General features: G+C 39.6%; 11 protein-coding genes, 1 long non-coding RNA gene and 3 other non-coding genes across 16 annotated transcripts; 6 read left to right on the forward strand and 9 right to left on the reverse strand.

Annotated features, from left to right (window-relative positions):
• Positions 1-1,059: 1,059 nt before the first annotated feature.
• Positions 1,060-2,017, reverse strand: LOC141621217 (uncharacterized). The gene is made up of 2 exons (XR_012532153.1): positions 1,305-2,017; positions 1,060-1,112 (listed from the first exon to the last, which is right to left on the reverse strand). It is a non-coding gene; the product is annotated as an uncharacterized LOC141621217 (long non-coding RNA).
• A 27,494-nt stretch (positions 2,018-29,511) lies between these two features.
• LOC141624942 (small nucleolar RNA R71) lies at positions 29,512-29,618 on the forward strand. The gene has a single exon (XR_012534745.1). It is a non-coding gene; the product is annotated as a small nucleolar RNA R71 (small nucleolar RNA).
• A 14,076-nt stretch (positions 29,619-43,694) lies between these two features.
• On the forward strand, positions 43,695-43,801 carry LOC141624570 (small nucleolar RNA R71). The gene has a single exon (XR_012534376.1). It is a non-coding gene; the product is annotated as a small nucleolar RNA R71 (small nucleolar RNA).
• A 23,877-nt stretch (positions 43,802-67,678) lies between these two features.
• Positions 67,679-69,619, reverse strand: LOC141621218 (uncharacterized). Its single transcript, XM_074437874.1, has 4 exons — positions 69,502-69,619; positions 68,810-68,911; positions 68,314-68,486; positions 67,679-67,968 (listed from the first exon to the last, which is right to left on the reverse strand). Exons 1-4 carry the CDS (start codon positions 69,590-69,592, stop codon positions 67,855-67,857), a joined length of 480 nt encoding a protein of 159 aa, XP_074293975.1. The 5' UTR covers positions 69,593-69,619; the 3' UTR covers positions 67,679-67,854.
• Positions 69,620-71,262: 1,643 nt separating this feature from the next.
• LOC141622868 (abscisic-aldehyde oxidase-like) lies at positions 71,263-77,929 on the reverse strand. The gene is made up of 10 exons (XM_074438888.1): positions 77,345-77,929; positions 74,572-76,233; positions 74,143-74,402; positions 73,812-74,021; positions 73,495-73,713; positions 72,432-73,397; positions 72,218-72,313; positions 72,042-72,140; positions 71,663-71,852; positions 71,263-71,511 (listed from the first exon to the last, which is right to left on the reverse strand). The coding sequence occupies exons 1-10, from the start codon at positions 77,502-77,504 to the stop codon at positions 71,306-71,308; spliced, it is 4,068 nt and encodes a 1,355-aa protein (XP_074294989.1). The 5' UTR covers positions 77,505-77,929; the 3' UTR covers positions 71,263-71,305.
• Positions 77,930-78,165: 236 nt separating this feature from the next.
• Positions 78,166-81,815, reverse strand: LOC141622873 (uncharacterized). Of its 2 annotated transcripts, none has more exons than XM_074438892.1 (2): positions 78,823-79,000; positions 78,166-78,702 (listed from the first exon to the last, which is right to left on the reverse strand). In XM_074438892.1, exons 1-2 carry the CDS (start codon positions 78,920-78,922, stop codon positions 78,248-78,250), a joined length of 555 nt encoding a protein of 184 aa, XP_074294993.1. In that variant the 5' UTR covers positions 78,923-79,000; the 3' UTR covers positions 78,166-78,247. The 2 variants fall into 2 exon arrangements, 1 of the variants encoding a protein (XP_074294993.1); XR_012533123.1 differs by lacking the exon at positions 78,823-79,000 and adding an exon at positions 81,727-81,815 and having other exon boundaries at positions 78,616-78,702.
• LOC141622872 (uncharacterized) lies at positions 79,248-80,349 on the forward strand. Its single transcript, XM_074438891.1, has 2 exons — positions 79,248-79,511; positions 79,702-80,349. Exons 1-2 carry the CDS (start codon positions 79,346-79,348, stop codon positions 80,253-80,255), a joined length of 720 nt encoding a protein of 239 aa, XP_074294992.1. The 5' UTR covers positions 79,248-79,345; the 3' UTR covers positions 80,256-80,349.
• LOC141622870 (putative pectate lyase 4) lies at positions 80,929-82,898 on the forward strand. The gene is made up of 4 exons (XM_074438890.1): positions 80,929-81,459; positions 81,744-82,099; positions 82,232-82,364; positions 82,482-82,898. The coding sequence occupies exons 1-4, from the start codon at positions 81,022-81,024 to the stop codon at positions 82,698-82,700; spliced, it is 1,146 nt and encodes a 381-aa protein (XP_074294991.1). The 5' UTR covers positions 80,929-81,021; the 3' UTR covers positions 82,701-82,898.
• Positions 82,420-91,898, reverse strand: LOC141622869 (molybdopterin biosynthesis protein CNX1-like). The gene is made up of 14 exons (XM_074438889.1): positions 91,640-91,898; positions 89,195-89,321; positions 88,517-88,647; positions 88,180-88,281; positions 88,000-88,083; positions 86,854-87,081; positions 86,456-86,646; positions 85,985-86,089; positions 85,510-85,794; positions 84,274-84,431; positions 84,015-84,121; positions 83,705-83,761; positions 83,025-83,241; positions 82,420-82,731 (listed from the first exon to the last, which is right to left on the reverse strand). Exons 1-13 carry the CDS (start codon positions 91,793-91,795, stop codon positions 83,026-83,028), a joined length of 1,947 nt encoding a protein of 648 aa, XP_074294990.1. The 5' UTR covers positions 91,796-91,898; the 3' UTR covers positions 82,420-82,731; position 83,025.
• A 6,897-nt stretch (positions 91,899-98,795) lies between these two features.
• Positions 98,796-103,729, forward strand: LOC141616878 (NADH--cytochrome b5 reductase 1-like). The gene is made up of 6 exons (XM_074434036.1): positions 98,796-98,811; positions 102,590-102,669; positions 102,782-102,943; positions 103,074-103,157; positions 103,233-103,319; positions 103,426-103,729. Exons 1-6 carry the CDS (start codon positions 98,796-98,798, stop codon positions 103,516-103,518), a joined length of 522 nt encoding a protein of 173 aa, XP_074290137.1. The 3' UTR covers positions 103,519-103,729.
• A 272-nt stretch (positions 103,730-104,001) lies between these two features.
• LOC141622874 (uncharacterized) lies at positions 104,002-105,714 on the reverse strand. The gene has a single exon (XM_074438893.1). The coding sequence runs from the start codon at positions 105,637-105,639 to the stop codon at positions 104,200-104,202; it is 1,440 nt and encodes a 479-aa protein (XP_074294994.1). The 5' UTR covers positions 105,640-105,714; the 3' UTR covers positions 104,002-104,199.
• Positions 105,715-106,449: 735 nt separating this feature from the next.
• TRNAV-AAC (transfer RNA valine (anticodon AAC)) lies at positions 106,450-106,523 on the reverse strand. Its single transcript has one exon. It is a non-coding gene; the product is annotated as a tRNA-Val (tRNA).
• Positions 106,524-106,592: 69 nt separating this feature from the next.
• LOC141622875 (GDSL esterase/lipase At5g37690-like) lies at positions 106,593-109,074 on the reverse strand. The gene is made up of 3 exons (XM_074438894.1): positions 108,531-109,074; positions 107,150-107,794; positions 106,593-107,028 (listed from the first exon to the last, which is right to left on the reverse strand). Exons 1-3 carry the CDS (start codon positions 108,925-108,927, stop codon positions 106,793-106,795), a joined length of 1,278 nt encoding a protein of 425 aa, XP_074294995.1. The 5' UTR covers positions 108,928-109,074; the 3' UTR covers positions 106,593-106,792.
• A 419-nt stretch (positions 109,075-109,493) lies between these two features.
• LOC141622876 (non-specific lipid transfer protein GPI-anchored 12-like) lies at positions 109,494-116,063 on the reverse strand. Its single transcript, XM_074438895.1, has 3 exons — positions 115,548-116,063; positions 110,365-110,415; positions 109,494-109,867 (listed from the first exon to the last, which is right to left on the reverse strand). Exons 1-3 carry the CDS (start codon positions 116,053-116,055, stop codon positions 109,746-109,748), a joined length of 681 nt encoding a protein of 226 aa, XP_074294996.1. The 5' UTR covers positions 116,056-116,063; the 3' UTR covers positions 109,494-109,745.
• A 21,051-nt stretch (positions 116,064-137,114) lies between these two features.
• On the forward strand, positions 137,115-138,162 carry LOC141616880 (uncharacterized). The gene is made up of 2 exons (XM_074434037.1): positions 137,115-137,447; positions 137,578-138,162. The coding sequence occupies exons 1-2, from the start codon at positions 137,115-137,117 to the stop codon at positions 138,160-138,162; spliced, it is 918 nt and encodes a 305-aa protein (XP_074290138.1).
• Positions 138,163-143,873: the final 5,711 nt, after the last annotated feature.

Genomic DNA, 143,873 nt, shown 5'->3' on the forward strand with positions numbered 1-143,873 from the left:
CCCCTATCCACTTCTCCATCTCCAACCCTCTCCTCCTCCCTCATATGGCCAAAAACTAAACCTAATGCAAACCGCAGTTGACAAAATCAACGAAGATTAATATTTATCTTTAAAGTAGATGCACCTTGATAGATAAACTATGACAGGTGTCGAAGATAAGCAAACATGGCCTCCATCCCTGCTTTATCACCCTGGTGAACACAAAGCTCTATCTCTGAGAGGTGTTTGATTGTCATGAGAGTAACCTCGAAATATAGTTGATGATTACGGAATTTGTGGGAGTTTATTCTCACATCCACATACATGATATTAACACTGGGGCATACCACCAAATGGCGGTCGAGTCAGAATAGTTTACTGACTAACCTTGTTCACATATAATGTCAGACTCATTTTCACATCAATAGCTATGTCATCTTTCTAAAGGTTCCTCAAACAAAGGGCATGCCTCTTCAAGTTATTACGGAGTTCTTTGATCGATGCAGGCATTTTTTTCTGGTAATTCTTCTGTTCATACAGCTGTTCATTTGGCAGAACGAACTACTATATGATAGAGAGAAGCATGTTTTGTTTGTGAAACCGGAAACGAGGCGATGTGGAAGGCAATTTGTTTCCTGCTAACAGACCATATATCTTTATGAAACTGCAAAATTTTCTCAAGAGTCATGAGATTTGTGTCATTGCATGTAAAGACTGTGATGCTCAAAAACGCGTTTCCTGGTTAAACCAACAAAAACTGCAGTATTTTGTGCGAAAGGCGTATTCTTGTCCAGGATTTTGTTTACATATGGGAACCAAGACGCTTCGCTATTGTTCTTCCTACAATGACCGAAATTTGAGTCCTGTTTTATTAAATTGTATACGTTTGCTCCTGAAATGTGGTTTTAGGACAAAAAATGCAAGTGAGTTGCGAGCCAAGTTTCATACAGGTCATGTTAAGGCCATTTTGGGCGTTTTTTCACTTTAGATAATGTAAAATGCGTACCCGTAAACAAATGTATGCGTTCTTGTTGGAACGACCCAAAAGAAATATTATACGACATGCTGTAACACGGGCAGTTGATTGCGAAATTGAAATACTCTTTATTAGAGAAGCTAATTTTACACGATTACTAATAAACACGAGATGGGTCTGGCCTTACCCGCGGTGGAGGAGAGAAGTCTAACTCACAAGCCCAAGAATGCTCTTATCTCCCAAAACCAATTGGCTGTGGGAGAAACACCCCTAGGGCTTATAAGATAGACAATCTCTCTCTTTTTCACCGATGTGGGACTCACAAGTGGATTTATACTCCAACAATTACTAAGACGGAGAATATGATTTACAAAAGAATTGAGCAATCAGCAATTTCTGTTGCCTAATATTGCTAGAAATGTCCCCGACTGTACTCGAATATTCTGATAAAAAAAATAGAAGAAAAGCTGTTTCATGACAATGCTATATAAAAATAATCAGACGATCTGAGATGCAGTAGTTGCAGATGATTTGCTACTGATCACAGCAACTAACTGGCGACATGAGGGGCAAGACGAGTGAGTCCTAAGCCACTTATCGACACAGACGACATGGAACAGATGACCGCACTGTGGCAAGACTCTTATCAAATCCCCATCAGCAAACTCTGTCAAACAGATGGCACAGTCTTTAGCCTCCTCAACCGCAACCTCATTACTGTAAGTAGTCAAAGGCAATAACTTGAGTGCGGATTTCTTCAGACCTGGCGGAGGTGGAGGCAGAGCTGGTAAATGGGACCCACCAAGGCCGCCATTGATGAATACCATCCATTCATGGAATATAACGAACCTCCACCTCCACGCCACTATTACAAATACAACCCCCCCAATCCCGAGTGCAGCAAGTGCAAGGTAATAATGACCTGCATCTACTGGTGTGCTGCTTTCTGCATCTAGAAGCTTACGGCTAACATTCATGGCGACTACTCGTCTCTCTCTTTTTTTTTTTTTTCAACGCGTAGAAGTATAGTCAGATAACTTGGATAGTTTTAAGGTTTTCTGCAGGAATTGGATCACTGTCAAGGCTTCTTATATGGTACTGCACTGTAAACTAATTGCTGTACCTAATCGCGAATTACGTGACAGTAATATTATTAAAGTGTAGTTGCCACACAACCTTGAATACGTAACATCATCATTCATGGATCATGAAAAGAACACAGGAGACAGTCTGTATACGTAACGTAACAATTCACACAATATCAGCTTAAACTTGAGACTTGCAGCAAAACTAACCAGCAGAAAGTTGAGTCATTCTAAGAATTAGCAGCTGATGATGCACGCCTGTCTCACCTGAACAAATCTGAATTCCCGGAAGTTAGTCTTCCGGAAAAACGTTTTCAAATTTCAACTCCGCTCTACTAATTAAAATCCCCACCTGTACCCATTAAACCATAAAAAGCTGAATTTTGAGGAGTGCCTTGATTATTTATGGAAGCATTCTGTTTTTTAACTCGAACTCAGAATAATTCTGTTCCAAGTACACAGATATGAGCATCAACTGAGCCGCACAACACGATAACTGGATAATGCTAAACATATATATCCATAATTCAAAAAGATTATATCTTTTACAATCCACATCAAGAAAATATGCTCAGGAAGACGAGAACCATCCATCATACTTCCAAATTCTTCAAATTATGGAATTTAAGAAAGTATATATATATTCAATAATATGGTATGAATAATGTTTTGCCAGTTGCTATATTACGGAAATGAATTAATTAGCGCGACATGTCTTGTTCAGTTTACATCATATACAATTGCATACATAAATCTCTACATTACATGTATATTGTTTTATAAAAGAGAGGTACCTACATCTGAACCTCAAAATTAGACCTCTCTTCGATCATTCATCATTTCAAACTCCGGCTATGGCTATGGTTATTCCCCTCAATGTCAACGGTTTCTCTTTGAGACGATGTTGTCCTAGAGCCAGCCTCAAAACTTTCACTACCATCAATTGTCATTGACGCAGAAAACCGGAACAATGAGTGTTGTATGAGAAATTACAACATCTAGGCATAGTAACATCTAAAGGCCAAAATTCTAATATATATAGGTTTGATCATAACCTTATACTGAGACCATCCTGTACAAGTTTTTTCCGATGATGTTATCAGCATGCAAAATGAATCACCAATGCACTATTTCTTCTCAGCCTAATTCAAAAATTTACCAAAGTTTTCATATCTTCAGCAATATAAGACCAGAGTAAGATGGCATGAGAAAATGCAACCGGAACAATGAGTGTTGTATGAGAAGGTCTCCCACGTGTGAGACTTGCCAAATGGGTCATTTGAGTCGGGTTTAGGTTAGGTCACTTTGCGGTCAATAATTATTGGGCCGGCCGGGTGGGTCATTTTTGGATCGGGGCACTCCGTGGCGAGTCATTTTGGGTCGGGCCATTCTGGGTTATTTCGGGTCAGGGTTTTGCTTAAAATAAGTCACAATGTCTTGATATTTACCAAAATGAACAAATGACATGAAAACAACTATACAACTGCAGTAAAAAAAAAATTATGTACCATTTTTAATATCAAATATATATAGTCTCAAATCACTCACAATAATAATTGTCAAAGCAAAAACAGACGAAGTCGGATATACCAAGAACATAAAACCATCACTCAGGTATTAATTATTATCATCATAAAATTATCTATTAAATTTAAAATCTATGCAATTTTATTAAACTTTATAGTTTATTAGATGTATAGAGATGTTAATTATTTAACGTACAAAAATATAATATAAGTAGGTTATAAATAATTCAAGTTAGATTTCATAATATATAATATTGCATAATTTCTTCGATTTGATTTAATGCATATATGTAATATACTAGTTTGAATGCACGTGTGTTGTAACAGGGTAATTAGCTTATTTATAATGCAAAAAAAAAATGTTATAAGCGTTTAATGTTTACATTATATGCCTAATGATTTGTTTACATATTATTAAAATATCTCTTTCAAAAAAAAAATAAAAGATTAATATATACTGGGTTAACTCTTATTTATAATTATATAATCACCCCACCTTATACTAATCTTTCGATGTGGACAATTCTACTATTTATAAGTAATATATTCACAAAAATTGGATTTTTTTTCCTGATGTGGGACAATTCTAATATTTATACGTAATATATATTTATCAAACCTGCATTATTTTTCAATATGGGACAAATAACATACTCAGAATTACACCATCTTTTTTGCACTTAGTTCGACATCCAACCAGATCTCGAATACCGAATACAGACAATTGCTACTCATTATATCTAATAGTTATATTTAAATTTAATAATATGATCAACTACTCTCCATTAATATTTGTACGTTGTTTTTCTTCAAAAAAAATTAACATAATTGAGATACGGAAATTTCCCGTGGTGCCCTTTAATTTTGTTAGATTTTCCATGTTACCCCTACTTTTAAAAATCTGCCTATGGTACCCTTGAGGTTCCATTATTTTGCCCATGATACCCCCTAATGTAAAGGTTGTTAAATGAACACTAAATTGGATGGCGTGACAATAAAATAACAATTAAAAAATAATACCCTCTTTATTGTTTTATTGGTACGGATATCTCTCTTTTAAATGCAAATTTAATTAACTATATCATTATAATATTGAAAATTTCTCATGGTAACCTTGAACTTTGATATATTACACATGCTACCATGGACGTTTATTTTCTATTTTTTTTATCATAATTAAAATATGTGCAAATGATAAGAACCTATACTCTAGTGATAGAATATTTTTTAACACAATTCTAATTATATTATTTAAACATAGTATATTTACTACACCTACATTATTTTTCAATATGAGACATATAAAATCTATTGGTAGAAAATATAATGATATAAACTTTTAAGAGCTCTCCAAGACTATACTTAAGCGACTCAAAAATTTTTGGATTGATGCCTAAGTTCCAAGGATGCTCATAGAATCACCCACCTTATGCTATATTTCGATGTGGGAAAATTCTATTTTTATATGTAGTATATTTATCACACCTATATTATTTTTCAATGTGGGAGATATAACATACTATGAAATACACCATCTTTAATATGTGCAAATTATATGAAATCTATATATACTCTAATGATACCATTTCTTACCATGAATCTAATAATATATAATTTTTTTGCCGACATTATTTTGTCAAATGAAATTTAAAAGTTTTTATATAAAAATTAGAAACATCACTTGAATATAAAATAAGAAATACATAGTATATATTATAATAACTAAAAGATTTTCCCAACATTAACTTAGGTTAGAAATCATTATTGTAGAGACAGTAATACAAACTCTTTTAAGAGTTATCTTTGACAATACTTAAGGGAATCAAAAGATTTTGGGTTATAACTTCTATTTATAATCATAAGATCACCATGCCTTATGGTAATCTTCCGATGTGGGACAATTCTAATATTTATACATAGTATATTCACCACACTTACGTTACTTTTCAATATAGGACAAATAACATACTAAGTACACCATTTTTTTTTTGCACCTACTTTGACATCCATCCGATTTAATAATTGAGAAAATACAATACAATACAATATACACTCTAATGATAGCATTTTTTTGTCACAATCTAATTATATAATTTTCATACGATACTTTTTTTTCAAATGAAATATAAAGTTTTTATATCAAAATTATAAACATCACTTTAATATAATATAGAAAATGTATATATATGAGACATTTCTATTATTTATACATAATATATTCACAACACCTACATTATTTTTCAATGTGGGACATATAACATACTAAAAAGTCTATATCTTTTATATCAAAAATTTTTGGATTAATATATAAGTTTCAAGGATGCCTCCTATTTATATTTATAGAATCACCCTACCGTATACTATTATTTCAATGTGAGATACATAATTTAATTATTTATACGTAGTATGTTCATAACGCCTACATTATTTTTCAATGTAAAAGATATTACATACCAAGAAATACATGTCTCTTCTTAAAAAACCACTATTGTATACATATTATTTTTCTTTGAAGGTAAAACTACTTAGTCTCGATCATTAGATATGGATCTCTACATCGTACATATAACGACTCATTAACGCTCTATTACTGCATTCAAAAGACAACCATTAGTAAAATCTTTAGTTTTGTATTGTGTCAGGAGACTACCATTAGTAAAACCTTTAGTTATTTTTTGATTTTCTTGTTCACGTTCTTAACTCTTTCCCGGGTAGTTCCCAACGATTTCCACTTTATTTTTTATATCATGTCGTAGATAATGATAGAAAATCTTAAGAGCTCTTTAAAACAATATTTATGAGACTCAAAAAATTTTGGGTGGATACATAAGTTCCAAATATGCATCCTATTTATAATCATAAGATCACATCACCTTATACTAATCTTTCGATGTGGGACAATTCTACTATTTATATGTAGTATATTCACCACACCTACTTATTTTCCAATGTGGGATAAAACATACTAAAAAGTATACAATTTTACGTATTAAGAAGTACACCATCTTTAATATGTGCAAATAATATGAAATTTCTACTCTAATGATAACATTTTTTAACATAAAGCTAATTATATTATTTTCATAATTTTTTTAACGATATTTTTTTGCCAAATAAAATGTAAAAGTTTGATATAAAAATTGGAAATATCACTTGAATATAAATTAGGAAATACACATATTATAATAATTAAAAGATTTTCCACTTTATTTTTTAAATCAAAAATTATACTCCTTCCTATTCATTTTAACCTTCCCCTGAGAATTGCACAAGAATTAAGGGGAGGGTTATTATAATGAAAAGTAATGTAAAGTAAAGTAGTAGGGGTAGTAGAGTGGAGTGAGGTTGTTATGAATTAGAGAGTTAATGAAATAGCTTAAGAAGTTAATTACTCCCTCCCTTTTTAGAGGGGATTTCCCACTGAGATAACAAACACACCAAAAAATGTCCTTAAAATAACAGTTTCAGTTTCGATACAAGACGGTTTTGCGTAAAAATAAAATTACATTCTTTTACAATTAATACAAATTCTACTACATACCATAGTAAAATTAAATTCTTTTACAATTAATACAAATTTTACTACCATAATAAAACTGAAAGACGGACTTCAGATAATTTTCGTCAAACTGAAGAAGAAAACGAAGATGGACTTCAGATTAACCATTGCTTTCCTTCATCATAAAACTTGATTGGCCCATTAAACTGTCCATAAGCAGAACTTAACCCAAAAAATCAATGAAATGTTACATATCCTCCTAAACCCATCTGAAATTGGCACCAAATTTCAAATTTGGAGCCAAAAATTTCAGAGGTTAAAATTAGCCGCCAAAAACCAAAAATTTTAAATTGTGCAAAGTTCTTGTGCTATAAATAGATGGGTTCATTTAGTGGCTAATGTCCAAAAACTACCTTTCTCATAAACACTTTCAAACAAAAACAATTAATGAAGAATCTAACAAACTTAGAAAAATCAAAAATTCTTGAAATTCTTTTACAAAACAGTCAAGATGGAAAGCCAAATTATGGTGTCATGGTAAAAGTAGCAAGACAATTCTCAGTTTGTAGAAAAACAGTAACTACACTGTGGAATCTATCAAAATCACAAAGGTTGGCATCAATTCCAGTAGATGTTAGAAGCAAAAAGATGGGTTGCAAGAGAAAGGGTCTGCTCGATTAGATGAGGAGAAGCTCAAGTCTATTGAGCTGCTCAAAAGGACCACACAACATGGAGTTGCTGAAAATTTAGGGGTAAGTCAGTCCACGGTTTCAAGATGGGTGATGTCAAAACAAATCAGAGGTCATACAAATGCACTCAAACCAGGTTTGACCGACAAAAATAAACTTGCTAGATTAATTTTCAGTCTACAACATTTACAATATCATAAAATAACTAAACAAGTAATTTTCAAAGATCAAAGCAATATCATTCATTTAGATGAAAAATGGTTTTCTAAAACTAAACCAACCACAAGGTTTTATTTGGGTAAAGGAGAAACTGAACCACATAGATGTGTTCAGTCAAAGAGTTTCATAGAAAAAGTTATGTTCATGTGTGCAGTAGCAAGACCAAAGTATGGGTCTAATGGGGAAGTTATTTTTGATGGCAAGATTGGAATTTGGCCATTTGTTTGCCAAGTTCCAGCACAAAGAAACTCAAAAAATAGAGTAGCAGGAACATTAGAAACAAAATGCATAGAGTCTATAAACAAGCATGTAACTAGAGAGATGATTATTATAAATCATGTTTTACCAGCAATAAAGTCTAAATGGCCGTCAAATTTGAGTAAACGCATAATAATTCAACAAGACAATGCACGTCCACATTTTAGCAATGATGATCCAGAATTCAAAAAACATGCAACAACAGATGGATGGCAAATTGAATTGGCTTATCAAACACCCAATTCACCAGACTTAAATGTCTTGGATTTGGGTTTTTTTAGGTCAATCCAATCTCTCCAACAAAAAAAAAGCACTCAGGTTGGATGAAATAATATCAAACACTATCACTGCATATGAAGAACAAGATCCTCTAAAACTCAAGTACGTATGGATAACATTGCAGGCATGTATGCTTGAAATAATGAAAAAAAGGGTGGCATTGATTATCCTATTCAACATATGCACAAATCCAAACTAGCAAATGTTGGTTTACTGCCTGAGTATCTTAGTGCTAACATTGAAATGGTCAAAGATTGCATACAATATGTACAGAATGTTGGTGATGTAGGAAGTATAAGTTCATTGGTTAATGAATTACTGAGTTTAACAGAGAGTTCAGATGATATTGCAAGCACAAGTGGAACCAGTTATGACCCAACAGAGGACAATGTCCCTGTTGGTCACATAACTGCCAACGGTAATGGTAGTAATGACCCAACAGGGAACAATACCCCTGTTGGTCACATTACTGAGTGATCTAATGATGTTGTTTAGAGAATGCATATCCAATGAATGTCAAGGTACACAACTGATATAAGGGATTTGTCGTCACTTCCCAATCAAAAACAATTTATAAAGAACCCAAATTAAGTAGTATTTATTCGGGTGTCGAACACAAAGATGGCGGGGGTGTATACTTAGTCCGTTTAAGTCTTAACTTAGTCAAATAAAAATAAAGTTGATTAATTATAAACTAAGATGCAACAAGGTATAAAATTTAAACTAAATGAAATTGTTTTTTAATTAATAAGGGAAGGCTAAGGTCTTTGGGTTAACAAAGGGCAATTAGGGGGAGAAACAAGGTCTAACAAGAAAAGGGTAATAATGGTGGTCAAGGGTTTAAGACTAATTTCTTAGTCACCTTAAGCTCCTCAATAAGTTGTCACTTGATCGAGATGAACTAGCTACAAATAAAGCATAAAGACTACCCAATAGCATGAGCACCAAGACGGACCGAATGCATCAAAGAGATGTCCTAACTTTCATTAAAACTCATCGATAAACACTTCTATAACCATCTAATAGCACAATGCACCAAGGTAAGCCAAACATGTTAATGAAATGTCCAATTTTCATTGAGGCATTTCCACAAACACTTCAAATGCATTAAGAGTAGAAATCACATAATCACTCAATTCAAAAGGTTAACAACCCAAATTCATCCCCTTAATTACCCAAATTCCCCCTAGACCCTAGATTAGACTACTCACACATGTTCATGGGTGAGAATTCAACAATAAATTGCAACAAAACACAAGTAAACATTGTAAACATGATAAAGATGGGAACTTTGAATGAATAACAATTAACCAATATAAGAAATGTAAACAAATGAAAATAATGTAAATAAAAGATGAGAATTGTACCAACAAAGAGGAAAGTAGCAAGCTTGGATAATAATGGAAGAATGAATTTCTTCAAATCTTCAAATACAACCCAAAATACTAATTGTATACTAATGAGAAATGAAGAACTTGCATAAACAAAGGAAGAATTAAACTAAAATTAAAGAAAGATTACAACTTTTTATTGAATGAAAATGAGAAAGGAAATATTAGGGTTCTACAATATTGAGAGAGAATGATGAACTAATCTAATTTTTCTATCTAATGTGGTAGTCTCTATTCTAATGTAGTAGTGTAATCTAATGTGTAATGTGTCCTTATATACTAATTTATTAATTAATAATATTATTACTAATTACTACTCCCTCTGTCCCGGTCATTTGTTGTCCTTTGGTTTTGGCACAAAGACCAAGGAAAAGGGGAAGGGGCCAATTACTAAATGACATGTGGAATAAATTGAAGGTGAATGATCAAATTACTCATCAAATTCATTCTTAAAATAGAAAGGACAACAAATGACTGAGACACCCCTAAATGGAAAAGGACAACAAATGACCGGGACAGAGGGAGTAATTACTAATAATAATGATAGTAATAATAATAATAACAAAACTCATCCACCCAAAATTTCGACACATATGACTGAAACAAACAAAAGGGAAAAGACCAAAAAGGGGAAGGGGAAAACGGGATCTAAACACGCCAAGAGGTGTCCTGCCGGCCCGCCGGCGGCCGGGCTTGACACCGGCAGCGAGGGCAATGAAGCAAGGGACAGAAATTAATGTGAAGTGTGTTATGCCGGTACGACGGCTGCCGGGGCACCGGTAGAATAGACAAAGGTTGATGCGAGATTTTTGATTGTGGTGTTGCGTGCCGGTTGCCCGGCTGCCGGTGTCATGACCGGCAGCGAGCACACAATTAATTAGAGGAAAATTGAGTGTGTTCTGCCGGTTGAGGAGTCGGTGCCGGTTGACCGGCGAGGCAACAATGGCTTCCAAATTAGCTCGATTTCGATTCCGAGTTCGATGATGCACGAATTCGATGGTGGTTCACGATGCCTGCTACGATGGTGATGATGGTGAATGGTGTTGATGGCGGGAGAAGTTGGTGATTGTTGATGATGGAGGAGAGTGCTGCTTGCTGGTAGTTTGTTTAATGGAGGACATTGGTGACGGTGTATAAAGGAGCGGAGCGAAGATGGAGGTTGGTGATGCGGTTGAGTTGTGCAGGTTGTTGATGATGATAAATTGCAGGGCAGGTGAATGAAATGGGTGCAGGTCGCAGTTGTTGTCGAATTGATTGGTGGGCAATGGTGGTGTTGTATGGTGAGCTCGGAGGTGTCGGGCTGCTGTGGAGGTTAGAAGTGATGCAGGTGGAGTGTGAAGCAGAGGAGCAGCGGGTAGAAATGGTGATTGTGATGGACTTTTTGAACGGATGAGGAGCAATGGTGCGTGAGGCTGGTTGATGAACGAGGTGAAGACGGGTTTGGAGCATGGTGTGAAATGGTGATGATTGAACACGGGGGTGATGGAGGAGAAGCAAGGGATGAAGGTTGAATTTCATGGCGAGGATGAATGACGATGGTGAATGGTAATGCTGTGGGATTTGGTTTGTTAAGTCAAGAGTTGACTTTGACTTGTCAACTCTCCTTCATTTGCTTCACTCGATTGTTTAAACCCGCCTTGCTCATTAGCTTCTCCATTTTCCGTCTTTATTATCGACTCAAGCTCAAATCCCAACTTCATTATTCCGCCACCCCTACAAATTATAAACAACAAAATAATAGTTTTATTAATATTATATAAAAATCGACTAATTATTAAATTTAACTAATACGACGAATTATTATAAATTAGTAATTAAATGAGCTAATTAGACAATTAAGCACGCAAAATCGAGTTGGAATAAGCTATAAATGAGGGGTAAAATACGACTAAAATGCTACTTATCAAATCTCCCCACACTTAAACTTTACTCGTCCTCGAGTAAGCTCATTAAATAAACTAAGACCCGTAAAGAAAAAGGACTAGATAAACTAATAATATCCGATGAAAGGCAATTAACGGGCCTCCTCCGTCCCTTCAACTCACACCGAAACACAATGAGGTATGCATTCCGATGCAAGGCAAGTGGGGGCTTGCAGAAAATTTAGACACATCCAACATTTAAGCACGTAATCAATCATAAGATGCATCACAAAAAGTCAAACCGCTTTCCTCATCTAAGCGGCCGTTTTACTTTAAACAATTAAAGGTTTTGGTCGGGAGATACCGTCTCATAGTCTCGGCAGGGTGTCAATGCCCTAATGGTGGCTCAAGCAACCTCAATGTGACAACCAAATGCCTAGGAAACAAATTCAAAGGCGGGAAAGGGGGAAGCAAAGCCTAACCTTCAAGATTTACATGACACACACAAGATTCGACCAAATTGACCCATGACTAAGGGGACCAAGACTACCGACTTCCTCACGGTTTTTACTAGTCTCTCATTTTCTTTTTAGAACGGGTGATTTTTGTGCAAAAAGTAACCAAAATCACTCAACTACTCGACTCGTGAGACATGCCCGCAATCTAACATGGAATCCTCTCCTACAAGACCATTCATGAGATGCAAAAAACAGGAAAATATGCATAAAAGAAACAAGGGTTGTAACGGGGCTAGGTGACGGGAAGAAACGGGATTGGTGCAAGCACCAATTTGGGAAAAATGTGGAGGTACACATCAAGAAATTGCCAAAATTCCATTTCTTCCACTTTTATTACAACAAATGAGTAACGTCTTCACCCTAACAAAAATTGGTTTCCCGAACTTATGCAAACATTGTGTAAACCCGACTCACTTTGGAAAAACTCGAAAATTATCACCTTATTGCAACCAATGAGTAACGTCTACACCCTAACAAGAAATTGGCTTGCCAAAATCAAGCAAAAATTGTGCAAACCCGACTCAATTAGGAAAAACATCAAGTGCCCTTTTATTCTTGCAACGCCTTTTTCTACTCCATTGATGAAAGGAGTGTTGCTTGGCTTTTTCTCATCAAACAAAGTAATTATGCAAAATTTTTTCTTTTTCATTACATTTTTCTCCTTTTCTATTTTCTTTTCTTTTCTTTTTTCAAAACCTCTTTATTCAAAACAATCAAATGAAGGCAATTATCCCGACTCAAATCATCAACTAGGACTCAAAACACCCTTCTTCATACAACCAACAACATGTAAGCAACTTTCTTGATCAGGGAAGGTTGTTTATGGTATGTAGCTAGTTTTGTAGGTGCCAAAAGAGAGGTTCAAGCTCAAAAGGGGTTAGCAAAATAGGACCTAGTCTAAAGGGTCGAAAAATAGGCTTATTTGGCAATGTGAGGCTCAAAAGTGAAATGCAACTAATTGTTTCAAAATATGCACATAAATGAACATCTCATGGTCTAAAAAGGAAAGGACGCTGTAATACTCCGTATTTATGAGTCTTGGGGTACTCTATCGAGTAGGCCTTACTCTGTCGAGTAAGGGAGTTTTGCGAAATAAAATAGTTTCTGACATGTTGGGTACTCGATCGAGTAACTGCGATACTCGATCGAGTAGGGGGGTACTCGATCGAGTACACAGGCTACTCGATCGAGTAGCTAGGTTTCTGAGGGTTGTTTTCTCGGGTTTTGTTAATTATGCGATTAAGGTATATAATCTTTTCGTCATTCATTCTAATTACTTTTCTAAAACCTAAATCACTGTGAGAAGAGAAAGCAAACTACGTTCATCACCTTAATCGCATTGTTAACAAATCCCGGAGCTCGGAAGGTCGGATTTCACTTGTCTTTACACCGTTGTAATCCTTGCGTCGAGGGTAAGACCTTTATACCATTTTTATTGTATTTCGTCAAAGTTAGTTAAACCCTAATATGGGGAATTGGGGATTTTGTTGTGTTATGTGCATAGTAGTAATTATGTGCTTGTATAATTAGGAGGAGGGTTCGTAGAGGAAGTTTTTTGACTTCAGCTGTGAGATCGTCTAACAATTGTGCTTTCCAGGTAGGGTTTTCCCTACTCAGTATTACTTACATGTGGTGTGGTGTTGTGCTGTAATTAGTATAATTGGTTGATACAGACGATGTAGTGATTGTGATTGTTTATCTGTGGTTCTCGAGATGCGTTCTCGGCTGAGTGAAGTCACTTGCGGGAGTGGCTTCACGCCCTAGTTTCGCCCTTCGTGGAACCCGCCACGGAAGGGGATGTGCACATTAATGGGACAGGGTTATCGCTCGGTATGATGAGCGGGGCTTAGGTGGGAACGGCTGCGGTCCCCCACTGGCAGGGCTGGTCCAGTGGACAGTCGGAGACGGAGATGGAGTGGAGTGCTTGATCATATATGATTGTTTGAGTTGTGTTGGTTACTGTATTGTTGATTATACCTCTTGTGTAAATAGTACTGACCCCGGTGAATATTTTGAAAACCTGCGGTGATCCATTCGGGGATGGTGAGCAGATATTGAGCAGGTATGACATGAGTACTGGGATAGCTGGGATTGCCACGATCAGATGATAGAAGTCTTCCGCTGTAGTTTAGCAGTTTTCATATACATTTCAGTTAGTTTAGTAGACAACCGTTTTGAGAACATGTATTTGTATTTGGTTTGGTTTTTGGATTGTACCCTTTCGCTAAAGTATTACTATTTAAATATCGTTTCATTATTGTTTATTTGATTATCATTGCCTCGGGTAACCGAGATGGTAACGTCCTTATACCTGAGTGGTTCTGGTAAGGCACTTGGAGTATGGGGGTGTTACAAAATGGTATCAGAGAGACGATCCTGAAACCTGTAACCAATGAACCCAATGAATATAGGGAGTCAATTAAAATGAACCCGGGGTAAAGGTTGTAGGAGCTAATGCAAAGGCTTGGGAGACGTCCTAAAGTCGCGAACTCGCCCTACAATCTTGAACCGGACACCTGGGGGGGAATATCTGTTAAGTCGTATGTGTTGTTGTTCGCTCGTGTGTGGATGTGATGAGGTGTGTTGTAAATGTTGGATGTTTGAAGTAGAAGTTGAGAATATGAAAGAAATTGAAGAGAAATATATATATAGAACTGTGTTGGAATGAGAAACATGTTGAGTGATTACTATGTGGCCTTAATAACATGATATAATTGTTTGTTAATCGCATGAGCAGTTGAGTAGCATAGTATGCATAATGAAAAGTAATATCATGTTTATAAGTTGTTTTACATGTTGGAATATGTCATAGCATGCGGGTAGCATATTCGAGTTAGCATGACTCGATCGAGTGGGACTGACTTGATCGGGTGGGTTTTGACGTTTTACGACCGTAATCGAGTTTTAGGGTACTCGATCGAGTAACTAGGGGTACTCGATCGAGTAGGGGGTCACTCGATCGAGTAGCCTGTCTACTCGGTCGAGTATGTTAGAAGTCAGAAGGCCTGTTTGTGTTCTGAAGTCGAGGTACTCGATCGAGTATGGGAGGCACTCGATCGAGTAGCCTCTTACTCGATCAAGTAGGTTGGGATACTCGATCGAGTAGCACCTGGGTAGCCTGTTTTCGTGTTTTGAGGTTTAGTACATGTGTTTATGTCTACCCTTTCTTATATATAGCTTCAAGATGCCGCCTAAGAGAAACGCTTACTATGCGAGAGCTGAGTCCATGAATACGGATGATATTGTTAAGATGTTGGAGCACCAGGATGCTCTTACGGAGGCCTTAAAGAAAGTGAATAAGGATAAGGAGGTTGATCACTCTAAGATCAGCCTTTACATAGCTAGGTTCAACCCAAAGGAGTACAAAGGGACCGGGGAACTAAACCTTCTTGACAAGCGGCATCGTGAGATGGAGAATATCTTGGACACGGTTCATTGTCCGATGAGATGAGAGTAGAGCAAGTTGCGTTCTATCTGAGAGAGGCAGCTGGTGAGTGGTGGGATAAGGTGAAAGTGAGTGCCAGAGAGATGTATGCTAACCAAGGCTTACCTGCTATACCTTAGGATGAGTTCCGTAGGGCTATGAGAAAAGAGTTTGTGCCAGAGCATGTGAGAAGCAAGCTGAGGGAGGAGTTCGATGGGTTCAAGATGACATCGACATGTCCGTGGCTGAGTACTATAAGCGATTTAATGAGAAGTCTAGGTATCGAGGACATGGGATTGAGTGATGAGAATCGGCGCCGAGGTTTGAGAAGGGGTTGACCCCTAGGATCATGGATAAGCTACTCAGGAGTCCTTACCGAAGTTAAGGACGCTTATGAGAGCCGGGAGGGTGAGAGGTTAGTGGAGATGGCTCGGGAGAGGTCCGGTGTTGAGAAAAGAAAGGTGAGAGTGAGGGTGGTGGCCAATCTAGTCATAAGAAAGGCAACCACAATCAAGCTAAGGGGTTTTCTTTGGGTCGGGGTTTAGTCTTTGGGCTTCCTTTGGGCGTGGCCGTGGGGGTAGCGAATAGTTGGGGTATGACTTGCTTGGGTCAGCGGTGTCGGCCACAAGAGACATGAGTGCACGAGTGTGCCTGGAGCTTTTCGGGGACGGGTCGGGAAGTTATTCTCGGGGACCCAAGCATAGAGTTATGCGAGCAAAACGGACAGTGGGTCATGGTCCAACCGGGGGAGCCAGAGCTACCAGAGTGGAGGTAACCGCAACGGCGGTAATTCTTATCAGAAACCAGCTACGAACAACAACAACAATCAGGGGTCGGGTGCTAAGCCGGCCACATCAGCCAAGATCTTGTCCGGTGGAGGTGGACAGAAGACCAGTGGAAAGCTGTTCATGATGGACAAGAAAGCAGCTGAGGAGGATGCACATGTTATCACTGGTACCTTTCTTGTTAACGGTATTCATACCTTTGTTTTCTTTGATTCGGGGGCTTCCCAGTCGTTTGTATCATCGAGTCATGTTAAAAGGTTGGGTTTGAGAGTATATGAGTCTGTGAGTGAGAAAGTTTTCATACCTTCGGGAGAGTCTGTATCTTGTGAGAGGTTGTTTAGAGATGTGTCTATGATAGTTGGGCAAGTTGATTTACCTGTAGACTTGCTAGAGTTTCCTTTTAACGGTTTTGAGATGATAGTCGGGATGGATTGGCTGGGAAAGTATAAAGCTAAGATAGACTGTCATCAAAAGAAAGTGTCTTTGAGAGGGCCTAAGGGTGTTAGTGTGTCTTATCGTGGGTTTTTAGTCAAACCCAAAGTTAAGTTGATTGCAGCTATCACGTTGAAGTCTTATATGAGGAAGGGATGTCCCTTGATCTTGTGCCATGTGAGAGATGACCGGATAGAGAGTCTGATAATAGGAAATTTGTCGTCTACTTCCTATACCAAAACTATTTGTAAAACCCGAAAAAGCGTAGTATTTAGTCGGGGTCGAACTCAAGGACGGCGGGGGTTGCTACAAAGTTCGATTAAGAGTCAAGTTTAATCAAAATTAAAAGAAAGGGTTTCGGTTATAATCACTAGAGCAAAGGACAAACAAGTTGATGATAATGAATACGGTTAATTAAAAGCTAGGGCCTTCGGGGTCATCAATATGGTTTAGGGGCAAACATGAAGATCAAAAAGGGTCAATGGTGAGAGATTAACCTAAGATGAAGAACCAATGTCTTGGCTATCTTAAAGGTGGCTACTAATTTTCATTAAGTATCACACCCCTCCTAGACACACATCAAGACCCCCAAAAACTTTCATTCCAAGGGAGAATTAAGCAATAATGGAAGAAAGGCAAAAGCTTTCACTTGAGCAAATCAACAAACACCTTGAGTGCAATGAATAGGAAAGTTAAACAATTTCACCAAAGACCAAAATATTCAAAGAATCATGCCCATAAATTCCATAAAGAATCACCCTAAACCCTAGAAGGAATCTACTCACTCATGTTAAGGGAAATTATGCTAAATAGAGAAGAAAAGCAAACAACACAAGGAGGAGACATGATGAATGTTATAGCAATATCAAAAGACAAGGAAAATGTAAACAAATGATAAACAAGTAAAAGAAAGGAGAGGAATTATACCAACAAAAGGAAAGATGAATGCTTGATTGATTAATAAGAAGGAAAACCCTTAAAAATCCCCAATACAAACTTCAACAAACAAGTGTAAACAATTGACTATTACTAGAACTAACTAATTCTTGCTAAATATTAATAATAATTATTGAAAGATTAGAACTTGATTAAGGAGGTATTACAATAAATATGGAATGTTTCTCAGATCTAGGGTTGTGTGCAAAAGGGTTTAAGGAGGGGGTATTTATAGGCTATCATTGGATTAAGGGAGGAAAGAATGGAAAAGCCCATTTGCGTGTAAAGTGCTCCGTGCGGCGGTGGGCTGCCGGCCTCCGAGTGCCGGCGGCAGCTGCATTCGTTAAAAACTGAGGAAAATTGAGGTTCTGTAATTCCCTGCCGGTGGGCCGGCTGCCGGCCTGCCGGCAGAGAATTCCTCTTCTTGAGATTTTCTTCCAATTCTTCATGACAGGTGCCCTCTGCCGGTTGACCGGCTGCCGGCTACCTGTGCCGGCAGCGCGTCTTCACAACTTTCGCCCAAAAACTTCTTCAGAAATTTTCTAAGTATGGGTTTGTGTTCCCTGCCGGTGGGCCGGCTGCCGGCCTGCCGGCAGAGGATTTCTTCTTCAAAATCCTTCATCTCCCTTTTCTTCATGTAAAGGCATTAGAATGCCTTTTCTTGCCCCAATTCCTTCATACTCGACTCGGTTCCTACAAAAGGGCACAGAAAATGACAAGTACGGGGATCGGGCACAAATGCAAGGAAAGGCACACGAAACCGACTCGTTATGAGCCGGAATGCGTCAAAGAAAGAGGGAAATAAGGTGTAAATAATTCACATATCAACCTCCCCACACTTAAACCTTACTCGTCCTCGAGTAAGTCCAAAATCAATGCACAAGTCCCTACTAAAATAGACAAGGAGAGTGAGTGCACAATATAAGCATCACTCAACTAAACTACTACTTAAGCCGATCGAGTATTAGCGCACTCAACGCCCCTTCAACTCACAATTTGGCACTCATGAGGGGAGAGTGCCCTATTGTGAGGCAAGTTGGGTCTTGCTACAAAATTTTTGATGCAAACATTCAATTAAGCACAAGTCAACATATATGATGCATCACAAAAATCAAACCGCTTTCCTCATCTAAGCGGCCGTTTTACTTTGAACGATTAAAGGTTTTGGTCGGGAGATACCATCTCATAGTCTCGGCGGGGTGTCAATGCCCTAATGGTGGCTCAAGCAACCGCAATTTGACAACCAAATGCCTAGGAAACAAATTCAAAGGCGGGAAAGAGGGAAACAAAGCCTAACCTTCGAGAATCATATGACACACTCAAGATTCAACCAAATTGACCCATGACTAAGGGGACCAAGACTACCGAATTCCTCACGGTTTTCACTAATCTCTCATTTTGTTTTTGGAACGGGTGATTTTTGTGCAAAAAGTAACCAAAATCACTCATCTACTCGACTCGTGAGACATGCCCGCAATCTAACATGGAATCTACTCCTACAAGACCATTAATGAGATGCAAAAAAGGAAAATATGCATAAAAGAAACAAGGGTTGTAACGGGGCTAGGTGATGGGTCGAAACGGGATTGGTGCAAGCACCGTTATGGATCATTTGGAGTTTAAGATCAAGTAGTTGTCAAAATTTCCCTTTTCTTCCCAACTTATTATAACAAATGAATGAATAAAAAAGAACATGATATTAGTTGCCTAAATCACACAAAAATTTGAAAATCCGACTCATTTGGAAAAACATCATTTCCCCTTTATTTTGCAACGCCTTTTTCTACTCCTTTAATGATGCATAAGGAGTGTTGCTCGGCTCTTTCCTCAACAAACAAAGTATAAGTGCAACGCATTTTCTCTCTCTTTTTTTTTTCTCATTACATTTTTTTTCATTTTTTTTTTTTTTTTTTTTTTTTCTTTTCTTCTCTTTTTCAAAACCTCTTTATTCAAAGCAAACCAAACTAAACCATCATTCCGACTCAAGTGGATTGTGCACATCCACTAAACCAAGATTCAAATCCCCTTGCTTCATACTACCCAAACTCATAGACAACTTTCTTGATCAAGGTCGGTTGTTTTTGGGTTGTAGTTAGTATCGTAGGTATCAAATGAAAGGTCAAGGCTCAAAAGGGGTAAACAAAATCGGTCCTAGTCTAAAGGGTCGAAGAATTAGGCTTATTTGGCAATGTGAGGCTCAAAAAGAAATGAAATGCAACTTGTTGTTTCAAAATATGCATATAAATGAACATCTCATGGTCTAAAAGGAAAGGACGCCATGCTTGTGCGTCGTGATGTGACATGCCACGCGAGGAGCCTACTCACACCTAAAGGGGGACCGGGTATGGATGTACCGGTCCCAAGGAGGCTCTAAATCTCACATGTAAGTAGCTATGTCGAAATCTAGGTCTAGTCTACGGTCTTGGTCTCACATGGTGGTCAAAACTTTCCGGTCTAGCCTCATTTCCCGGGTATTTGCAAGCAAACACCCTAACAAGGAGGTCACTAGGTGCAAGCCACTAAGAGGGGAAAAACACAGCTTAGACAATATCATCATAGAGGGTATCATACTCCCTTCCTAGACCAAATTTTGTTCAAAAATTTATATACAAACTCGATGCAAAATGTAAATAAAGCAACAAACACATATTCACAAGATACGAAATGCATTTCTAAGTACTAGCAACATAAATAAACATGCAACAATTATCTAAACCTAGCAGCACGTAAGCAACACACACCAAGTTCCAAAATGGAACATCCTCATCAACATAGCCCATCCTCCTCCATATATCCAACAATATAAAGGAAAAGAATAGTAAAGGAGAAAGAGATAGGAAAGATTAAACCGAGCGGTCTTATAGTCTCCTAATGCCTCAAATGTCCCGTATGTGCCTGTGCCACTTGTTAGACAAACATATATATACAATGCAATATTTTTGGTGATTTTTGAAATTTTTCAATTTTTAGGCATTTTTTTGAATTTTTATCAAATTTAAAGGTGCAAACAAATATTCACAAAGGATATTTCCCTCCCCACACTTGAAATTTACATTATCCTCAATGGAACAAAGTATAGGGAGAGAATAGGAAAAATAAACAACATATTTTTGGTGGGTTTTTAATTTTTGAAAATAAAAATAACATATTTTTGGTATTTTTGATTTTTGGAAATTAAAATGCATGTTTTTGTTTTTTTTTTTTTGGGGCCCTCCCCACACTTATTCATTTACATGGGAGGGCAATTGAGTTAAATAAAATAACATGTTTTTGGTGGTTTTAGTCATTTTTCAATTTTTTAGTGGGTTTTTATTTTGAAAATGCAATGCATGCTTTATTCTATATGCAAAATTTAAATGACAATGCACGTTATCCTAAGTGAATGCAATTACTAAATGTGACAATATATTACAAATTGAAATCTAATGCAATTCTACATGAATGCAATTATATGAATTTCTAACTAAATGCATACAAAATTTAAATATGAATGAGAAGTTTGGATTGTTGGGTACATACTTGACATTTGGATTGAATATGGGGAGCATACCGAAGGCTTTGGATTGAAAAGGGAGGAAAGATAGGCCAAACGCGAGGCCGCCTAAGACTCAAGGTCCCCGTCATCATCATCATCATTATTATCATTATCATAATCATTGTCATCTCCGTCCACCGCTGCAAACACGGACTCTCGAAGGAAGTCGTCGGTGTTCATGGGAGCGGTGGAATCGCCGAAATTCCCGCCGGACGAAAGGAAGCCGCCGGAGGCCGCCCCGGAGCCACTCCCAACCTCGGGGTGAGAGAAAATGGAGGGTGTACCCCCGAACCATTGAGCATCATGCCCCTCCTCTTGTGAAGCGGGAGGGGGAAAAACGGGGGGGGAGGGGCAAAATAATCCGGCCGGATATTGATGTCGGCGTAGACAAACCGGTTATCCTTGTGGTAACCACCATCCGGCTCAAGGTAGTAGGAGGGGTGGAGATGTTGGGGGTGCTCGTAGTTCCTCCTCATATAATCATCATAAATCGGAAATTGACCCACGGAGGTGTCATAGTAAATCTGATCCAACCTTTGTTCAATGCCTCGCCTCTCACTAGCGGCGGTTTCCAAACCCAACCGCATGTCACTCATGAATTTGACCAAATCGGCATGCATAGGAGGCGGGGGAGGAGGGATGTTGCTTGAGGAGCCTTCACCAAAGTTACCCCCCCAAGGTTGAGGTTGGAAGGTGGAAGGTGGTCGGAAAGAGGGCAAGGAGTAGTGGAGGGAGGATGGAGTTTCCCTCCGGTTGTCACGACCATAGGTGATGGGGTTGGTCGGGGGAGGTCGGGTCTCATCGGGCTCTTCCTCAATCTCAAGGAGGTAGGACTCCTCACCGGGCTTGATTTTGAATTTGGAGGCATTGGGAATTGGGACGGAATTCTTCTTTTGAACTTGCCAATACTCGATTCCATCAAAAGGATTGACCTTGATCCACTCTAGGTTTTTCGTTAACCATTGCTTGGTGATGTAGGTCTCCCCCCGGATCCACCTCATGTTGTTCAAGTTCACCGGGCGGTCAAGGTTCTTAGCAATTCGTGTTATTATCCCACCCACATAAAGAGGGACTTTTTGCCCCGGTGATTTAGAAAGTGATTGCAAGTGGAGGGCCAAATGGTGACCCACATTGATTTCATAGGGGGCCGGGGTGGTGAGTAGGTAAGAACCCAAAATCTCCAATTCGGTAACCCGAAAAACCCATGGCTCATGAGTCGCAAAAATAGAACCTCCCACAAATCGATGCCAAATGCGAATGGGGGCATTGTGGCACGCAATTTCCGGCCTTTTCACGCCGGTTTGGTCATCTAAGCCCGAAATGGCTTTCCATACCCGAGAGAAGTGAGCGGTCTCGGGTGCCTTGAATTTTGGGGGGTTGTTAAGGCCGAAAATTCGGCAAAGCCTTCCTAGGGACAAGGAATGATCACGGTTCATCAACCGGAAGTGTATTTGCTCGACCATACGAGTTTGTCGGTGCTTATCAAGACGGAAACTACTAAGGAATTCCCAAGTGAGGCGGGGATAAGTTTCCTCATGCAAATCATACAAGCCTTTCATACCAACACCCTTAAACAATTCAAAGGTTTCGTTGTCTAATCCCATATTTCTCATAGCCGGTCGACAAATGAATTTAGTCGGGGTTAAGGGGCGATTTTTGAACAAGATAAATTTACCTTTTTGCTCTTGTGTGACGAACTCAACATCCGGGAAGTCGGGATCCGGGTTAGTGTCACTCGCCGCCGCCTCGACCAAAAGCCGTTGAGCTTCCGCCATTTCCGACCGTGTCCGCTTGTTTGCCATGGTTGATGAAGGAAATAAAGACTAGAAGGGAAGGAGGATGAGGGGAATGAAGGAGGGTGAGGTGAGGAGGTTGATTAATGGTGATGGTGAGTGTTTGGTGATGGGGTGGGTGGGAAAGGAGGTAATGGTGGTGATGGGGTGAGGGTTGAGGGAGATGAGGGAGGAAGGGAAAAAGGAAATAAAATGAGGGTTTAGGGGAGTTCACGGGTAGAATTTTGGGGATATAAAGGGTCCCTGCCGGTTGGCGAACCGGCAGCCGGCCTGCCGGCAAGGGATTCCCTCAAAAAATCAAAATTTGACAAACTTGACTCAACGCGCTGCCGGTGGTGGGCGCCGGCTGCCGGTCCACCGGCAGAGCGTGTCCCTATACTCTCTTGCAGGCATTCAGCATTTCCCCTACCGGTAGGCCGGCAGGGGATCTTCTCTCCTTCAATTTCCGAACATTCAACAACATAAGAGATCCTCTATCGGTGGGCCGGCTGCCGGCCTGCCGGTAGGGAATTCCTCCTCACTAAGTTTCCTCCTCTTTTGACTCATCATGCGTCCTCTGCCGGTGGGCCGGCTGCCGGCCTGCCGGTAGAGGAGCCCTCTCCTTCAACTTTTCATTAGATGTCAATATGTATGGATCTCCCTGCCGGTGGGCCGGCTGCCGGCCTGCCGGCAGGAGATTCTCCTCACCTTAGTTCCTTCAATTTTTCGCAAAAAAATTTCAACGCGCTACCGGTGGAGGGCACCGGCTGCCGGTCCACCGGCAGAGAGTTACATCTCTTCGTTTTCAGCTCGTTTTTCCTCTCAAACTCAACAATACACTTCCAATTCCTATCCTTGCCCATTTTTCGAGTTTTCAACTTTCAAACCGACGACTCGTGTCGGGATCTCGGGCGAGGCTAGGGGTCCCACCCCCAAATTCAACTTTGTCAAGAATGTCCAATCCAAACTATCTCACACTCTATCTACATGCATGCTATTTACAAATGATGGTTCTTGTGGAACACCACCAAACCAATTCACTTTTGAGAATTTCAACTTTCCCTCTCCTCGGGGAGGGGTTCCCCGAGATAGAGCACTTCAATAGGACCTTTGCTATCACCGTCATAGTATCGCTTGATTCTTTGCCCATTGACCCTAAAAGTTCCCCCTTCTTCACTCCATAGCTCGAAAGCACCATAAGGAAATACTTTCATCACTTTAAAGGGTCCGGACCATCGTGATTTGAGCTTGCCCGGAAACACCTTAATCTTGGAGTTAAAAAGGAGAACAAGGTCCCCAACACTTATCTCTTTCTTCATGATTTTTCCATCATGCCATTTTTTCGTTTGGTCCTTGTAAATTTTGGAGCTCTCATAAGCCTCCAATCTCAATTCTTCAAGCTCATTCATTTGGAGAAACCGCACTTCTCCGGCGGCATCAAAGTCAAAATTCATTTCTTTAAGAGCCCACCAAGCTTTGTGCTCCAACTCCACCGGCAAATGGCAAGCTTTCCGCACACAAGCTTATACGGGGTGGTGCCAAGGGGTGTCTTGAAGGCGGTTCTCAATGCCCATAAGACATCCGGGAGATTTTGGGACCAATCTTTCCGGCTCTTGTTGGTGACTTTCTCCAAAATGGCTTTAATTTGGCGGTTAGAAACCTCCACTTGCCCACTAGTTTGAGGGTGGTAGGCAAGTGCGGTTTTGTGCCGCACTCCATGTGATTCAAGTAGAGCTTTGAAGGTACTTTTGCGGAAATGAGATCCGCCATCACTTATGACTACTCTTGGTGTTCCGAACCTTGGAAAAATCGTGCCTTTAAAAAGCTTCATTACAACCTTGCTATCATTGGTGGGGGAGGCAACCGCTTCAATCCATTTGGATACATAGTCCACCGCAACCAAGATGTATTCATTTCCACAAGAGTTGGGAAAGGGTCCCATGAAGTCTATGCCCCAACAATCAAAAAGCTCAATCTCCAATATGTTAGTCAAGGGCATCTCACTTCTCTTCCCAATGTTCCCAACTCTTTGACAAGCATCACAAGATTTAACCAAGTAGTGAATGTCTTTGAACATGGAGGGCCAATAAAACCCACCTTGGAGGATCTTGGCAATTGTTCTAGAGGTGGCCAAGTGTCCCCCATAGGCGGAATTGTGAACCCGGTCCACAATCTCTAAGCCCTCCTCTCTTGAAACACATCTTCGGAACATTCCATCCCCACACTTGCGAAACAAATGTGGGTCATTCCAAAAATATCTCCTAGCATCATTTCTCAACTTCCTCCTTTCTCTAGGTTCCATTTCATCCGGTAAGAAACCACTCACAATGTAGTTTGCAAGATCCGCAAACCAAGGGTCTTAGCGGTAACTTCCATGAGTCCATCATCCCGCAACCACTCATTTATGGGTCCACTCTTGTCTTGTATCCCATGGTCTTCAACGGTCAATCTAGATAAGTGGTCGGCAACAACATTTTCCGAACCGGCCTTATCCTTAATCTCTAAATCAAATTCTTGAAGAAGAAGGACCCATCTCAAGAGCCGGGGCTTCGCATCTTTCTTCACCATCAATTGTCTCAAGGCGGTGTGATCGGAGTAAACCACCACCTTAGACCCAACAAGGTATTGCCGAAATTTCTCCACGGCATGAACAATTGCCAACATTTCCTTTTCGGTAGTAGCATATCCACATTGAGTTTGATCAAGAGTCTTGCTTGTGTAATATATCACGTGATGCTTCTTATCCACAACTTGCCCAAGTACCACACCAACCGCGAAGTCCGAAGCATCACACATTATCTCAAAGGGAAGATTCCAATCCAGAGATCGGATTATCGGTGCCGTGACCAATGCTCTCTTCAACCTATTGAAAGCTTCAAGACAAGAATCATCAAACACAAAGGGGGAATCCTTGAGGAGTAATGAGGTTAAGGGCTTTGCTATTTTTGAAAAATCCTTGATAAAACGCCGATAAAACCCGGCATGGCCTAGAAAACTTCTCACTCCCTTAACATTGGAAGGGGGTGACAAGTTCTCTATGACCGCAACTTTGGCCCCATCGACCTCAATACCCCTCCTTGAAACGATGTGACCGAGTACAACCCCCTCCTCCACCATGAAATGGCACTTTTCCCAATTAAGGACGAGGTTATGCTCCTCACACCGTCTCAACACACTAGCCAAGTTCTCAAGACCAAGCTCAAACGAGTCCCCATGGACACTAAAGTCGTCCATGAAGACTTCCATGCTTTTTTCAAGGAAATCTGAAAATATTGCCATCATGCACCTTTGGAAGGTGCCGGACGCATTACAAAGCCCGAATGGCATCCTATGGTAAGCATAGACTCCTATTGGGCAAGTGAAGGTCGTCTTCTCTTGGTCATCCGGGTGGATGAGAATTTGGAAAAACCCGGAATAACCGTCTAAGAAGCAATAATATGCATGGCCCGCGAGCCTTTCTAGCATTTGGTCAATGAAGGGAATTGGGAAGTGGTCTTTGAGGGTGGCGGCATTGAGCTTACGGTAGTCAATACACATTCGCCACCCGGTCACGGGTCTAGTGGGTAGAGTGGTGCCATCCTCTTGTTCAACCATTTGTATCCCCCCCTTTTTGGGTACCACGTGGACCGGACTAACCCATTTGCTATCGGTAATTTGGTATATAATACCGGCCTCTAGGAGTTTCAACACTTCATTTTTCACCACCTCGGCCATCTTTGGGTTAATCCTCCTAAGACCGTCAACCTTGGGTTGACTCCCCTCTTCCAAAACTATTCTATGCATGCACAAACTCGGACTCAAGCCTTTGATGTCATCAATGCTATACCCAAGTGCTCCTCTATGAGTTTTCAAGATTTCCAAAAGCTTCTTTTCTTGGGACTCACTTAGGTTAGCATTAACGATCACCGGATAGGCCTCTCCCTCATCAAGGAAAGCATATTTGAGGGAGGGAGGCAAGGGTTTGAGTTGTACCTTTGGAGGGAGAAAGCCCTCCACTTTCTTTAATAGTTCCTCATCAACATCGTGATCCTCTTTCATTGCCTCATCATGCAAAGAGATTTGAAAAACCTCTTCCATCTCCGCCTCTTCACGGGCTACTTCGTGCACTACTTCATCAATTACCTCGATTGTGCTCAATCTTTCTACACTTGGTCCTTTCATCAATTTTGGCAAGTTAAATTCGATTTTGTTGCCCTCAATTTGGAAGGTTAGCCGCCCATTCTTCACATCAATGAGTACTCCTCCGGTAGCTAAAAATGGCCTACCTAGGATGATGGGAGTGTGGCTATCCTCCGGAATATCAAGGACAACAAAATCGGTGGGAATCAAAAACTTTCCAACCTTGACGGGCACGTCCTCAAGCACCCCCATAGGGCGTTTGACGAACCTATCCGCCAATTGGAGAGTCATGGTAGTGGGAGCCAAGTTTTGAATGCCAATCCTTTTTGCAACTTTCAAAGGAATAACACTAACACTTGCTCCCAAGTCACAAAGAGCTCGTGAGATAGGAACACCGCCAACTACATAAGGAATGGAAAAGCTTCCCGGGTCACCAAGTTTAGTGGGCAATTTGTTAAGGATATGAGCACTACATGCTTCTTCCATAGCCACTATTTCTTGGTCACCCAAGACTCTTTTCCTTGTCAAAATGTCTTTTAAAAATTTTGAGTAGGTTGGCATGTTCATTATCACCTCCGTAAAGGGTAGGGTAACCTCAAGTTTCTCAAGCATATCACAAAATTTGGCATACTTGAGGTTTTCCCTACTCTTTATGGCTCTTGAAGGGTAAGGAATTTTAGAAACAAGTTGGGAATTGGAAGATACCTTTGGAGGAGCCGAACTTTTTGTTACCTTTTTAGAATGTTGCAAAGGTATTTCTTCAATAGCTTCCTCCTCATAAGGGAGGTCTTCCACATATCCATCAACATCCTTGTCCACTTGAATTCCTCTTCTAGTCAAATCTTCACAAGCTTTCTTTCCTTTCTTGTCTTCATTAGCTTTACCCGAAGCCTCAATGGGTGAGCTTTCCTCTTCATCATCCATTTCTACCTCATTCCCCTTGGGATCTTCATCAACTTCCAACTCAAGGTCTTTGTAAGGGTCCTCAAGCTCTAAACCACTCCTTAGCACTACCGCATGAGCATGGTGGCTATTTGAGGCATCTTTGGAGCTTTGTCCTTGAGCCAACAAACCACCGGGCGGCCTTTGAGGGTTAGCCATAGCATGAGAAGCCATCCTAGATTCCATTTCCCTCATGTCCTTAAGAAATGTAGCTCTCAAGTTTGTTTGTTCTTGTTGAGTAGCTTTTGCAAAATTAGCTATCTCTTGGCTATGTTGAAGTTGCATGTTCTTAATCATCTTCAAAAGCTCCACTTGAGAGAGCTCACCTTGAGGTTCTTGATGTGGTTGGTTGGCTATGGGTAAAGGGAACCCATAGTCATACCGAGCATTGGTACCTTGGTTGTTTTGCCCCCCACTTAGGTTAGCTCTAGGACCATTGTTGTTGAAAGTTGATCCTTGACCTTGTTCTTGAAACCCTTGAACATACCCTTGCCCGAACCCTTGGTTTGCTTGGTTCACTTGACTCCCGTGGTAAAACCCTTGGTTGCCACCAAAATCTTGGTATCCATGTGCTTGGTTCCCATAATTTTGGTTTTGATTGTTGTTTTGCCATTGGTTTTGATTTCCAGGATTAGGTCTTGGGTTAGGGAACATTCCCCTTTGTTGAGCAAAACCGGGTGGGTTGGTTGGGGCTTGTGGTTGAAGGTGTTGTGGGTTTTGAACATTGGTGCTTTTGTAGCTAAAGTTGGGGTGGTTCCTCAAACCGGGGTGGTAGAAATTGGTATTTGGATTGTAGACATTTGGGTTGTTGTAAGGAGGTCTTGTGGGTCTTGAATTGTTGTTAAAGGCTTGAAAGGCGTTAACCTCTTGAACATTCTCTTCATAGCCCCCATTGTAATTATTGCCACACAAATCATAAGTATGACCACTTCCTCCACAAAGTTCACAACTCGCGACTTGAGCAACTTCTTCCATGGGTGGCCCAAATGAGGTCCCGGCTTGGTTCACTTGATTCTTTGAAAACTTCTCAAATTGCTTTGTGAGCAAGTCGAGCTTGGCATTTGTATCGGAGTTGGAGGCATTTTCCTTAGGGAATTTCCCGTTCCTTCGTAGCATGTTCCCTCTAGAACCATAGTTTGCCTCCGAGTCTACCATTTTCTTGATCAATGCCGTGCCCTCTTCATCATTCAAGTGGTCAAAACCTCCCCCCGCGGAGGCATTTACCATCTCCTTAGTTCTTGGTAGTAAAGTTTGGAAGAAAGTTTGAGTAATGTACCATTCCGGTATTCCATGGTGGGGGCAACTTGCTATCAAATCTTGATAACGGTCCCAAGCCTCACCTAAGGACTCCCCATCCTCTTGTTGGAACGTATGGATCTCGTTGCGGAGCATCGCGGTCTTTGAGGAAGGGTAGTACTTGGCCATAAATGCTTGGGCTAAGTCATCCCAAGTAGTGAAAGTATCCGGTGGGTGAATGTTCAACCACCGGTCCGCTTTGCCCGTCAATGAAAACGGAAACAACATCATTCTCAAGGTGTCTTCGGACACCCCATTGTTCTTCATCATTGAAACTTTCCTCTTAAACTTCCGGAGATGAGCATGGGCATCCTCCTCAATATGACCTCCAAACAAGTCCTTCTCAACTAACCCGACTTGGGCGGGATGCATTTCAAAGTTGTTTGGGGCCAAGGTGCCAAAATTGATGGGATTACATGAATCATTATGGTTAGGTAGGTTGTGATCTCTAAGAGCCATTTGTGGTGGGTGGTTTGGTTCTTGATGTGGTGGTGTTTGAGGTGGACTATTGTAATTAAGGAAGTTATGAAAGGGGTTCTCTACTAAAGTCTCAATTGTGGTATTTGGTTGAATTGTAGTTGTTGTATCAAAATTTTGTGGGATGTGTGAGTTTGGTTGATCAATGTTTGCTTGGGTGGAATTATTCCTTACTCTTTCAAGAGTCCTAGTCCTCAAGGTTCTAAAAAGCCTTTCGGGGTCGGAGTTGAATAGGAGAGCTTGGTGATTCCTTCTAGGCATACACTTAACAAATCTTAAGTCTCCTAGTGTTTTTACACACTAGGGAAAGGCAAAAATCACACACACTCTACAAACAACAATCAACTACTAGAGCAACTAACAATTGAGACAAGATTAAAGCAAAGACTCTAAATAAAACTAAGCATAACCTAACGCCATCCCCGGCAACGGCGCCATTTGATAATAGGAAATTTGTCGTCTACTTCCTATACCAAAACTATTTGTAAAACCCGAAAAAGCGTAGTATTTAGTCGGGGTCGAACTCAAGGACGGCGGGGGTTGCTACAAAGTTCGATTAAGAGTCAAGTTTAATCAAAATTAAAAGAAAGGGTTTCGGTTATAATCACTAGAGCAAAGGACAAACAAGTTGATGATAATGAATACGGTTAATTAAAAGCTAGGGCCTTCGGGGTCATCAATATGGTTTAGGGGCAAACATGAAGATCAAAAAGGGTCAATGGTGAGAGATTAACCTAAGATGAAGAACCAATGTCTTGGCTATCTTAAAGGTGGCTACTAATTTTCATTAAGTATCACACCCCTCCTAGACACACATCAAGACCCCCAAAAACTTTCATTCCAAGGGAGAATTAAGCAATAATGGAAGAAAGGCAAAAGCTTTCACTTGAGCAAATCAACAAACACCTTGAGTGCAATGAATAGGAAAGTTAAACAATTTCACCAAAGACCAAAATATTCAAAGAATCATGCCCATAAATTCCATAAAGAATCACCCTAAACCCTAGAAGGAATCTACTCACTCATGTTAAGGGAAATTATGCTAAATAGAGAAGAAAAGCAAACAACACAAGGAGGAGACATGATGAATGTTATAGCAATATCAAAAGACAAGGAAAATGTAAACAAATGATAAACAAGTAAAAGAAAGGAGAGGAATTATACCAACAAAAGGAAAGATGAATGCTTGATTGATTAATAAGAAGGAAAACCCTTCAAAATCCCCAATACAAACTTCAACAAACAAGTGTAAACAATTGACTATTACTAGAACTAACTAATTCTTGCTAAATATTAATAATAATTATTGAAAGATTATAACTTGATTAAGGAGGTATTACAATAAATATGGAATGTTTCTCAGATCTAGGGTTGTGTGCAAAAGGGTTTAAGGAGGGGGTATTTATAGGCTATCATTGGATTAAGGGAGGAAAGAATGGAAAAGCCCATTTGCGTGTAAAGTGCTCCCGTGCCGGCGGGCCGGCTGCCGGCCTCCAGTGCCGGCAGCGCGTTCGTTAAAAACTGAGGAAAATTGAGGTTCTGTAATTCCCTGCCGGTGGGCCGGCTGCCGGCCTGCCGGCAGAGAATTCCTCTTCTTGAGATTTTCTTCCAATTCTTCATGACAGTTCCCTCTGTAGGTTGGCCGATCTTGCCGGCACCTGTGCGGCAGCGCGTCTTCACAACTTTCGCCCAAAAACTTCTTCAGAAATTTTCTAAGTATGGGTTTGTGTTCCCTGCCGGTGGGCAGGCTGCCGCCGCTCGGCAGAGAGAACACTCTCTTGGTAGTTTCCTCCATTTTCTCCATATAGCCATATCCTCTACGGGTGGGGGCCGGGCCAGGCCCGTGCAGAGGATTTCTTCTTCAAAATCCTTCATCTCCCTTTTCTTCATGTAAAGGCATTAGAATGCCTTTTCTTGCCCCAATTCCTTCATACTCGACTCGGTTCCTACAAAAGGGCACACAAAATGACAAGTACGGGGATCGGGCACAAATGCAAGGAAAGGCACACGAAACCGACTCGTTATGAGCCGGAATGCGTCAAAGAAAGAGGGAAATAAGGTGTAAATAATTCACATATCAGAGTCCGACAGTTGACGAGATACTAGTGGTGGGAGAGTTTGCCGATGTTTTTCCTGACGAGATTCAGGGGTTGCCACCGAAGAGGGAGATAGATTTCACTGTTGAGTTGAAACCGGGGACGGGGCCAATCTCTAAGGCACCGTACCGGATGGGTCCTAAAGAGATGGAGGAGCTCAGGAAGCAGTTAGATGATCTGATAGAGAAGGGATACATTAGACCTAGTGTATCGCCGTGGGGAGCACCAGTTCTTTTCGTGAAGAAGAAGGATGGGAGTTTGAGGTTATGCATAGATTACAGAGAGCTGAACCGAGTGACGGTGAAGAACAAGTATCCTTTGCCAAGGATAGATGACCTGTTTGATCAGTTGAGCGGTGCATCAGTCTTTTCCAAGATTGATTTGAGGTCGGGGTACCATCAGGTGAAGATTAGAGAGGTGGACATACCAAAGACAGCTTTCACGTTGAGGTATGGTCATTATGAGTATGTGGTGATGCCGTTTGGGTTATCTAATGCACCGGCCGTGTTTATGGATTTGATGAACAGAATCTTCAGACAATTTTTGGACAAGTTCATGGTGGTGTTCATCGATGACATCTTAGTCTACTCTAAGACTAAGGAGGAGCATCTGAGGATCGTGTTGCAGACGTTGAGGGACCATGAGTTGTATGCTAAACTGTCCAAGTGTGAGTTCTGGTTGGAGAAAGTTACTTTTCTGGGGCATGTGATCTCTAAGGAGGGAGTAGCTGTGGATCCGGCAAAGATTGAGGCAGTGACAAAGTGGGAAGCACCAAAGAATGTCGCTGAGATTAGGAGTTTCTTGGGTTTAGCTGGATACTACAGACGGTTCGTGAAAGATTTCTCCAAGATAGCTAGACCTATGACAGCGTTGATGAGGAAATAGAACAGGTTTCGTTGGGATGAGAGTTGTGAAAAGGCGTTCCAAACATTGAAGGAGCGTTTGACCACAGCTCCTATCCTAGCATTGCCTGAAGGGATCGAGAACTTTGAGGTTTATACAGATGCCTCAAAGAATGGGTTGGGATGTGTGTTGATGCAGAACGGTAAGGTGATTGCCTATGCTTCTAGGCAATTGAAGCCGTATGAGGAGAACTACCCTACACATGATCTAGAGTTGGGTGCGGTGGTGTTTGCTCTCAAGATTTGGAGACATTACCTTTATGGGGCGACCTTTAAGGTATTTTCTGATCACAAGAGTCTCAAGTACATCTTCACTCAAAAGGAGTTGAACATGAGACAGAGGAGGTGGATGGAGCTAATTGGCGATTATGACATGGATATTATCTACCATGAAGGGAAAGCCAATGTCGTTGCAGATGCTTTGAGTAGGAAGAGTGTACACTCCCTATGTACAGCTCTATCTTTGATGAGGTTGAGAGATGAGGTGGGGAAGTTTGGGATACATATGATTCAGAGAGGAGAATCTTTGTGGGAGATTTGTGGTGCGGCCTGATCTTTATGATGATATTCGAGGTAAACAAGCTTTAGATCCTAAGATGGTTGAGTGGAGAGCTGGAGTAGAGAAAGGGACAGTGTCCCGATTTTCTATTCACACAGATGGTAGTTTGAGGTTTGATGGTAGGTGGTGTGTCCCTAATGATGAGGAGCTGAAAAAGACAATCATGACAGAGGCACATTGTACACCATATTCAGTACATCCAGGCGGAGACAAGCTATACAAGGACTTGAAGAACACGTTTTGGTGGCCTGGGATGAAGAAGGAAACAGCTGAGTTTGTGGCCCGTTGTTTGACATGCCAGAGAGTTAAAGGGGAACAGCGACGACCACAAGGTAAGATTCAGTCTTTGGAGGTACCTGAGTGGAAGTGGGAATCCATTTCTATGGATTTTATCGTGGGTTTACCGAAGAGTCAACAAGGTAATAACATGATATGGGTGATAGTGGATCGACTGACCAAGTCAGCTCACTTTGTTCCAATGAAAGATACATGGACTAAAGCACAATTGGCTATGGCTTATCGAAAGAATGTGCTTAAGTTACATGGAGTCCCTAAGGACATAGTGTCTGACAGAGATGCGAGGTTTATATCACGGTTCTGGAAAGAGTTGCAGGAATCTTTGGGTACAACTTTGAAGATGAGTACAACTTTTCATCCTGCGACAGACGGTCAGACTGAGAGAACAATCAAAACTCTTGAGGATATGTTACGAGCTTGTGTGATGGACTTTGGTGGTAGCTGGGAACAGAGGTTGGATTTGATAGAGTTTTCTTACAACAACAGCTACCACACTAGTATAGGCATGACACCGTTTGAGGCGTTATATGGAAGGAGATACAGGAGTCCGATTTGTTGGGACTACAGTGCTGAGGCAGTGGTTCTAGGACCAGAGATGGTACATGAGATGGTGGAATAGATTAAGATGATCAGGGAACGCATGAGAGCAGCTCAGGATCGACAAAAGAGTTATGCAGATCTACATCGCCGGGATATAGAGTTTCAGGTTGGGGATAAGGTTCTTCTGAAAGTGTCTCCTATGCGTGGTGTTATGAGATTTGGGAAGAAAGACAAGCTGAGTCAGAAGTTCATCGGTCCTTATGAGATCTTAGAGCGAGTTGGGGAGGTTGCTTACCGTCTGGCTTTACCTGCTGCTTTAGAGAGAGTGCATAATGTGTTTCATGTATCGCAGCTGCGGAAGTATGTGAGTGACCCGTCACATGTGTTAGAGGAAGAGAGCATAGAACTAGATGAGTCTTTATCATATCTTGAGGTACCTAAGCAGATCCTTGACCGGAAGGTTAGGAAGACTAGGAGTGGTGAGACAGTGTTGCTCAAGATCCTTTGGTCTAACCACGAGACAGAGGAAGCTACATGGGAGGCAGAGGAGATCATGAGAGAGCGCTACCCTTTCCTTTTTGATCAGGTATGTTTGGTTACGAGGACGTAACCTTGTTTCTTTTAGGGGGGTAGGAGATGATCGCAAAGAGTTTTTAAGAGTTTTATACCCTTTTTATGTTGTGTCGGTATAGTTGTTGTCGTTGAGTCGGGTTAAGTTTGAGTTAGTAACAAGTTTTATATTGAGTTTGTTTCGATTGTTGAGTCGGGAGTGTGGTAGTGTGAGCCTTTGTTTTGTGTTGGTCAGAACTCCGGGGACGAAGTTCTTTTTAAGGAGAGAAGACTGTAATACTCCGTATTTATGAGTCTTGGGGTACTCTATCGAGTAGGCCTTACTCTGTCGAGTAAGGGAGTTTTGTGAAATAAAATAGTTTCTGACCTGTTGGGTACTCGATCGAGTAACTGCGATACTCGATCGAGTAGGGGGGTACTCGATCGAGTACCTGGGCTACTCGATCGAGTAGCCGGTTTACGGGGGTTGTTTTCTCGGGTTTTGTTAATTATGCGATTAAGGTATATAATCTTTTCGTCATTCATTCTAATTACTTTTCTAAAACCTAAATCACTGTGAGAAGAGAAAGCAAACTACGTTCATCACCTTAATCGCATTGTTAACAAATCCCGGAGCTTGGAAGGTCGGATTTCACTTGTCTTTACACCGTTGTAATCCTTGCGTCGAGGGTAAGACCTTTATACCGTTTTTATTGTATTTCGTCAAAGTTAGTTAAACCCTAATATGGGGAATTGGGGATTTTGTTGTGTTATGTGCATAGTAGTAATTATGTGCTTGTATAATTAGGAGGAGGGTTCGTAGAGGAAGCTTTTTGACTTCAGCTGTGAGATCGTCTAACAATTGTGCTTTCCAGGTAGGGTTTTCCCTACTCAGTATTACTTACATGTGGTGTGGTGTTGTGCTGTAATTAGTATAATTGGTTGATTCAGACGATGTAGTGATTGTGATTGTTTGTCTGTGGTTCTCGAGATGCGTTCTCGGCTGAGTGGAGTCACTTGCGGGAGTGGCTTCACGCCCTAGTTTCGCCCTTCGTGGAACCCGCCACGGAAGGGGATGTGCACATTAATGGGACAGGGTTATCGCTCGGTATGATGAGCGGGGCTTAGGTGGGAACGGCTGCGGTCCCCCACTGGCAGGGCTGGTCCAGTGGACAGTCGGAGACGGAGATGGAGTGGAGTGCTTGATCATATATGATTGTTTGAGTTGTGTTGGTTACTGTATTGTTGATTATACCTCGTGTAAATAGTACTGACCCCGGTGAATATTTTGAAAACCTGCGGTGATCCATTCGGGGATGGTGAGCAGATATTGAGCAGGTATGACATGAGTACTGGGATAGCTAGGATTGCCACGATCAGATGATAGAAGTCTTCCGCTATAGTTTAGCAGTTTTCATATACATTTCAGTTAGTTCAGTAGACAACCATTTTGAGAACATGTATTAGTATTTGGTTTGGTTTTTGGATTGTACCCTTTCGCTAAAGTATTACTATTTAAATATCGTTTCATTATTGTTTATTTGATTATCATTGCCTCGGGTAACCGAGATGGTAACGTCCTTATACCTGAGTGGTCCTGGTAAGGCACTTGGAGTATGGGGGTGTTACAGACGCCATGCTTGTGCGTCGTGATGTGACATGCCACGTGTGACGATCCGCACACTTGAACCCTTAGATTTATTTATGCTTATGTAATTTCATTTCCCTTGTACATTTGTAGTAAGTTATTTCTTAGTCTAGCATAGTTTTAGAATAGGTTTCCATAAATAGGTATATCGCTATTCTGAACTAAACTTGTAAATTCAATGTTTCCTGCTACCAGGATGTAACTATCAAATTTCCCTCTTTAGGGAGTACTAGTGAATGAAAATCTATTTCCTACCTTGTGCCTTCGTATTACTTATTGTTGCTTTGTTGTGAACGACTCTTAGCCTTCACTTTACTAACAAGCCGTGTTTGTGGGATCGACACTAGGATCCCGACTCACACCCCCGAGACCGATTACGAGTGCCTAGTGCCTGACAAACACTAGAGCCTAACGCTCTCGTTGCATCCTGTCGAGTGTTGACGAGACCCGAGTATCGTGCTAGTGAGCGATCTTTCACTAGCTCGAAGATCCTTGTCGCTTGCATCTTGCCTTGAGACGGGCAAGGGTGCGCGCCACGATCCGGCAAAAGTACCGGACCGTGACATTTGGTATCAGAGCCCGGTCTTCGGACGGGTTTCTGCACGCCGCATTTGTTCATCGAGATCGAGAAAATGGGCAGAACAATCGAGGACCGAGTGGATGCCTTAGAGGACGCAATCGACGTCAAGCTTCCCAAACTCGAGGACATCGTTATGCGGATGGCCGCGAGCCTCGAGGAGTTTCAAAAGACGGTTTGTGACCTTAAGACGAAGGTGGACGGGATGAACACCCGCATCCAAGCGATCAGTGGTGCAATCCCCGATGATCGGGAGGAAGAGATCAATCATCTGCATCGAAAGGTCGAGATGTTAGAGAACACCTGCCCCACGCTCGTGAAAGCGGTGGCCAATGACGGGAAATCTGTGGGGAGCCATAAGGTGAAGGCACCTCCACCTCGTGCCTACGATGAGGCGAGGGATTCGAAAGCGGTCGATAACTTTATTTTCGATATGGAGCAATACTTCCGAGTAAGTGGGCTCGACGAAGACGCGGAAGTTGTCACGGCAAGCATGTATCTAGTCGACGATGCCAAGATGTGGTGGAGGACTAGGTACAAGGAAATCGATGCGGGCACGATTACGGTGACATCGTGGGCCGACTTTAAGAGGATCTTGAAAGATCACTTCTACCCCGAGAACACGGAGTTTGTTGCTCGGAAGAAGTTGAAGGAAATCATGCACACCAAATCAATCCGGGAATATGTGAGGGAATTCTCAGCGTGCATGCTCGAGATTACCGAAATGTCCGAGACGGACAGGACATTCGAATTCATTGATGGGTTGAAGAGGTGGGCGCAACAGGAGGTCATGAGGAAGAATCCCAAAACTCTGTCTTCGGCCATATCGGCTGCGGAGCGCCTGCTCGACTTTCACGGGGAGCGAGAGGCACCAAGAGTGGTGGCACCAACGGGGAATACGGGTGCGTCACAGAGTGGGTACAATGGACAAAGGCCACAAAACAGCGCCATTTCAGTTGGGAACAGTCGGTTCCGCTCGTAAGGAAGTCAAGCCCAATCGGCGAGCACTACAAACTCGCCCTCAAGCTCGTCTTCGAAGGCGGGAAACTCTACTGCTTCCACAACGAAGAGACCGTTCGCGTGTTTTGTGTGCAAGGGTCCTCACAAGATGGCTGATTGTCCGAACAAAGCGGAGTTCAATGCCATGTTCAAGAAGATGCCGAAAGGGGCTCAAGAACGTCTTGATGGGGCGTTGGCCGACTATCACCAAGAGTGTAACGAAGACTCGAGTGATGGTGAAAACCAACCACGGATGGGCTCACTTCAAAGGATCAGCGCGATGGGGAAGTACGAAGATTCCTCCGCCAAGAAATCCAACGGGCTCATGTACGTGGACTTAATGGTGAATGGGAAGCAAGCACAAGCCTTGATCGACTCGGGCGCCTCCCACAACTTTGTTACGAAAGAGGAAGCTGATCGGTTGGGGCTAGTTCTGCGGGATGCTAACAGCTGCCTGAAGCCGGTCAATGGGAAATTAAGACGCGTCCAAGGAGTGGCTAAGAAGGTCGCGGTCCAAGTGGGTGAGTGGGTAGGGGAGCTCGACTTCACCACCGTTCCGCTGGATGACTTCAAGTTAGTACTCGGGATGCAGTTCTTTCAGAAAGCATTGGTAGTATTGAAACCAAGTGATGGATCGATGTTACTAATGGGGTCTATCGTAGTGAATACGGTAGACGGCGGCGAAGACAAGGGGCAGCATCGAATTTCGGCTATGAGGGTGATACCGATGCCGAAACAAGGGATGCGACCTTGGAGAATGCCTAAAGGTTCGGTGGAGCCGAGGGCGAACAAGACCCAGGCTAACTACACTGCTAAGTGGCCTGGGGGACGAAAGGAGAGTCTACCTCCTCACCGAGGAGTAGACAATGAGGGCCGAAATGCCCAAAGAAATAGGCCTCGTACCATCAGGGGGCCGCGTCGATATGCTGAATCGACGTCCTGGTTTGAGGGTCAGCCGACCCGAGGGAGAAGGCCTCGTACCATCAGGGGGCCGCGCCGAAATGTTGATTCGGCGTCCTGGAAACCTCCCACGTTCTGTAATGCAGGTGCTGAAATGACGAGAGACAAGATGAAGGTCCGTTGGGGCCAGTACTTGAAGGAATCCCGAGAGAGGACTTTTCAAGCAGCGGCAAAGTGGACTTTCCCGAGGGACAAGGAGCACATGGTGGACTTGGAGAACATGATGTTCGGCAGCTTCTATGTCAAGGACCTCCAGCCTATCCTTGAAGGGACGAAGATGCCAGTCATTGTTTGGGATGAAGCGCAGATTCAAGCCGAGTTGTACAAGCCAATCCCCAACACTGCATAGACAGTCAGAGCTCACCGAGGATGTCTCACTGAAGCACCATTCAAGATTTTTGTGTTGCCGAGGGCGGCAACATATTAGGTGGGGGAGAGTGTGACTATCCGCACACTTGAACCCTTAGATTTATTTATGCTTATGTAATTTCATTTCCCTTGTACATTTGTAGTAAGTTATTTCTTAGTCTAGCATAGTTTTAGAATAGGTTTCCATAAATAGGTATATCGCTATTCTGAACTAAACTTGTAAATTCAATGTTTCCTGCTACCAGGATGTAACTATCAAATTTCCCTCTTTAGGGAGTACTAGTGAATGAAAATCTATTTCCTACCTTGTGCTTTCGTATTACTTGTTGTTGCTTTGTTGTGAACGACTCTTAGCCTTCACTTTACTAACAAGCCGTGTTTGTGGGATCGACACTAGGATCCCGACTCACACCCCCGAGACCGATTACGAGTGCCTAGTGTCTGACAAACACTAGAGCCTGACGCTCTCGTTGCATCCTGTCGAGTGTTTCCGAGACCCGAGTATCGTGCTAGTGAGCGATCTTTCACTAGCTCGAAGATCCTTGTCGCTTGCATCTTGCCTTGAGACGGGCAAGGGTGCGCGCCACGATCCGGCAAAAGTACCGGACCGTGACACCACGCAAGGAGCCTACTCACACCTAAGGGAGACCGGGTATGGATGTACCGGTCCCAAGGAGGCTATAAATCTCACATGTAAGTAGCTATGTCGAAATCTAGGCCTAGTCTACGGTCTATGGTCTCACAAGGTGGTCAAAACTCTCCGGTCTAGCCTCATTTCCCGGGTATTTGCAAGCAAACACCCTAACAAGGAGGTCACAAGGTGCAAGCCACTAAGAGGGGAAAGACACGACCTAGACAATATCATCATAGAGGGTATCATGCTTCCTTCCTAGACCAAATTTTGTTCAAAAATTTATATACAAACTCAATGCAACAAGAAGGGAACACAACTTATATATACATGTGAAACAAATGCATGCAAGAAATGGAAATGAACATAAGGTAAACATGCAACAATTTTGAACTAATCCTAGCAACACATCAACACCAACAATCCACAAGTTCCCCAAGGGAACATCCAAGGCACAAAATCTCATTCTCCTTCAAATATACAAGATATAAAAAGAAAGAACGGTAAAGGAGTAAGAGATTAGAACGAGTTTACCAAGCGACTTCTAGCTCCTTTTTGCCTCAGATGGTAGATGCATATGGCAAAGGTTAGCCAAACATATATATATACAATGCAATATTTTTGGAATTTTTGATTTTTTTTCGATTTTTAGGCATTTTCTTAATTTTTCTTAAATTTACAAGTATATAATGATATGAACAAATATAGACAATATTCACAAAGTGGATATTTCTCTCCCCACACTTGAAATTTACATTGTCCTCAATGGAACAAAGTATAGGGAGAGAATAGGAAAAATAAACAACATATTTTTGGTGGTTTTTGAATTTTTTTCGAAATTAAAGAACATGTTTTTGGAATTTTTTTGAATTTTTGAAAATAAGTAACATGTTTTTGTATTTTTAAAATGTTGGAATTTCCTCCCCACACTTATTTTTTTTACATAATTCCAATGGAAATAAATGTGTGGAGGAAATTCGGAGATGAAATACATGTTTTTGTTGATTTTCAAATTTTTCAAATTTTTTTTTGTGATTTTCAAATAGGTATGCAATGCATGATCTATTCTATATGCGGAATTGAAATATGATGCAACTATACTATATGAATGCAAAGAGAGCTAATTTAGATTAACTCCTAATCGGATCATGTCACTAAATGCAAAATGCGGTAAAAACTTTATTAAAGAGAAGGAGAAAGTATATACAATGCGGTGGTTCTTAAGTAACTCCACCAAACCTCTTCATTCAAAGTCTTCATTCAACCGGGATCAATATCCCGAGATCCCACCAACCTTTCAACTTCAACACAAGAATCAACAACACACGAACCCTTGGTCTTCATCATCAAATCATGCAACTTACTCATGGCATCTTGAACTTCTTGCCATTTTCGGTTCATTTCTTCTTTCGATCTCTTTCTCCATCTCTTTGGCTTCTTCTTTTTAATTCCCGGTTTTGATTTTGGAGGGGCATTGGTGCTAGAATTAAACTCGGTTTCCCAAGTCTTGCCCGTTTCTCCACACTTATCTTTAGCATTCACTTCTTCTTCAAGGAACTTAGCCGGTGGCTCATAATCAACTTTCGGCTCACAAGAAATTAAGACCTCCATGTTCTCATCTTCATTCTCATGGAGTTCTAATGTTTCCACGGCAAACATGTTTTGAATCACTGTTTTCTTTGAGGCATGTGGTAGCTTGAATTCAACCTTTTCCTCCCCAACTTTGAATGACAATTGTCCCTCTTTGACATCTATGATAGCTCCTCCCGTGGCCAAAAATGGCCTATCAAGAATCACACGAGAGCGTCTTCCCATAGGGATGTCCAACACAACAAAGTCGGTAGGAATTGAAAGCTTACCAATTTGAACCATGATATCCTTGAGAATCCCATTTGGAGATTTGATTGTTCCATCGGCAAGTTTGATTGTAATGGAAGTGCGGGCTAAGCCTGAAATATTCAACCTCTTCACAAGGGCAAGTGGTATGACACTCACACTTGACCCTAAGTCACATAAAGCACTATTTACCTTTTGGTCACCAACGGTACATGAAATTGAGAAACTCCCGGGATCATCAAGTTTGACGGGAATTTCTTTAGATTTGACCACATTGCACTTCTCACTTGAGGCATCAAGCTCATGGCTACTAATATCCACTCTTCTAGAAATGACTTCTTCTTGCTTGGCCAAAGAGTGTTCTTCTATCATCACCATCTCTTCTTCTTCCGGGTTCTTCTTAACTTCTACCACCACATTTGGTGCTTTCACAATTTCTTCAAGCACAAATTCTTCACTCATAATGGTTGGTGTAGTCATAACCATCTCTCCCTTATCCGGGTCGACTTCAACATCCAAGTTTGTACCATGAATTGTCATTATTTGCTCAAGAACATAATCTCCCTTGCTCTCTTTTTCGGGATCATGGTCAACTTCTTGAAAGGTTTCCATAGCCATGGAAAAAGGAGTAGTGTAAGATAACTCCTCTTGACTTGGCAAATCAAATGACTCTTCTTTTTCCTCTTCAACTCCAACCATGATAGCATTAACTTCCTTTGACTTCATAGGGTCCCTTGGATTTTGCCCTTGTCTTAGAAATACACCCGGTGGTTTTTGAGAACTCATGAGAGCTTGGGAAGCCAATTTAGCTTCAAGACTCTTGATTTGTTGTTGGGTATTACTTGCCAAATCCCCTATCAACTTCACCAAGTTTTCATATTTATCATCTCCCATGGTATTGCTTGTTTGGGGTGGTGGCTCTTGGTTGAAAGGTTGGTTGGAAATTGGAAGAGAAAAGCCATATCCTTGATCTTTAAAGTTGGAATTTTGGTTGTTCCCTTGGTACCCTTGATTGAACCCTTGATTTTGCCCTTGGTTGTACCTTTGATTATCGTTGTATCCTTGATTGAACCCATTGTTGTTGTTCCATTGATTGAATCCTTGGCCAAACCCTAGGTTAGCTTGGTTTCCTTGGTTTCCTTGGTAAAAGTTTTGATTACCTTGGTTCCCTTGGTTACCCCTATAATCTTGATATGCTTGAGATTGGTTGGCAAAGTTTTGGTTGGATCCTTGGTTGTTGTTGAATGAGGGTCTAGGTGGACGGTTGGAAAAATTGTTAAATGCTTGGAAAGCATTCACCTCTTGCACATTGTTCCCATCAAAGTTGTTGTAATGGTTATTTGCACATACTTCATAAGTGTGACCCATCCCTCCACATGACTCACATGTTGATCTTTGCATCACTTCCTCCATGGATGGTCCATGAGAAGTAGTAGTTTGATTTACTTGGTTCACTTGCTTCTTCTTACTCAACTCTTCAAGCTTTTTTGTGAGCATATCAAGCTTAGCATTAGTTTCCACATTCACTAAGAATTCGGGAGGGTGCTTGCTTCTTCTCAAGACATTCACTCTTGTGCCATAGTTTGCCTCGGAGTCCACCATTTTCTTCATTAGAGTAGTGCCCTCCTCATCACCCAAATGATCGAATCCCCCTCCCACGGAAGCATTCACCATTTCTTTTGTTCTTGGCAACAAGGTTTGGAAGAAGGTTTGTGTGACATACCAATCCGGAATTCCATGGTGAGGGCAACTAGCAATGAGGTCTTGATACCGGTCCCATGCCTCACCTAAGGATTCTCCATCCTCTTGTTGGAAAGTGTGGATCTCATTTCGGAGCATGGCGGTCTTTGATGATGGATAATACTTCTCTAGGAACGCCTTGGCTAAAGCATCCCATGTAGTAAATGTGTCCGGAGGGTGCACATTCAACCTGTAACGCCCCGTAATTTCGGACCGTTAATATATTTCGGAAATAATTTATTAATCAAATAAAAGTTGATATTTAAGTATTTAAAGTAAAAATAATTCAAAGAAATATAATTTTATTATATTTTGAAGAAAAGTATTTATTTTGATAGTTTCGAGATGTTTAAAAATAGTTTAAACCGTGTAAAACTTTTTATTTCGAAATAAGGGCGTATCGGGGGGAAAATAACAATTCTTTTGAACATTGGGTAAACGAATTTGGAAATGGGTAGTATAAATATTCAATTTTCTTGTAATCTCGTGTTTAAAAACTTTGGTCTTGTCGGAATTTGCATTTGACTTACGGTTTTAATTATTATCGAAACGAGTCAAAACCGACTCGAAAAATCCCGACTCAAACCCGACTCCCTCCTTTCCTTTCTCCCTTTCCCGCGGACCACACCCCCCTTCCTTTCTTTTTTTTTCTGATTTTTCCTCTATCTTCTTCTTCTACCTTCCAAAAACATTCAAAACACCATTTCATATACATTTCAAGCCAAAATCGACATAATTTCTTCGTTTCTACTCGGATTCTCGCATAATTTATATTTTCGGAATCCCCTCGTCGAGATCTACAACCTTGTATGTTTTAATTTTAGTTTTCTTGAAGTTGTTTTAAGACGAATTTTGGGTAAAATTCGGTATTTATGCTTATTTGTGCGTTTTTATTGTTTATTTAGGTGAATTTTGGGTAAATATCGTTTTTATTGTGACGAGTTCGGGGACTCGTATATTGTCGAGGATAGCGGCTAGTTGTTGTTAGGGTTTGGGTTTTGAGGTGCTAATTGCTCATTTTCTAGCTTAAGGTAACATATTTCGAGTTACTCGACAAAAGATCGTCACATGCTTTGTTGTTTTTGTATGTTTTGTGATTTTTGTTTGAGTAATAATTTTCACATGATTAAATTTGATGCATGCATGTTTAATCCATGTATTTTTGTTAGTTTTAGTTAACAAGTTAGTATTGGGAACGATTAATTATGTTTCAGACGGTCTTATAATGAATAAAAATGGAAAAAAAGAGGAGTAATGGTGGCGGCAGCGGGCCCGGCAGCAGCCCGGCAGGCCCACGGCTGGCCCGGGTCGGCCCGTTGCTTGTTTCGCGGTTTTCCATGCATTGTTCGTTTTATTCTCGCCTTCTATTAGCTAGTTTAGTCGATAAAGACATGAGTATTGTCCCGTTCTAATTATGATTTCTGTTCATAATTAGTTAGTTCAGTTGATTAAAATATTCCGAGTAGTGTTTAGGGGTTTAACTTTGTTGTATTGGATTATGGTGTTTATCACAAAATGAAGAATGAAACAAAAGTTAAAAATGGTGGAATCTTTTGTAAATGAGAGTGTCAACTAATATATTAAAGGATAATAAGTGGAATATGCACCTAATTTAGCTTTTGTCACAGTGATAAATAATGTTAGGATAGTTTATAAATTGAAATTGTAATTAATAGGCTCAGAATGAATTTTATAGCAATAATTGTAATGATTTGATGATTGTCTTGAAAAATCGAGCCTTAATCCCTTTGATCGATTCGATGTCGTCAATTGAGTGATTGGTCACCGCAATTTGACCCGCACTGTCGTAGGTGGGTTGCGGGTAAAAATTCGGTTGAATGAATTAGATAATCGGCCTTTTTCTTGTTTTAGGCCATTTATTATATTTTTATTTCACATGTGTAATTAGTTGATTTAAGTAGCATCTTATATTGTAGAAATGGCCCTAGATTCCCTGAAGCCTTTAACATGGTTAATATTGTTAGAATTAGAAATTAGTATTGAATACTTATTGAGGATTCATTGGATTGTATCTTTGAATAGACATTTATATAGCCTTTCACATGATAGAATGTTAGAATTTATGTTGGTAAGTAGGACTTTTTGCCCTCTTATGGTTAAGTGGGTGTCTTACTTGACTTGTGTGGTGAGTCTTGTGTGGTGTGGGCTAAAGTATTCAAGTGGGACTAGTGGGACTAGGTCCTAGGTGAGTATTTCGGCCTTCATCATAGATAGGTCTTTATAGTCTTTGACGAGTATATGTTCACTGCTTGATAGCCTTTGTGTTCCTGACTAGTGGATTTATATCCAAGTTGGGGCATGACCTCAGTTACTTATTTTGATAGTAAGTGGTCAGCTTAAGTACTAGCCAACCCTTTGGTGGATTCCTTAGGGTACTCACTTTGTTTTAGAAAAATTGTGGGTCTTGGGTGCGGTGGTGTGTATCCGCATGTCTAGGTCTGCGCAGATTTTAGGCTAGGGTTGTGTTGTCTCTTGGCCATGTTTTATTAATATTAACCGCTGAGCCAAGATACCGGTTCGATTACCTTCCCTACCTCGTGGTATAGACTCGAGTTACAAAGTGACTATTGACGGGACTAAGAACTTATGCCTGTCTTTGATATATTGGCCTTTCTTGTTTGATGATTCTATAAATCATAGAAGGTGAGATGCAAGCCGGCTATGGTTGATAGAGTTTGGATTACTATTTGTTATATGATTCACATGATAGTTTAGTTTGGTCAGTTTAGGGGTCATAGGTTAGATTACATGATAATTACATTGTTTATCATATTGTTTACATGTTACATTACATGTTACATTAATTTTGACGATTCGTGGCTGGGAGGACTCGAAGTTACTCCCCACTGAATTGTGGCTTTCGTGTTTGTATAAAATGCGTTTGACAGGTTGTTGATGCTTTGTTGGGGTCACAGACGAGCTAGTGAGCATAAGGAACCTTGGACCTAGTTTGGCTATTCTTATAGTAAACCTTTTAACTTTTGGTTTTGTATATAATTTGAAGGGACATATGTCTCCCTTTTCTATTTTGGGTTTGTATCATTACATTTTCTTATCGTTAGCTATAGCATGTAAGTTAGTTCGTTAGCATTGCAGGTTTTGGCACCCGCCTCTTGGGAATGTTGGAAATGTTGTGATTGGTTTAGAAATTTTTTTGAAATTACAGGTTTTATATAGTTGGACCAATTACAAACATATCCTACCAGTTTTTCCGTAAAATTTACGCGTTTAATTATCGGATTAGTTAAGGGTGTCACACAACCAACGATCCGCCTTGCCCGTTAGAGAAAATGGGAATAACATCATCCTAAGTGTATCCTCGGATACCCCATTCTTTTTCATCATAAAGACTTTCCGCTTGAACCTCCTTAGGTGAGCATGAGCATCTTCTTCAATGTGTCCTCCAAACAAGTATTTTTCAATTAGGCCAACTTGAGCCGGGTGCATCTCAAAATTGTTTGGAGCCAAGGTGCCAAAATTGATGGGGTTACAAGCATCATTATGGTTTGGACGGTTATGATCGCGTAAAGCCATTGGTGGTGGTGGAGGATTTGGTATATGAGAAGGTGGTGTTTGAGGTGGGTTATTTGGAAGTTGGAAGTTGTGAAATGGATTTTCTATTGAAGGCTCAATTGTAATGTTTGGTTGTTGTTGAGTTGTGTTTTCAATGAGAGGTTGGATGGGTGGATTTGCTTGGTTTATGGTTGCTTGAGAAGAGGTTATAACCCTTGCAATGGTCCTATTCTTTAAGGCTCTAAAAAGCCTTTCGGGATCGGAGTCAAAGAGTAAAGCTTGGTGGTTCCTCCTAGGCATACAACTTGACAAACCGTAAGACTCCTAGTGCTTTTACACACTAGGGTGAGGCAAAAATCACACACACTCTACAAGAAGCACACAAACTACACAAACAAGCAAACAACAAGACTAAGACTAAGCCTAAGACTCTAACTAACTAAGCATAACCTAACGCCATCCCCGGCAACGGCGCCATTTTGATACAAGGGATTTGTCGTCACTTCCCAATCAAAAACAATTTATAAAGAACCCAAATTAAGTAGTATTTATTCGGGTGTCGAACACAAAGATGGCGGGGGTGTATACTTAGTCCGTTTAAGTCTTAACTTAGTCAAATAAAAATAAAGTTGATTAATTATAAACTAAGATGCAACAAGGTATAAAATTTAAACTAAATGAAATTGTTTTTTAATTAATAAGGGAAGGCTAAGGTCTTTGGGTTAACAAAGGGCAATTAGGGGGAGAAACAAGGTCTAACAAGAAAAGGGTAATAATGGTGGTCAAGGGTTTAAGACTAATTTCTTAGTCACCTTAAGCTCCTCAATAAGTTGTCACTTGATCGAGATGAACTAGCTACAAATAAAGCATAAAGACTACCCAATAGCATGAGCACCAAGACGGACCGAATGCATCAAAGAGATGTCCTAACTTTCATTAAAACTCATCGATAAACACTTCTATAACCATCTAATAGCACAATGCACCAAGGTAAGCCAAACATGTTAATGAAATGTCCAATTTTCATTGAGGCATTTCCACAAACACTTCAAATGCATTAAGAGTAAAAACCACATAATCACTCAATTCAAAAGGTTAACAACCCAAATTCATCCCCTTAATTACCCAAATTCCCCCTAGACCCTAGATTAGACTACTCACACATGTTCATGGGTGAGAATTCAACAATAAATTGCAACAAAACACAAGTAAACATTGTAAACATGATAAAGATGGGAACTTTGAATGAATAACAATTAACCAATATAAGAAATGTAAACAAATGAAAATAATGTAAATAAAAGATGAGAATTGTACCAACAAAGAGGAAAGTAGCAAGCTTGGATAATAATGGAAGAATGAATTTCTTCAAATCTTCAAATACAACCCAAAATACTAATTGTATACTAATGAGAAATGAAGAACTTGCATAAACAAAGGAAGAATTAAACTAAAATTAAAGAAAGATTACAACTTTTTATTGAATGAAAATGAGAAAGGAAATATTAGGGTTCTACAATATTGAGAGAGAATGATGAACTAATCTAATTTTTCTATCTAATGTGGTAGTCTCTATTCTAATGTAGTAGTGTAATCTAATGTGTAATGTGTCCTTATATACTAATTTATTAATTAATAATATTATTACTAATTACTAATTACTAATAATAATGATAGTAATAATAATAATAACAAAACTCATCCACCCAAAATTTCGACACATATGACTGAAACAAACAAAAGGGAAAAGACCAAAAAGGGGAAGGGGAAAACGGGATCTAAACACGCCAAGAGGTGTCCTGCCGGCCCGCCGGCGGCCGGGCTTGACACCGGCAGCGAGGGCAATGAAGCAAGGGACAGAAATTAATGTGAAGTGTGTTATGCCGGTACGACGGCTGCCGGGGCACCGGTAGAATAGACAAAGGTTGATGCGAGATTTTTGATTGTGGTGTTGCGTGCCGGTTGCCCGGCTGCCGGTGTCATGACCGGCAGCGAGCACACAATTAATTAGAGGAAAATTGAGTGTGTTCTGCCGGTTGAGGGAGTCGGCTGCCGGTTGACCGGCAGGGCAACAATGGCTTCCAAATTAGCTCAGTTTCGATTCCGAGTTCGATGATGCACGAATTCGATGGTGGTTGCCGGTCTGCTACGATGGTGATGATGGTGAATGGTGTTGATGGCAGGAGAAGTTGGTGATTGTTGATGATGGAGGAGAGCTGCTGCTGGTAGTTTGTTTAATGGAGGACATTGGTGACGGTGTATAAAGGAGCAGACGAAGATGGAGGTTGGTGATGCGGTTGAGTTGTGCAGGTTGTTGATGATGATAAATTGCAGGGCAGGTGAATGAAATGGGTGTAGGTCGCAGTTGTTGTCGAATTGATTGGTGGGCAATGGTGGTGTTGTATGGTGAGCTCGGAGGTGTCGGGCTGCTGTGGAGGTTAGAAGTGATGCAGGTGGAGTGTGAAGCAGAGGAGCAGCGGGTAGAAATGGTGATTGTGATGGACTTTTTGAACGGATGAGGAGCAATGATGCGTGAGGCTGGTTGATGAACGAGGTGAAGACGGGTTTGGAGCATGGTGTGAAATGGTGATGATTGAACACGGGGGTGATGGAGGAGAAGCAAGGGATGAAGGTTGAATTTCATGGCGAGGATGAATGACGATGGTGAATGGTAATGCTGTGGGATTTGGTTTGTTAAGTCAAGAGTTGACTTTGACTTGTCAACTCTCCTTCATTTGCTTCACTCGATTGTTTAAACCCGCCTTGCTCATTAGCTTCTCCATTTTCCATCTTTATTATCGACTCAAGCTCAAATCCCAACTTCGTTATTCCGCCACCCCTACAAATTATAAACAACAAAATAATAGTTTTATTAATATTATATAAAAATCGACTAATTATTAAATTTAACTAATACGATGAATTATTATAAATTAGTAATTAAATGAGCTAATTAGACAATTAAGCACGCAAAATCGAGTCGGAATAAGCTATAAATGAGAGGTAAAATACGACTAAAATGCTACTTATCAACAGCAGAGAGACCAAAGACAAACAAGACCAAAAAATGTAGTAGATCAGGATGTTGTTTCATTTTGTAGTCTCTGATGTAAAATTAATTAGAACTTTGCACAACTTTTGTAATATTCAGTCTTTGGCAGCATAGATATGAACATTAAACATTGAAATTTCAGTGAAAAGCAGCACTATTTGACAATACAGTCAAGGTTGTTGTACACACACAGCCTCGTCACAGGACAATGGTGGTGACATTGTGCATGTACATCAACTTTGAAGCCAACCAACTACCCTCAACAAAATCATCACTGGGCAGATTAAGTTTAATGATAATTATGAGTAAATTAATCAGGTTTATCATCACTAGTCCATTTGTAACAAAAAAAAAATAATTAAAAACAATATAAAAAGGTCAAGTAAAAGAAATCAACCTCCGTAAAGGCAAATACTCAGAAATCAACTTCCCCAAAACCAGGCCAGTACTTAGAAATCTCCCCAATAAACCATCTGGTTATCAATGGACTCCTACGAATGCTTATCGCGTCTAATTCATCTTCTGGATGAAGATCAACAACAGAAAAGGGACATGCAACATCAGATCTGCCTTCCTTAGCATTTTGTTCAACCTCGTACTCCAGTAAAAGCCCAAATTGAGGCCAATATTTACAGAGCAACTCCATAAAAACTCTTCGATCTAATGGTGTTTGATGACAGGCTAACCACCTCTTAGCCTTCCCCTCCCTGTCCTCGTCCATAGATATCAAAGGAGCAGCAGTTGAAGAACATGCAACAACTTCTTCAACTTTCATCTCCATCTCACTCTCACCTTCTCCCTCATAGTCAGAATCACCCACATAAGCATCTTCATAAAGCTTCTCCATATAACGAAGATCAATCTCAGGAACAGAAGATTTGGGTTTTCCCATTATTTCAGAGAGGAGATGGAGGCGGAAAAAGATGAAGATGAGAAGGGATAGATGAAGATGTAGGCGGAAATGATGAAGATTAGAGGGAAAAGGATGTGGATGAGAGGGGAGATGAATTGGCGGAAGAGAGATAAAGAGGGGGATTATCAGGCGGAAGAGAGAGAGAGGGGGTAATTAGGGTTTTCTGGGTGGGTATTAATATAAGGCGGGAAGGGTTAGTTTAGTGGGCTGGGTTAGTTTAGGGTTAATTGTTAGGTTAGTGAGCTGGGTTAGTGGTTTATGTAAATGGGTTAGGGTAGGTTAGTTTGGTAATAATAGAAAAGTAGTAAGGGTAGTTAGGTCATTTCATAAGGAAAAAGGTGTCCAAAAAAGGAAAGGGGGAAGGTTGTATGAATAGATGGAAATGGAAAGGGGGAAGGTTAAAATGAATAGGAGGGAGTACTTCCCTAAATTGATTTTTGATGATGTGGACGCTCTCAGATCGCTCGAAAAACTCTATTTTTATATATATATATATATATATATATATATATATATATATATATATATATATATATATATATATATATATATATATATATAGAGAGAGAGAGAGAGAGAGAAGGGTTCTTCTAAGGCCATGACATCTTAGAAGTCCCCAGTCCTTATATAGACCTTTGGATGAAGGAAATGGAGGGATAGGATTAGATCTAAATGGAGGGCCATAAATTCACCTCCACTAATTACCTCCTTAATCATTCAACCCCCCTCTTATTCTAACATCCTACATCATTAATCATTCACCCTTCCCCTCTCTATCTCACTTATCTCACTTCTCTCTCAATAAACAAAATCAAAATAAATCTGGGAAAAAAAAAAATCCTCCTCCGTCCTTCCGCCGACTGCCGCCCGACTACCACCCTTATGCCGCCAACCACCACCATCGCCTCCTTCTCCGTCCTCATATCCCCTTCATCATGCTGCCTCCTTCTCCGTCATCGTATCCCGACAACAACCAGCAGCCAGCAACCGACAACCACCACCGTCTCCTTCTCCTATCCCGACAAAAAAATCCTCGTCCTTCCTTCCGCCTACTGCCGCCTCCGACTACAACCCTCCTGCCGCCAACCACCACTGCCTCCGACTACCACCCTCCTGCCGACAAGCCTTTCTCCTTTTTCTTTTTCTTTTTCAGATCTGAAAAGTGAAAAGTGGTTTTTTTTAAAAAAAAAAATTTGCAGATTTGTTTTGTTTTTTTTTTTTTTGTTTTTTTTTTTCAGAATTTTTGTGTTGATATTGGTATCTATTTGTTGCATTTTTCCAGATTTTGTGTGTTTTCCAGATTTTGCGTGGTCCGTTTGTGTCATGTTTTGATTTTGTTATTGTTATTGTTTGCTTTTGTTTGTTTGTTGTTGTTCTTGACAGATCTCGTTATTGTTATTGTTTGCTTTTGTTTGTTTGATTTTGTTTGTTGTTATTGTTATTGTTTGCTTTTGTTTGTTTGATTTTGTTATTGTTATTGTTTGCTATTGTTTTGATATTGGTATCTTTTTCCTTTCTCCCTCCCTGCTCTTTTTTTCGTTCTTTTTTTTCGTCCATTTTTTTTTTCGTTTGGTTTTATGTTGTTTTTCTGTGATTGTTGTTTTTTTGTTGGTGTTGTTTTTTTTATTGTTATTTGGTTTTTTATTGTAGATCTAGTTTTGGTTAGTTTTTTTAAAGTTATACAATAATCAAAATAGAGTTATACTGTTAATGTCTAAAGTTATACATTGTATAAATTGAAGTTACACAAATTTAGGACTAAAGTTATACATCTTGTCTATTAAAGTTATACACTGCGTGCATTAAAGTTATACAAACGATATATAAATTTTTCAAATTTAAATATTTAAATTTTAGATCGACGTTTTTATTTCAATTATTGTTATTGTATTGTATTTCATTGTTAATTGTTTTTTGATGAATCTATGATAAAATTGTTGGTTTTTTTAGTTTCTAATCTATGATAAAATTATATAAAACTCCAATTAATTTATACGTTTGTTGGACTAAAGTTATACGATTTTGGACTAAAGTTATACGATTTTGTACTAAAGTTACACAATTTTGGACTAAAGTTACACAAATTTTGGACTAAAGTTATATAAAACTCCAATTAATTTATCGAAAATGACTAAAGTTATACAAAAATGGATTAAAGTTATACAAAAATGGACTGAAGTTGTACAAATATGGACTAAACTTATACAAATATGGACTAAAGTTATTCAAATAAGGATTAAAGTTATACAAAAATGGATTAAAGTTATACAAAAATGGACTGAAGTTGTACAAATATGGACTAAAGTTATACAAATATGGACAAATATGGACTAAAGTTATTCAAATAAGGACTAAAGTTATACAAAAATGGACTAAAGTTATACCAAAATGGACTAAAGTTATACAAAAAATTGACTAAAGTTATACAAAAATAGACTAAAGTTATACAAAAATAGACTAAAGTTATACAAAAATGGACTGAAGTTCAATATTTTTATTTTTATTAGTAAAGGCCCCACCACTTTGCCATGTTCATATAATGATCAATTTAATTTGCATGCTTGATTATAAAACCAAATTACAATGTACAAACTTTATATTATTGATTAAGTAATTAACATAGAAATAATCAAATCTGTCAGCTTTGTACTTTGTAAATAAAATAAACTAACTCCAATAACAATACTATATTAACCCCTTCCAATCTACATAGTATAAAAGATGGGTTATTTAAAGGATTCCTATTGGTTGTTACAGTTTTTTTTCTTTTTTTTTTCTGACGTGGGGACCGCCATGATCTCTACATAATTAATTACACTCTTCTTTACCATCTTAACTTTATTTACTTAAGATTACATTTACACAAAATCATACATTATACAATTACATATTAATAAATTACAATTACGAAAAATTAATAAAATTTTCAAATATTCGTCCTCCTACTTCTAACCTGAACAAATAAAATGTGAACAATGCATATTGATTAATCATCTGGAATGAGTACGTAGTTAAATTCATTGTGTAAATAAAAAAAAATCAGTATAACTATTATATTCCAACATCACAAATACAGAGTATATTATTTCTTAACATTTTAACAACAAAATATATTGATATGTCATTTTTTTAAATTTTCGTATATAAACAATATAGTAGAGGTAGATAAAAAAAATTCGTAGAAAATAGATTACTCCGTAAGAGAGTTTTTTTTAAAAAATCGAAAATATATAAACTTTCAAATAAATGAAAACAAATATAAAAAGAACTAAATATAACATAACCAGTATAATACAAGTAGATTTGAAAAAGTTCCCGTTCGAAATCGAAAAAAAATATAAACTTTAAATAAATGCAAAGAAATATAAAAAGGAGGAAATATAAGTTTCGTATCATACTTACAAGAAGTTCTTCCGATTATTCACTTTAATTAGCTTTAATGTTAAAAGTCAAATCCTTTAAATATGAATGAGATGAACATATGGAAAAATACTTAAAAAAACAGAAATAATTAAAGACAACAATATTTAAATAACTTTTTTAAAAAGGTCTGAAAGACATCATAATTATTCATAATAATTGAAGAATAGTGAAAAAAAACAAAAAAAAAAGGAAAAACAGTGAATTAGTGTAAAAAAAAAATAACAATACTGCATGAAAGAAAAAAAATCAATAGTCGGAAATACATAAAGATCGATATTTTTGTATCATACATATAATTTCGATAATTGACTGCAAATGTCGTTATATGAGGTGTGAAGTAAATTTTGAGGGCAGATTTGATGTGAGATTTTCAATCGGAACTTGAAGGGAATAGAAAGAGGCCTCCAAGTGAGAATGAGGGTATAAGATGAAATTGAGAGTGGACGGATTTTCATTTTTATTTAATATTTGAGGGGAGTTGGAGAGATGATGGAGGTGACAGTGGTAGTGACCCAGGGAGATATTAGACTCTCATGCTTTGGAAAAGCACATTTTGAAAAAAAAAAAAAATACTACTCACATATACAACTTACGTGCAATGTCCCCGAGCCCAAACCAGGGTGATATCCTCGTGATAGTGGTTCGAAGCAGCGACTGATAGATTGAATCGATTATTTTAATTACATTAATGATGAAAACCATTGTCGTAGATGAAAACTGTTTTTTCTTTAATTATACGTACGTTATATGTTGGTTAGTTACGTTAATGATGAAAAACCGTATTATGTCATCAAAATGAAGACCGCTACTGAAATTATGAAATTATATTACGTCAAATCTTGAATTATGGACTTATTTATAATGTTACGGCATTACACATTTAATAACACTCATTTATATGATCATGTATCAATAATATCTTTTATTACGACCCGTGCATTTTTTGCACGGGTAAAATATAAAAAAGGGGAACAAAATACAAAAAATAAGTTTGAAAATTTTGGGAATAATTTTGTACAAGAAAAATTAAACAAGAGTGAAAATTAATGTGAATCGAAAAAAGGTGATAAAAAATGACTTATTTGTTAGAAAAATGGTGTTTGTTCAAACAATTTCAGATACATGGACATACATACATACTTCGATAAATCGATAATCTTTACTTCATTCATGATATCAAATTAAAAGAAGAAGCCTATGAATTGGATGAGACAATGCCATTGGGTATGAGAGGAACGATGATGTTGGAGTATGAGAGAGATTTTTGGGGTGATGAAGTGATCGAGGGGAGGCGGTGAGATAATAGGTGAGAGAACGAACAAGCATGTGAAGGTTGAAAGTCGAAGAAACGAGATGTGTTAGAGATGTATGTGGGCAGGTCACAACTCATAGGTGTAGGGCAAAGTGTAGTTATGGGGGAAAGTGTAATTATGGGGCAAAGTTTAAATTTGAGAAACTATAAAACCGTAAAGTAACTTTTCTATAAGACCGTCAACCGGTTATTCAAAAGGATAATAGCCCGAACTTAAAACATTAATTTTATTTATGTATTAATTTTATTTTAATAACCAGAAATTTTATAATCACCGACATCTTTAAATATGTTAGTTATTGATGGGGCATATTCTGCACCCGCTGACCGAGTCAACATATTGAGCAAGGTCAAAGATATCCACAACAAGTCAACGTATTAGACAGCCTAACCGACGCAGCCTGTCGGCCTGTCACTTGGGTCTCGGCTAGGCAACTAGCCAGCCGGGAGGCATATCCGCGTACTCACATCCAGTCCCCTCGGCATGGAGTCAACCAGGCCAGCCGGCCTGCCATGGGTCCCTTGGCCGAGGGTAGAACAGTCTTTCCACCTGCTCTGCCACTTGGCCACTTGGCCACTACGTGACAAAAGGTGAAAGTCTATAAATACTCCTCAATCCTCATTGAGAAAACGATCTAATAATCCACAATTCATCCTAAAACTCACTATTAATCTGGTATAAACTCCCTTATCTCTCTACGATATACTTTGCCAAGTAACACACAACTTAATCCCTTTAAGTTTACTGACTTGAGCGTCGGAGTGAGTACGCTCGGTACCAAGCCGAGCCCTCAGTTTGTTCATCTTTACAGGAGAGAGCGAAAGGAAGAAACAAGTCAAAGTCATCATTCAACGAGCTTACGTGGTCACAACTTTGCTCCGGAATTACACCCGGAACAATTGGCGCCGTCTGTGGGGATCCATACTAAAAGCTGGTCACCTACCTTACAAAAACAACCAAAAACCATTCAAAGAGCTAAAAGGATGTCAAAACAGCCAGAACTTGTGAGTGTAGAAACTGAATTCTACCAGGACGACACGTTCCCTAATTCTGAGATCGGGCAGTCCCCCACCGGCCGAGTGATTGAGCCGGTGAAGTACGAGATGCCAAGAGAGCCAGAAACACCGCTGCCGACCGGCCAAGTCACTGTCATGGGACATGTGGTCGATGCAGCCAAACTGAAGCTATTCCTGGACCTGATGGGCGGTACGCCGGTCACCCTTGTCACGACGACGGTGACGGCAGCGCCTCCACTGGTGACCAAGGCCTACAAAGTAACTCCGAACAACTTGACCGGAGTAATACAAGGAGCTGGGCATGCAAGGACGCCGGCAGAGCCCGTGTTGCCAGTGGCAGACCAAAGTCCTTCCCCCACTCGTGGGAGGATAGCGTCGCCGCGGCAACAACGAGGCCACCCCCGAAGAAATGAAGAAAGAAGTCCGACTCTCCAAAGTCGGACAACAAGAAGCCCTTCCCGCCACGGGGAGAGAAGCCGGACTAGGATTGCGAGGAGCCGATCGCCGCGTGTCATTCGGCACGTGGTCGACACCCCTCAATGCCTTTGTCCTCGAAGTCCGCAAGTGCCGACCAAACTGAAGCCTGCCGCCCCTATCATACAAAGGGGATAGCGACCCAACCGACCACGCCGAGGCTTCCGAGTCGTACATGTCGGTATGGGAGCAGCCTGATGAGGTGTGGTGCCGAGTCTTCCCAACGACCCTCCATGGCATGTCTCAGAGTTGGTACAAGGGGCTACCTAATGGCTCGGTGTACTGTTATGCCGACCTAAGGGACAATTTCATAGCCCAATACGCTTGCAACAAGCGAAGGGCCGTGGAGACATCAGATATCCTGACTATCCGACAGGGGGAGGACGAGTCCCTCCGGAGCTACGTCAAGAGATTCGATGCTAAGGTTCAGCAGATTCGTGAGCTGAACACCGAACTGGCGGCCTTTGCACTGATGAAAGGCCTGTCGAAAGGCGAGTTCAAAAATGAGCTCATCAAGTGCGAGGACCTCAACCTAGACTCCGCCAGAAAGATGGCCGACCGAGCCATAAAGGTGGAGGACTATCACAAGACCTGGGTAGGCCACAGTGAATCTGGGCACCCAGAAAGGAGGAGCCGCCGGGACAACGTAGACGAAGGACGCCGTGACATGAATAGGTCACGGCCTGAGAGATTTAATAGGAAACAGAACTCGGCGGGCGCCGGGGGGAGTTCGGGACCATACACCCCGAAGCGGTACAGCGGTCTCACCCCCCTGGTTAAATCACCGGCCGAAGTCTTTGCCCTTAGCAAGAACGAAGGGCAGAAATGGGCAAGGCCCCCCAAGGCGAGGGGGGACGGCGACCTTAACCAGTTCTGCGACTACCACGGCCAACCCGGCCATAAGACCGACAACTGTCGGCATTTGAGGAACGCCATCGAGGAGCTTATCCGAAAAGGGGCCCTCAGCAAGTATGTAGCTGGAGGCCAGGAAACAAGCTCCGATGGGGCGAATAGAAAATCAGTATTCCAGCGCATGGGAGTGATCCAGGTTGTCATCGGAGGAAACGAGAACGGTGGGTCAGCTAATGGGCACAAACGGCACCTGAATGAGCTATACCAAGCCATCAACTTTGTGCCCAAAACAGCGACCCCCGCTTCCACCGTCCCCGATATAACCATCGGAAAGAAGGACTACGAAGGAGTCATCGCCCCGCACAGCGATCCGCTCGTAGTCCACCTAGACATAGCCAAACACTTGGTGAAGAGGTGCCTGATTGATACAGGCGCCTACACGAACATCATGTTCGGGGAGTGCTTTCTCAATCTCGGTCTCGAAGATTGAAGACCGAGCCCTCGCACCAACCCGCCGTACGCCTTCTCTGGGCCGGCTACGGTACCCCGGGGTCAATCGTTGTCGGTGATGTTCGGCCAAGCAGATGCGGCCAAAAATGTTTGGTCTGAGTTCGTGGTTATTGATGGTTCGTCCGCCTACAATGTCCTCATAGGCCGGGTCACTTTGAGCGAGGCCGATGCAGTGATGTCCATCCGGGCCCTGACATTGATGTATGTCTCGGACCGGGGGGAAGCACAAAAGCTCGTCTCAAAGGACGAGAGAGATGAAATTGTCAATGTCCAAGTATCTGCCAGAGGGTGCAACATGCAATCCCTCAAAGTGGCGAAGAAATCAGAGAAGGGGAAGAGCCCATCCTTACAGCAGGAGGGTGATCCGATGCACACCAACGTCGGCATGGTCGAAGGAGCCGAGACCGAGGAAGTGGTGACCCAGGGCGCACCCTAACTATCGGTGTCGGCCTGGAGCCAAAATTCAGAGCCGATCTCCTAGACCTGCTGAGGAAGAACAAAGATGTCTTCGCATACTCAGCAGCCGAGATGCCAGGCGTGAGCCGGGAGGTGATCGTTCATAAGCTGAACGTACTCTCCACCGCTCGCCCTGTCAAGCAGAAGATGAGGAACTCCTCGGCCGAGAAAGATGAGGCCATCAAGGCCGAGGTAGATAAACTATTAGAGGCAGGCTTTATCATGCCTTGTACTTACCCTGAGTGGCTAGCAAATGTTGTAATGGTAAAGAAGTCATCAGGGGCGTGGAGGATGTGTGTTGATTTTACCAATCTTAATAAAGCATGCCCTAAAGATTGATATCCCTTGCCTCGAATAGATAGTTTAATTGACGCAACGGCAGGCTACACTATGCTGAGCCTGCTCGACGCCTTCTCAGGGTACCATCAGGTATTCATGGCCGAGGAAGACATGCCTAAGTGCGCATTCATCACCATACACGGCACATACATGTATAAAATGATGCCGTTCGGTTTGAAAAACGCTGGCGCAACTTACACTAGGCTGGTGGACAAAGTGTTTCAAGATCAAAAAGGGCGAAACATCGAGGCTTACGTCGACGATGCTATTGTAAAAAGCAAGTCTGACAGCGAGCACTTGGCCGACTTGAGCGAGACATTTTGTTCACTAAGGAAATATAAGATGAAGCTTAACCCAATGAAATGGAACTTCGGTGTCCGGGCCGGCAAGTTCCTCGGCGTGCTTGTCAGTGCCAGGGGAATTGATGCAAATCCAGAGAAAGTCCAAGCAATACTAGACCTGCCGGAGCCGAGGAATCGAAAAGAGGTTATGATACTGACCGGGAGGATGGCGGCTCTTACCCGCTTCATCTCTCGGTCAGCCGACAAGAGCACTCCGTTCTTTACGGTGCTAAAAGGGAATAAAGACTTTTTTTGGGGAGGAGGAGAGTGCGGCTTTCAAACAATGAAAGCCCACCTAATAACTCTCCCGACCCCGTCCAGTGCCAACGCTGGGGGAGACGCTATATCTATACTTAGCATTACCTCGGCCACGGTCGGTCGTAATCGTCGTGAGAAGAAAACAAGCAAAGAACACCCAATCTACTTTATCAGCCATACATCGCGCCCGCCGAAAGAAATTACCCACTGATTGAAAAAGCGGCTTTCGCCGTCGTCGTTGCCGCAAGGAAGTTAAAACCCTACTTCGATGCACATCCCGTGACGGTCTTAACCGACCAGCCATTGGAGAAAGCCTTAGAAAAATTCGAAAAATCAGGCAGACTTATCAAATGGGCAGTGGAGCAATCCGGATTCGGCATTCAGTACAAGCCGAGGCCTTCGATAAAGGGGCAAGCACTTGCAGACTTCCTAGCCGAGTGCACATACCAAGAAGAATCACATCCCGGTGTGTGGGAAGTATACACCGACGGGTCCTCCACGGCAAACAGCTCAGGAGCCGACATCCTTATCATCAGCCCTAACGGGGACGAGTTTCAGTACGCCTTGAAGTTTACCTTCTCGGCCTCAAATAACGAATCCGAATATGAGGCGGTGATAACTGGAGTCGAGTTAGCTAGAGCTGCCGGGGCGGAGCATGTTGTGGTGAAAACAGATTCACTCTTAGTCACTAATCAAATCAGAGGAGAGTATGAGGCTCGAGACGACGGGATGGTGAGATACCTGGAAAGGGTAAAAGCCGACACCGCAAAATTGAAATCTTTCCAAATACAATGTGTCCCAGTGTCCGAGAACAACCGAGCCGACGCTCTCTCAAAACTTGCTAGTTCAAGCATCAAGAATGTCGGTCGAACCGTCTTTGGTGGATATCAGGAATGCTAAAAGCATCACTGAGACCGTCGGCATGGTGGGCGACATCGAGGCCGAGACGACGTGGATGACTCCGATAATGAAATACAAACTGACAAACGAGTTGCCGGAGGACCGCAGTCTCTCGCAGAAGATAAGAAGGATCGCCGCAAGGTACTTAGTGTTCGAAGGAGAGTTATACAAAAGGTCTGTAATAAGACCACTCTTGAAATGTGTCGGCCCCCACCGACGCGGAGCTATCTTGACAGAGATTCACGAAGGCATCTGTGGACATCACATGGGGGCAAGAACGCTAGCCCACAAAGCTCTCCGAGCCGGCTACTTCTGGCCTACCATGCTTGAGGATTCCAGAGCAAAAACCAAGAAGTGCAAGAATTGTCAGATGCATGCTCCGGTTATACATGCTCCTTCCCGAGACCTGCAACCGGTGCTTAGTCCCCTTCCATTTGCACAATGGGGGATGGATTTACTAGGGCCATTTTCGACGGCCTCCGAAGGAAGGAAGTACCTAATAGTCGCCGTTGACTACTTCACCAAATGGGTCGAGGCTGTCGCAGTACCTGCCAAGACCACGGCGGCCGTAAGAAAAGTGATTTGGGAGAACGTCATAACTCGTTTTGGGCTACCCCAAGTCATGGTATTTGACCACGGCCGAGAGTTTTGGAGCGACATGGTGATGAATTGGTTGGAGGAGCTCGGAATCAAATTCGCATACTCCTCCGTCTGCCACCCTCAGAGCAACGGGCAGGCGGAAGCAGCTAATAAAACAATCCTAAACGGGCTAAAAAAGAAGGTCGAAGATCTAAAGGGAAGATGGGCTGATGAACTACCCGGCGTCCTGTGGTCACTTCGAACCACGGGGAAAGAAGCAACGGGGTACAGTCCATTTCACCTAGTCTATGGGTCTGAGGCCGTCCTGCCAATTGAAGCAGCGGTGCCGACATTCAGAACGCAAACCTTTGACCCAGTCGAAAATGAGGAAGGCCTGAGAGCCTCCCTAGACCTGGTCGAAGAAAGTCGAGACACGGCACGGCTCAACTTGGCAGTGTATCAAAACCGGATGAGAAGAGCATACAACCGTAGGGTCCACAAAAAGGGACTTAAGAGTAGGAGATCTAGTCCTAAGAAAGTCGGCCGCCACAAACAAGGGAAACGTCCATGGAAAAATGACGGCCAACTGGGAAGGACCCTACAAGGTGGTTGAAGAAATGAGGCCGGGGACATACCGGCTGACGGACATGGAGGGTGTTCCTTTGATGAGCCACTGGAACACGGACAACTTAAGGAAATATTTTGTATAGCGGCGGAGGTGTCCGAGACCGTTGTGGACACCCCAACGCATGATTATACCTTATGAAGAATAATCCAAGTTTTCCATCAAAATACTTGTCCCCTCCATAGTCATGCCAGAATAGACGCCACGGCCACAGCCGGGCGATCCACGCCAAATGCGATTGATACTCGCGAAAGCGACCAACATGCTTAGGAACGTATAAGTACGGTTGAGACGCAATTCTAGCCGCCTCGGCCAACCGAAGGCCCGGCAGAGGAAGCGATCAATATGTCTACGATACTGACATTGTCGAGCCGTAACCCCGATTGCCTCGGCCAAAACCGGGAGTGACGGGGACACAACGACCGATACGCTAATAGGAACGTATAAGTACAGTTGAGACGCAAATCTAGCCGCCTCGGCCAACCGAAGGCCCGGCAGAGGAAGCGATCAATATGTCTACAGATACGAACGCTGTCGAGCCGTAACCTCGTTTTACCTCGGCCAAGGCCGGGGGCGACGGGGACACAACGACCGATACGCTAACATGTTCACAACGGTGGTTGGGAAGCGCAATCTCGACCGCCCGGCCGAGACCGGGGTGGTGGAGGAAGCGATCGACATGCCAACATGTTTAAACGTTTAAGTACAATTGAGATGCGCCTTCTAACCGCTCGGCCAAGCCGGAAGTAAAAACGAAAAAGCACTCAATATGTTGAAACGTAAGAAGACAACTTAATGGAGGCAAAATAAACAAACTTTATTAAAAATGTTTACAGGATAAGGCAAAACAAAGTCGACGGCCGTCCCCATAGGGATAGCCTAAACACAACCTACCAAAAGTTTAACAAAAACAAAAAGTACAACAAAAGGTTACAGACATAAGACTTGAAGCGCCAAAAGGATGGCAGGGAGGAAAGGCTCAATAGTTGGCCCCGAACAGGTGTGAAGCCGTCGAAGGGCCGGTGAATCTGGGTGACGACCGCCCGTCTCCCTATGCTTGTTTGCCGCCACCGCAGCGTGAATAAAGAACACCATCAGTGGGCGACCCAGAAGCCGACTTGGCAGCTTCACCTGCCTTTGCCCTCTCAGCTTCCTCCCTGGCCGCCTTCACCTTTTCAGCATGGGCCGCCTTGGCCTCAGCCTCCTCAGCGGCCTTCGCCGCCTTTGCCTTCTCCGCCGCCTTTGCCTCCGCAGCAGCCGCCTTCTCATCAAGAAGCCGGTCAAAATCTTTCCACGGGAAGGGGCCTTCAGGAAAGAGCTCTTTAATTACATCCCTGGTAGCATCTTCAGCCTGGTCCCGGTACTGGGCACACATGTCAGGGATGATGACAGTTTGGAGCGTCTCAATGTCCTTCTCCCTCTGAGCAAGGATGGCCTTTGTGTTCATGTGCTCCTTCGCCTCGGTCAGATGCAGGGACTTCCATTTTTCCCTCTGCTCAACCATAGCATCGTAACCGCCCTGAAGCTTCTCTCTCTCCTCCCGCAGCTTAGCGGCGTTAGCCAACGCAGCCTCAACCTTGGCTCTCTCGGTTAGGACCTGCTTCTCAGCTTCCTCCTTAAGCTTTCGCTGAGTGAGGAGGTTCTTCATGGTGGCGACGAAGTCCTTCTTCGCCTTCTCGGCCTCTTCCTTAGAAGCAGCAAGCTCAAGCCTAAGCCGTTCGAGCGCAGGAGCTGCCTCAGCCATGAGCTTTTCTTGCTCCATAATGTGAGCGCCGGCTATTTCAGTCCACTTCGCCAGCCTCTTGGACAACCTTGCACCCTCCGCCGCAATCTGAGCGGGGGAAACCTTCAGGGATGAGGAGTCGACGGTGACATTTTGATTGCCCGTCTGCACAGGCCGCTTCTCCAATTGCCGTTCAGTGGGACCGGCAGCAGGCGACGGTTGATCTACAAAAAATTCAGACAAAGCATCCATGTCAACATTCATTGACATATCAGAGAGCCTGTCATCAAGAATGCCTAAAGAGCCCGCTAAATCCGAGCCCTGGGTTAGATCCGTACCGGTCCTGGCCTTCTTAGACAGAGGGCCGATTGGCCCCTTTTCTTTCCGGGCCGCGGTAACAGCAGCGGCGGCAGACTCGGCCTCTTTTCTCTTATTTGAAGGAGGAGGACCCTCCACAACGGTGACCTCCTCTTCAACGTCAACGAACACCTGCTCCTTTTGGACAACGGGGATTGCAGATTGAGCTGGGGTTGACGCCGTTGCCGCCGTAGACGTTGTCTTTGGTTTCTGGCGCGGCACGTTACCGGCAATCTGCGCCTGAGCCGCCGTCACATCCAGTGCCTTCAACTGTCCCAACCTCTGGAGGACGGAGGCAGGCAGTTCCGGGCCAAATCGGTCTGCAAAAGAAACGAAGCAGGAGTTAAGCAAAAGAAATAAGCCAAGTTCAAATACAGAAACATAAAAAGCAAAGATGGGCCTCATACCGACCCCACTCACCCTGGCTGAGGGCCGGTATGAGGCCGACGTGGCAGAGCAGCTCATCCTGAAGAACGATCTGCGTCGGGGGCATCCATCCCTTCGGCGTACCATCCTTCTCAGCCTCAAACAGCCTCATTGCCCGCGTTTCATCCTCATTAAGATAGACCCTGCTGGCGTCCATCTTAAGCTTACTCCGGGAGACATATTTGTCATGCTCCCCTTGATTCTCGCACCGCAAATTGACGCGGCTCTGAAAGGACCGGGGCAACGAGTAGTCCTCCGGAACCTCAACATATACCGACCGCCCCTTCCAGTCCTTGCAAGATGTCAACTTGGAAACGGTGACATAACCCGCCTCGGTCTGTATGCTATACCACCCTGTGCCGCCTAGAGTGGACTGACGAAGATGGTGGAGCCGGAGGAAGAGGTTCACCGTTGGGGCCTCCCCTTTAAAAAGACACAACCATACAAAGCCAATAATCGTCCTGATGGCCAACGGATGCAGGTGGGCCACGACGACGTTCATGGCTTTAATTATGGCAGCAACGTATTCATTCAGAGGAAACCGGAGCCCATACTCCAGGTGTCTGATGTATACGCCGATACAACCCTCGGGAGGGCAACAGACGGCCTGACCCTCCTCAGGGACAATTATTTTATACCCTCTGCCGAAGGAGTAATGATCTTCAAAAAGGTCAGCACCAGAGCAACTAGCGAACTTATTCGTCCAAGCACGATCAGGACTGATCGAACAGGCGTCGCCGTGCCACGAGAATTGCGGCCTCTTTACGACAGAAGGAGTCGCCTCATCATCATCATCATCAAAACCCTCCAAAAATTGAGGATCAATTTCAGGAGAAGGAGACTTAGGACCCCCAAACCCTATCGGGGTGACAACCAGTGGCTCCTCTTCATCAGGACGCGACGGTTCGCCCGCCGGCGCAGAGGTACTGGGTTGAGCGTCAGCGGAAGACATGGTGACAACAATTACTTAACAAATAAAAGAGTTGGAAAAAATTTGTTTGTTTACCTTGGAGGAAAATGTTACGCCGAGTAACGCTTCGAGAAATTAGAGAGAGAAAGAAACTCTTCGAAGAAACTAGAGAGAAGAAATTTTTTGAGAAAATGAAATATGTGCGGAAAATTAAGGGGCACACTGCTCTATTTATAGAGCAAAGCCCATGAAGCGGACCAATCAGGGCAAAGCCCATGAAACGTCGACCAATCAATGCCAAGCCACGTGTCAAGCATGCAGCCACGGAATGTCAATCGACATACAGTTACCAAACTTCTTCGACACGCTCCTTGGTATCTGCTTGCTAACGGCCAGCTGATCAACAAAGCAAAGACAGCACCTGCCGGGGACAATCAAAGGTACAAACGGCACCCTCAACCTTGGTCTCGGCCAGCGCCATTTTCTTTTCCACATAGGATGTCCATTACACATCCATGTGGAGGGGGGATATGGTACGGCCTGAACAGAACCAAGCCGACGAAGAAGAAGACGGGGAAGAAATTCAACTTGCGCAGAATACGCTCAACACTCATCGAAGGTCCATACCACGGCATAGACTACGCTGGGGGCAAATTGATGGGGCATATTCTGCACCCGCTGACCGAGTCAGCATATTGAGCAAGGTCAAAGATATCCACAACAAGTCAACGTATTAGACAGCCTAACCGACGCAGCCTGTCGGCCTGTCACTTGGGTCTCGGCTAGGCAACTAGCCAGCCGGAAGGCATATCCGCGTACTCACATCCAGTCCCCTCGGCATGGAGTCAACCAGGCCAGCCGGCCTGCCATGGGTCCCTCGGCCGAGGGTAGAACGATCTTTCCACCGCCCGCCACTTGGCCACTTGGCCACTACGTGACAAAAGGTGAAAGTCTATATATACTCCTCAATCCTCATTGAGAAAACGATCCAATAATCCACAATTCATCCTAAAACTCACTATTAATCTGGTATAAACTCCCTTATCTCTCTACGATATACTTTGCCAAGTAACACACAACTTAATCCCTTTAAGTTTACTGACTTGAGCGTCGGAGTGAGTACGCTCGGTACCAAGCCGAGCCCTCTGTTTGTTCATCTTTACAGGAGAGAGCGAAAGGAAGAAACAAGTCAAAGTCATCATTCAACGAGCTTACGTGGTCACAACTTTGCTCCGGAATTACACCCGGAACAGTTATCAATAAAACATACTCCGTATTTGGTTATCAAAATATTTTTACTAATCAATTGTACAAGTTTTAAAGTTGAATATGAACTTACTGAAGCGCGTTAATTTTACCAATCAATTGTATTTAAAGTTGTGATGTTACACAAATCGGATTATAAGATTGTTTTCGGTGATGCCCCATGTCATTTTACCTCTAAAAGATTGCTTTTGGTAATGCTTAAACCCGAGATTCTTGGAGTTTTACCCAAATTTTAGTCAGTAGACTTTACCCTTACGGCGAGAGTGAGTAATTATTGTTTTAACAAAAATGTTGAGTAAATTTGGTCAATTTTCGGGAGGCATGCAAATTGCACGGGTTTCATTTTAGTAGTTGAATTTAAATTATTATAATATACATCGTAACAAGCTAATATATATTTATAATGTTTTGATAGATGTTGAATATATGTAACATTTATTAATATTGCCATATTATAGGTAGGTCTATCATGTACGAAATTACAAATTGCCAGTGAAATAACTGAAATCAAAATTTAGTAGAAGATTAATCATCAATTTCATTAGAACGAATCTTGAAACAGCGAACCCGTGTAATTTACACGGGTTTAAAACTAGTGGAATTTATACAAATAGACTACTTAATTAATGAAATAAGAAAACTAAAAGGGATAACAATCACAAAACAAAGTAAAAAAAGATAATCATTAACCATATCTTGTAGGAAATGTCACACAATTAACTTTGAAAGGTACATTCATGCGAAATATAAATATAATGAACTCTACAAACATAAACTGTTCAACTCAACCTCATATACTCAGCTTCCTCCGTCTCATTCATTTATATACCTTATATGTTAAAGATAAATAAATGATTAAGACGAATGAAGTAATTCAATAGCTTCTTAATTGGCTTTTAGAGCATCACGATCGTAATAGGTGTCGAAGTTCACAACGATGCATGTAAGTTCACGTCCACTGACTTGGTTCACCACTCTCACAAGAAGGGTCATGGAACCCTGATTTATCAACAAAATTAATTTAAGAGTTAGAGCAATATTTATACGCAAATTCTTATTTCAGATGGGCTGTTTTTCCGTCTGAAATAAAACAGATAAAATATTGCCATTTTTAAAAAAATGTAACTATTTAATCCACAAAATGTTATGACTAGAGGTGTCACTTTTTACCCTGAAAATAATGTGAAAAATTATGGTAACATGTTATCAGAAAATAAAAACATTTTACTGTAAAATGACAACTTATCGATCTTATTTCAGATGGAAAATAGCAGTCTGAAGCAAGACGCTTGGTTATTTATAAGGTTTTGTGCAATTTGATTGGAATAAAATGTGGCTACTTACATAATAATTCCGGGGAATTATCTGTCGGAACTCTGCATCGAAGTGGTCTCCTTGTTCGATAGGACATTCAGTGTCTCTGCAAAATGGGTGAGAATTGCTGTTTTGTACGTCTTGTGAACTTTCAGATGTAAGGAAGGTGTCAACTCTCACTTTGCCTTTAGGAATACGCACATCTATGAAAGACATTTTTATAATTAGCGTATGTTAAATTTGCAAAAGGTTTTGGTGTGCTAATGTCCAAGAAGTATTAATTAGTCTTGCTACAAACGGGTATATCCGTCTATTGCTATAGACTGGTCAAATACAATGAAATAGTAACATTTTTTGTCCCCACCATCTCACTTGTTGTTTGTCCTATTAGAAATATGGTATTGTATTTGGCCTGTCTTTCATTATAGACGGATATAAAATGTCCGTCTATAATGAGAATTTGTGTAGAAGTAAATACTAGATTCGTTTTAAGTGAATCAATGAGAAGATGATAAATAGGATTTACCTGAATAAGCCTTGTATCTGATTGATACTTCTTGTTGTTGACTGGACGGCTCAGTAAAGACGCTAACCCTTTGAATTTTGAGGGAATAATCAACATTATAGTCTGCATACAATTGAGAAATTTGCTTCACATAATATAATTTTTTATTTCAAAATAAAATTTCAAATAACATAACAAGTTTTTTTTCCTTTTGTGTCAAATACTCCACATAAGATTAGTAAAATACTCCCTCCCGCCCATTTGACTTTTCACTGTCTACCAGACGATACTTTGACCTCTATTTAAAAAGTTTGATATCGAAGAATGGATGAGTAGTTTGGAATGGATAGAAAAAAAGTATATAAGAAAGGAGATTTGAACATGCAATCTATTATCACGATACCTCTATCTTAACCACTAAGTTAATACCACTTTGATCATGATGTAACAAAATTACTATCGAAAGTATTCGCTAGTGGTTAGCATTGACATTTTTTGTTACAAAATTTGTGTTAAACTATAACAATATTATCCTAATATCTTAATAGCTCCTTTAAATTACGTGATAAGAATAATTCTAATTTCAAACACAACATTAATGCTTTAGAGTTAGACCAATAATTCTAACTTAAAACCCAACATTAATCGACTTATTTTACGACCGCAAACAAAAAAAAACAAAAAAAAAAAAAAACCCAAGATTTAACACTTACAACATGGTTGGAAGTATGCAGCTTGAATAAAAGGCACAATCAACAAGCCAACACAATAAAGAACAATGGGTTTGAAGATGTTTGCAAACATGATTGATTCAATTCTTTTTCTTAGAATTTTGTGAAGAAAAAACATTCAACATTAAGTGTATAAATAATAGGTAGTGATTTTTTTAGTAGTTTAACATTGATATTTATTAAATCATTGCCAACATTTGCCAACCCATTAATAATTTTATTAAAATCAATATGCTATCCATGTTGTATATACAGTTCATTACAAGATCTTTGACAGGAAAACAAATAGAATTTTATTTTCATGCTGCATCGTACTCATTTCTTTACTTTTTGTATTCGTTGTTAGAAGTATTTTAATCAAACGTAAAAAATAATTGAGACGTAGAGAATAAATTTTAATTTCCAAACGCATTTTTATCGATTAATGGTGGTGGGTGACATGTTTGAAATATTTTTATTGGACACAAAAACTCGATTAATGTCGTTTAGACTAATATTGGTGCAATTTTAATTAAATATTCGTTTGATAATTGGTTTGAACTGCTAAGTTCGAAGCACCAAGGTAATTTTTTTTGTTTTTTTTTTACAGCTGTAAAAACTAAAGTCATTATCTACGGATGACATTGACTCACTTGGTCAAATGCGATAAGGTAGCTACATCGGGTAATAAAAGCGTGCTGAAGGCGTACAGACTGCTGAACACAAACTTTACAAAAATAACAAATAAATACTGCAATTTGGTGCACATTTTGGTGCTTGAAAGAGTTACATAAGTAATACAACCACCTTTATTTAGTTAATTAAGACCGTTTTACAATATGTAACAACGCTAATTGTGTACATGTACAAGGTGTTGGGTCGTGTTCGCATTGAGTAGCCGGCTTTCTTTTAAGGTACTATGTGGAAAAATACATATACATATACGTATACATATACATATACATATACATATACATATACTATACTTTCCGAATTTTTTTTAGACTAGATTGAGTATAATCCCCCTACTACTAAGAGAATAAAAATTCTCTTAGTTTTCCCTCCAAAAAGCATCTAGCTAAATAAGGTAACAAGTAATTTTTTTTCATTACATTATTATCTTTTCAATTAATATATTTTTATAATTAAACTCTAATCTTTTAATTAAAATTCATATTTATGACTTTTTCATTAAAATCCATAATTTATTATGCAATCATTTTCATTTCCATTAATATTATTCTTTATCAGTTACACTCTAAAATTACGGAAACCTACTTTTTATGCAATCTTTAACATAATTATTGTCATCGCTTACACCTTAAAATTACGTAAATCTGTTTTTTATATTATCCTTCATCAGTTACACTCTCAATATGGTGTATAGTTTAAAGGACGTAACAGTTCTAATGTATTTTTTTAATTAAAAAAAATATATTAGTCTACTCATTCGTAAATCGTCTTTTTAATGCTTGACATACTATTTTTACCTGTTTTTTATAAGGTTTATATGCATTTGATTTAGATTACATTTTTACATCACTTAATTGAAATTTAATGTCATAAATTAGTTTCATGCAACGATATAGCAATATAGAGTTAATTTTTATAGTAAAGTAATATAAAAATGGTTTAAGACAAAAATAAATAAACTTTTATTTTCTACCTCTTACTAAGATTATATTAGTACATTATAACATTAAAGGTACAGTTAATTTATGCAACTAATTTAATGAGAATGTTTTTTTATAAAACAAAACTAAAAAATACCGTGCTGTAGCACGGGGATCTAGTTCTAACTATGAAATTAAGTCTTCAAGTATGTTTGGACGATATCCAAGCCACAAAGCTCCTTGATAACAGGCATGGTAGCGGGAACACTGAGCTGGAATAATGAGGAGTCGTAGCCGTCTAAGCCGCCCCAAGAAGCAAGTTGTCTTCTCGCGTCCTTGATTGCTGCTCGTACTGCACAGTGAACTGATGCTGCTAACAGCAGTGGTGGCTCTCCAGATGCTGCCAGGAAAAGAGAAACAATATATCATCACTCACAGTGTGTGGCGAGTCTAATACCGAACCAAAAGTGACCCAACTCAAAAATTTCCGAGCCAACCAAATCCATTACAGGAAATAGACAGAGAGAAGATCATTGAGAGTTGAGACACACCTTTAGATGAAAGAACGCGCTTCTCGTGGTGTCCACTATTCATTATCTCGACATTTAATTGTTTCGGTATAGTATCTATTGTCGGGATTTTGTATGTCCATGTGCTATCAGCAACCACGAGTCCATCAGGATTGCTTAGATACTCCTCCAGCATGAAAAACCCGATTCCTTGTACAAAAGCGCCTTCTATCTGTAAACATGTCATGTTTATTTCATGTGAAGGCAGAATGCTAATTTTTTCAGAAATCAAAACATAAAACAAAATTCATCCCAATTAGCGAACTTTAAGTGCTGTCGAAAAGCACATGTTCAGTAGGAGTATAATCAGCATGAAATCATGTAGGACAATAATTTGTAAAAGTTGCAGTTAAAATTCAACCTGTCCGAGGTCAACAGCAGGATTCAGAGACTGTCCACAGTCATAAAGGATGTCAGACCGTAAAATACTTGTTTCGCCTGTAAGAAGATTCACCTCCACCTGTGAAAACAAAGGTGCACAATCAGGGGGACAGCGCAAACGTGATGTGTAAGACCGAGGAAATGGAAGTTAATTACCTCACTGACAGCAGCTCCGTAATTTAAATATTGCATAGAAGTAAACTCGGGTACATAGTAAGTGCTTGCAGACAAGTTCACTGATTGCATTCCCGCCTACAATTATAAACTAAAGATCAGAATCCCTGGCTCGTCAATCTCTACATCAGAGATAACAACTTTCGATATGCTTAATTTACCAATCAAACTTTAACAGCATGGCAATAGTATTTACCTGAACAATTAAAGTTTTCCAGTCAACAGTTCCGAATTGATCTAGCAGTCTGTCTCTAAGACCGGACAATCTTTCAACTAATGTATTACAGCAAATCCTGACAGCTTCACAGCTAGATTCGGAGGTTGTACTTCCAGCAGTATAACCTCCTTGTATCATACTCAGTGTATCTGCTTGTATGACGCGTACTTTATCCAAAAGATTATCGGTTCCAGGGCACTTAACCAAACTCAGAGCAAAAGCAGTCATCTGCTTAACTTTAGTCCATAGGCCTTGGCCAAGCTCGATCCCACCAACTTCCACGACAATGGACCCATCTGGGAGAATGCTAACTTTTCCCGGTGTTGCTCTCAGCATGGCTTCATGTATAATGGGTAGCCTGGAAATCCCCCTTTTACGCCATTTATGAATTCTGTTAAATTTTGCTATCATCTCCTTTCTCGGGTAGAAACCGGAAGAAGATGCTAGCTTATCCCAGATTGTCGGTAGAGTATATTCCACTTCCTCTCCATGACTATGATCGTAGAATAAACATAAGCTGTTGAAAGTGTGAAGGTTCCTGTTTCTGACTGTATCGACATCTAAAGAAAGCGCTGAAGCTACATGTTCAATTATAGCTTCCGCGATAAATGACCCTTGAACTTCACCAGGAGCTCTCATTGCAGTTTTGCTTGAATGATTTGTTTTGCATACTTTAGCATTAAACGACAGAGCACCCCAGTCGTACTTCTTGAATGCGTTTGCAATGCTATGCGGCAGAATAGGGCTAATGTCGACGGCTATTCCTGCATTAATCAATAAGTCAAGCTGCAAGGCTGTAATCTTCCCATCTGCTTTGAATCCAACACTATAAGTCACTTTCATTGGGTGTCTTCCTCCTGCCATTATCATGTCTGTTTTGCGATCAAGATACATCCGAACAGGGCGGCCAAGTTTTTGTGCTGCCAGTGCACAAGCCGTTGCGACCTACAAGGTCATGCATAAAATGATTTATCAGAAGAATGGAGAATTACAAAGTCATTTTAATTTATTCCATCATTTATATAGCAGCGAAAAAACTTACAGGGACGGCTTTCAACGTTTTCCCACCAAATCCACCTCCCACTCTTCTAGTAATGACGCGGACATTGTTTTCAGGGATTCCAAGACATGCAGCAACTACAGAATGTGCATATTCTGGAGCTTGAACAGAACTATATACCAGCATGCAATTATCCTCATCTGGAATGGCAAGGGCAGTTTGTGTCTCTAGATAGAAGTAGTATTGTGACGGAAGCGTGATCTAGAGACATCATAAATCGGAAATTACTTAGACGAGAATATATATAGGAGCTTCAATTAGCCAGTCTTTACTTTTAATATCATTAAGTACATGAATACCTCAGCAGAAAGAATTTTGTGATCAGCCTCTGCCATACCATCAGTAAAATCTCCCACTGGTTGCGGGTACAGGAAAGGTGGTACGTCAAAAAAGCTAGATCTTTCGACAGCTTCTTCGACAGTCAGAATTGGGGGATCTAGATTGTCTGTGTCGTACTCCACTACAACCTTGGCTGCTGCAATATCTGCATGTTTCTGTGAATCTGCAACCTGATAATCGACATTGTCTTCAGGATTTAGACCTTAAAATGGAGACTCAGAAATAAAGCAGCAGTCGGTCTTGTATGAGAGAAGGTCTCACTTGTAAGACCGACACAGACGAATCACTTACAATTAGGGCAATGCGTTCACCAGTACACCGTGTGAGTTCATCAGCAAATAAAGACTCAATTCCGAACATTAATTTGGCTCCTACATTCTCCCCTCCATCTGGGATATCTTTATAGGTAATAACTGCAAGAACTCCATCTGGAAGCGATTCAGACTTGAAATGCACAGACTTCACCCTTGCCAGTGGCTTTGTGCTGGACACAAATGCTCCATAGAGACAGTCCTTTGGAGACGGAATATCATCGACATAGATGGCCTCACCTGTACAAGATTAATACTTCAAAGCAAGCACAATGCTGTACGACACCAGAACCCGACTAATTAACAGGAGGGGACAGTTTTCCACTTGCATCAGGTTTTACTTCTTTATTTAACAAAGGATATGTATATCCGAGAAAAAAAGACTATAAATAAGAAATTAAAAATATACCCGATGCCTGTAGAGCAGATCCTGTTTTTATAATCGGTTCCCCCACAGGACGGTATTTGGTGCCAGCCACAATCACTTGCTTTGCAGGTAATAGCAAAGGTATGGAACGGGTGCTATTATCCTCGTATAGCCCATTTCCCATTGTTGACTGTGAATCAACACCGTCATTTAAACCAAGTATAGAATTTTCAAAATCAGTATCTACCAAGACACTCAAAAACTCGAAGACAAATGCTTCTGCTAAGCTAATCCGATAGGAAGAATGTGAAATGCCGTCTTCAGGCACCACAGTTTCCCGAACCAGTTTTAGAGCTTCATATAGAACATCACGGTCAAGAGTTCTTCCTTCTAGAAACTTTTCCGCTGTTTTAGCCCTTACAGCGTGCCTGGTTCCAAAAGCACCAAAAGCCAACCGAATCTTGTTCAATACGAAGCCATCATCAGATTTTAATTGAGGAGAAACTTCAGCCAAGAAAGAAGCATTTAGATAAGGCAATGCATTTCCCAGAGGACGTGCAGCAGCTCGATAAGTTTCAAACAGAAGTTTAGTTTGCGACTCTGAACTAGTACCACAACCAGGAATTATGATACTCACTACTATACTTTTGGAATCTAAAGGAGGTCTTCCCAAAAAATCCTCCAATGTCACGGTTTCCATTTGACGGCCGCTTATTATCACTACAGTTGCGTCTACAGAAAGGAGCACAGTAGCAATGTCAGACGGAAATCCACACCTCTGTGCCATCACTAGATTTCCACCGAGACTAGCCGAGTTTCTTATGGACCTAGATGCGATTTTCTCAAAATGGTTGGCAATTTTCTCGAATACAGTCATATATTGGCCACCCTCTTTAAGTTCCACAACCGCGGTAGAGATTGAAACAGCTGCCCCAATTCTGATACCCATGGAGTCCTTCTCGACCACCGAGAGTTCAGGAATGTTTTTCAGATCTATATACGTGTCGTAATCTGCCAGTTCCTTGTAATAACCTGAACCAGTATTACTAACAACTACTCTCACACGGTTCGCTTCATTGGCCTTGACTGACTGCAACAAGTTTTGCAGTTCCTCAGTAGTAGAAGGGCTATGCCAAGAATATTTCCCCGAATCCAACAGCGTATTAAACTTCACTTCATCCTTCAAAAACTCAGGAAATGTCGAGATTTGACAGTTGGGATCGTAAAATGGTAGCTTATTTACCTTACTTTCCTTGCTTTCGTCTTTGTGCCAAAAGGAATTTAATCCCAGGTCCTCAATATCGACATTACCTGCAAAGCTTTTGCAGGTATCGATAATAGGTCGATAACCAGTACACCTACAGAGATTTCCAGCCACAGACATCTCGGCTTCAGAAACCGTCATCTTTGAGAATCCGGGAGAGGGATCTAGCCGATCAGTCTTGTCAGCATTGACGAGAGCTGAGAATAGAGAAACACACATTCCAGGGGTACAAAACCCACACTGAGAAGCATGAAAACCTGCAAGCCTTTGGTGTATTGTATGAAACCCGTGTTTGCTACTCCCAAGGCCTTCAGTTGTTGTGACAGAGCAGTTATGTATACTGCATAGAAGCGTAAGGCATGAATTTATAGAGTAATCCTTGATTTGATCGCGTACTGGATCATACTTGGATAGTAGCACAACACAAGCACCACAACCTCCTGCATTTATTTAGTACAAAAACCGCTAACAAATTAACTCTTTATACCATTTTACTTAGCACTTAGTAGTCACAAGCTCACAAAATAAGTTGACATGTACGATGTCCGTATCTGACATACAGTACATACTTTATAAGGCCAAAATATGATTCAAGACACACAAGTACACTCAGAATGACAATGTACGACGTCGGTTTCTGACATACAGTGCATTCTGCTAGATGAAGTGAGCCATAGACTTCTGCATCCTAAATTCTTGACAAAGCACGTTGTAACTTGTAAGCATGAAGCGGATCCTGCTTATCCATGGCAAAACTGACATGACCCGACCAGACCCCAATGGACTCGAATAGTACTACCTGATCCCAACATTTACAGCAAGTGGATTATACATCTGATGTAGGACATCAGATGCTATAGTTTTTGAGCATTAAAGATAAAAGAATTTTAATTTAAAAATTTTGAGTTTTATTATAAAGTTTTTGAGTTCATTTACTTAAACATTAATCTCAAAAAGTTACATTATAACTCAAAAAAATTACATATAAGCTCAGAAAAATTTGATTTTTGACGTCATACAACCAAAATGTAATTTATAAGCTTTATAAACCTCAAAAAAATTACACAAAAACTCAAAAACTCATTAAGTATGAGATAGTACGTCTGATATACCATCGTTGTTCTCCAACATTTATTCACCACCACAAACATAAAACCAATTTTAATCATCAAAACAAGTCAACAACTGAACACAAAAAAGTCAACAACTGAAAAAAAACTGTAAATCACCACCATCAAAAACAAGAGAGAAATCCGTGTCCCAACTTGGGTCTCACTATCTCCTCTTTTGACATACCCGTGTCAGATGATAAAGATAGTGGGCATAAGATGAGACACGAAAATGAGACAGAATCCGAACTCATAGGTAAAAGTAAAACCACATCTACCTTCATCAAACCAACAAATGAATGAAACAAACCAACATTACCATGCAAAAACTCATGTGGGATTATCTCAAATCCAACAATTATGAAAAATTAAAAATTGGCCGTAACTATAAATCCTGGTTCCGACACTCGAAAAAAAAGGTGATTGAGCAAAAGTAACTGACCTTCTCCACAACCAAGCTTAACACTTTTGAAACGTGTTTTAGTACGCAAGAACTCTAGCAAAGTAGTTGATGGATGAACACTTGGTATCTCAAATCTTTCACCATTAACAGCAAACACCAAATTATTAGCTCCCTTAATTGTATGTTCTTTGTTCTCCATTTTTTCAGCACTCAAAAAAATGAAATTTTCTAGAGTTGTTGAATAAGTATCATATATTTATAATTTCATGCAGCTTAGTCTCCTTGAGACGGAGATTTCCGTTTTATAGTTAAAACGGATCCAACAAAACTATTTAAATAGACGAGACAAAGTTTTATCACTCTCTAAATATTCTTCTTTTATAACGCTTAATAACCCGTTTTAACAATAAAACGAATAATTCCGTAGAATTTTATGTTATAATGAATTATGAATGCATCTTTAGACTAACTGTCACATAAAAAATTGCGTTTTACTAGTAAATTTCTCTTTATTTGGTGGGATTTTTGATGGTGAAATGCAAGCACTAAAACTTTGACTCCTGAAATTTGAAAGTATTTGAAATTATATATGTTATTATTACTAAATACAATAATCTTACGTATGATTGCACCATGAAAAGGTCGTGTAGAAGTGAGACGTGTAGAATTGTTCCAATTTCAAACATGATCTTTTTTCTGAAATCTAACCCGGTTTTTTCGGGTAAGAATTACGATTAATAAATACTTTATTCGTGTCAGAAGTATCATATGTGACGAGATATTTTGAACTAATTGGTTAAAAGGCCGACCTGAGATAAGAAATTCTTAAATATGTTCGGTACACATTCTCATTAGTAACAAAGCGAAACTTAAAATGAAGTAAAAACAAGTTCTTGTTTCAGATGGATTCTACATACTGTATGTGAGAGGGTAGTACCGAGATTATGTACGTCCCATCATACTTTCATTCTCGCTCCCAATAGAAGACTTGAACATGTAAGAAATGAAGAAGGCACTAATGAACACCATTGCAACAGAAACACCAAGCTTCTTAATATTGTTAGGCTCTCTAAATAACCCGTAATTCACAACCTTCCTTGGTTGCTCTATTCCTCCACATTTCTCCTCATCGTCTTTCGCCTTTTCAGGAACTTCCTGTTGTAGCTGTTGCGGTGGAGGAACTTCTTGTGGTTCTTCAGGGGTAATTAGTTTTGGTTGTCTAATGAAAAGAATGCCACCCTCAAATTTAGCAGTGATTTTCTTAGTGTCACATTTCGACGCAAGTCGAAATTCTTCGTAAAAACGTTGGTATATATGATCACTAAGGGGACGTTCTCCACTGACCTTGAGCATTCCTGATGTACTTAACTGAACTCTCAACTCTTCCTTCTTAAATCCTGCATTAATCATCATTCCATATATTATACTCCGACTTACGACACCATTGTTTCAAAGACTCTCGCCTAAATTACACGTAAAATTCGTAACAAAGAGTTTATGTTTTAAGTAAATTATACCAGGGAGATAAATGAGAAAGGTGTCACATTCATCCTCTGTTACCAAATCGGCTGGAGGCTCGTAATCTTCGAACACACGAGCCGGGGTAACCTTAGCCATCTTAACTGGTTCTACTTTGTACTAAATTTTTACTGTTAATTAAGGAGTAACTTCTTTGTTTTCGACGGAAAATTCAACTGATTTAAGCTGCTATTTATAAGTAATGAATTCTGCATGTTATTTCTTCTCAAAGTAGATATTCCAATGCTACATGATTGCAAAGATGGTGACTTCTATGATGAGGGAAAGCAAAATTTCCTTAATTTTCTTCCTCATATTCCTTCCTTTTCATCGTAACTTTGCTATACACCATACATGCTAAGGTCTTATAGTAAAGCACAAATCCCGGTTTTCGTAATCCTTGCTTCATTATGAAACTTCCAACATTGTATAGATTCTTCTGACATTGAGTAAAGGAGAAGCGAAAAACAACCGCCTTTTCTCACAACTACTTTCTTAATGTAGTGCCTATATATATTCAGGATGCAGACGATGAACAGAAACAAACAGTCTTCGGGATTTCATACCAACAATTACGAAACAGCTATGATGATGAACAAAGCTTCTGAACGTGTATACGAAGATTTTGAACCAGTATCGGATTTGATGTCCGCGGAAGGGTATGAAACCGTGATACTTTGTCTCCCAGGTAAGCTCTACGACTCCCTACATACATTACCAACATAGGTTCCATTATCCGAGGTGGTTTAAAAGCTCGCATCTGTGAATACTAAATAAGGAAAACGTACATAATTGACCGAGACATAGGGAGTACTAACTATACTGTATTACTGTATTGTCGAATAATCATCTTTTTCTAATGGAGATACATATTTCAGGCTTTAAAAAAGACCAGCTGAAGGTTCAGCTAACGACATCACGCATCCTACGAGTTAGCGGGGAACGTCCAATTGGTGACAACAAATGGAAGCGATTCAGCAAGGAGTTTCGAGTCCCACCAAATGTCGACACAAAAGAAATCACTGCTAAATTTGAAGGCGGTATTCTACACATCAAGCAACCCAAACTGATAACCTCGGCTCCAGAAGCCAAAGAGCAAGAAAAACCGAAACAAGATACACAAATCCCAAATCCTCAAACACAGAAAGACGCTCCAAGTGTCGTTCCTAACTATCATGAATCGGAAGCAAAGACCGAGAAGAAGGAAGATATGAAAGAGGAGGAAATCAAAAGTAAGCGCGAATATGGTACTAGGATGCTTAAGGAATTGAGGAAGCCTGGAAAACCGAAAAAAGTAGTTGTTTCGGTTCTGATAATCTTGTTTCTGATGCTACTTGGGTTTTACACTGTCAATTTATACAGATCAGTGTATGAGAATGAGCAAGGAAGTGTGTTAGTATATGAACATCAAGGATTTCTGCGTCCTACCTGAGATTCGCGACATAAATATATATGTATGTGAACTCAAAGGAGAGACATGTAAATTGCATAATATGAAATCTCGGATACTCCATTGTTCATACAAGAACGTATCTCATATGGAGTAAGTAATAAAGATACTCCTAATTCTTAGGAATTACTGCATTTGTTTAAAATAGTCTCAAATCTTAAAAAAATGGGATTATTCTAAAAAAACCGAAGGTAGTATTTTTGAAAATAAGTGGCAGAAGATTTCAAAATCAAAATAAAATAAAAACGCTACCAGCATGTAATAATACTATCTCCATCTCAAATTTATTCGCTATTGAAATTTGGTGATAAAATGATGTAAATTTTGATGATTAATTCTCGTACTTATCTTTGGATGTGCAGTAAGATTTATCATGTTCAGCATATTAGGGTAACTATTTTCATATCAATTTTAAAAACTTTTAAATCATTTTATCAGAGCAAGAAATTATCGATCAAAATCAACATTTTTTCTTCATCAAAATAAATACAAAATGATAAAACAAGCAGAAACTTGGCTACATAGGTATTTGACTTCTTATTTTTAGACAACTAGCAGGAAAAATAACAGCAGAGCACACAGCCTGCTAATTTACTATTAATAGTTCATAACTTCTGTAAAAACCCTGAATTTTGTGAGGCATAAAACAACATAACAGACATTTTTCCTCCAAATAAATACCCTCCATCCCCCAAACAGGAAAAAATATCAGAGCAAACGGACATAAGAACATCGTAAATCAATAAAAATGGTGACTCGTTCTTCCCTCCGTTTGTTCATTCTCTATATTATCCTAGGAATAGAAGCCATATCGGTATTGGCTCAGAAACGCGGCCTTTCAAAACTGAATGCCATTGATGTTTGTTGGCGACGCAACCCCAAATGGAGAGAGCAAAGGGAACAATTAGCAAGGTGCTCGGTTGGGTTTGCAGGGAAGATGACAAACAACATTGGCAAAGGGACGACAATGTATGTCGTTACTGATCCTAGTGATGACCCTTTAAAGCCTAAGCCAGGGACTCTCCGATATGGGGTTACTATGATACCGGGAAAAGTTTGGATTACATTCCAAAAGGATATGAACATCAAGCTTGAAAAGACCTTAGTTGTCGGAAGCTTTACGACCATTGATGGGAGAGGCGGAAGTGTTCATATTGCAAAGGGTGGTTGCCTCTTGCTCCACAAGGTATTCCTTTAACCGACAACCAGGGTTCGTAACCCGTCTACATCAATTATGCCCTTTTGGCTGGCTTTGAAGCAAAATCAACATTATTACGTCTCCTAAGGTGTTCTTAACCACGTGTTCAAAACATATAGAGGCTTGACCCATGACATAAATTACGATAATAATAGAACCATGCTCGACACATTTTTGCTTTATTTCATCATAATTCTAAGGCCGGGTCTTTAGCTCCATTAAAAATAGAAAAAGAATCATATGTAAGATTCTAACCTTCATGGCATTCTCAGGTGACTGATGTGATCATCCATAGTTTGCGGATTCACCATTGTCGCGCCCAGCCTGCAAGCACAGTGATGGGACCCGGTGCACAGTTGATGCAATTGAGCGAGATGGATGGGGATGCGATCAGACTACTTGCTTCAACAAAGATATGGATAGACCACAACACTCTTTACAGATGTGAGGACGGCCTTATTGACGTAACGCTTGGCTCAACCAATGTTACCATCTCGAACAATTGGTTTAGAGACCATGACAAGGTCATGCTCCTCGGTCACGATGACGACTTCCAGGACGACAAAAACTTGAAGGTCACTGTTGTCTACAACCGTTTCGGCCCTAATTGCCACCAGCGCATGCCAAGGTTTGATCATAATAATCTCGCCGTTAAAATATGCATCACATCCAAATCAACAACAAAACAAAGAAAGATGAAACACCCATTCTTCAATGTAATGGTAGAATACATCATATAAATAATCCAACGGTTTTGCAGAGTACGCCATGGATATGCGCATGTTGTCAACAATCTCTACTTAGGATGGGAGCTCTATGCAATAGGAGGAAGCATGAATCCCAGCATAAAGAGTCAGTCAAACCTGTTTGTCGCGCCAACTAAGAATAAAGAGGTAAACTCTTTTTGCTTTTGGACTATTTAGTTTTAGGCCACAAACAAGAACATCATAAAGTTAACTAGATAATTTCCGACTAGTTTTTATTACTAAAATACATTTTGTTCACGGCAGATAACAAGGGAAATCAACAAGGAAAACGGTAAAGGATACAATTTTAGATCAGTAGGGGACGTTCTGGAAAATGGAGCCTCGTTTAATGATACAGGATCAGGCTATGTGAAACCAAACTACACCAGTGAGCAAGTTTTTGCAGTCGAAGATGCCAGGGTTGTCAGGCCGCTCACAAGATCAGCGGGGGCTCTACGTTGCAAACCAGCATCATTGTGCTAAAGCCTAAAGGGATCATCGGAGACTATATTACCTGTCACCGCCATATAACAAGAATGTTCATAAGAATAAATCAATGAAAATATATTTATAATTTTTTCATTTGTGATGAAACATAAACTCCCCCCTGTAACTAAAATTGACATTATCCAATGAGTGTCCGGTTTTAATCCAGAGAAACTACGAGTAACACTTATTTCATCCCCTTGCTATTTTATTAGACAAACAAAGATTTTTTTGCAACTCACAAATTTGAGAAGTATGTAATTTTGCTGATGAAAAAGATGAAATGACACAAATTTTTTTGTGGCTTCCATATCCTCTTACCTCAATGGGAGCATGAGCAGCCGTGCTCTTCAGCGCCAGTGGCTTTGTTGTAGCTCTTTTCCCAAGTATCCACGGGTGCAGCAAGAGCATGAGGCAAATGACGAGGGTGCTTCTCTCTCTTATCGCCTTTCACTTGCTTTAAACCATGTTTGAGAGCAGGCAGTAAAGCTTCCATGCATTCTGCTACCGCATTGGGATTTCCCGGCATGTTGATTATCTGTATCAATAGTAGGATGAAATCACATCAATGACTATCTGCTGCTCATCAAGCAGGAATGTGAGAAACAATAAAGGCAAAGATTGCACACAAGTAACTTAATGCCGACACAGCCTTTTTTATTGATATAAATTAGCAGAAACAGACGCAAAACCTGACACAGGTATGGCACAATAACCCAAATGGCAACTCTACCAGACTACCACTGTAAATGGGGATTTCGACAATATATACATAGCAAAGCCAAGCACATCATTCCTGCTCATTCAGAACAAATAGCTTTTGTGATGGTCCTATAGCTAATGTCGTTTTAGAAAGGATTTTGCTTTTTACTTACCAACGTTATAACTTATGAGAAGCAAAGTAGATTAGCTAAATAAAGCGCAATCAACAATTGGACAGTTCATGATTTATTCACAGCAAAGTGTATAAATAGGAATACAAAACTGAATGTTGGACTTACCAGTGTAGAACCTCTTATTCCTGCAGCCGAACGAGAAAGCATGGCAAATGGTGTAACCTATATGAAGAAACCAAATAGAGAATCAGAAAGACGCAGATATAAAGAAAAGAGTGAGAGCAGAACCACAAATGGCCAGAAATGTGAATAGCAAAGAGTCACTTCCTCATCCTTCTAAGAGAAGGGTGAGTTGAAAAAAATATAGTAACATATAGGCTCTGGTTGGACTAGACTCTAAATTACGCTAAAGAATAATTCTCCAATGAAAAAAAATACCTTTGCTTCTAAAGAACGATGTGAAACAAGACATTACCTTTAGACTCTCTTGCATCATGACATATAGAAGACCAGGAGTTTCTTTTTCGATTACTTCTTTTGTTGCTTCAGGTGTAACATCTCTTGGCGTGCAGCCAGTTCCACCTAGATTGCAAAGTTTAAACTGAGAATTAGAATCTTAATTCACCCTTCCCTGGTGGTGCTCTTCAGATTCGATCATCCACAACTCCACAAGTAGTGCAACAAAGCAGGTGGTCATAAAAATAAACTAACATCAGACAAAAAACAGCACTTACCAAGTGTAAGTATAAGATCTATTTTATCTACATCACTCCATCTCCGTAAAATCTCCTTAATTTTGGGTATATCATCTGGAACAACAGCAGTCGCAACAACCTTTGCTCCTCCCAACTTCTCGGATGAAGAATTAATAACAGCGATAGCCCTTGGACCACTGCAAATACAAGCGAAATATTTTAAATAGAAAACAAGATCTTCCAATATATAACAATAGCGCTATGTCACACTTCTAACATTCAAATCAGACAAGTTTTGTGACAACTGACGTTTTGTGTATCTACATCACAATAATCGCATCCAATCCAATCCATGTTTCTGGGTACAACACTACAACCATGATGATCATATCTGGTGTAACAAGGTGTGAGCGTACAGCAGTTATTTACAAAAGAGGGAGAGTTGATGCAATTCTTGAATTACTAAGGGCGGGTAACACCACCTATAGATGGTGAGGCTGTACATAGTCATGGTAACAGTAGATATATCTGTCCACATGTAAATAATCAAAAGCCAAGATTGGCAAATGTAGCAAAGCTTTTGTACTCCATGTTATGCTCCAACAAGGAGTAACATCATATGCGCTTAAATTGTTGTAGCATCAATGCAGTGACCTATTTTGAAATGATGATTCAAAATGGCGTATCCAGATGCACCTTTTCCAACTCTTACACAAAAAGCATATGATTGCAATTTGTAAAGACAATGTATATGTTCATGGACTAATTTCAACTCCATGTTTTAACTGCAAATGTTGCTAAAACTTAACAAGGAAGCCACAATCCTGCACAAGCTCCAGCAGATATGTTATGAGTGTTATTTTTCTTCATCTGGAGTCGTCAATGTTACATAAAACACATAGTCACAGACCTAAAACTAATTAACAGCATGCTTCATAAGGAAAAAAAATATGCAAATGCGGCTTTAACTTAATTCATCAACCAGCAGCAATGACCAGGGCATATATGTGAAGGTTTTACATTTTTACATGTTGCATAGCAAATTATCATCCCTCCTTAATGAAAAGCTATTTATTCCACAGTCACAGACCTAGAGCTAAAGGAGAACATACTTCTTGATTAAAAGATACACATGTAATATTAAGCTAATTCCTACAACCAGTAGTTACGACTGGCAAATATCAAAAATTCACATGAAGAAAGGACACAAAAACTTCACAAGGAAGAGTTTGTGCCTGAAATACAGAAATAGACTGCAAATATCCACAAGTTTACCTACGATCAGGTCCAGCTCCTTCTGCAACAGTATCACTAACTGTCAAAATTGCAACTTGAACAGCACAGTCCCCAAAGTCGGTTACAGCAGGCCCCTTAGGCGTTTCTTGTGATGCAATTTCCTTCTTCACAACAGCGTTGAGTAAATCAGAAATTACAATGGCAGACATCACTGTTCCAGGAGGAAGCACTGCTCCTCCAGGTGGGAGCTCTAACAAAGCATTTGCAGACTTCATACTCAAAAGACGGCTGCTCATCTGTTGACCAGTGCTCTCAGCTACAAAACTGAGATTTAAAGACAAATATATAGCATGTAAAATTGAATGATTTCAAAACTATATGGTATAAGCTATTTAAGTGAACAGGCTCCCACCATCAAAGCTCCGAAAAGAGAACTATCAGCTATGAGAGGGTAGAAGTCGAAAGTGGAGCAGTGAAAGTACAGGCAAAAGGGGAAACATTCGAAAAATCCTACCCAGGTCTCCCTGATCCATCATTATCCTTCCATTTGATAGTAGCACGGTGAAATTCAGGTCGAATGGGATCCGCTTTGATTGGCCGCTCAAGGCAAGCATGAACCCTACACATGAAACCAACGCGTGAAGCTGATAAGGTACAATTGATCTGACAATAATGTAGTGATGAGTTAACCAGCGCAATACTCCCCCCAACCCATTTATAGTGTTTACCTTTGACTTTGTTGGTCAAACGATGATTAGTTTTGCCAATATTTTCTTACAATAAACAATATTACCAACATTTTGAACACAATAATATGTAAATAATAATCAGATTTTATATCGTATCTATACATATATTTGAAGAAACTAATGTCAAAGTTGACATCAATTGACCACAGAATAAAACAGGGTCAATAATTTGGAAAGGAGGTAGTATAAAATAAGTTTATATAAACGATAGAATCAGGTCACAATAGTATTTGTACCTTAGCAGATCAGGGTTTGTCCATCCAGAAAGACAGCGAATAGCTGGCACCACAAAGAGATGGAAAGCGACTAAACAGCTTACTGGGTTACCAGGCAATCCAAAAGCTAACACTTTGGAAACTTCCTTACTCTGGGACGGCTTTACATTCATTTCAGCAAACGTCAAAGGCTTCCCCGGTTTCATGAGAACCTACAACATTCATAACTATTCCATAAAATTAGTATTAAGAAGAAAAAAGAACATAAACAAATTATAGCTCGGAAGCTTCGAGTATGAATTGATCCCACTCAGCTGAGCAAGTCCTAAAATGCGCCAAGGTATCAGACAATAAATGTTTAACCTAGATTGTGAACCAGGTGGACCTTACAGAGCCACACTTGGAGTAAACATAGTCACCTTAGTGAAATGCATTTTTCCTCTCCTCTCTAACAATGGTTTCACATAATCTCGATCACCCATTGAAACTCCACCAGAACTCAAAATAATCTCAACTCCAGCAGCAAATGCCTTGTCGATGATTTTTTCAAGTTCCGTCACATCATCACGAGCAATACCTAGGTCAACAACTTTGCATCTTTGTTCCACTGCAGCTGCTAGTAGCATAGCACGGTTGGAGTCCCTAATCTACAATGAAATAGTAAGCATCAGTTCTGTAAGAATATAGAAGTTAAGACATCTAGCAAAAAGTGAATCATAGGTAGATGAAAGGAAATGCAAATCTATCCGGTATGGGGAATGGCCATTCTACTACAACAAACATCATACATTGTGAAATCAAGTTATCTGCTCACAAGAAATTTCTGACTTGTTTATTTTCAGACTTTTCAAAGCTCCATACAACTAGCATTAAAATGTGTCACAACAGCTGACTCAGGCAGGCAAACCACACATCGGTATGGCACGAGAATTTAAACGATGGCCACCAGCCCACCTCACTTTAGTGGTCACCGAGACAGACGAACCTCAGGCTCTCTCAGCCATTAGTTTTGGGTGGGAAATATCTGACCATCCACTAAGTTGGCTATCATGATTTTCTATAATCAATCATAACAATGACAACGTAGACATTATAATATGTTAAAGCTTACAATATAGGACATGATAGCATGGTTATCATGTTCTGATTATTTAAACTTGACACAAAATTATAAAATTAAATATTTTCATTTTAGCTTTCAGGGGAGCTCGAGTGCTAGAATAACCAAGGGAAGTGACAATTGATAAGCATTTATATGTCATTCATGCCCGGAAGGAAGAGAGCAGAAGGAAAAAGAGGAAACAAAATTTTATTTTCACATTTCCTTTGTGCATAATGATGACCAGAAACTAAAATACAACAGGTGATTTTTGTGCAACCGCCTCCTCTGTCTCTTACCCCAAATTGCCAAAATGAACACGGCAGGAAAAGCCCACCTTCATTCCAATAGATTATAATTTTTTAAGATTACAAATATTAAGAGGATTCTGAATAGCATAGCATGCCAACAGGTAGAAACTGGCAGTATCAAAGAGCGACAAAGTGTTGAATCATGAGCCAACTACCTGACCACGCTGTAGATTTCTGGTTGTTGGCTCCACAAGTTCATCTCCAGTTGAAAGTACTCCGACAGTTGGTGTGCGATGAACCTACCATAAAGCACAAATAATCAGTCATTCGAAGCGCCAAGGAAATTTATCAAACAAAATGAAGCAGACACTCATGAGTCATGACACATCATATACCTTCACCAAAGTCACACCCACAGTGGCAAGCAGACCAATTTCTGAGGTGCCAATAAGATCACCAGCATTCAAGACCACATCATCTTTTTCAATGTCACAGCCCTAAGAAAGAATTGTCAGGAGTGACACAACAGAGTTAAATATTTCACCAACTAATCGTTTAAGGACAAATCAGCACAAGCAGCAAATCTAAGTTATTTCATTATTTAACTATTCGTATGTGAGATATATCGATCATATCATTCTAAGGTAGAATGATGCCAAAACAAAGTCCCACAGAAAAGTGTGCAAGGAAGTATAGCACAATTATGTTATTCTAGAAGAGGAGGTAACATACCACTGGACGAATATCAGCACCAGGCTTAGTTTGCACCAGTATTCTCACTCGTTTCGACTCACTGGAATCACTTTTAATTTCTTCAGTATCTTCAACTTGAATAACAGCATCGGCTCCGTCAGGGATGGGCCCTGTGTGCAAATTTGAAAGAAAAGAAAAGAGTGAAAAAATAACTCGGGGATGAGAAAGTATCACGCCGCAGAATCATACTCCTATGACCAATCAGTGTGTTTAAACCTTGAGAATTCCAATGTTATTAATGAGTATTACTTGAACATCCACGGAAGACAATCAATGATGCCCATACCAAAACTCAGAGTGTTTGCAATCTAGAAAAACTACACTTATGCAGTCAGATTTCCATTTCAGACACAAGAGATGATAAGTAGGACAAAATAATATCAAAATAAGATGTTCAAAACCTCAAATGCCATATCTTACATGAGGCCAAACATCTTAATACATAGAAAAGATTATTTACCAACAAATAGTACACAAACATCTCATAAGACAACAAACCCTCACAAAGTAAGATCTATAATGAAACAAGGTCAGTGAAAAGGTTTGAAACTTGTAGCAGTTAGAAACCAATTATGTTGTGTTTTTTTTTTCACATAGGATGAAATTCAACAGATATAAATAAAGTCAAATTCCTAAATTGGGACATATAAAGCCTACCTCCGGTAGTCACGTAAGCAACAGTTCCAGAAGTCACAGTCACCCCAAGAGCGTCGTTACCCGCCCTGGATTCAGTAATTACAGGGTATTCCCCGGGGCCATCCGCAGCAACTACTGCATATCCATCCTGTAAACATATTAAATCATAATAATTGTTAAAGTCCACCTCCCAGAAAATTCAACCAACCTGAAGCTTAAAGCATTATTAGATGGAATCGAAAAAAATCAAATGTCTTCATGCAAGGAGTGATGATATATCAATGACAATATCCAACCATCACCATATCCCATAATACAAGCACCACTCCACCCTTACAATATATATCTCATTTCATTGATTGCATCTGCCGCTTATTCTGTTGGATCTTCGATGTCTGTAGGAAAGTCAGCCAGCTGCTTTCAAGACCAGGTGCGCGGACTGGCCATCAATATTGATTTTACCAACTAAACTGTGGATTTTTCCGATGAGAAAGTTCCTCCCAGCCGGGGTTTTTTGTTACTTGAGCCATTTCATTACTGATTTGCCCAAATCTGATGTCCAACTTTAAAGAATCCCGTTTTTTTGCTTACTCGAGCGATTTCTAAGTGACCCATGCATGTGAGTAGTAAGTCGGCCCGTTTAAGTGCTAGGTCAAGATGTACTCCATATATAATACGCCAAACGAATATGTCTATACTCTATACACCAATACCCCATTTCAAACCGCCAACTCAAGAATCTTCAAACCCAACAACCCCAATAGCAGAATCCATATCCTTTGTTCCATTTCCGTGCCCCACCTTGTGACCCGCTACCTTTTCATTTGTCACATCACTACTAATCATTAAAAAGAATTGGGGGTAAATCTCATATGAAGTTGTTGTGTCGGAAGATAAAGAGAATGGGACACAAGATGAAACACCAAAATGGGACACAAAATCTGCTTCCCAAGGAACAATCTTCGAAACCAAAAACCAACAAGCAAGTGAGCAACTGACACAATACAATAATACCTAAGTTCGAAATCGGTCAGTATAATAACCCTCATCACTAACCCATCAATACACAAAAACATACAAGACTACTCTACACCCAAAAATGTCATCAACCCACTTCAATTTTCTCACTTAAGACCAGTGTCCCATGTTGCCCTACACCCAAATCAATGAGAATGCTCCTTTTCTAATTCACCTAGATTTTACCTTATACACCTAGATTTTACCCTGTTCTTAATGGTAAGTGTTGACAATTCTAATTTTTCATTAACTAGGGTACCTGGTGTACCTAAGAATTCTCAGACACGAATACACCATTTCAATTTTAAAACAGCCAATTCAAGAATCTTCCTGACAACCACAATAGCAATCTTCGAAATCAAAACCCAACAAGCAACTATTGTTGGAAGTAATGCAAAGGCTAGTAATGTTGTCTAAATAGATTACATCATAGAGAAGCCTTCCATTTTCCTCGTAAGAGAATCTCTACACTTTATCCACTACTTGCATGATTATAGCCACTAACTCCATGATTTTTGGCTCATGTTCATGGTGGTGGTTAGGCCACTAACTTTGTGGTTATGGTGCTAATTAACCACTATAAATAGAGAAGTGTAGTCATTTGAGAATAACACATCTTCATATATCTTTACTACCTTCTCTATGATAATTTTGAGCATACCATATGAGTTCCAACTCCTAATAGTTGAGTACACAACTTTTAGGAGTGTTGTGTGACCTTGGGGGACGACGCCTACATCGATTTGTATCGTAGTCGGGGCGATTTCGTTTCTCATTCAGTGGCCTCCATACCACAACACAACAACAAATATTCTCTAATTATATCTTCGCCCCTATAGTGATACTATATTCCAACAATTGAGAAACGAGTTCCAGACGAGTTCCGCGATACAATTCAACAAATTTATGGCCAAATGAACCTTGGGATTCTCACGAGTGCTCTAGAGAGATAGCCTAGTCTCTCATAGAAGGAGGCCAATCCTTCACACTCACGTAGGTGATTCCAACAAGTCTATCTCCATATAAACCACTCACGCATGAGCTATAGAATCATTAAGAGCTCTAAGGCTCAACCTCTCAACATAGCGGTGAATCCATCAGGTCCTTCTCAATAAGACCACCCAAAATAAAGGGATATAGATTCATTAAAAGCTCTAAGGCTCAACCTTTCAACATGATAACTTTGTGGTTATGGTGCTAATTTTCTCACTATCACAATACAATACCTAGGTTCAAAACCCGTCAACATAATCGCTTTCATCACTAACTCATCAAGACACAAAAACATACTCCTCATATGATTACTCTACACCCAAAATGTCATCAACGCACTTCAATTTTCTCACTTGAAAACAGCAACAACAACAACAAGCAACCAAGTAACCCGAAACATATAAAAAACACTACATGCGCAAAAAATAAGGCAAATATATATAAAAAAAAAAAGACCTTAATGGAGGCAGGATAAGGAGGGAGAGGATCAGGGGCAAGAATGTCCTGAGCCAGAACTTTGCCGAGACACTGGTCAAGTGAAAGGGTCTCGGGTTCAAGCCGCTCTGATGCGGCGATTACGATTTTCAGAGCTTCTTCAACACCTATCATCATCCTTTGCTTGTTTTTGAGGCTAGACTAGAAAATGGTGTGACTACAAAATATGGATGGATGACTTATATGAGTGTGATATATGATAGAGAAGGGTGACTTTATTAGGTTTGGAGCTTTGGCCTTTGGGCTTGTCATGTAGACATGTAGTTGTAACTTGTAAACATGTGTCAAGAGTTTATTGGGTCTACTATTTATATTTTTATGTTTTTGTTTTATCGATGCCAAGGCCCAAGGGAACTAAGACGATTTTGATGTTGACGGTATTTATAAGTCGTGTCAAAAGTACCTACTCTCAGGCTCTTATAATTCTATTAACTAAGTTAGTTGATATCTAAACGCTCTATTTATATGTAAGAAATAAACTTTGCAGCGAGATAGTGAGAACACAAATTATTGTTAATCGGGTTTATTAAATTCGTCTTTGGTATAAAATGGTGTGGTATTTTTTCACATTAGAATGTTTATGGATTAGCAAAAAAGCTTATCTCGTCTATTTAAATAACCTATTAAGGCTAAGGCTCGAGATTGGTTTGAAGTGTGGGCTACCCATCCCAACTTGGTATGTCTCCTTAGGCTGAGTTTTGGCCTGCCAGCCGTGTGCCCAGCTCACAAGTCTTACCACTAGTGACGGTCCTCGACTTCAATTATGAGGGTTCGACCCGCCTGGCCTGATTCGCATTCAGGCCCGTCTAAAGGCTGGTGCACTATGTGCATTGGCACTGGGCCTCAAAATTTTGGGGCCCAAATCTGGCATTACCCATGTGATTTAAAAAAAAAAAAGGTAAAACAATGAAATCGGAATTGAGTAATTGACGCTACATCTCACTGACTATCCAATTCTCAACAATTTCATTCCCCTAATAATTAAATTCCTTTCCCAAATTAAATTTGCTCTTTAATTTTGCCTCAAATGTATCCCACGTTTCTTTTGTAAATGTTTAAACAACCCTTGTTTAAATATGAATTATCTAAATCAATTCCTCACAACTCAATCCAAATTTAAAATTAGAGGGATTGGAGTCAAAGTTTGGTACAAAGAATTTCTTCTTAGTTTTTATAAAAATCTCAGATTTACCCTGAGTTTTAATTGCCTATAAAAATCTCATATTTACACTGAGTTTTAAAGAGGTCGACAAGTGATGTTTCTTCTTAATTTTTATTGTTTATTTGCCTATAAAAATCTTAGATTGTGAATCTTCAATCTTGTAAGTCTTTATTTTCTTTTATATTATTGTATTATTATCTGCTCTACGAATTTTTAATATTGTTCTAAGATTTAATGTATTTGCAGCTGTTGAATGAAGTACAAAATAAAGTCGGAGATCAAAAGACATCATTTTATCGGTTTATATTTCACAGACGAAATATCGATTTTTAAATAATTTGGAGCTTGCATTAATATTTTATATAAATGTTCTTTTATATTGCATATTTGAGGCCTCATAATTTTTTTTGCACCGGGCCTCAACTTTTCTTGAGACGGCCCTGTTCGCATTGATCTAGCCCGCTATCTAACTATAACTTAATTTGAGCTTTGACTGAACCGATTGATTACTAAAGCTTGGTGAGCCGTCTTAGATCGTCTAAGATGAGACAAAAAGAGTATGTAGTGTTGTCTTTTGGCTTCTCTTGTGTTGCCATTTTTTTAGCTTTGTGTGTAATATTGCATGTGTAATTGAAGGCGTTAATTCAGGTGCATTATCTTAATGGAGATGATTGTTGATAAGCTTAAATGATTATTGAGTGTAGAATAATTAGAGGTTGTTACCAATTATTTTGGTCTTAGTCATTTATTTACTTTTATATTTATTGTGAGTCAAAGGTAAACAAATAATTAACATATTGGATAAGGGAATCAATAGATATTTTATCCAACAATTACAAACCCATTAATATGATTAGGATTTCTTAATGATTATATCCGTTTTAAATCATACTAGTGTGTATTTGCCCAATTTTTTTAAAGTATTTTTTAGCTAAATAACACAAATTGGTCAAATACACAATTATTTAAGGTGAAAAGAGTTTCTTAAAAGCTCAAAAGTCATTTTTTTCCCTTAAAAATAGAACCACCAATTTAGGTAATGTTTGACCAAGTTTACCTAAAAGAGTTTTTACTTTTTAAAATGAGTTTTTCCACAAACTACTTCTTGAAAAAATTGTGACTGTTTGACCTAACTTTTGTAAAAGTACTTTTTCCAAATTTGATGTGTTTGGCCTAATTACTTTTATTCGACTTTTTTTGATTTTTTTGTTTACTATATAATTTGGGTCTGCATTTGTAACACCCCGGTTTATGAAGGAGCCTTTAGCAAGACATTCCCTAATAAAACGGACTGTTACCATCTCGGTTTCCCGAGGTAGTGAATAACAAATTAAACTCCAAGGCAATTTATAAAATATTTTAACTTTAATTATTACAAATTCTCTTTTCAAATTAAATTACAAGAACTGACATAAACAAAAGTGAAGTCTTCTAGATGATGATCTAATACTAAGTCGTCTGATCCAATGTCTCACGCCCATCCAGCTCCCGTCCTATCTCTTAAACCCGTCAAGTCTCGCTCCCCATAAAACGGTTCATCACGGTGTTCACGAATACACGGGGTCAACCACGAGGTTGAGTAGGGAAAACAATAAAATAATAAAATATGATATGCATGATACTCCGCCACCTCCATCTCCATCTCAACTCATCACACACATCTCATACCAGGAACGCCTGACCCATACCGATCCCTAGACTATAAATATCGACCAAGTCGATCCGCACCAATACGGTGAGGACACCAGGGCAAGTCCTGCAGAACCCGCCTGGGCCTTATCACAACATCACATCGTATCTCCACATCGTCACCACCACATCCTCCTCCAACTCCAATGCATATGAAATGCTCAATAGTAATTAATGCAATGCAATATGTATATAAATCATCGAATCGATAAATCATAAAGTCATGCCGGTCACCCGATGTTGTGATATCATACGCAATACGGTCAAATCGGCCGATCACATTTAGAATATAAATGGTAACGTAAATCAACAACCAGGAATCAAGTCAACACAATTCCACAACGTTAATAGAGCAAGTGTATTTCCCTACCTCAAAGTGCCAGCAAATCCAATTAAGCAGTTAAGCAGTCCAGAAATAAAGAAATGAATTTGATTATCGATCCTTCCCGAATCCGTCACCTAAAACAATTGTAATATTTATTATAACTAACTACTAAATATAGAATTTCCCAAAATGGAAACTTTCCCGAAATAGTAACTTTCCACTTTAATCGGTCCGACTCAAAACCCGACTTGAATTATTTAACCGACTGGGAATTAATTTAAATAACTACTATGATAGATAAAATATTGAACGAATTAAACATTTTAAGAAAACCCGACTCGAACATAAAACGATTCAACAACCCGACTTAAACCCGTCTTTCATTAATTAAATAACTCGGAATTAAATTAATTAGTTAAACATACGACCCGTTACCGAATTATAACGATTAACTATGAAAACCCGTTTCAAAAAAAACAACTCGAATAACCCCTCACGCACCCCGTCCCTTCGCACACTCACACACCCCTCACGCACCACCTAGCCACCACGACAACCACCAGACCTGACCCCCACTTCGTCCCCACCACCAGCAACCACCACCACTGTCGATCGCGCCGGCTGAGTCGAACAGGGCTGGCATTTGGCCTGGTTCACCGCGCATCATCACCAACACCCATCGCTTTTCCTTTTACCACCACCGCAACCAACCACCATAACCCGCCACACCACCACCATCCAACTCGCCGTCATCCCACGCACCTAAACACCGTGGCACCACCATTTCGACCTCCCCCGAGTCCACGGTGGTGCCACCTAAACCCAGTAACTGTCTAAACTCGCTTCGAAACCGCAACCCAAACCCGTTTTGGTTACCCCCCCCGCCGCCTCTCACAACCACCACCACCACCCAAAACCTCCCTAACCACCACCAATAGGGGCGACTCAGACCACCCAACACCATTACCCCGACACCAACCACCCTTATCCCCTCCCTAAGACACGCAACCCCAACCAAAAACCCGACATAAAAGATGAAAACAGAGGAGGAATGTGACATGCTTACCTTTCCGCCACCACAACAACCACCAGGGCCACCCTACGTCGTCGACAACCTCCCTTTGACCTTCCTTGCTGCGCCGTCACCACTCCTGCTCTCTCTCTCTCTCCCTCGTTTTGCGTGAAAGGCTGCCAAAAGGGCTGATGAAAGAGGGAGGCGGGTTGAGGGTGTTGCTAGGGTAAAATTAGGTTAAAACTTAGGTTAAAAGGTTAAGTTAGATGGTAAATGGGTCATGGGTATGGGTAACGTGATATGGGTCATGGGTATGGGTAAGTTATCATTCAGTTAAACCCGTCTCACAAGTTTACGAGTAACTTGGTCTTACGATATCAACACGACTATACCATTAACTCGACTCGACTATCATCCCGACATAATTAGTAAAATAATATATATAATAATTAATATATAATAATATCCGTTTAATTAATTATATTATATAAAATACGGGGTATTACAGTCTTCCCCCTTAAAATGAACCGTCCGAAGTTCGCTCATCTACCAAACCTCCAAGTACCACCGCGGTTACCAAAACAGATTTCCTAGTACCAGAACTCATGAACTTAAGCGGGTGAAACGGTATGTTACATTCTACCCTCCTAAAAAGAAGTTACGTCCCGGAACTTACTTCATGCAAATCTATCACCACTCATGAACTCGTGCAACTATCAGAGCGCCATAACAGCAGTAGTTTAATTACACAACATAGAGGACACATTTGTGTGGGTACCACGCAACGAAACATCGTGAAACATCGGCTTGAACAAACTACGATCTACAACTTGATCAACACCACAATCTATACACAAGTGGAACATAAACCTTAAGATTTTACAATCCTACCCAACTAAAAACATGGTTACGTCCTCGTAACCTCTTCTCAACTTCCATATTCCAATGTAACAAAACACTGTCAACGACATGTAATCGTAAAAGAACACATGACCAAAAGATTTCGCAAAGAACATTAAAGTTGAAAACAAGGTTTTATTATGAATTTAATCGATTGTCAACAAGTATCATTTATTACTTAGTTCATGCTTGACTTAAAACACAACATCGAACTAAAAGAACAACAAGAAGGAACCAAAGGTTTATACGGTTTCACAACAGACCGATCATGGTGTTACTAGCCCTAACCTAACGGTCCTTAGGTCGCGCTTCCTCTGCTTCTGGTGACTTCTATGTCATTCCCTTCTCGGTTCACCTCTTCCCGAAGTCCGGCATGGGTGGTTCAATCGCACTTTCGGCATCGGTACATTAGCGTAAAATTCGTGTCTCGGGTCGTCTGCTATGAAGTCAAAGGTATGCTCGGGCGGGTATTTGGCCCCGCCGCAGAATGGTGGGGTCACGGAATAGCCTCATGCAATGGGTGGTCAACTCTCTCATATAAAATCGTTTCTTTGTCCTTTAGTATGCCGTAGAGTCGGGAATAGAATCGATAAGGGTATACGCTCTTAATCGAGTATTAGTTAAATACTCGGGGTGCCCATTATGGCCATACATGTCCATGGCAGTGCAAAGTCTCTCACAATGCTCATTAAAGTCAGCATCAAGTGACATGTAACAGTCTTGCGGGTGTACGTTGTAGGGATCCATCCTACAAAATGGAAGGTTAACAAATTTAGACACAAGGGTGTTAAGACAAGGGATTCATCCTCGAGGTTTAAGTGTGCGAAAGATATATAACAAGTTTTCGGGGGTAATCTGTTGTAATACCAGGGTTTTGGTCAACTCAAGATCATCACAATTCGCATTATCTACCGGAGAACAACCACTTTAGGAATATCAACCGCAAGAATACACGTAATCAAAGATACAATCTAACATTGACTCCACCTAATTCCTCTCCCAAGTCAAAACCATTACCAATTTCGAACAATTGACCCGCCCTACCACTAATAAATCACCAGGAGTATTAAAACATGCGGTACATAAGTACTACTTAACACCTTGAAACCATAAAAACATAACACGTAATCAAAACCTTTTAACTCGTCAGACATACAACACGAATTAGTCCATTAGTTTGGTATAAATTCTGAAACATACTCGCTAATAAAAGTAACAACATATGATCCCTGACAACAACAACATTAATTCCATATCACACAGGTGTTTGACATTTTAGCAACCATATCGTTGGTTGTGTCCAAAGAACTTAGTACAACTCATTTTCAAAGATAACAACCGATATCGCATAAAGTGTTTAAACATACATTTGCCACCATATATTTGTAGAATGCTAGCTATAGTAAAAGATTAGCAACTTGGAAACTTCACTGATTTGCACGACTTAAATACTTAGGCAACCCGTAGACTCAATTAAATGTAACTATAACTACTATCATTTAAACCAATACATATCATGTGAATCATCAAAAGGGTTATCCTATTATAATTGTCAACATAGTTATCATAACAATCTTCATGTTAATATAATTGATAGTAACGACACAAGAATATAAATATGCCAATTGTCGTGTTATATCAAACAGTTTCCTTTATATCATACCCACGCATTTGCAAGAATCACTTTAGTGCTTTACGACATTGTAATAACGAACATATTCAATAACAAGAATAACAACACTGTTTGTTATCATGTTGTAGGTTTTAGGTTCAACTGAAATAACTTAATACAAGGAAGGCAATAAGTATAACTATAGGCACACAGACTCACATAAAGGACCTTAGGACTCAGATGACATCCTACATGTGGGAACATTTAGACATAACCATTACTACCGTTCATGTGTAAATATTTAACATCATTATTGTAAATATTCATGCGAGTACATCAGGACATTTAACGCCACCAAATTTACCAAGATATGATAATATAGTTTTATATTTATGTATACCCGACCACTATACGAATATGATGAACAACAGAGGTATTACAACATGCCACAAAATATGCAAACAATCGGACTCGTACAAACATTTCACCTCGATTAATAATCAAGTTACGCTACCCAATTTTGCTCATGCTATCATGTCAACAATGTTATCAGCTAAGTTTTAATTTTATCACTTGTTAAGATATATAACTACTGAACATGCGTGCTACTATCATCATATAAAACATTATAAGATCACATTAGTAAGGCTCATGAAATAACCAAACAATTATATGAAAACTCACATAGTACGCACATTTTACCGGTCATGATTCACGTTATAACTTTCGAAAATCACGAATGAACAGCCGTTCGACGAAAACTCAAGTTATATTACTTTTCTTACATACAGAGAGTTAATAATTCGTGATAAAAGAAGGAGGTCGAAAGTTCAAGAATTCAATTTTTAAAGAATTTTACAACTCAGTTGGTTCAAACAAGTATGTGACAAAGAATTGGTCCGAAACTTGGGCCAGTTTGCAAAGCTTACCATTTAATATAGAGACATCAAGAATTTTCGTGGCTTATCAATTTGGAAACGTATGCGAAACCTCTAGTCGATGGAGTTGGAATTATGCAAAAATCATTTACACAAATTAAATGAGGATTTTTACAAAACCGTTGGTCAACACATCACTGCACAGGAACTTTCCGACCACAGCCCACTAAAACATTTATTACTCCTAATCCGTATATCCTATAAACATAGAACCAACGCCAAATGAACACTAACTCACGAGGCTATCTCTCATAAAATTTCCATCCGTAGAAAATTAACAGGAAGGAAATGACAGCAAGATCAATTACAGAGTAAAATCAAACAAAACGGATTTCAACACTAAATCCTTCATTTTCCATGTTCCAAGTTCTTACAACCATACTATCGATACTAACTCATCCTAACTTAAATCTCACACTTTTGTATTTACGTAAACATCTATCCCATAGAAGTCCCTTCGCCTCCCGACCTACCCCTTACATCTAATCACGATTGTTACGACTAGAACAAGCAATTCAATGGTGTCTCTCATTACTATCACGATACTATACTAGCATGGCTTTGGGATCACATAACCACATATTACCAGACATAATAGCACTATCAACACGTCATTCACATCCATCCAGATAAATATCATAATTTCAGCACTAGGTCTCAAGGTATACATCAACTCGCTTATATCCAAGGTTTTCCTTCTAACTACCCCATTCACTCGTTTTCTCTTGGGTTGCCTGGTTCAGAACTGAGAGGGCAAAAGAGCACGCATTAAGGGCGCCTTCTTAACCGCACTGTGAGCTCCTAGCAGTTCATTCCCAGGGGTTCATTTTATTTAGACACATCCTACGTTCATTGGGTTCATTGGTTTAGGCCTGAGGATCGTTCGCTCTGATACCACTTTGTAACACCCCGGTTTATGAAGGAGCCTTTAGCAAGACATTCCCTAATAAAACGGACTGTTACCATCTCGGTTTCCCGAGGTAGTGAATAACAAATTAAACTCCAAGGCAATTTATAAAATATTTTAACTTTAATTATTACAAATTCTCTTTTCAAATTAAATTACAAGAACTGACATAAACAAAAGTGAAGTCTTCTAGATGATGATCTAATACTAAGTCGTCTGATCCAATGTCTCACGCCCATCCAGCTCCCGTCCTATCTCTTAAAACTCAAGTCGCTTCCCATAAAACGGTTCATCACGGTGTTCACGAATACACGGGTGGTCAACCACGAGGTTGAGTAGGGAAAACAATAAAATAATAAAATATGATATGCATGATACTCCGCCACCTCCATCTCCATCTCAACTCATCACACACATCTCATACCCCGAACGCCTGACCATACCGATCCCTAGAGACTATAAATATCGACCAAGTCGATCTGCCACCAACAACATTTGAGGACACCAGGGCAAGTCCTGCAGAACCCGCCTGGGCCTTATCACAACATCACATCGTATCTCCACATCGTCACCACCACATCCTCCTCCAACTCCAATGCATATGAAATGCTCAATAGTAATTAATGCAATGCAATATGTATATAAATCATCGAATCGATAAATCATAAAGTCATGCCAGTCACCCGATGTTGTGATATCATACGCAATACGGTCAAATCAGTCGATCACATTTCCGAATATAAATGGTAACGTAAATCAACAACCAGGAATCAAGTCAACACAATTCCACAACGTTAATAGAGCAAGTGTATTTCCCTACCTCAAAGTGCCAGCAAATCCAATTAAGCAGTTAAGCAGTCCAGAAATAAAGAAATGAATTTGATTATCGATCCTTCCCGAATCCGTCACCTAAAACAATTGTAATATTTATTATAACTAACTACTAAATATAGAATTTCCCAAAATGGAAACTTTCCCGAAATAGTAACTTTCCACTTTAATCAGTCCCGACTCAAAACCCGACTTGAATTATTTAACCGACTCGGGAATTAATTTAAATAACTACTATGATAGATAAAATATTGAACGAATTAAACATTTTAAGAAAACCCGACTCGAACATAAAACGATTCAACAACCCGACTTAAACCCGTCTTTCATTAATTAAATAACTCGGAATTAAATTAATTAGTTAAACATACGACCGTTATCAATTATAACGATTAACTATGAAAACCCGTTTCAAAAAAAACAACTCGAATAACCCCTCACGCACTCGCCCCTTCGCACACTCACACACCCTCACGCACCACCTAGCCACCACGACAACCACGGACTGACCCCCACTTCGTCCCCACCACCAAAGAACCACCACCACCGGCTGGTCATTGCCGCGTAGTCGAAGTCGAACCAGGGGCTGCATTTGGCCTGGTTCACCGCGCATCATCACCAACACCCACTGTTTTCCTTTTTACCACCACCGCAACCAACCACCATAACCTGCCACACCACCACCATCCAACTCGCCGTCATCCCACGCACCTAAACACCGTGGCACCACCATTTCGACCTCCCCCGAGTCCACGGTGGTGCCACCCTAAACCCAGCCGTCTAAACTCGCCTGAAACCGCAACCCAAACCCGTTTTGGTTACCCCTGTCGCTGCCGCCTCTCACAACCACCACCACCACCCAAAACCTCCCTAACCACCACCAATAGGGGCGACTCAGACCACCCAACACCATTACCCCGACACCAACCACCCTTATCCCCTCCCTAAGACACGCAACCCCAACCAAAAACCCGACATAAAAGATGAAAACAGAGGAGGAATGTGACATGCTTACCTTTCCGCCACCACAACAACCACCAGGGCCACCCTACGTCGTCGACAACCTCCCTTTGACCTTCCTTGCTGCGCCGTCACCACTCCTGCTCTCTCTCTCTCTCCCTCGTTTTGCGTGAAAGGCTGCCAAAAGGGCTGATGAAAGAGGGAGGCGGGTTGAGGGTGTTGCTAGGGTAAAATTAGGTTAAAACTTAGGTTAAAAGGTTAAGTTAGATGGTAAATGGGTCATGGGTATGGGTAACGTGATATGGGTCATGGGTATGGGTAAGTTATCATTCAGTTAAACCCGTCTCACAAGTTTACGAGTAACTTGGTCTTACGATATCAACACGACTATACCATTAACTCGACTCGACTATCATCCCGACATAATTAGTAAAATAATATATATAATAATTAATATATAATAATATCCGTTTAATTAATTATATTATATAAAATACGGGGTATTACAGCATTATACTTGTCAAACTTTTCACCTTTAAGCGTATTTTTTCTAATAAAAATATGTAATGTCATAGTTATAACCGCAATTTTATATTGGCAAGTTAGAGCTTTCGGTATGCTTGCTGGAGGTACAGGAATTACTCAAATGTTCCAAGTAAGCCATTACAGTAGTAAAAGATTGCGAAAAATCTTTTTTACCATTTTACTGTATTCCGATTCTTCTCTAAATGTTTTAATCTGTTGCATTGTGTAATTGCTCTTCTCAGGTGACTGGAGCGATATTAGAGAATTCAAGTGATAAGACCAAGGTTCATCTCGTCTACGCAAATGTCAACTATGAGGATATACTTTTGAAGGTATTGCATATACCGCCCTCCATGGTACTTCAATTCAATATTAGCCGTGATCTTAAAAGGTCGGCCCTGACTGTCTGATCTCAGTTACACCATTATCAGTGAGAATGGTGTCGTATTATCATGATTGTATTTGGTGTTATGACGGATTTAATAGATTGTTGTCTTCAGTAACGATGTTTGGTTTTGTAATCAGTAAACAATATTTGGTTCCATGTTACTGGAAGAGTTAGATGGGTTTGCTCGCGACTACTGTGATCGTTTTTCCGTGTACTATGTCTTGAAGGAGGTAAGACATAAGTAAAAAACGACGAGTTTTGAACGTTAAGTACGTAAGTAATCGTATTGTTGTTATGTTGATCAGCCACCAGAAGACTGGATTGGTGGATGTGGGATTCATCTCCTTGTAATGATACAAGCTCATTGTCCTGAACCCGCCTCCGATATTAAGGTACATTGTACACACACTTAATCACGCTCGATTCAATGATTTTGTTTGGTTAGCTTTTCTTGTTCACTCAAACATTTTCGACTGTCGCTTACTTGCTTAATTTCAGATATTGAGATGTGGACCACCAGCAATGAACAAGGCCATGGCTACTCACCTTGGAACTTTAGGATACTCCTATGACATGCAATTTCAGTTCTGAATGCTGCTTACCGACCGCTATCCCTCCATTAGGGATCAGTCGGAAAATAATACTACCCTATCGCTAAACAAATTAGAATAATCGACGACTTTTGTTGTCAAATTGCATACAAAATACTCCAGTAGTTAATCTTACTTGGAACATACATGAACATTATACATTTCGAGTTTACCTTTCATATTACAGCAGTACACCGATGTCTTCTGAGTTCTGATGTGCAATTCAGTTCTGAATGGTTCTGATTTTCTCCGTTGTCCCTCCATTAGGGATCAGTCGGAAAATAATACTACCTCTATCGGTAAACAAATTAGAATAATCCACGAATTTTGTAGTCAAATTGCAGACAGAGTACTAGTTAATCTAATTCGGAACAATACATAAGCATCATAATTCATACATTTCGAGTTTATTTCTCGTATTACATCATCACTCCAATGTCTTCAACATTTCCGACTGCATTTGTTCTGCAGTCTATAGTCTACATTAACATGAACTTGATTTTGCATTGCAACAAACTGTAATCAAACATTAGACATCAATTCATTACATTTTCCTAGAATAATCATCATACATTACCTCTCGTTAGTCGCGTATTACATCATTACTCCAGTGTTCTCAACATTTCCGACTACATTTGTTCTACACTAACAAGAAACGATCTTGCATTGCAACAAATCGTACTCAAACATTTGACAATTCCTTACATTTTCCGACAAGATTACACCGAACTAAACTCCCAATTGTGTTCATAACCATCTTAGTATCCTCCCAAGGATTTCCCTTAGCCAATCTCTTATACAAATAACTATCGAAAGTCATCCGTTGCACATACTCGTCTCCACACAACTCAACCAAAGCCTCCCTACTAGCATTACTCCCATAAAACACCTTCTGCAACAAATCCAAAAACCTAAATGTAGTCTTAAACTCCGCATCCCACTTCCTCAAATACTCCCGCTTCAAATCCGCCTCATTAACCATCCTCGTCCCACCCTCAGACGCCTCCACAATCGCTTTCCCACACATCCTACCCGACTTAGCCGCAAAATAAATCCCCTCACCCGAACACTTAGTCACATACCCGGCCGCATCCCCAACTAATGCAACCCTCCCCCGAACCCTAACAGGCCTCGGATGTTCAGGAATCGGATGGGCCTCAACCTTAAAAACCCGTCCCCCACTTATCTTACTCCCAACCCGATCCAACACCCCTTTTTGAAACCTCTTAATATCCGACTTACACCTAACCGTCCCGGTCCCCACCGCCACGTGATCACACTTCGGAAACACCCACCCGTAAAAATCGGGTGACACGTCATCACCGACATACATTTCCGCCATATCATTATAATACTCCATCTTATCCTCCGGTAACCGAATCCTCTCCTGAAACGCGATGGCATATTGGTAATTTCCCGCTTTAATCGCTTTCGCTACCTTACTGTGGACCCCATCCGCCCCAACAACAACATCAACCTCAACCGCTTTCCTAACCCCGTCAACAACATATCTCACCACGTAGGGCCCACCGTCGTTAACCGGGAGGTCAACGCCGGTGACCAACCCGGAAACGAGGTGGGCACCGCATGACTCGGCGCGAGTCCTGAGGAACGAGTCGAGGACTTCGCGCCGAGTCATGGCGATGAACTCGGTGGGTAAGAGGGTTTTTCCGAAGTCGATAACGAGGTTGGAAGGGGAAATGATACGCATGCGCGTGACTTCACGGTCAACGAGAGCGCGTGGGATGTCGAATTCGTCGAGCATGCATAAGGGGATTGCGCCGCCGCAGGGTTTGGCGGCGGAGGTGGCGCGTTCGAATAGGTAGGTGTGGACACCACCTGAGGAAAGTGATTCAGCGGCGGAAGATCCGGCGGGACCGCCGCCGATCACGGCGGCGCGTAGTTTTCTGGTGTGGAGCGGTGGGTTAGTGGTGGATGAGGAGGAGGTGATGGTAAGGGAGGTGAGACGGGTACGGATATGAGTTCGAGTAGGGGTAGATTTGGAAATGGAGTGGTTGGGGGTGGTGGGACGAGTATATGTATGAGTTCGAGTAGGGGTAGATTTGGAAATGTGGTGGTGGAGTTGAGATTGGAGATGGAGATGAAGGGAGAGTGATGCCATTAGGAAGGTGTGGGAGTGGGATTAGAGTGTGAGAACTGAGAAGAGTATTGTACTAGTATGAGTCAATGAGTGTAGGTGTGTAACGTATTATAAAACCGTCTTATTATGGTGGTTAAACACGAAGATATTGTTTTTCATTTTGTCAAATGAGGTGTAATGTCACTTTAATATATGAGTGGATTTGTGAAAGGGATTCGATTTTTCGAGCCCGTAATTTACTGTCATAATACTTCTGCCTTTAACAGTATGCTAACACGTCACTTTGTCAACAGGTAGATATTATGGTTAGTGACTAACGAGGTATTTAAAATACAAAAGAATCGATGGGATATTCGAGTGCCGACTGCCGACTGAGTGAGGGTGAGATTAGATTTGGAGTGTGTGTGTATGAGGGTGGTGACTGGTGATGTAGTATAAAAATAGGGAGATTAAGAAGTGTGATTAAAATAAATTATAGTCGTTTGGAGATGGGATTAGATTAGGGTACCCATTAGATTATTAGTAAAAGAAGTACGCAAAACTAGGAGATTGATAACTTTAGAATAAACAACTGAATAGTGGGTAGTGGGTACTGTCATTGGCTCTTTGCTGCTTTGTGTTGTTATTGGTAAGATGCTTACTGCAGTATTGTTACTGGTTAGTCAACAAATGCTAAAATATGTAGAAATCAGGTGTGTCAGGTTCTCGCGACCTATCTTAAACAGGATCCGTTCTATAAACTCGTAAAATATCTATCCTTGAGAACTAATGCTAAAATATGCAGAAATTAGGTAATGTCGGGTTTTTCCGACCAAAGAGCAAAACATAATATGGCATCGCCCGGGTTCGAACCGGAGACCTTTAGTGTGTTAGACTGACGTGATAACCAACTACACCACGACACCGTGTTGTTCTGTTATCTCAGGCAAACAATTCGGATCATTAACAACTAACAAGCAAAGCAAAATCCATGGACTGTAGGTCTGTAGCTGTCACAATTTATTCAGCATTTTACTTACAAATTCATGTAATTACAAGGATCTCAAACTCAGAATCATTTATCAATTATCCTACCAAAGAAATTATACCAAAACACAAATAATACCGAAAACTCTAGTACTCGTATTAAACTTGTACTCTTCTCTACCTAGTTGTGCAATGCATCATAGTCCTACTAATGAAGCGGAGTATCGACCAGGACTTGCAGGCTGTGAGGACGACACATCTCGGTCACTGACTTTCCGGTCCAGGCTGATTCAGCCAGCAATGAGTTAGCAGCTTCTGTTGGATTGTAGAAATCCCACCATATATGCTTTGACATGTCAGTACATGCCATTGATGTTGATTGACATCCTACTGCTGCCCCTCGCCACCCTCTCCCGCAGCATGCTCCCCTTATGACCTCAAACCCTGCCACGACCGTACAATTTACTTAATTACTCTCATTAACATTCATCAATTTCTTAACTTCGTTTCTAAAACACGCAACATCAATACATACATATAATAAAAAGGGAAGAAGAGAAGTTACCATAAGTTTTAGGCTTAGATATGAGTTCCATAATCCCTTGATAAACATCACAGAACACAAACCGAGCATCTGAAACCTCGGAATTGAGACCAATAATCCGGTCATTAAGCCGCTGATTATAATCCCTAACATGCTGATTAATCTCATTAACACAAACCCTGATTCTCTTATTACTATTCCTCCCGTTGCGAAAATACCATTCTACCACTGCCCTAGGAGCACACCCTAGAGGCAAAACACCCATAACCACCACTTTTCTTCCTCCTGCATTGTACAAATTTCGGACAGCATTCGTCATCTCATTAGCCAACAACTGCCCAAATGCTTGTGAAGCATTGTTAAAACCCGGGACAGACGATTCGTTTTGAAACAGGAAGTTGATCAAGTCTTCTTTTCCTAAGGATACATAGATGACTGAGGACTTTACGAGTTGGTTTGCCTCGGCTTCGCCTAGTTGTAGCTGCAGGAGTTGGATTGTCTCGAATAATTGTCGTAGCTGCTGGTTTAAGGACTGAAAACTCGAACCAACCCGGCTTGGAAGGATAGTTGCTCCCACTGACCCGTAATTGAGTCCGTTTAGTATTCCTTCAGTTGTGCCGTTTTGTTCATAGAATGATGAGATCTCTGATAATCCCATTTTCGAAGCTGTATACATTAATTAATACAGTAAATAAATAACCCGGAAATTTACCAAGAAAATAATTAATTCGATACTCCCTTCCTCTCCGTCATTTTGTTTACTTTTATATTGCTTGTGAGAGGTGTTTTAATCAAAGGTAAACAATTGATAGAGACGGAATTAAGGAAACTAAAAAAAGTTGTGATTTTTTTTACATGAAGACATTAAAGAAACTTTACATTTTTTTCACGATCAAAGGTAAACAAATGATTGAGGGGTAATAATATGTATTAACGAAATTAAAGAGAGTTATAATTTTGCTACATTTTTACTCGACGCAAATCCTGAACATTGATTAATTAGCATGTAAATTCATGGATAATAATGATTAGCAAACCGATTCTTATAAACACCGAGAGAGAAACACGGAAATCCCGAAGAAAGACGATCAAGAACCCGAGTTTTAAAATTAAAATATCGAAAACAGCATGAAATTAAAAGAGAGAAAAGCGAAAATACCAAGAAAACCATGAACAAGAGATAGAAGCGCGTAAATCCTAAGAAAGACGATCAAAAACCCGAAAGTTTAACTAAAATAACAACAACAGCAAGGAATTAAAACACGGAAAAGAGAAGATACCAAGCAAACGATGAACAAGAAATAGAAGCGCGTAAATTCCAAGAAAGACGACCAAAAACCCGATTTTTTCAATTAAAGTATCGAAAACAGCAAGAAATTAAAAGACGGAAAAGAGAAAATACCAAGAAAATGATGAACAAGAGTAGAATCCGATCCACTAGAACAGGAAACCATCGATAGATTACGACGAAGCAGAGGATAAAACAGAGTATTCTCCCCACAATCAACTGAAGAATCCCCAATAACAAACATCGCTTTCGCTTTCATCAACGACGAAAACACCAAGCTGTTACTGTCATTGTTCTTGACTTGATAAACCGCTGAGTGAACATCTCTAACAACTGGATCGTCTACGACAACGACTTGAGAAATCGAAGACGGAGTTGGAGACGGAGCATCGTTGTTGTTGGTGATGGTGGTGGAAAAAGCTTCTGTGGACAGAATGATAATTATTGCTATGATGAATGCTGTGAGCATTGCTAGGAAAGTTACTGCTATGGCTTCCTTGTTTAACTGCATTTTTCTGGTTTTTTCGAGTTTTTCGGGTTTTTACTGTGGTGGTGAATTTGGTGATTGAAGATGTGAAGAATTTGTGGGTAAGTAATTAGCAGTTATGAAATTGGTTAAATTTTGGAAAGTTTATGGTGTTTGACTTAACTGATTTGTAACTGACTAACTGATAACTGCTTTTTATATATGGCGGGAATGTAGGTAACTGATTTTTGTGGGCTTCAGAATCCGCAATTGGGCTGATCTATAAGACCGTCTTACACTATACGGGTTATAACATGTGATACATCATACATGTCTAGATCGAAAATCCGATTATAATACGAAATACTTCTCAGTCGTCGTAAAAATAAAATAATTGGTTAATTAACTTGGGTTTAAGTATCCTTACCGATTACCGGTTATTTTTATAATCCGGATATAATGCGAAGTAAAGTTCCCAAGGGAGTTTTTTTTTTTTTGGTATTTTAAAATGGTTTTGGATATCACTCTTCCTGAAACGATGAATATTGAAATATAAAGAGTAATAAGTAAAATAAGTGACGCTACATATAGGAAAGCTAGAAAATATGGAGGATTCAATAGCCGTAATAGAATAACAACAACAATAGTTTTAGAATATTAAGATTCAGATTGAGTCGAGGAATAAAGATAGTAAGAATACATAGGAGGAGGATGATAACCATATTACAAATGTACTCCGTACTAGGTAAAATTAAATTAATATTCCATGTAAATTAAAACGTAAGTACATAACACTCGAGAGTCGACAGTCGACGTGGTAGAGGACTAGAGGACATATGACGATAAGTCATCAAAGGGTCGGGTCAATGATCCAAGTGCAAATATGCAATTGCTAAAAGTGCAAGAAGATTGAGTAGAACGAAATGTGCATTTGTGGCTTCATTTTTCCCTGGTGAAGATTCTCCTGCCTCAGGTGTTATCCCTCCTGTAATTAAGTGTTAAAAATTAATTAAGTATTTCGATTAACACAAAATCTCACTGAAGACGGCGATATCAGTCACAAGCTTGTGACGGATACCGTTTCCTCTCACAAAATACCCATTGAGAGGTGAGTGGGAAGCACATAGGAGGTGTCCCACCTTGTCCCCTCCCCCTTTTTGTGAGAGGTTGCTTTGTCCGATTAATTACGAGCGAGTCGTTGCTAAATTGACCTATAATTGACTCCACGTTATAATACGGTTATGAACGACATAATATTAGTTAATAACCAAAAACGTTAGATAGAATCGTTTCACTATCGAGTGATCAACAACTAACAAAATATACTTTTAAGTAGAAGTGAAACAAAAAGTAAACGAATTGTACTTGAAAATTACTGTTTATGTCCCAACTATTTATTTACCTGTGATCAAAAACATTCCTTGTAATAATTAAAAATAAATAAATAACTGGGACGGGGATTAAGATGTTCGAGCTAGTTACCTTCAGTTGATGTTGGTGCACTTGCTGGTCCTCCAATTGGTATTCCAGCCGCTGTACCAAATAGACATTAAGCAAATTTTTAGACGATTCGTCGACGAAATGCTCAAAAGCTAACTCAAATAATAAGAAGTTATATATTTCCTCCGTCCCAATAATTTATTTACCTTTAATTAAAATAATATCATGTAGTAGTACACAACTTCTAGCTAATTAGCTTGTTGCCCATTCAAGTGTTGTCATTACTTCTTGCTAATGGTCTTTACCTAACTCTGAATTTCAGGGTTTTAAACTAAACTTCCCACAATTTCATGCAAGTTTTGACAAAATAAATGAATTTAATAGTACAGGCAATCCATGATTCCATGACCAGAAATCTATTAGTTGGGAATTTCGACGTTTCCGTAATTTTACTGTTAGAAAATGTTAATATAAAAACTTCGTATATTCGTAAATCTTAACTACTCCCTCCGGCTTGCTGTTTTCTTCCCATATCATTATAATACTCCACACATATATTAGAGAAACGGGAAGAAAATTAAAAGCCAGAGGGAGTAATTAATAATTTTAAGATTTAAGAGTTAAGACCTTTCTAGCTACGGACTAATCGACCAACTATTACGTAATTCTAAATCGGAAAGTTGTTTACTGTTAATTCACAAAAATTACAGTTTCAAAATTGTTTGGGACCAAAATTTAAGATAGTCCAACTGAAATATGGCAGTCCATGTGAGCTCACCTGACAGATTTTATTTTATAATCACTTATAAAATTGATACTCTTTAGTCCTCCAGAAATATTCGTCTTAAAAATAAAATGGTAAAATATTATTTTGTTTTTCACAGTATATTTTTTTTTTATCTTATTCCTCACACATGGCATACGTATCTCAAACTAAACATCTGATATATTCGTCTTAAATAAAAATTTGCTCAATATTACTCCCTCATATTCACTATAATCTTCCCTATTTCTCTTTTTGGATTATTCAGGTTTTCTTCCCTATTTCCTTTTTTGGGTTGATTTGTGTGGTCTAAATTCAATTGTATGTGAGTAGTGTGTTTTGTGTGGTCCAAATTAACTTTCTTATTTCTTGTGCAAAAAGAAAAGGGGAAGAATATAGAGAGTATATCATTAGCTTTGTCTTGAAATGGGTCCATCTACAAGACTACGATCACATGTCTTTTTTCAAATTCGAACGACAGTCTTTCCAAATTAGTGACATTATTGTAATAGTAAAAATAAAGTGTACCATGTAATAACAACTTTTAGTAACAACTTTATTGTTTCTAATTATTTAGAATTTTGAAATCTGTACATTAGAATTGTTGTGTAAAAGAATTACGAATACTTAAAACACAATCGCTCGATGAATGACTGACTTTATTTTGAAGCTCACTCCTATCCTATGTGAACCAATCTATAAATATTATTAAAAGGCTAACCTAAAATGTTCAATTAAGTCCACGTAGACAATGTCACGTAGGATAAAAAAAGCCACGCAGACATTTGAAGCCCACCTCAGCCCCATAACCCAAATGCCACATACACATTCATACCCAATTACCCCGTCTCTTATCATCACTGTTCCTACCGACAACGACAATCCCCCTTTTTCCGCTCATTTTGTTAACCGGCATTAATTTATTTACATGGCATTAATTTAATTCATTTATCTATAAATTAATTTAGTTCACTTATCTATAATATTAAAAGATATTATCTATATTCTTAAATGATTTTTGTATATTAAATATATTGTTTTCCCAAATTTATGTAACCTTAGAAATTACATCAAATTTTCATAATTTATAGTTAATATTGACATTTTAATTGAAATTTTTGTGATAAAACATGTTAATAAAATTTATAATTTATAATTAAAATTGAAATTTTTATAATAAAATATGTTAATAAATTAATTAAAACTTATTAATTAAAACTCTTCATATTACTTACCACCCACCATTTTTATTAACATTTTTTCCTATTTAATTCATTTTTTTTAATTAAACACGGAAATAAATTGATTAAAACTCTTCATAATACTTAACACCCACCAAATTAATTAAATTTTTTTTCTATTTAATCAATTTTTATAATATAATATGTTAATAAATTGACTAAAACTCTTTATATTACTTAACAGTTAACACCAATAATTTTCATTAATATTTTTTCCTATTTAATTCACCTCTTGAGTTTCTCGGCAATCAATTATCTAATTAAATAATACCACAAAATAAATTAAAAATAAAATTAATATATTGGATTTTATGGTTGTATAATGGCTATAAAACCTATAATAGTTTCTATCTATAAAATCTTATTAAAAGGCTAACAAAAAAATGTGACATTGCAAGTTTAATTGTGATGTGACAACTTTTAATGTGACATGGTAAAAAAAAGTGATATGGATTACCAATTTAAGAAAATTAAAAAATATAAGGTAAAAAAGTTAAAAAAATATAAGGGATAAACACACAAAAAAAAAAATTGTAAACCATTGATCTCCTCTCATAATTTTTTTTTATTTATTTACCTTATTTATTTAATAACCATTATTTCCTTTATTTAATGAAATGACCTTTTAACTTTCCTTTCATCATTACTATATATACTCCTATTTATGTACCATATTTTTTTATTTTTCTTTCATTCATAAAATTTTGAGAGAATTTGTAATAGAATTTTTCATATATATAACTATTATATTCACCCTAATTTTCAATTTTATTCAAAAAATAGCACATAAAGTATACATAGAAAAGTAAACTAATTGTTTCATTTTTCATTTTTCTTATGTTTTGTATTAATTTGTTATTAGTTTTTGTGTTTGTATTAATATTGCAGGAGAATGAATTTCCAACTTTATTCAAAAAATTGGTAGGTAAGGTATAGCTAAAGAACTAAATTAATTATTTCGCTTTTTATTTTTATTATGTTTTGAATTAATTAGAATCTTATTAGTTACTTTTTTGTGTTTATATTAATATTGCAGGAGAATGAATTTTCAACTTTATTCAAAAAATTGGTAGGTAAACTATACAATGAGAACTAAATTAATTGTTGCACTTTTTATTTTTATTATGTTTTGAATTAATTAGAATTTTATTAGTTATTTTTTTATGTGTGTTTGTATTAATATTATAAGAGGATGACATACTCACATATCAATAACAATGCACGAGATTCGAAATAATGGCTATGGATCTTCTTTACAGATTTTTTTTCTTGGTTTGGATGACTCTTTCATTTTTGTCAGTTTTTCATTTTTCTACAATGGTGTATTAGAAATATCGAATGGTAGCAAAAATCTTTAATAAGTTGTTGACATGTTGTTGCATTATTGTCCTTCACTCTTTCATACACTTTAGTCTCCTTTATAACACTTATGTTTTATTTTTACTTTGTCAAACAGGTTACAAATCAAATTGTTTAGCCAAATTACGATACACATGTCAATTTGATCTTATCATAGTGTTATAATATGCATAAATAGTAATTAGTTAGAAAACGATTCTTATTCTCTAATTCATTGTTTCAATTCCAATGTGTAATTAGTTTTGCTCATCTTATACTAATAATAATAATTATTAGAGTTCACCTATAAAGTTTTGATCCTTACTTTACTCTCTTACTTTTTGTCCCATATCTAATCTTATATATACTACGGAGTATATTATTATAACACAAAATGTGATATTTTAAATATATGTAATCTTTCCTTGGAATTATTTGGAATAGTTGTTAAAGTTGCTCACATAAAAAGTTCACGACCGTTTCTTTGCAAGATAAACATAGGGTCAAGTACTTTAAAATGCACCAAAACGACAATAAAAACAGTATCTTCATTCAAGCAATAAAGAGGCAAAATGCAATGTTTGTTGGTGAAAAAAAATCATTCATATTCTATAATCTTTAAGCCGGTCAAATCAATGGTTAAATAATAAAGAGACAATTGAAGAATCGCTAATTAAAGAGACAATTGAAGAACCATTAATTGAACAGGCAATTGAAGAATCATTAGCAACTAAAACGAGAAAATTGAGAGTCATTGATTTTCTTTCTATAAAATCTCATCAAAATACCAATTCATATTGTCTTATTTGATACCAGGTTGTCGAAACCAACATTACCCGTCCTTTGAAAACAAGGGACGACAATGGAGCGCAATTTCATGTTCCAATACTTCTATGGCGTCAAGAATGTCCATAAGACCGAAATACTTAAAATTCAATTTGACGGATTGTGTCCTCACTTCAAAACAACCAAGCTATTCACATTTTGGTTTGCGTACCATCCAGAATCAAAAATTTGGTGTATTAAACTTTTGTTTTAAAATACCGTTCCCCCAGTCGTGTTTATTTATTTACTTTTTTTTTAATTATTTGTGTGTGGTTTTTTAATTAAAATTAAACAAATGATTGAGAGGGGGACTACTCCATATAAGTTATTCACAAATTAAACACTTAAACACAATCAATTATTAACGATCCCGTGATTTTCACGGGCTCCAAAACTAGTTTTGTATTAAAATTTTAGAAAGCTCATTTATTTGTACATTTTCTCGATACCAAGTCATGAAAACACGAAGATTAAACTAAACTTAATTATTCATCTTAACCATTTCTTTTTAAAAAACAATATAAAATCTAAAAAAGCTACAGAAAGAAGGAATTAACGCTAAACAACACTACAATAAAAGTGACTAGCTCAAATCATCCATTAATCACATTTATTTTGTTTCATCCCAATTTCTTGTTTATGACAGACATATTTATAGGTCAAATAAAATAAAGAGAACGAAAGCATAATGCATTGATATTAATAGAAAAACTTATCTCATCTTAGGCTCTGTTCTTTTGGACTTAATTTCAGCACATTTCGTCTTTCTTTATTTCAATTCAGTTTAGTTCAGTTCAGCTCCATTAAGTTCAGTTCAGCTCCAATAAGTTCAATTCAGTTTAATTCAGACAGTTTCAGTCCAAAAGAACATGATATTAGTTAGTCCTACTCGTGTTTAATACCCTTCTAGTCCCAATCATTTGTTTACCTCTTATATAATTAGTAACGGGTTTAACTAAAGATAACCAAACGATTGAGACGTAAAACTAACAATTATGTCTAATCCTAAAAAAAAAAGGATTAATTTCAATTCAAGAAATTAAGAGAAAATACATTACCTTGACAGATGCTAAGAGGAGGAGTTTTAAGACCGCAAAGAGCAGGCAATTGAAGAGCTCTATCAACATCCAATTGGACAGGAAAATCCTTAGTTTTACCCAATAATTGACATAAACAAACAGGTTTAATATCCAACATTTTAGCTAATTCAGGACAACATGGTTTTTCAGGCTTAGTTGCATTACTCCCTTTTTCGACGTACGACAAACAATCAGACATGTTATATATCAATGGCATACAGTCCGACGATGTCGGACTTGGCCCTTCTGCTTCTGCTGGTGGCGGCGTCTGCGCAGACGCCGCCAGTGTGAATGTAGTTACGATTATCATGAGTGACCATGTGAGTACAGTAAGGGGTTTTGTCATTTTTGTATTATGGTTTTCAATGGTGGAGTGTGAATAGAATGGAGTGATGGAGGTCTGGGTGTTGGGGAGGACAGAACAAAAGGGAGAGGAGAAATGTGGGGAATATGGTGTGACTTTATAGTAGGAGAATGAATGTATCATGTATGATGTTATAGGTAGATGGTTGGTTGATTATTGACTTATATTGTAATGGGAAGTGCTAGGGCGACACTGGGTGTTACCGAACTCGGTAACACCCTAATAAAAAAAAAAAAATTAAAAATTAGTTTTCATTTTTACGCCAATATTATAGGGATAAAACCGTAATTTACAATCTCTTATATTAAAAAATAAAAATATACTCCTTTAAAATTTGCTCCACCAAAAACGCAATATCTTTCAATATCATTTTTTTTTAATTTATTATTATCAATTGTTGTTACAATTAATAATTAATGTTGATTTCCTAGATTACCCCTTTAAAATTAACTACTTTGAAATTCGAAATTCGATGGAGGGAAAGCAAAATATGGTAATTTACAATATTACCCCGGGTGTCGCTCAATTTGAGTAACACCCGGTGTCGTCATCTCATTTTCCTATTGTAATAGTAATGTTAATTATTAGGCAGACTAGGCCGTGTTATGTATGGGCTTCGACCCACGACTAAACTCTTGTATTTATATTAAACGATGGGCTAATGAGAATCGACACAATACAATTACCTTAATACATTTCGTAACATGGTATCAAGAGAGTCAGTGAAACCCTATTTTCCCACAAAACCCACCACTGCCGTCCGTCCTTGATCATTGCCTGCTCGGAATTCCTTCTTTTCTGATCAGCGATGACGGGAGCGGACACGGACACATCCTTGTCTTCTTCTTCTACCTCTAAAATCGATTCTCTTTCCCCTTTTTCTCTTGTTAATCAGGAGGGTCCAGGTCAAGCAATAACCCATATCAAACTCCGGAGCGACAATTATGAGGAATGGAGTCGTTCTATGCGTCGGTCCCTTAAATCACGACGCAAGTTCGGTTTTTGTGACGGGTCTATTGCTAAGCCGACAGATGATTTTATGCTTAGTCAATGGGAAGTTGTACACTGCACCGTCGTTCAATGGATCATGAATTCGATCGATCCGTCTCTCCGGGACAGTGTATCGGATACCGAGGATGCTCGTCTTCTTTGGACTGAATTGGAAGACCAGTATGCTGTTGTTGATGGGGCGAGAATACATGCCCTAAAAACCCAACTACATGAGTGCCGTCAAGCGAAAGGTATGTCAGTTACTACATATTATGGTAATTTAAAGGCTTTATGGGACGCCCTTGCCACCCACGAACCCCCGTTTTCGTGCACGACCAGTGGGTACACTTGTGGTGTTACCAAAAATGCTTTAGCTCGCCAGGATTCGGAGCGCTTGCATCAATTTCTTATGGGCCTTGATAAATCGTTGTATGGTCCCATTCGTAATCACCAGCTCGCTCTTGATCCGTTGCCGACCCTTAACCGTGTCTATCACGCGGTTTTACAAGAAGAGCGACTGCTAGTTGGTGCTACGGCAGTCCCCGAACCCTCTGATGTCATGGCCCTTGCTGTACGGCCTGCTTCCTCTGCCTCGACTTCCTCTGTTCCTGATTGGCGGGCTTTACGCGATGCGGAGCGCCAAGAGCGTAGAAAGTTGACATGCTCTCACTGTAAAGCCTCCGGTCATGAAGTAAATGACTGTTTTATTAAAACCCAAAACTTCCCGGACTGGTGGGGTTCTCGCTCGCGTACTCTTGAGGAGCTGCGATCGAAACAACGGACTGGTTCTCGGTCTACAGCGCGTGCTAATGCTCTTCTGACCGAACCTCCTTCTTGTTCTCAAGACCGTCTGAGTGGTATGTCTCTTGATTGGATAATTGATACGGGGGCATCCCGTCATGTTACAGGTGATGCTCGTTGGTTAACGGAGTCACGAACCATTACACCGTGCCCGATTAGCCTTCCCAATGGCCACACGGTCTCTGCCACTGTCGCTGGCTCAGTGCAAATCAGTGACTCTTTTATTCTCCGTGATGTTTTATTTGTTCCGAGTTTAACTTACAATTTGCTTTCCGTTTCTCAACTCGTGGCTTCTACTTCCTGTGTGTTAAGTTTTACTAATTTATCTTGTCACATTCAGGGTGCTTCTTTGAAGACGAAGATTGGAGTCGGTGAGTTGCGAGACGGGCTCTATTATTTGTGTGCTAGTGAACGGGTTGTTGTGAACCGGGTGAGCACGGATTTTTCAGTCGATACATGGCATATGCGTCTGGGTCATCCCTCCAATAAAGTCCTTCGTTTTTTACCGAATGTTAGCAATTTAAATTCGTCTTATTTGGATCATATTTGTGATATTTGTTACCTTGCAAAACAATGTCGTCAAAGCTTTAGTTTGAATTCAGATAAAGCAGCTCTTATGGGGTCCTTATCGTACACCCTCGTCTTGCGGGGCAAAATATTTCTTGACCATCATTGACGATTGTTCTCGGGCTGTCTGGGTCTATTTATTACTCGATAAATCCGAGGTTACAGGCATGTTTATGAGTTTTTTAGCCATGGTTCATACTCAATTTTCCAAGTAAGTTAAAATTGTTCAATCAGACAATGGTACGGAGTTTAATGAAATGTCTGACTATTTCTTTAAACACGGCATTTTATTTCAAACTTCCTGTGTCGGGACTCCTCAACAAAATGGTCGGGTCGAGCGTAAACATCGTCACATTCTTAATGTCGCTCGCGCTCTTATGTTTCAGGGTCATTTACCGGTCTCCTGTTGGGGTGAATGTATTTTAACAGCTGCTTATTTGATCAATCGCACACCCTCTCATCTCCTTCACAATAAAACTCCTTACGAAATTTTATTTGGTTCACCACCTTCCTATGCTAATTTACGCGTCTTTGGCTGTCTTTGTTTCGTTCATAACCAAAATACCAAGGGCGATAAATTTGCGAAGAGAAGTCGTAAGTGTGTCTTTATTGGGTATCCTCACAATAAAAAGGGTTCGCGTGTGTATGATACTACTACTGGGGATATTTTTGTGAGTCGGGATGTCCAATTTTATGAGGCTTCTTTTCCATATGCCCCTTCCCCTTCCACGGCTTCTTCATCTTTTTCTGTCGAGCCCCCATCTGATGGGCAGGTCGTGAGTGAGGGGGAGTCCGGGGTTTCTCAGCCGGTGGAGGGTGAGGATGTCGAAGGGGGGTCCGGTGCCATTAGCTCGCCTACTGTCGAACTCGGCCGTGGGAAGCGCCATAAACGTCCTCCTCCTCACCTGAGTGATTATGTGGTTGAAACTTGTGTTAACACGCCTCCAGACTCGCCCAATAACTCACCTCCCGAATCTCCGTCTTCGTCTTCAGGTACCCCTTATGCCTTAGCTAATTATCTCAATTGCGATAAGTTTTCTTCTCGTCATAAACAATTCCTTGCAGCCATTACCACCGGTGTTGAGCCTCCTACTTTTCGATTGGCCATCACTGATCCTCGTTGGTGTAAGGCTATGGAGGAGGAAATTACCGCTCTTGAGAATAATGGCACTTGGGAATTGACTACTCTACCTTCTGACAAGAAGGCTCTTGGCTGTCGTTGGGTTTATAAAATTAAATACAAGTCCGATGGGAACATTGAACGATATAAAGCAAGGTTAGTAATCTTTGGTAATCATCAGGTTGATGGTATAGACTATGGGGAAACCTTTGCGCCCGTAGTTAAGATGGTGACAATTCGTACTTTGCTTACTGTTGCTGCTAGTAAAGATTGGGAATTACACCAGATGGACGTTCATAATGCTTTCTTACATGGAGGTTTGACGGAGGAGGTATATATGAAATTGCCACCTGGTTTTAGCAAATGGAAAGAGGGTAAGGTTTGTCGGCTGCGTAAGTCGCTATATGGGCTTCGACAGGCTCCTCGCTGTTGCTTTGCAAAGTTGGCCTCCGCTTTGAAGCAATATGGTTTTAAACAGTCTTATTCGGATTATTCTTTGTTCAATTTTACAGCCAATGAGGTATGCATTCATGTCCTTGTCTATGTTGATGATCTTGTCATTACTGGCAATAACTCAACTGCCACTACTCGGTTCAAAAATTATCTTGATTCCTGCTTCCATATGAAGGATTTGGGTACTTTGAAATATTTTTTGGGAATTGAGGTTGCTCGTAATTCGGAGGGTATTTGTCTCAGTCAACGAAAGTATGCCTTGGATATTATTTCTGAGACCGGTCTTATGGGTTCAAAGCCTAGCCCCACGCCCATCGAACCAAATCACCACTTAGGTGAAGCTACCGGTGATGTTATTGCGGATGTTGAATCGTATCGTCGTCTCGTCGGGCGCCTTGTTTATCTGATTGTCACCCGTCCTGACCTTTCTTATGTCGTTCATGTTTTATCGCAATTTTTATCTCACCCTCGAAAAGCCCATATGGATGCTGCTCTTAGGGTGGTACGGTATCTTAAAGGTCAACCAGGTCAGGGTATTTTGCTTCGCAAGGACAGTTCACTTACTCTCACGGGTTGGTGCGATTCTGATTACGCGAAATGACTTGCTTCCCGCCGCTCTGTTTTCGGTTGGATTGTTTTCCTTGGTGGTTCCCCTATCTCTTGAAAAACTAAAAAACAACCGACTGTGTCGCGCTCATCCACTGAGGCTGAGTATAGGTCCATGGCAACGATCCTTTACGAGATGAAATGGCTCGTGGGACTGTTTTCTAGCCTCGGCGTAGTGGTCCAAACGCCTATGTCGATTCATTGCGATAACAAGTCCGCTCTCCAACTTGCTCAAAATCCGGTTTTTCATGAGCGAACTAAACATATTGAATTCGATTGTCATTTCATTCGCGATGCGATCTCTGAAGGCCTAGTTCGTTCGTCCTATGTCGCCACTAATGTGCAGTTGGCTGATATTTTTACTAAAGCTTTACCGTTACCACAGTTTGATTTTCTCTTTCGCAAACTGGGCATTCTTGACCTTCATGCTCCAGTTTGAGGGGGAATATTAGCCAGACTAGGCCGTGTTATGTATGGGCTTCGACCCACGACTAAACTCTTGTATTTATATTAAACGATGAGCTAATGAGAATCGACACAATACAATTACCCTAATACATTTCGTAACATTAATAATTTTGAATAATAATGCTAATAATTTTGAATAAATGAGGTTTCTAGTCACTTCAACAAATTGTATGATCAAGATCGTCAAGTAAAATCATAGTATCGTATGAGGATTCTAGTGACTATTATTCGATTTCAGCTGTTATTTATCAAACGATATTAGAGCGGACAACTAATCCGACCTGAGGAACACAACTCAAACCGCCGCAATTGCTCTAAACAATGCTCAAACATTTTTTTTGGGTCATGTTAACCCTAACAAGAATACAATTGTTAGAGTTAATAAAAGTTGACCCGACGTTGAAACGAGCTATAAATTTGGAGGGGTGCTATGCACTTTCTCCCTCCAAGCTTCTCTTTCACTTTCTCCCTTTACCCTTTCGTAATCGATTAATTTAGTATATATCGTGTATTCGTGTGGGGTCAGAAAACAAGTGGATGAACCAAAATAATCGCCATATTTTAATCGTTTGTGAGAGGAGAAGGTATAAGAGAAGTTAAAACTAGTATTTCTCATAAATTTGACATAATTAACGAAACATGTGAGACTTCATTTTTTTTATGCTCTTTAACTACAAATTTCAAAAATTAAAACAAAATCTCTCAAATTAATTACTCCACAATATAATTAGTTGTTTGATAATAAACAGCTTAAAATTCATAATTCAAATATTCGACAACAATTTAATTAATTTTTCGAGACGACAGAAAATAGGGAAGTTAGAAAGGGAAATTATTATCGAGAATCATATCATCATATCATATATTATATTAAAGCAGAAACCATCTGCCACATGTCATCGGCAGATGGCTTCTGCCACGTGTCAAATGCAAATAATTTCAACCTTATTCAACAAAAATATGGGTAGATACAGTGTATATGCCATCTGCATAATTATTATGGCAAATACATATAAGACGCAAATTAAGAAAAATATATTATGGTACGTTATTAATGGTAAAAATATATTCCAAAATCTAAAAATGAGGCAATAACATTATATTAGCATAACAATCAATTACCACAAAGGAGGAAACAATATCTTTTAGAGTATTATTTTGAGCCATTTAACAATCAACTAGTTTTGTGCCCCGTGCAATGCACGGGATGTTTAATATTCACTTTTGCTTAATATATTTCTATGACACACATATTACTCATAAAAGATAAGTAAAATACTCAAACAGTTCTCTTTATACTTATCTCCTTTCCTTTATGTTGTGTAATGTGAAATAATCCTACTTCATTTATTACCATCGCTAGACTTTGAATTTGTTATTATAGTGGTTAAAACGGATACACAATGCAAATAGAGCGATAAATCGTAGATTCTTGACTCGGGAAGCTAAACTTATGTAAAGTTCAACGTATTTATTACATTAGTAAGTACACTTATTAAGAAGAGCAAGCTTAGCCGCTTAGGTTCAAGCATTAATACTATACAAGCTAATTCATGGGGTCTTTTCATATTCTTTCTTTATTTTTGTACAATGATAATATTTTATGGTATATATTTTACGTTTTTTCTCATCGGTGACGTTAAAGAATAAGCCAACTTGACATTTGTATCATCGGTGCAATTCACGTAGTGTCTCGTGTTACATGTTTGCTATTTAACTCTCTGATCAAGTAGCCTTATTGAAATCACGCACTTGTCCCTGCTCGAACCTAGTATCTCAATTAAGATACAAATAATAGGAATATATTCAAAACCTTAAAAAGATACTAATAACATTGACAATTTCCCTCAAAAAAAAAAAAAAAATTAACATTGACAACTATAATTGGTAATAACTTATACCATTGATGCCCAAGAATATGGATGGGCACTTTAAATTCACTTCTTGTTAGAAACTTAATAATGGAAGAGTATAAATTCTTAAATATAAATGACATTAATTAAGAAAGTGATTCACAGCCAATACTTGGTTCTAATATTCGTTATTCTAGAACAGTGATTGCCTATTCAAACACCCAAAATGAAGATATCGACAAACAATTATTGAAAAATCATAACAGTACTTTTGTATCATATAAACTCTTATGTAAAGCTAAAGTACACAGGAAATTTGTAACATGTATCCTTTTAATAATTACTCGTAACTTTTACTTTTAAATGGGTAATTAGTTATATTGAATAGATAGGTTTTTCACATGTTTGTGTAAGGCTGTTTGGTCTGTAAGTAAAATATCTCATATAAAGAGCAAAAATGCAAATAAATGATTATTGACACCGAGGAAGTAGTAATACTTTTGCATTATCTCATTTTGAACAATTTACTCTATAAGAATTATAATAGTTTGATACAAAGTGAGTTATTCAGACCATTAGTATCAATCTAAAGTGAACTTGTAGTGAAAGAGAAGTACTTCAAAAACAATCATGAACAAATATTGGTCAGGGGCAAGAACAGTCTCCAACTGTTGGCCACCAATTTCAAGAATCTTCACGTCAGTCATGGATCAACAATTTGGTATAGACATGAAGCTTTGTACATAGGCAGTATAACGATTGAACTCACTTGGTTCATGTTTCCATTACTCCACCTGTAATTTTGGACAACATTACTATGAATTGTACAAATTGCATGCTTAATCAATACCACAACTAACAAATAAGGAGTTACCATACTCATATAAATAGATTTCTCGTAAAATCCTAGGATCATATCTATTTAGCATGTCATGGATTTCACTTCCCTACGTACCGATTTAAAATATATACAAATGTCTCAATCGTCGAAAGCTACCTACATCGCTACACATATTATGTTGGATTGGTTTAAATGGGGCATTCTTAGCAACCGAGCTGCTATCTTATTATCAGTCACACTCCTACTCAACATTAGTAACTTGCATAATTTCGTGTTTTCTTCCTTGAATGAAGTTGAAACTGAGAATTATCCGGAGTAATACATAGAGAAAACAAAAACGGAAAAAAAAAGTGTTTAAAATTAAATGCTCTAAAAATACACGTGTAAATTTAACATGTTAAAGTTGGCGTACCTGGAAATTATTTGTGATATATCGAAACAACTCAAACCACGCCACCGTACTATAAATTAAATTGCAAGAACAAAGTCAATCATTTTATTTTACAAAATACAAAAACAAAAGATGTAATCAAAGATTTCCCTCTCTATATGAGATTCTCCCAACAACTAAGATGTTGCAATTTGTACCAACTTATAGGGTTTGAATGATTCTAATTGATTGAACAACAAAATCACAAGGAAACACTACAAAATCAAACAATACAAAAATAAAACTGTACCTGAGAAAATCCAATTATCGGCCTTGGTACTCGGTTGGACAACTTCAAAAAAAAGAGAAGAATATTGAAATATGATTGTAGCTTGTCCGCAGCAATTGAGGATAACATTGAACACTATTTATACAGTAAATTGTAAATGATGCATTTCTCGAGGTGTTGTTGAAACGCACGATCATTTCAGCTACTTTGCTTCTATATTTAAGCATATTGGCGCTTGGTTTCCTAGTCCTCAAAGTCCTCAATAATTAATTTGCCTTTAATCTGATTAAATTCCTCTTTAATGACTACCTTTTCAGTATCCATTTGGTTTACTATTGTAAGATCCATTTGGTTTACTATTGTAAGACGACTTGACTAACACTTGGAGAATTGCAAATAAGATGAGCTGGCTTGGCCACGTGAATCAATAGAATGTTTAAAGTTTGGCTTTTTATATTATTTATAGATCTACTGTAATATTTATAGGTGTTTTTGAGAAGAAGAGTTATTTATGGTAAACGATGAATTATGAGCATTCACGACAAAGAAGCGATTAAAAATAAGACGAATAGAGAGAAAATTTATGTTAATGTTTATCTCTCTATCTTCTATCATTAATCATTAATTAATTCACTATAATCATCGATTTTTGCTCAACTTCAAGCAATTTTAACCGCATGTGGCATTCCTTAATCAAACGTGTCATTTCATAATCCTACGTGGCTTTGTCTACGTGGCATTTATGAGTCATTTTAGCCTAGGCTTTTAATAGTATTTTATAGATTTCGAGCCAATCACGTAAAATAGTTGGAGTAGGAGAACCTTAAGTTAATCAATCTTTGGAAATATTCTTATTTCTCTAAATCTACGTTTAATTCAATCACAATAATAGTTTAAAAAAAGTTGCATTAAAATATCAAATCAATATTTTTGAACAAACGTGAGCGGTTTAATTCAGATATTTTGTAACTGCTAATTGATTCAAGCCCATATATGGATACTGTATACACAATTTAAAAAAAAATGGAAATCAAATTACGGTAACTAATGACCCTCCACAAAATATGCGTAAAAAGGAGAAAATATGTTTTTCTACCATTAATCCCATATCGGATTACCAAATCTTAATCTTTTGATACTTTTACGGTTTAATTATTATGGAACAAAATAGAAGGGTTGAGAAATGAAAGATCAAGATATAGGATTGAAAATTGGCATTTCAGTGAGACTAGGTGAGAAAAAGTTACCCTTTCATTCATCTTCATCTTATTTTCCCATGCTTGCTTAACAAATTTACGTTGCTTGCGCAGTTGCACTATTGTTACTGCATACCGGTTGCTATAGCCTTACTCCTATCCATATATAATTATTGGTACGAAACTATCTATTTTTTCTTATTCGACATCATAATTCATTTTGATAATTTAGATGTTGCTTCTGTAATGAAACTTAATGTATTCAACTTTTGTGTTTTGGTTTCTTTTGGTTCTTATTAGAAACATTGATTATTTTGAGATTAAGAAGCACCACCATAAAGTGGGAGATAAACTATGAAAATGGAGGTTAGTAAAAATTGTTTTTAAACTAATTAATTTCAATTTAGTTTAGTTTTATGTTCACGTTTCACAAAAAAATTGTGACGTGTGGTTTTGATATCACTGTTCTATTGTTTATTTCAATATTTTTAATTGATAGTGGGAGATTGACTCGATTATTGAAAATGATGTCCGATCAAATCTGTTAAAAAATGCAGCAAACTAATGTCATGTGTGGTTGAGTTGCTCATGTACTCTTCAAGGTATTTACGTTTATTTACGCATTAGGAACATCATGAGTTCGTATAGATAGCCATTATTATTATTTTTTTAAAGGGAGATAGGCATTATTATTATTATTATTATCATATTGTTGGCAATTGTCTCGCCAAGTTATGTTGTTATACGGACTGTACGGAATATTTTTCCTATGATCATTTTTTTTACCATTGATTAAAATATTTTTTTTAAAAAATAAAGACTATAATTAATTGAGACGAAGAGATACCATTTATTATTGATGACTTATAATTATTCTCAGATTCCAAAACAACGAACTTCGGATGACTCTCTTACAAAAACAATAAGAACGTATAAGGGACTCAATTGATGGAGTTCATCTATCGATTCTAAAAGTTTAAGCGAAACTTCTAAATGGAACTTGACTAACCTGAGACAGAGGTTGATTAGAATTACGAGTTCACATTCTTGTTAAGAATAAATGTTCGATAGTTTTCATGGAGGTAAGAATGTAGGATTATCTGATTATCTTATTACTTGGTTAAAAATTTGGGAGCTTGTGACTGCTGACCTGAGTGGCCACAATTAGTGACCTTATTGAGAAGTTTTCTATGGGATGTATATTATATGTCATTGCTATGATGTTTATATATGATTTATTTGCCACCATGTTATTTCTAATTCTTTGACCTTTAAATGAGTTAGCAGTGGAACGTCGATGACGCCGAGGCTAATGCTAAATCGAAAGCAGTGGGATTCGCCATGGTAAGACAAATGGGGTTGTCGGGCTGAACTCGGCATACGATGTATGTGGAGATAATTTTGAGAGCTTAACAGTAACCTTGCAGGTACTATATTGAGATGGGTTCGATTATGTGGATTGATTTGCTAAATGTGTTACTTTCTTCAATATTATTGTTGGTGAAAAAGGCGATTTACATTCTAACATTGTTTAATCTTCCATTTTAAATATCTCAAATTAACTGCGTTTCATGACAAAATGATTTACAATATTGAAAGGTAAGTGTCAACACGACTCAATAAACAAAATAAAAGAAATAAAAAATATAGTATTTGGCGACTTGAAGAACGAATGAATAGGCGATGTTGGTGGTGGGAGGTCGTGATATAGGAGGGGTCGCGATGGATGGGTAATGATGGGGTGTGGAGTCGCATAAGGTTACAGGAAGGGCTTGGGGTCATACATGGGGTGGGGCTGGGATGATGGTTATGATGGAGATACATGACGTACGGGATGGGGGGATGGGGGCAAGAGGGGGTATGGTAATTGGAGGATGTATGATATGGTTTAAAGGTTGGCGGTTTGTGTAATACTCCGTATTTATAAGTCTTGGGGTACTCTATCGAGTAGCCCTTACTCTGTCGAGTAAGGGTAAGTTGCGAAATAAAATAGTTTCTGACCTGTTGGGTACTCGATCGAGTAGCTGGGGCACTCGATCGAGTAAGGGGGTACTCGATCGAGTACCTTGGGTACTCGATCGAGTGTCCGGTTTTACGGGGAGTTTTCTCGGGTTTTGTTAATTATGCGATTAAGGTATTTAAGTTCCGTCGTCATTATACTAAACCACTTTTACAAAACCTAAATCCCTGTTTAAGAGAGAAAGCAACAAGTTCATCTTCCTAATCGCATTCTTAGCAATTCCCGGAGTTCAGACGGTCAGTTCTTGTTGAGTTCCTTGCGTCGAGGGTAAGATCTACGTACCCTTTTTATTGTATTTCCTTTGATTTGGTTAAACCCTAATTTAGAGATTGGGGGTTTTTATGTGTAGTATGTGATTGGTAGCCTATATGTGTTGTATGATAGGAGGAGGGTTCATAGAAGAGGCTTTTTGACTCGGAAGAGAGACCGTCGATTGTGTGCATACCGGGTAGGATTTCCTACTCAGTATTAGTCCCATAATGGGATATTGGTTGATGTGTTGTATTTGGCTGTTTGATATAATAATTGTACTATGATTGTGGTTGTGATCGTTGTTGATAGTTCGCGAGGCGTGGTCTCGGCTGAGTGGGGTCACTTGCGGGAGTGGCTTCACGCCCTAGTTTCGCCCTTCGTGGAACCCACCACGGAAGGAGATGTGCACATTAATGGACAGGGTTATCGCTCACTATGTGGAGCGGGGATTTGGTGGGTACAGTGCGGTCCCCATTGGCGGTCGGGTCCGGTGGGTCAAGTATTGAGATGATGGGAATTGGTTGGTTGTGTGTGTGTGTGTGACAGTTAAAGCTGTCTGTATATCTTATTGTTGTTATACGTATTGATTGTGTGATTAGTACTGACCCCGGTGTTGTTTTGTAAACCTGCGGTGATCCATTCGGGGATGGTGAGCAGATATTGAGCAGTATTGAGATGAGTCTGGGATATTTGGGATGCCACGACATGATGATAGGAGTCTTCCGCTGTAGCCTTTAGTTTATTTACATTTCGATTAGAAACGTCAGTTTGAGATCATGTATCGTACTTTTGGTTTGGTTTTGAGGATTGTAACTATTCACTAAATTATTTATAATAAACGTTGTTTCTTTATTGTTGTTTGATTATCATTGCCTCGGGTAACCGAGATGGTAATGTCTTCATACCGAGTGGTCTGGTAAGGCACTTGGAGTATGGGGGTGTTACAAATGGTATCAGAGCGACGATCCCGAAACCTGTAACCAATGAACCTAATGAACATAGGGAGTCAATTAAAATGAACCGGGGTAAAAGTTGTAGGAGCTAGTGCAAAGGCTTGGGAGACGTCCTAAAGTCGCAGGGGTCGCCCTACAACTTTGAACCGTCACATGGGGAAGTGTTTGTCGAGTCGTATGTGTGTTTGGTTAACTTGTGTAAGAATGTGGTGAAATGTGTTAATTGTTGGGTGTTGAAGTAGGAAGTTGAGCATGTGAAAGAAAATGGTGATATGTGGGAATTTGTTGATGAAATGATAACATGTTGGATGATTTACAATGTGGCATTTAATAATATGATGAAACGATCTCGTAGACAGTAGAAAAGATGCGTAGCATGTGTATTATGATATAATGTGGTTTATAAGTCTAGCATGTTAGCATATGACGTAACATGCGGGTAGCTTTTATGTGTTAGCATGACTCGATCGAGTGGGGACCGACTCGATCGGGTGGGTTTTTAACGATTTTGAGTCGAATCGCGTTTTTGGGCACTCGATCGAGTAACTAGGGGTACTCGATCGAGTAGAAAGGTCACTCGATCGAGTAGCCTAGATACTCGATCGAGTAGGTAAGAGATCAGAAGGTCTGTTTTGGGTCTGAAGTTTGGGTACTCGATCGAGTACGTGGGGCACTCGATCGAGTAGCCCGTTACTCGATCGAGTGTGTTTGGGAACTCGATCGAGTGGGTTCTGGGTAGCGTGTTTTTGTGTTTTGAAGTTTTGTACGTATGTTCATATCTACCCTTTCTTATATATGTATAGTTTCAAGATGCCGCCCAAGAGAAACGCTTTGTATGCGAGAGCCGAGCTTATGACCGTGGATGACATCGTTAAGATGTTAGAGCACCAGGATGCTCTTACTGAGACCCTAAAGAAAGTGAATGAGGATAAGAATAAGGATAGGGAGAAGGAGGTTGACCATTCAAAAATCAGCCTTTACATAGCGAGGTTTAACCCGAAAGAATACAAGGGAGTTGGGGAGCCTAACCTACTTGATAGTTGGCTGAGAGAGATGGAGAACATATTAGATTTGGTTCACTTTGTCGATGAGATGAGGTGGAACAGTGCGTTCTATCCGAGGGAGGCGGCAGGCAAGTGGTGGGATTCGGTGAAAGTGAGTGCTAAGGAGATATATACAAACCAAGGCTTACCTGCTATACCTTGGGAGGAGTTTCGTAGGGTGTAAGGAAGGAGTTTGTACCGGAACACGTGAGGAGTAAGATGAGAGAAGAGTTTGATGGTTTTAAGATGACCGCCGAGATGTCCGTGGTGAGTACTACAGTCGTTCAATGAGAAGTCTAGGTATCTTGAGGATATGGGTTTGAGTGAGGAGAATCGGCATTGAGGTTTGAGAGGGGTTGACCCCTAAGATTATGGATAAGTTACCCGTGGGAATCCTTGCGATGTTAAGGAAGCTTATGAGAGAGGGCCGGGAGAGCCGAGAGGTTGGTGGAGATGGCTCGGGAGAGGTTAGGTGGTGAGAAGAGGAAGTCTGAGAGCGAGGGTGGTGGCCAATCTAATCACAAGAAAGGCAACCACAATCGGTCTAAGGGATTTTCTTCGGGTCCGGGTTGATCTTTGGGGCTTCCTTTGGGCGTGGCCGTGGAAGTGTGAGTAATAGTTGGGGAGTGACTGCTATAGTGTGGTGGTGTAGGCCACAAGAGACATGAGTGCACAAGTGCACCGGGATCTTTCCGGAGACTCGCGCAGAGTTTCGCGAGCAAATGCACCGGCTGGATCATGGCCGAACCGGGGAAGTCGAGTTACCGAGTGGAGGCAACCGCAACGGCGGTAATTCTTATCGAGAAAACATCAGCGAACAACAACAACAATCAAGGGTCGGGTGCTAAGCCGACCACATCGCCCTAATCTTGTCCAGGGAGGTGGGCGGAAGACCGATGGCAAGTTATTCATGATGGAGAAGAAAGCGGTGAGGAAGATGCGCACGTTATCACCGGTACATTCCTTGTTAATGGTATTCCTACCTTTGTTTTGTTTGATTCGGGGGCTTCTCAGTCGTTTGTGTCTTCGAGTCATGTCAAACAGTTGGGTTTGAGAGTATATGAGTCTGTTAGTGAGCAAGTTTTCATACCTTCGGGTGAGTCTGTATCGTGTGGGAGATTGTTCAGAGATGTATCTTTGATAGTTGGGCAAGTTGATTTCCCTGTAGACTTGCTAGAGTTTCCTTTTAACGGTTTTGAGATGATAGTTGGGATGGATTGGTTAGGAAAGTATAAAGCTAAGATAGACTGTCATCAAAAGAAAGTGTCTTTAAGAGGTCCTAAGGGTGTTAGTGTGTCTTATCGTGGGTTTCTAGTCAAACCCAAAGTTAAGTTGATTGCAGCTGTCACCTTGAAGTCTTATCTGAGGAAGGGATGTCCTCTGATCTTGTGCCATGTGAGAGATGATCGGATAGAGAGTCCGACAGTTGATGAGATACCAGTGGTGGGGGAGTTTGCAGATGTTTTTCCAGAGGAGATTCCGGGGTTGCCACCGAAGAGGGAGATAGATTTCACTGTTGAGTTGAAGCCAGGGACGGGGCCAATCTCTAAGGCACCGTACCGTATGGGTCCTAAGGAGATGGAGGAACTTAGGAAGCAGTTGGATGATCTGATAGAGAAGGGATACATTAGACCAAGTGTATCGCCGTGGGGAGCACCCGTTCTTTTCGTGAAAAAGAAAGATGGGAGTTTGAGGTTATGCATAGATTACAGGGAGCTGAACCGTGTGACGATAAAGAACAAGTATCCTTTGCCAAGGATAGATGACCTGTTCGATCAGTTGAGTGGTGCAACAGTCTTTTCTAAGATTGATTTGAGGTCGGGGTACCATCAGGTGAAGATTAGATAGGTGGACATACCAAAGACAGCTTTCACGTCGAGGTATGGCCACTATGAGTATGTGGTGATGTCGTTTGGATTGTCTAATGCGCCGGCAGTGTTTATGGATTTGATGAATAGAATCTTCAGACAGTTCTTGGACCAGTTTGTAGTAGTGTTTATCGATGATATCTTAGTCTACTCTAAGACTAAGGAGGAGCATGAGGAGCATCTGAGGATCGTGTTGCAGACTTTGAGAGATCATGAGTTGTATGCTAAACTGTCCAAGTGTGAGTTCTGGTTAGAGAAAGTTGCTTTTCTGGGGCATGTAATCTCTAAAGATGGGGTAGTGTGGATCCGTGAATATTGAGGCGGTGACAAAGTGGGAAGCAGAAGAATGTTCTTTGAGGTTAGGAGTTTCTTGGGTTTAGCTGGATACTACGGACGGTTCGTGAAAGATTTCTCCAAGATAGCTAGACCGATGACAGCGTTGATGAGGAAAAGAGAACAGTTTCGTTGGGATGAGAGTTGTGAGACGACGTTCCAAACATTAAAGGAGCGTTTGACCACGGCTCCTGTCTTAGCATTACTGAAGGAAGCGAGAACTTTGAGGTTTATACGGATGCCTCGAAGAATGGGCTGGGATGTGTGTTGATGCAGAATGGCAAAGTGATTGCCTATGCTTCTAGGCAATTGAAGCCTTATGAGGAGAACTACCCTACTCATGATCCGGAGTTGGGTGCGGTGGTGTTTACTCTCAAGATTTGGAGACATTACCTTTATGGAGCAATCTTTAAGGTATTTTCTGATCACAAGAGTCTCAAGTACATCTTCACGCAGAAGGAGTTGAACATGAGACAGAGGAGGTGGATGGAGCTGATTGGCGATTATGACATGGAAATCATCTACCATGAAGGAAAGCTAATGTTGTAGTGATGCTTTGAGTAGGAAGAGTGTACATTCCTGTGTACGGCTCTATCTTTGATGAGGCCGAGGATGAGGTAGCGAGTTTTGGGATACATATGATGCGAAAGGAGATGCCATGGGTGATATGACAAGACATCCGGAGTTTTATGATGATATTCGGGATAAGCAGGCTTTGGATCCTAAGATAGTGGAGTGGAGAGTTGGAGTAGAGAAAGGGACGGTGTCCGGTTTTCTATTCATACGAGATGGTAGTTTGAGGTTTGATGGTAGGTGGTGTGTTCCTAATGACGAGGAATTGAAAAAGACTATCATGACAGAGGCACATTGCACACCATATTCGGTGTATCCGGTGGAGACAAGCTATACAAGGATTTGAAGAAAACGTTTTGGTGGCATGGGATGAAGAAAGAGACAAAGTGAGTTTGTGTCCCGTTGTTTGACATGCCGAGAGTTAAAGGGGAACAATGACGACCACAAGGTAAGATTCAGTCTTTAGAGGTGTGGAAGTGGGAATCCATTTCCATGGATTTCATTGTGGGTTTGCCAAAGAGTCAACAAGGTAACAACATGATTTGGGTGATAGTGGATCGTCTGACCAAGTCAGCTCACTTTGTTCCAATGAAAGATACATGGACTAAGGCACAATTGGCTATGGCCTATCGAAAGAACGTGCTTAAGTTATATGGAGTCCCTAAGGACATAGTGTCCGGCAGGAGATGCGAGGTTTATATCGAGGTTTTGGAAGGAGTTGCGGGAATCGTTGGGAACAACTTTGAAGATGAGTACTGACATTTCATCCCTGCGACAGGGCAGGCGGATGAGAGAACAATCAAGACTCTTGAGGATATGTTGCGAGCCTGTGTGATGGATTTTGGTGGTAGCTGGAAGCAGAGGTTGGACTTGATAGAATTTTCTTACAATAACAGTTATCACACCAGTATAGGTATGGCACCGTTTGAGGCTTTGTATGGGAGGAGATGTAGGAGTCCAATCTGTTGGGACGATAGTCTTTGAGGCGAGTGGTTTTAGGACCAGAGATGGTGCATGAGATGGTGGAGCAGTTAAGATGATCGGGGAACGGATGAGAGCGGCCCGGGGATCGACAAAAGAGTTATGCGGATCTACATCGTTGGGACATAGAGTTTCAAGTTGGGGACAAGGTTCTTTTGAAAGTGTCTCCTATGCGTGGGCTTATGAGATTTGGGAAGAAAGGTAAGTTAAGTCAGAAGTTTATAGGGCCTTATGAGATCTTAGAGCGAGTTGGGGAAGTTGCTTATCGTCTGGCTTTACCAGCTGCGTTAGAGAGAGTGCATAATGTGTTTCATGTATCGCAGCTGCGGAAGTATGTGAGTGACCCGTCACATGTGTTGGAGGCAGAGAGCTTAGAGCTAGATGAGTCCTTATCATATCTTGAGGTGCCTAAGCAGATTCTAGACCGAAAGGTTAGAAAGACTAGGAGTGGTGAGACAGTTTTGCTTAAGATCCTGTGGTCTAACCATGAGACCGAGGAAGCTACATGGGAGCCAGAGGAAGCTATGAAAGAGCGTTACCCTTTCCTTTTTGATCAGGTATGTATGGTTACGGGGACGTAACCTTGTTTCTTTTAGGGGGGTAGGAGATGATCGCGAGCAGTTTTTAAGAGTTTTATACCCCTTTTATATGTTGTGTCGGGATGTTTGTCGGGATGAGTTGGGTTAGTATCATGTTTTATGTTGAATTTTGTTTTGGTTGCTGAGTCGGGAAGGTTATGGGAGTACCTTTGTTTAGTAGTGGTTTGAACTTCGGGGACGAAGTTCCTTTTAAGGAGGGAAGACTGTAATACTCCGTATTTATAAGTCTTGGGGTACTCTGTCGAGTAAGGGTAAGTTGCGAAATAAAATAGTTTCTGACCTGTTGGGTACTCGATCGAGTAGCTGGGGCACTCGATCGAGTAAGGGGGTACTCGATCGAGTACCTTGGGTACTCGATCGAGTGTCCGGTTTTACGGGGAGTTTTCTCGGGTTTTGTTAATTATGCGATTAAGGTATTTAAGTTCCGTCGTCATTATTCTAAACCACTTTTACAAAACCTAAATCCCTGTTTAAGAGAGAAAGCAACAAGTTCATCTTCCTAATCGCATTCTTAGCAATTCCCGGAGTTCAGACGGTCAGTTCTTGTCGTTGTGTATACCGTTGAGTTCCTTGCGTCGAGGGTAAGATCTACGTACCCTTTTTATTGTATTTCCTTTGATTTGGTTAAACCCTAATTTAGAGATTGGGGGTTTTTATGTGTAGTATGTGATTGGTAGCCTATATGTGTTGTATGATAGGAGGAGGGTTCATAGAAGAGGCTTTTTGACTCTCGAGAGAGACCGTACGATTGTGTGCATACCGGGTAGGATTTCTACTCGTATTAGTCCCATAATGGGATATTGGTTGATGTGTTGTATTTGGCTGTTTGATATAATAATTGTACTATGATTGTGGTTGTGATCGTTGTTGATGGTTCGCGAGGCGTGGCCTCGACTGAGTGGGGTCACTTGCGGGAGTGCTTCACGCCCTAGTTTCGCCCTTCGTGGAACCCACCACGGAAGGGGATGTGCACATTAATGGACAGGGTTATCGCTAACTATGTGGAGCGGGGATTTGGTGGGTACGGCTGCGGTCCCATTTGGTGGTGGTCAGTGGACGTCGAAGTATTGAGATGATGGGAATTGGTTGGTTGTGTGTGTGTGTGTGTGACGATTAAAGCATGTCTGTATATCTTATTGTTGTTATACGTATTGATTGTGTGATTAGTGCGGCCGGTGTTGTTTTGTAAACTGCGGTGATCCATTCGGAGATGGTGGAGAGATATTGGCGAGGTATTGAGATGATCTTTGCGGGATAGCTGGGATGCCACGACATGATGATAGGAGTCTTCCGCTGTAGCCTTTAGTTTATTTACATTTCAGTTAGAACAGTCAGTTTGAGATCATGTATCGTACTTTTGGTTTAGTTCTGAGGATTGTAACTATTCACTAAATTATTTATAATAAACGTTGTTTCTTTATTGTTGTTTGATTATCATTGCCTCGGGTAACCGAGATGGTAATGTCTTCATACCTGAGTGGTCCTGGTAAGGCACTTGGAGTATGGGGGTGTTACAGTTTGGGTATGGGGGTAGCAGTGATAGGGGTTGAGTGAGATGTCGTGGTCCGAGCTCTTACGTGTGGTCACCACTGTGGTGGAGGGTGTGCTGGTAGATCTCGAGTTAGTCAATTAGTGATATCCGGGCGATGATGGGTGGGAGAGGAAATAAGAGAAAAGGTAAGAAATTAAGAGTGAAAATAAGAGAGGTAATATGATAAAAAAAAATGTAAAACAATGAGTAAAATTAATTGTTTATTGCGTAAATAAACATGTTATTATTATGAAATATCTTTGGTGGATGTCCATTAGTCATACTATTATGAATGTACATAATTGTAGTATGAATGCCCTTAATGGTAGGATGGTTCTAGACTATCACTTTATATTCCTATTGCATAACTCCCCTTTGTGTTATATATATATATATATATATATATATATATATATATATATATATATATATATATATATATATATATATATATATATATATATATATATATATATATATATATATTCTATTGTGCCAATGAGAAGTACACACATCTCTACCATCACTCACTCTCCTTCTCTAGTCTCTATATTTTATAACACGTTATCAGCACGAATCTCTAGCCAATTATATTTTTGTGTGTGTTGTTCCAACACTAGTTAGTAGTCACGATAAGGTACGTATCCCGTTATCGTATTTTTTCGAATTTATTGAATTACTGTCGAATTAGGGGTTATTATATGGAGTAGTTATGTTTAATATGAGTCAATTTTGTGAATTCATTGTGTTTATCATGTTCACTTATCGCTCATGACGCTGTATTTTGGGTACCATGTTTTGGAATTTTTTTTTGTGCATAGTACATGTGTCTATATGTTATGAACTAAATTACCTATAAATGTCAGACTTGTCGTTTCCACAAGTGTTAATGCACATGCTGATAACGTGTTATAAAATATAGAGACTAGAGAAGGAGAGTGAGTGATGGTAGAGATGTGTGTACTTCTGATTGTTTATTTGATTACTAGAATTTGTGTGGATTTGACTTTGGACTTCAACTAGTTCTTAAAATTTCAACTCTATTATTGTTATTATGATTAACAATTCAAAGAACCATCTATTTTTATTTATACTGTCTACATCATGTTGCTTTATTGATAATGAACTTGTATGCAACGTGATGATGCTGCGACTATTAACAAATTAGTTGACACAATTTTGTATTATTACATGTCCTATTATTAAGTATTCGTTTTTTTTTCTGTTGTTGATCATATTGAATTTATCTAATACGCTAATTATTATTAACACTCATTTATATTTTTGCACTCTCTTTCTTTTAATAATCATATATATTTCAATCGTCTTATGAAACACTATCATCTATTAAAGGTTGATCATTTGTTCTTATTCATGTATGGTTGTTTTTTTTTTATCTACTTTTTAGTTCCATCGTTTTCTATTTAATTGTGAATTTTGCATCTAATACATGATTATTTTCTCGTACAGTCATTATGTCGAACCTTACGAAACTAGAAATTGATGCTCTTGACATTACCGGACAAAATTATTTATCTTGGATGCTTGATGCTGAATTACACCTTGATGCAAAAGCTCTTGGTGAGACAATTAAAGAAAACAACACAACATCGAATCAGGATAAGGCTAGGGCCATTATATTCCTTCGCCGTCACCTTCATGAGGGACTTAAAGTTGAATATTTGACTGTTAAAGACCCGCAAGTTCTTTGGAAAAATTTAAAAGAGCAATACGACCACCAGAAAACAATAATATTACCTAAAGCTCGTTATGACTGGATGCATTTGAGATTGCAGGATTTTAAGTCCGTAAGTGAATATAACTCAACCATGTTCAAAATTACTTCACAACTGAAATTATGTGGAGAGAAAATTACTGACGAAGAAATGTTAGAAAAGACTTATTCTACTTTTCACGCAAAATAATGTTGTCCTGCAGACACAATATCGTGAAAAAAGTTTTAAAAAATATTCTGAATTAATTTCTTGTCTTCTTGTGGCTGAGCAAAACAATGAATTGTTGATGAAAAACCATGAATCACGTCCAACTGGTTCAACTCCATTCCTTGAAGCGAATGTGATAGCACACAAAGATCATGCCAGAAGCAGTAGTCAAGGGCGCGGTTTTCGTGGACGTGGTGGCTATGGTTTTGGTCGAGGTCGTGGTGGCTATGGTTTTGGTCGAGGTCGTGGTGGTTATGGTCTTGGTCGAGGTCGTGGTGGTACTTTTAAGAACTCATATTCTCACCAAAAGAGGGATAATAATGATGATAACAAATTTGAAAAAAATAGAAATGAAAATGTGACTAATGTATGTTATCGATGTGGAGGAAAGGGCCACTGGTCTCGTGTTTGTCGCACTCCAAAGCACTTGGTTGATCTCTACCAACAATCAATAAAGCAGAAAGGAAAGAAAGTGGAGACTAATCTAGTATTTGAAGATAGAGATGGTGATTTTGATATGGGAAATGCAACCCATTTAGAAGTTGCTGATTTATTCACCGCCCCCGAAGGGAATAATTAATATTCGAGCCAAGATAGCATCACCAAGGAATAATGATTTATTTTCTCGTATTATTTTACTTATAAACTTTATCGGTTTGTTTGTTTCAAGACTTTTTATCAGTTTGTTTGTTTGTTTTAAGATATTTTAATCAGTTTGTTTGTTTGGGACATTTTATTAATTTGAGTATTTTAAAAGGAGATGCTTTATTTTTATTTGATATATTGGTGACACTTGTTTTCTTTATTTGAAGCAAATGAATATCTCTCAAGGTCAATTAAATGGTGAAGAATTATGTCTTGCTGATAGTGCAACTACTCATAACATATTCAAAAGTAAGAGATATTTTTTACACTTGATAGCGAAAAAGGCCAGTGTTAGCACTATTTCAGGTAGTACAAATATTATAGAAGGCTCCGGAAGAGCAAATATTTTAATACCTTGGAGGACAAAAATTGAAATAATTAACGCATTATACTCTCCTAAGTTTTAAAGATATCCAAAATAATGGATACCATATTGAGACAACATGTGAAGGAAATGTTGAATTCCTTTTAATCACGAGTATAACCCAAGGCATTAAGCAAATTAAGGAGAAACTACCATCATTCTCTAGTGGATTGTACTACACAAATATTGCTTTGATTGAAACAAATGTTATGGTAAACCAGAAGTTTACTAATAACTTTACTATTTGGCACGACCGGTTAGGCCATCCCGGTTCTACGATGATGCGAAGGATAATTGAAAATTCATGTGGTCATTCACTAAAAAGCCAACAGATTTTTCATAATAAATTTTCATGTTCTGCATGCTCGCAAGGAAAATTGATTATACGACCATCACCAGCTAAAATTATTCATGAATCGATATCATTTCTTGAACGAATACAAGGGGATATTTGTGGACCAATTCATCCCTCAAGTGGACCATTTAGATATTTTATGGTTTTAATCGATGCATCGACTAGATGGTCCCATGTATGTTTGTTATCAACTCGAAACCTGGCGTTTGCGAGATTACTTGCTCAATTAATAATATTACGAGCGCATTTTCCAGATACATATGTCAAGAATATTCGTCTTGCTAATGCTGGTGAATTTACTTCTCAGACTTTTAATGACTATTGCATGTCGATTGGGATAAATGTTGAACATCCTGTAGCTCATGTTCATACACAAAACGGTCTAGCTGAATCTTTAATCAAACGACTTCAACTAATTGCTAGACCATTACTTATGAGGTGTAAACTCCCAATTTCTGCTTGGGGACATGCTATATTACATGCAGAATCACTTATTCGCATCAGGCCAACGAGTTATCATAAATTCTTCCCAATTCAATTGGTTCATGGTCAGGAACCAAATATTTCCCATCTTAGAGTTTTTGGTTGTGCGGTTTATGTCCCAATAGTTCCACCACAACACACAAAGATGGGCCCCAAAGAAGGTTGGGAATATATGTTGGATTTGAATCTCCGTCAATAATCAAATATCTTGAACCAACCACAGGGGATTTATTTAGGGCTCGTTTGGCAGATTGTCATTTTGACGAGTCAGTTTTTCCATGTTTAGGGGGAGACGACAAACAGCTGGAAAAGGAAATTAAATGGAATGAATTATCATTATATCATATTGATCCTCATACTAAACAATGTGAACTTGAAGTTCAAAAGACAATTCATTTACAAAATTTAGCTAATCAATTGCGAGATGCTTTTACTGACCCAAAGAGAGTGACTAAGTCACATATTCCAGCTGTAAATGCTCTATTTAAAATTAAGACTGTAACACCCCCTCATACCAAGGTACCTTACCAAGGACTACCCTAGCATGAAAGGTTGTTACCATCTCGGTTGCCCGAGGTTAGTACATATCAAAAGCGTCTGTCCTAACACATTTATTAGAAATACTGAAAAGTGTAAATATTTACATCAACTAAATCCAAATCCAAAACCAATGAAATAAATCCAACAGCTCACAACTACAAAGTCATAACTAAGACTCGAGACTGTGATGCTATAACTGGTGAAGATGACTCCCCCATGACCGTCCAAGATCACCAAAAGCAATACCTGTCAAGCCTGCTCACCATCCCTGAATGGATCACAACAGATTCCACAAACAACAACAACGGGGTCAGTACCATTCAATCAATATAAGACAAACAAACAATGTAACCGGCTGATCATCCTCCACAGTAACTGACTACATACCGAAGTGTGTAGCCCTGCCGGATTACCCATCGCAACAGGTAATCCACTCCGCCGGTGGGGGACCGCAGCCCATCCCTACCCAGTCCATCTCATCAACGAGCGACTATCAATCTCTGTCCCTTAATGTGCACATCCTCTCCCGTGACGGGTTTCACGGAGGGCGAACTAGGGTGTGAAGCCACTCCCGCAAGTGACTCCACCACAATCAACACACACATCACAGTACCACAACATCACAGCTATCACAACACCACCACCGTTACAACACAACCCCATCACCACCGTCACCACAACACCCATACTCCGATGATCAGCAGGTAACAACAATTACGAAACAAACACATCTTAAATCAACCAACAAAGACTGAGTAGGGAAACCCTACCTTAGCAACAATCAGCAACGTTGGAGACAATCACTAGAACGGCTCCTCTAAGAAGTCCTCGCCGACGGAAGAATGAAAGATTGAATGCGAAAGCTACGGTGACCACACACACAGAGGAGAGATTTGGGAGTGATTAGAATGTCGTAAGTATGATTAGGTTTTGTAAAATGATGTTTAGAAACTGTTTTATCGAATAAATAACCCCTAAACACTCCCGCATCAAATCGCTGAAATATTACTCGGCAGACCAGATACTCGGTCGAGTATAGAGTATACTCGGCCGAGTATCCTCTACTCGGTCGAGTATTCATCATACTCGGCCGAGTATTCCTCGGTAGTAGCCAAACAGACTACACAATCTACACTACTCGGCCGAGTAGGCTCTACTCGGTCGAATACTTAGCCTAACAAATCCGTAGTATTACAGTCTTCCCCCCTTAAAAAGAACTTCGTCCCCGAAGTTCCAACCCAACCTATAAAACATGGGTACCTAACACTAACTCCACCAACCAAGCTTACTTCCACAACACGACTAACGATATCGTCTCAACTACAACATAGCCTCTCGACACTAGCTCCATAATACCATCGAATAACCACCATATAATGTTGCCAACCTTGTGTCACTTCCATAACACTCACTAGCAACTCAATACCAAGACAATCCACAAAATAAGATCAACCATCAAAACGGAATGTTACATTCGACCATCCTTAAAACGAATTTCGTCCTCGAAGTTTACTCCCACACCTAAACATCATTCTACCACGAGCACTGCCATTACCTGTAATAAAATGGACTATCACACAAATCCATCCTTATTCTACACCAACACTCAAACTTCCAATTGCCACCTGTATGACCATCAAACTCTCTTGTCGCATCCTACTCCTCTTAAGAAAAATGTTACGTCCTCGTAACTCACTAATACTAGGTCCTTTGCTATACCTCCCATAATCCTCATTACTACCGCATGACAACGATAACCCACTATAACCTCAACACCTACAACCATTCCTATATCCAGGACTCTCTTTCTCTAACAGTTCTCGTGCCTCCAATTATTCTGTACTCCCATAACATATATCATAAAATCCTCAGTATAACCACTACTCCATCTCTTCTACATTACCACAAAACGGCATACTTCTATATACATATACACTCATCTCCACAATCTTATCTCACAATCCTCAAGTGTTACAAATACTTACATTAGCTTCTCAAGTTCATCTCCTTTATTACCAAAAAACTCACCCTTAACTTGACATGATGCTAAGTCCCAAAACTCCGTACTCGCTGTCCCAAGAAAAGGTGCTAAACCACTTGTAGTTCCAGTTCAATGCCACACATGCTCCACAATTCTCTTACCACAACTATGTCCACCAATGCCTCATCTAAAACAAGATCAAAAGTACCCAACAACCTCTTACAACGGTGTTCCATTAACAGAATGCCATTAAACCATGGCCACAACGGAAACATACTCAACTTTCTTGCATATCCCACTCTACCCTCAATCCGAAGCCGAAACTGATAAGAAACAATTAACACACAAAACAACACTCGATATGCCAACACCGACACTAACAACAAGCAACAATAAACAAACAACAATCTGTGACAACATGAAAATACTCATATCACAACACGAATTACCGTGCCTAGTGCACAACACCACATCGATAGCCATCACAACTTTTACAATCGCATAACACTGACTGAGCACAACTTCCTTGACCACAAGACTTCCTTAAAACTGCTCTACCAGATCACGACGCAGCATATTATACGGGATCACAAATACCAATCTTATGAATATTATCCATACCATGACTCTTGAAGCCGGAACCTCACACCATTACTTACAGATATCATACATACACATATAAGTATAACATATGGCGAGGAACACCCATATAACGACTCGTAACTATCACGCCACACCATTACTCGTGAGGCCAGGACCTCACACAAAGTTTTACACACCTCATGGACCCATAATCGAATCTAACTAGCCAATCTTGATCACGTAAATTACCACTTGATAATGAATACCTCTTATCCGGACTTAACTCAGGTGCCTTTCATAACATATCCTCTCATACACACAATTATCACCCCTCCGAAAACTGTAGCCATAACATCAGTACTCAACTTCCAGCGAACACCTTATATATCCACATCTTATACTCCCTCACAACTAAACATACTAATCACCTCCATAAAATCAACCTCATTAGAACAACTAACTTCCCTAAAGTAGCATCATCCTCAACCACTAGTGACAAAAATACGACACCGCCACCCTTCATGTGACTACTCTCTTACTATAATTTCTTAATATCACAATCCGTTTCATCTCTTTGGTTATCATCCCAAATAACGAACATCAAATCCATCAACAAAATTTACCTCAACATTATTTCCAATTCTATCCTTTATCGCTTCGTAACCCAACCTTCCACCAAAATCTCATATCGCATAAACACTCTACCAGCTTCTTACTCCCTTAATACCTCAAAACCGACAGCTAACATGTCGTTCCGAATTCCTATATAACTATTAACTCACACACTACAAAAAGAAGTTGTTTTAGCTACAACCAAATTCCGTCGCAAATACTATATATTCCGTCGCTAAATGGGTCTTTGCGACGGAAAATGCGACTACTTCACTTCATTGCACAATTTTGTAGCAAATATGTTCCTTTGCGATGGAAATTTCGTAGCAAACATTATAGCGACGGAAGTTGCGATGGAATCTAAATTAATTAACCTTGATTAAGCATGCTATTTACTTTTGTATTCCATCGCAAATTTTCAAAATTCTGTCGCAACAAATAATTAATTCCATTGCAAATCTTTAAAATTCCATCGCAGAAATCATTTCATTCCATCGCAAAGCCTTAGAATTCCATCGCAAAATTTATCCCTTCCATCGCAAACCCTAACTATTCCATCGCAAAGTTTATTCATTCCATTGCAAAGCCTAATTATTCCGTCGCAAAATTAATTCGATCCATCGCAAAACCTAATTTTTCCATCGCGAACTTTATATTTACACCACCTGCCATTTTAAAGATGCTTCAAATTTCTTACTATTTTTACCTGTACTATTTTCTGTCCAGCAA

The sequence above is a fragment of the Silene latifolia genome, chromosome X (genome assembly GCF_048544455.1).
Source record: "Silene latifolia isolate original U9 population chromosome X, ASM4854445v1, whole genome shotgun sequence".
Classification (NCBI taxonomy): Eukaryota; Viridiplantae; Streptophyta; class Magnoliopsida; order Caryophyllales; family Caryophyllaceae; genus Silene; species Silene latifolia.

Coding starts and splice junctions, on each gene's coding strand:
- LOC141622872 (XM_074438891.1), top strand. CDS start 79,346: ATGCAGACGATGAACAGAAACAAACAGTCTTCGGGATTTCATACCAAC. Junction 79,512..79,701: donor CGTGATACTTTGTCTCCCAG/GTAAGCTCTACG, acceptor TACATATTTCAG/GCTTTAAAAAAGACCAGCTG.
- LOC141622874 (XM_074438893.1), bottom strand. CDS start 105,639: ATGGCATCACTCTCCCTTCATCTCCATCTCCAATCTCAACTCCACCAC.
- LOC141616878 (XM_074434036.1), top strand. Junction 102,670..102,781: donor GAATTACTCAAATGTTCCAA/GTAAGCCATTAC, acceptor TGCTCTTCTCAG/GTGACTGGAGCGATATTAGA. Junction 103,320..103,425: donor AACCCGCCTCCGATATTAAG/GTACATTGTACA, acceptor GCTTAATTTCAG/ATATTGAGATGTGGACCACC.
- LOC141622869 (XM_074438889.1), bottom strand. CDS start 91,795: ATGATGATAGGTGTTGAAGAAGCTCTGAAAATCGTAATCGCCGCATCA. Junction 88,648..89,194: donor TGCTTACGTGACTACCGGAG/GTAGGCTTTATA, acceptor ATTTGCACACAG/GGCCCATCCCTGACGGAGCC. Junction 83,762..84,014: donor TGATGCAAGAGAGTCTAAAG/GTAATGTCTTGT, acceptor TTCTTCATATAG/GTTACACCATTTGCCATGCT.
- LOC141622875 (XM_074438894.1), bottom strand. CDS start 108,927: ATGCAGTTAAACAAGGAAGCCATAGCAGTAACTTTCCTAGCAATGCTC. Junction 107,795..108,530: donor TCTTGTTCATCATTTTCTTG/GTATTTTCTCTT, acceptor TAATGTATACAG/CTTCGAAAATGGGATTATCA. Junction 107,029..107,149: donor ATCTAAGCCTAAAACTTATG/GTAACTTCTCTT, acceptor CGGTCGTGGCAG/GGTTTGAGGTCATAAGGGGA.
- LOC141622873 (XM_074438892.1), bottom strand. CDS start 78,922: ATGGCTAAGGTTACCCCGGCTCGTGTGTTCGAAGATTACGAGCCTCCA. Junction 78,703..78,822: donor CTTTCTCATTTATCTCCCTG/GTATAATTTACT, acceptor TGATTAATGCAG/GATTTAAGAAGGAAGAGTTG.
- LOC141622876 (XM_074438895.1), bottom strand. CDS start 116,055: ATGATACATTCATTCTCCTACTATAAAGTCACACCATATTCCCCACAT. Junction 110,416..115,547: donor TCCTCTTAGCATCTGTCAAG/GTAATGTATTTT, acceptor TATTTGGTACAG/CGGCTGGAATACCAATTGGA. Junction 109,868..110,364: donor TGCACCAACATCAACTGAAG/GTAACTAGCTCG, acceptor ACTTAATTACAG/GAGGGATAACACCTGAGGCA.
- LOC141621218 (XM_074437874.1), bottom strand. CDS start 69,592: ATGTTTGCAAACATCTTCAAACCCATTGTTCTTTATTGTGTTGGCTTG. Junction 68,912..69,501: donor TGCATACTTCCAACCATGTT/GTAAGTGTTAAA, acceptor AATTGTATGCAG/ACTATAATGTTGATTATTCC. Junction 68,487..68,809: donor CAGATACAAGGCTTATTCAG/GTAAATCCTATT, acceptor TGTCTTTCATAG/ATGTGCGTATTCCTAAAGGC.
- LOC141622870 (XM_074438890.1), top strand. CDS start 81,022: ATGGTGACTCGTTCTTCCCTCCGTTTGTTCATTCTCTATATTATCCTA. Junction 81,460..81,743: donor GTTGCCTCTTGCTCCACAAG/GTATTCCTTTAA, acceptor TGGCATTCTCAG/GTGACTGATGTGATCATCCA. Junction 82,100..82,231: donor TGCCACCAGCGCATGCCAAG/GTTTGATCATAA, acceptor ACGGTTTTGCAG/AGTACGCCATGGATATGCGC.
- LOC141622868 (XM_074438888.1), bottom strand. CDS start 77,504: ATGGAGAACAAAGAACATACAATTAAGGGAGCTAATAATTTGGTGTTT. Junction 73,714..73,811: donor ACAAAATTCTTTCTGCTGAG/GTATTCATGTAC, acceptor TGATGTCTCTAG/ATCACGCTTCCGTCACAATA. Junction 72,314..72,431: donor GGAAAACTTTAATTGTTCAG/GTAAATACTATT, acceptor TTATAATTGTAG/GCGGGAATGCAATCAGTGAA.
- LOC141616880 (XM_074434037.1), top strand. CDS start 137,115: ATGTCGAACCTTACGAAACTAGAAATTGATGCTCTTGACATTACCGGA. Junction 137,448..137,577: donor GATTGCAGGATTTTAAGTCC/GTAAGTGAATAT, acceptor GTTGTCCTGCAG/ACACAATATCGTGAAAAAAG.